This window comes from Schistocerca gregaria, chromosome 4 (genome assembly GCF_023897955.1).
Source record: "Schistocerca gregaria isolate iqSchGreg1 chromosome 4, iqSchGreg1.2, whole genome shotgun sequence".
NCBI classification, from domain to species: Eukaryota; Metazoa; Arthropoda; class Insecta; order Orthoptera; family Acrididae; genus Schistocerca; species Schistocerca gregaria.
The window spans coordinates 514,397,415-514,541,593 of record NC_064923.1 but is presented as its reverse complement, the minus strand read 5'-3'; the positions used below and the strand labels follow the sequence as shown (position 1 = coordinate 514,541,593).

General features: G+C 41.3%; 1 protein-coding gene across 1 annotated transcript; it reads right to left on the bottom strand.

The window, feature by feature from the left end:
• Nucleotides 1-39,480: 39,480 nt before the first annotated feature.
• On the bottom strand, nucleotides 39,481-106,223 carry LOC126266905 (T-complex protein 1 subunit eta). Its single transcript, XM_049971582.1, has 9 exons — nucleotides 106,115-106,223; nucleotides 105,589-105,849; nucleotides 93,583-93,741; nucleotides 75,778-75,969; nucleotides 75,376-75,674; nucleotides 57,779-57,931; nucleotides 46,488-46,639; nucleotides 46,212-46,400; nucleotides 39,481-40,103 (listed from the first exon to the last, which is right to left on the bottom strand). Exons 1-9 carry the CDS (start codon nucleotides 106,115-106,117, stop codon nucleotides 39,892-39,894), a joined length of 1,620 nt encoding a protein of 539 aa, XP_049827539.1. The 5' UTR covers nucleotides 106,118-106,223; the 3' UTR covers nucleotides 39,481-39,891.
• Nucleotides 106,224-144,179: the final 37,956 nt, after the last annotated feature.

The window sequence follows — 144,179 nt, the reverse complement described above, 5'->3', positions numbered from 1 at the left end:
ACTATAAGCTATAGTCCCACCATACCTACCTAACAGCTGAGAGATCATTATCCAAACACTGAACAATCCATACCGTAATATTCTGTCAGTAACCCAGTTCAAACAGTTGAGAGAATAATATTCTACTATTCCACAACAATCCTGTCAAATCTGCTGTAAAGTTATAAATGAAAGGAAGAAATTATAATTGTGAATCATTATTCCATACAGTCTGACAAATGAAACACTTGAGCCAGATGACGCTTGCTCTTGCTAGGTGTGGCTGCACTGCAGCCATATTGGCCCACAGTCAATCAGAGGCCAGACGCTGATGATTATGTACTACTGGGCCCTGCCTTTCAAATGCTTGTATAGTTGCTGCACATAGCATGACTTCCCACATAATGACATTATCCGCTCTACTGTTAGTTGTAGCTGATTGTAAAATATTCAATCTGTGTTCACACAAAATGAGTCACTGCGGTCTGTTGAATGTTACCCCCAACCGAACAGTGATTAAAACCTAGTAGTGCAGAGATAAATAACTTTTCCTCCTGCCTTTTGAGTTATCTGTTAGCCCAATACCACACCATTAACCTACTCTGCCAATGAAACTGTTTCTTTCTGTTACCGAGAGAATTTATCCCCCGGAACATAACAAAAATTAAATTTTGGCAAATTAGCCACATCATCCACCATCACAATTAAAGTTTCCTCCCCAACACCAGTACTCTAAAGCATTCTAATTAGTAAAATAATGTACCATAATGCTTGTTTACAGGAAATCATAACAATTAATTTGCCTCACTGTGTATCTGTTAGCTGTGAATTTAAACTAGTTCTTCACTATGAACAAAAACTTGGTCGTTATAACCTGGCAGGTAAAAGAAAATGATGTGAATAATTCAAAACCTTTAATTGACATTTACCATTGGTTTTCAAGCCATTTACCTACGCTTTGACAGCAACATGGTGGAGACACATATTTAAACATGACTGGTCATTTCAGCATATGGTGTGTCTGCATGTGGAGGAAGATTGGTTCTGGCATCTGAATGGAAGGTACCTAATCATTAATCGATACTCACATTCCAAAAAACCTTTCAAACCTGTCATTCTGAACTCATTGGCCAACCTGTTCATCGTAAATATTTACTTGATCCAATCCCTATTTTGCTACCAAATTACTTACAACCGACTTTGAAAATTTGGATACTACAAGGCTTATTTTGCAGTCCAATACCATTCTGTAACCCAGGATAAAATAATTCCTAATAAGATGTGTTTCAGTTTCACACCCACAACCTATTCTAATACTTCCCTCCCTTAACAATGCTCACACTTCACTGCTAGAGCCAGATTGATCCAGCCCTGCTCTATTAAATTGACAGTTTAAACAAAAACTATTATTAACCATTTCAAAACTCCCATACTGATTCTCAGATGCAGTTACTATCTTTCCAGTGACTTTATCAAATGGGTACTATACTTTTTTCATTGATCAACAGTATTAAAAAAGCAAATCTCAACACAAACTTTTCGTAACACCACAGCACTCACATCAGGCTTGCATTTTTGTACTTGGTCAGAGATCATCCTCACCAGCCACCCCTGCCTAGAGAAGCAGAACTTTTTGTTAGCATGACATTTATGGTGCCATATGTGCCCTTTGAAGACACAAAACAGACACTGGTCCTCCTATTAAGGAAGCCTCTTGCAGGGCAGCCCGATATGTTACCACACTACATCAAGCAGAGGACAGCTGGATAGTGATGCCAACTTGTTGTGTTTAATAACAATCTTGGCATTATATTCACAGTGAATCATAATTTCAAATTTACTCTAGTAACCATGATGTAACAATGACGCTCAACCTACCCATACCCATTGACTGTACTGGATAAAGTACCAAAGTAATACTCAAGAGAAGCAGTGTGTTTATCTGACATGTTCCACACCCAGGAGGACCCCCTCTTTTGTGGGTCTATGGAATGAATAATTAACCTAATCTAATCTAAGCAATAACTATGAACACTACTACCCACAGTGGCAATTACTTCACTGACAACTTTTGTTGTGTTACATTGTCTTGGAGTTTACAAGCAACCATTGACTCTGCCTCATTATGCCATTTCAAATTTGGTAAATGCTTCCTACCCAAATTGGAAATAACTCTCACTGCTCAATCTTATATAACTGGTCTTTTCTAGAGTATATCTATTGCAATTGCTGAGCTCATCCACTGTGTACTTGGAAACTCTTCTGTGAGACTAAAGTAAAAGTTAAACCAACACAAGACTAGTGCCATGGTCTGCCAATATGTAACGGGTGTTAAAAAAGAAACAAGCTGGAGTCTGGAATGTGCAAACCGGTGACAGGAGGGTAATTTCATGGCATGTGTAATGAGGTGTGGTTCCGAACAGAGCATGGAAGTTCACAGCCCATCGCTAGAGGGCACACATGCACATCATGTGACTATACAGAGCTAGCAGCAGCACGCATCAATCATCCAATGCTGCCAATTTCATTGCAAACAGTGACATGGAGGTATCAAAAGAAGAGCAAAGAGATGTTGTTCATGTTCTGACAGCAGAAGGCGTAGGAGGAACGGACATTCATTCATGAGTGTCACAAGTGTACAGCAAACACTGCATGTCCCTTGTAAGGGTCAAGGCATGGCACAAGCACTTCAGGGAAGGACGGGTGTCGTTAGTCAATGTTGTACAGTCTGGAACACTACACTGCATTACCAGTGACATTGTCCAGCTGGTGGATGCACTCATTACCCGGGACCGCCAAGTGACAGTAAAAGCCATAGCCGCCATGGTCGGATTGAGCATCAGAAGTGTACACACCATCATGAAGGAACGACTGCATATGCACAAAGTGTGTGCCCAATGGGTGCCCCACAGTCTTCAACCACACCAGGGAGCGTGTTAAATGGCCAACTGTCTTGCTCATCTGCAGCGCTATGCTTGGGAAGGGAATGTGTTCCTAGCACAAGTGGTGGCTGGAGATGAGTCATGGTGTCATCACTTTGAATCAGAATCAAAACGACAAAGTATCCAGTAGAAGCATCCAGGGTCACAACTACCAAACAAAGCAAGGCCATTCATATGAGTGCAGGAAAGATTTACTGATGTTCTTCTTTAACCAAGATGGCTCTCTTCTGATTTACTTCCTGCAGTGCGAGACAGTGAATGCCCAGCGTTACTCGCAAACCTTGACCACACTTCACCAAGCGATCAAATCAAAATGACCAGGCCATCTCACTGGTGGGGTCATTCTGCTCCATGGTAATGCAAAGTCTCGTATGGCCAACGCAGTCGTGGCACTCCTGCAGAAATTCAAATGGGAGGTTCTTGGCCACCCTCCATACACTCCGGACCTCTCTCCCTGTGATTATGCCATTTTTGGTCCCCTTAAAAAGGCTCTGAGGGGCAAACAATTCACCTTGGACAATGACACCCACCTGTATGTGCGGAACTGGTTAACATGACATTCCCAGGAATTTTATGAGACAGCCATTCACCACCTTGTGTCACAGTGGGACAAGTGTCTTAGCAATACCTAAAGATTGGAACATGGGAATTATCTGCCTGTTACATAAAAAAGTCAACAAGTCAGCATGTAGCAATTATCGTGGAATCACTCTCTTGGATGTAACATACAAAATATTTAATAAAATTTAAGCCTCCAGACTTTTTGAAGGGTTGATAAAGGGATGTTGGGGGACTATCAGGCTGGATTTAGGAGGAACAGATCACGATGGATCAGATGTTTTTAGTAAGACAAGTTCTAGAGAAGTTTTATGAGTATGACGTGCAACTACATCAGCTGTACATTGATTTTAAGACATCATACGACAGCCTACACAGGAAGAAAATCATACAGAACATGAAAGAATTTAGAATCCCACTAAAACTGACAATGAAAGCAACACTGTGTAAAGTAAGAATAGAGCAAGAACTGTCTGGTGAATTCCTAGTACAGAGGGGGCTACGACAGGGAGATGTAATCTCTACAATGCTATTTAACTTAGTTTTAGAAAATATGATGTGGCAAATGCCAATAAACCCAGGAGGAACAATACTCAATCGGCAAGTTCAAGTTGTAGCATATGCGGATGACGTAGCATTACTGGCAAGGACTGTAAGGCACTAAAGAGGAACTACGGTGCGTTAGAGGAAGCAGCAGGCGAAGTAACTTTAGAAGCAAACATAAACAAAACAAAGTATATGGTGATGGGGGAGTACAATATAAATGGACAAAATAATTCAATAGTAATGAATGGGAAAGAATATGAAAGAGTGAAAACATGTAAATATTTAGGTTCTGTAATAACGGAGGACAGTAAAGTAGCAGTAGAAATTCAAGAAAGGATAGCAAGTGGAAATCGTTGCTATTTTGCCTTGCAGAATGTATTTAATTCCAGGAATGTTAGTAGGAATACAAAAATCAAAATATACACGACCATATTAAGACCTGTAGTAATATATGGATCATAAGGCTGGGTATTGACATTAAAGGAGGAGAACTGGTTATTGAGATTGGAAAGAAAGATACTGAGAAGGATTTTTGGAACAGTGAGAGAGGAAGATGACTGGAGAGTAAGGACAAATGTAGAACTACAAACACTTTTTGGACAGAATTGAGCAGGAAAGAATAAGATGGGCAGGACATGTACAGAGAATGCCAGAAACTCGGAGTGTCAAGAAAGTTCTCATGGGAAAAGCTGATGGGAGATGAAGAAGAGGTAGACCCAGAAAAAGGTGGCTGTACGACCTGGAAGAAGATCTAAAGGTGATGGGAATAAGAAATTGGAAAAAGGAAGGCGATAGACAGAGAAGAATGGAGACAGGTGATACAGGAGGCCAAGGTTCTTCAAAGACTGTAGAGCCAACCAAGAAGAAGAATAACATCAACAATAACTCACATATTGTCATCAGTACACAAGAACCTTAAAGAAGTTCCATAAACTCACATGTACAATCTGATTACTTGCTCTTGCTTGCACAGCCAGGAACGTAGGCTGATAAAAGATTAACTGAATAACTGGCACTTTCCAGTGAGGGTTTCTGGATCCAACAATGTCTGAAGCTTAAAGTATGGCACCTGATCACAATAAAGTTTATGGCCATTTGCTGTTCATTGCTGAGAATAATGCTTCAATGTTTCACTAGATTTCCCCTCTTTGGTATTGGTACTGCTCACAATGGAGGTGCTGGGATAACAAAATAGGGAAATACAAACAATGAAACACAACAAGGCAGACAATGAAGCATTGTAGAGAGCCAGTACTTTTGGAAAGCAAATAACACAGATCATAGACAGTCGCTAGGTGGAAGGGAGTGAGGGGAGGACTCTTTGCACACTCCCCATATGACCCCTTGGAGGCATTTGCTGCCTCCTGTACATGGTTGTCTTAAGTCATTTTCCTTCCATACAAGTGACTTGTACGTAATTATGATCTGTTTGTATAGTCACTTTCAGCTGTTTTGTGTCTATCACATTCTTGGCTACAGCTACATAGCTTAAATTAAGAGAGGATTTCATTAGTTTCCACTTGAGTATTACACTTCTTCTTGTACAGTTTTTTCAGAGCTACCCAGTAATTTGAGCAACAGACAGCACACGAAACTTTAAAGCCTTTTGCACACTTGTATCATCATTATTTAAAACAAAAGCAAGTTCATATCTAGAAAAAATGCCAACATTTTGTCAGAATATAAAGTGCAATCATGTAAAGTTTAGCGCACTGACAATGGTACACCACAACCACACACTGATGAGTCCTCCTGCCAGAGGTGGTGATTGTGTCAGAGAACAGAGCCCTATTCTTCACTGTGTTAAGAAATGTGAATAAAGGCATGTTCACGACATCAGAATTTTTGGCTTAACTAGCATGTTATTTTTATATCACCAGCCACACATTCTTCCAGGCATATAACTCTTCTCTTCAACAATGAGGTAATAGTTTCCAACTGGTAACACACTATTTTCATCCCTTGTTGATGTGTCTACTTCTCACTTTCCTGTATTCTCAATTGACCTGGTATCCAGCATTATGATACTTCCTTCCATTGTCACTGTAGTATTTGAAGAGTGTATCAACTGTTTGTAACATCATCTGTTGGCTACATTTCATGAATGGCACATAGAACACTTAGAGAATCAGAGCATACAAAAAAATTATTTTGCAATTGCACTGCATCTGCTACAGTGCCTTTAAGACTGTATAGTAAATAATTGTTGAAGTTTGTTGTTCATCTAAAAATTTGTAAAAGGCCTGTTGAAAATGAAAGTCTGGTGTACAAAATTCCTTCTAGAATGAGATTTTCAATCTGCAGCAGAGTGTGCGCTGATATGAAACTTCCTGGCAGATTAAAACTGTGTGCCGGACCGAGATTCGAACTCGGGACCTTTGCCTTTGCGAGTTCGAGTCTCGGTCTGGCACACAGTTTTACTGCCAGGAAATTTCAAATTTCCTTCTACTTCACTAAATTTAAAAACAGCCCAAGTCTCACAACTAACCGTGGAGGATATTTAAGCCAACTACACTGCAGAGTTAAAATTCGTTGTGAAAACAATCTCCTAGGCTATGTCTAAGTAGTTTTCTTAGCAATATCCTTTCGTCCAGTTGTGCTAATCCCAAAAGATAGGTAGAAGAAGTTTAGCAAGTTTGGAAGGTATGAGACAAGTACTTACAGAAGTACTGCTATGAGAGAGAGTCATGAGTCTTGCTTGGATACTTTAGTTGTAGAAGGCTTTCCCATGAAAAGCAAAGGTCCGAGGTTTGAATCCCAGCTCGGCACGCAATTTTAACCAAGTTTCAAGTCAATTCACACCCCACTGCAGAGTAAAAATTCATTCTGAAGGCATATATTCAGGTTTTTAATTTTCTTATGAATTGCTTGGTATTTGTCATTTCTTGATTTATGTTAAATGAATTATCAATGAATGTCTTTGCACCATAGAACGTAACTCCACTCTGAAGTGTAGACATGGAGGCAAAATCTACATGAAAATTATTGTTTTGCCTTGTATATTGACAGATAACTGAAAATGACTTTTGTCAACAACAACAAACCATGAAGCAGTAAATTTGGTGGGAAGTGTGTGTTTTAAGAATTTCAAGATCCTAAAAACTGCTTTTCTAAGATGCACAATTATCTATTTTACACATTAACTCACAATCTGCTGAATAAACAAGCCATGCCTGGCAAAGCCAAGCCCAAAGCCAAGGTTGTGTCACTAAGAAAGTTTATAATTGCCCAACGACATCTCATGATCATCAGAAAATGATTCATGCAGGCTAAAAACGAGACTGGGCTCATCACTGACTTTTGGAGACACCGACATGCAATGTTCTCCCCACTCCAAGACTAGTATTATGCCCACAAGCACAGTCCATCAATGTGACCCTCTGCCATTAAAGCAAGACTGCTCCATGCAAAGAAGGATGCCAGCAATGCCACACCACTCCAATCCACCAAGCAGAATTGTACAAGCCACACAAAGCCCTTACTTGGCAAAAAAGCACATTAGCACACTATCACCTTACCTGTAAGGCCCTGCACCACCTGAGATGTAACAAGCTGGAATAGCTACACTTGCTACAATTCTACTTTTTTTCTCTTTTATTGCATTGTACATGTAATGCATATATCACGTATACACAAAATTGTTGAATTCTTACTCATTCAGTATTTTACTAAATTTTATTTATCACAATATAATTTACTGCCTGCTGGTGATAATGGTATGCTTACTTATTGTATAAACATTTTGTTTGAAGAAATATTCAGCATTTAAATACTTGCCTCCCATTTGCATCTCAAAATTCAATACTGCTAAAAATTGTTTCAAACAATCCTGTCAGAGGAACATCCACAACTGTACAGCATAATAGACATGGAAATCACCACTTCAGTGGTAAAGCTTATATTTTAAAATTCACAACTGGTTTAAGGTTAACAAATGCCAATCAGCAGGTGCAATTACTTAAAACAAACAAGAGAAGTACATTAAAAAATAATCTTTAAATATGTTTGTATGCATAAAATAAATCAAATGAGGATTCTAATTTATAAAATTCTGACAGTGGTTGGGATAGATGTCGTGAAAAGTGAGAAAGGAATAGGTCACAATACCAAGGTGACAACTGATAATACGTCTACATCTACATGATTACTCTGCTATTCACAACGAAGTGCCTGGCAGAGGGTTCAATGAACCACCTTCAAGCTGTCTCTCTACCGTTCCACTCTCTAACGGCATGCGGGAAAAACGAGCACTTAAATTTTTCTGTGCGAGCCCTGATTTCTCTTATTTTATCATGATGACCATTTCTCCCTATGTAGGTGGGTGACAACAGAATGTTTTCACAATTGGAGGAAAAAACTGGTGATTGAAATTTCATAAGAAGATCACATCGCAATGAAAAACACCTTTGTTTTAATGATTGCCACTCCAATTCACATATCATGTTGGTAACACTATCTCCCCTATTTTGTGATAATACAAAACAAGCTAGTTGTGTTTCACAAGAATGGTATTTTCTGAAACCATGCTGACTTTGAGGTACTTCATAATGTACGAATACAGTACATGTTCCAAAACCCTACTGCACTGTCCGCCACTCCCAACATACCTCCCTACCCCAGCCTCCTCAGCTTTCCTTCTCTGGCATTATTAATATAGTTGTCAGTAAGCCATAATGCAAACTGGTGAGCAGGCCGATGTGGCCAAGCGGTTCTAGGCACTTAAGTCTGAAACCGCGCGGCCACTACGGTCGCAGGTTTGAATCCTGCCTCGGCCATGGATGCATGTGATGTCCTTAGGTTAGTTAGGTTTAAGTAGTTCTAAGTTCTAGGGGACGAATGACCTCAGATGTTAAGTCCCATAGTGCTCAGATGGTACTTTTCGTGTATGGGATGTTTTTCTGTGTTACATGGGTTGGCTCTACTTATCCTCTTGCACAACACTGGAAAATTTTTGGAGTTCATTTGTGCTCTGTGCACTAATCATGTTACATGTGTGGAAGTGAATATTGATGTTTGGTTTGATTTTAATTATAAACAATTTCAAACTCCAGTCCATCATCCCCATCACCAAATAATTTTATGAGATGCCAGTTGCCAAAGATTCTTTTTCACAGTAGTTGAGATAATCATTTTGAGAGACTCTGCAACTGTTTGGAAATTAAGATAATCCTTGTACTTAGTTCTGTCTCAGTTGCACATTTGGAATTAGATTACATGTTTCAGTCACTCTAGACCATCTACAGATTTAAGTAGCAAGCTGTATTGTCTACTCGGGACTCCATATCAGAGAATTGTGTTTTGCAAAAGTACACAGATATAAAGATGATCCAGAGTGATCGACACATGTGAGCGGACATGCCCTTGTATAAACTGTGCCAACCACAAGTAACATTGTCTTGTACCATTCCACTGTTGTTTTACAGTTGCGAGCCTGTACCTATTCCTTCATTATCGCTTCAGCTAATATATAAGCTGTTTTTTCATGTGTCCAAGTAAGTATCAGTAATATGAAATAGAGTGCTACATGAGAAAAATTTACGATGCACATAAGAAAGTGCCAGAGATTTCGAGCTGGCAGCACGATCCCGCATTGAGGCAATTGTGTAAGAGATAATTAGTAACTGAATAAACATTTGGCTGATGTAAGTGTGCTGTTTAATGCTCAGAGTGCATCATTATGGTGGGGTAACACTTTTACATGGCAACAGAGTGATACAATGAAAGTTTATTGTATTATTGTTTAATTAAACAACAATTTAACTCATATAATTTAAGTTTAACTGAACACAACCTTCCGAAATTCCTTAACCAAAGATGATGAAGTAAATATTCCAGAATTCAAATCAAGAACAGCTGTCAACATCAGTGGCATGGAAGTAGATATTCTCGTAATGGTAAAGCAAATTAAATCACTTAACAAAAGCAAGTATTATCATGTCACAGAAGATATGATGTGAGTTACCTAGATATAGTTTCTAAGATGAGCTGCTGGTTAATCTCCAAGGCAAGTTGATGATGGCTTAAGGTCTCAGCTCAGGTGGGCCAATAACAGAAACAACCAATTTCTAAAAGCCTGCCCACATAAATACTGCATCCTTTAGCACTCCCTCCCCCTTTCCTTTACTATTAGAGTACTTTGATTAGGCATTTGCTTATACATTTGGAAACTAGTACATACAATATTAAAGCTAAAGGCTTCAGGAATTAAGATTTCAAACGATTAATCCATCCATCTTCCCAAAAATGTGGAATTGTGCATCGAATTAGTTGCCCATCTTGTCATACAAGACAATGAATTTATCAGAAAACTAGGCTATCTCGGATGCATCTGGTTCAATATAGTGAAATACTAAGAGTTGCAAGATCCATGGTAGTATCCTACTGCCAGAATTCAGACACAATAAGGAGAACTGTTGCTTAAAACTAGGTAAGTCATGTATACTGGATAACATGCTACTAAAATTTACCAAAAAATTATTTGGCACAGCTAAATAAGATATTTGTGAGGGCCCACACCTTGGAAAGTTGTTGCAGATGCATGCAATACCAGAAAAGGTTGCAAACCATTGATAGTACAACACTGTCCCACCTGCTGTTGCAATTGTTATGTGGTAAGCCTGATACAGACACACACTGTTTTCTATTAAAAAGATAGGATGAGAACCATGAGACTGCTACTCCTGTTATCTCACAATATATTAACTTTTGTATAAGGACGTCATGCTTAACGCAATCAAAGAGAGAGAGAGGGGGGGGGGGGGGGCAATGGCTCTGTGGCGGTCATGTTTTTGCCCCATTTTGGGTGGAATGTTCAAACTGGTCATAGTGGAGTGCAAAGTCCGCAGAAATACTTCTTTCAACGAGACAAAAACGAGATGAAATTACAAAAAATACTCTCATAGACATTTTCTGTATGATTGGATGCTTACTGCATCAATAATACACACTCCTAGTAGTACAGTTTCATACATGTAGAAACTATTCAGCTCCTAGATATTTCTGTTTTGAAGCTCATTTGGAAGACAAATCATTGCGGTAACAAGAATGTAAACTATGGATATAGGTCCTGTAGGATCTGGTTTCCATATCAAATGCAAAATGTTTAAAAATATAATGCACATTGCAACTGACAAAATAAAATCGTAAGCAGTCGTTCACTTGTGACATGCAAAAAGCATTCATAAGATGTTCTCACATACTGAATGCTTCTCATGGGTAGCTTCACCATTAAGAAGCATTACGGGTATCAGGCAATGTTAAATGCACTGCAGTAATGAACAAATATAACAAGGAAACTACCTCTATCCCACAACAAATATTACTGACTCAATTCAGACGATAAATCTGCAGACTTGGTATGTCACAGATAGAAAAAGTTTGCAAAGATGATCTGTTCAACAAAAAAATTTCCAGTAAATAGTGCTGAAGTATCCAACTACAAATGCAAAAAGCATTTGCTAATAATTTATCCATGTCAACAGTCAGGCGATAATAATACTGAAACCCAAACAATGCTGTGTTCTGGTTTGCAATAAAGCTGAAATTAACATCATAAATTTGGATGATCACCACGAAGTGTTTGATGAAACTTTCCATTACTGCTAAGAACTGGCACATACAGGCTTCATAAAAACTGGTGGTGATAGGCAAAAAAATTTAAATAAATATAATACATAAAAAATCAATACATTGTAATATTTGTTGGTGCAATGGTGTTTACAAGGAAACAAGAACAAGCACCTAAAACTAAGAGTTACTGAAGTGAAGTAAGAAACAAACAATTCTGGTTACAGGCATAACCTGTATATGCTATTAAGGAATTAGTAGCTGCCATGCTTTATAAGAGACTGTAAGAGGTAAGGTGTTAACAACACAAAAGTGTGTTAAATTCAGGTTCCTTTCCTATTACAATTGGTTGGAATTGCCAGTTTTTATAATTTAGCAATAATTCCTCAGCCTATTTCTAAATTAGGTGTTTCTGTTGGATAATGCAGAATATATTTCTAACAATTTGTCATCACAAAGATGACACTAGTAAAGCATTAGCATTACTCAGGTGTATAGTACTGTAAAGTGCTTCTCAAACTTTGTAGATGTCTTTAAAATTTCAGACTATGTACAAACCTATAATATACAGTGCTTTCATATCCTCCTGGGCTTACCTCAGATTGGCTGTGTCCTGCATTCAAATGTGGGAGTTTCAAGTCACTTCGTATTGACTGGACATTACAGAACGCAGCAAGGAGATATAAATTGGAGACACGAGTTCATATAGACAATTTTCTATTGGGTCTAGTACAAATCATGAGCATACCCTCTCTTTGCCACAGAATATGAATATTCAAGTTGCACCCATCAGTGAAGAATTTCATCACCCAACTGACCTTTGCAGTGCATAGCTTTGAGGTGGCCTGGAATTTTAGTAAGCTGTTCTTCTCATTGCCATCCTGTGTAGTTTCCTATCCACATGGCCTTTATCAACAGTATTGAATTAAATTAGATGCATTGGTCCATAGACCCCACAGTTAGGAAAAAATGAACACGAGTACAGGTCATTGTTCACCAGACAGAGAAAAGCAGCGAAGTGCAGACTGGCATGCAGAAAGAACTGTGTGTACGTGCTTCTGAGCTGCTCAGTGCTTTTTTCTCTGGGTAGTGACATGTCCTCATTTTCATAAGTTGAGGCAGGTTTAGCCTCATTTAGCACTTCTTGTCTTATTTTATTCATATAATGGAATCTAATATTGTTCCCAGACAGAAAACACTGCCTCCCCCCCCCCCCCCCCCCCACCTTAAAGATTTTTTAGTGAAAGGCAGAAAGAGGAGGAAATGCAGAACATAATGAGGCATGAATGTATAAATGTGAAAATACATGACATTATTCAAACAACAGATGAGGCAATTCCTGAAATATTGAATTGAATTGTCATGGGTGACTATTGGCAGCAGGAAATTCTCTGAAAATTTCAAGTATCTCAGGCCTCAGTAAGAATGTAGGCAATAAAAGCAAGGAAGTAAAATAGAATGCAATACATCTATTTGTCAGTAATTAAAAACAGACATCATCACCCTTATTAAGGCTTAAATTAAACCACAAAAACAAAATACATTGCATAAACAGTATACACATATACTGTAGATTTGCTTGGTACAATAACTGAAATTCATTTTCACTATACACAAGTCAATTAACAGTATGGAATTATGCCCAGCATGACACTCATAACAAGAAACTAGAAATAGGTAAACATAAAAAAGAAAAGAAATGCTAGTGTGATACTTAATCCCAAGCACTTAGCATATTTTGAAAACAAATGTTGTAGCAGTAGTGAAATGTGTGTGCGACAGAATTTACTAACACAAGCCACTGTACACCCTATAACTCTATGCTAGCAGTAGTGTTTGTGCTATTGTCTAGGAATAGGCAGTCAATAAGAATGTGTTCAGTATTAAAAATAAATCTTCTAAAGCTTTAAAGAACAGTGTACTTGCCAATAGAATTCTTCAACAGAACCAAAGGCAAAAATTTGGAATGTTGTGAAAAAGGAAACAGGGCAACCGAGAGCACAGGAAGACTGCATTTCTGTCAAACGCAATGAAAAGTTTGTTAACAAGAAATCAGAAGTAGAAAACATTTTTAATAATCATTTTTAAGTGCTGTAGAGAAAATAGGCTCCAGCTATTCATTAGAAAATGCAAGATAGTATATAGAAGAGGCAGTAACTATGCAATTTGATAAAATTGAAATTCAACCCACCTCTCCTACTGAAATTAGGAAAATAATAAATTCACTCAAAAGTAATCGCTCACATGGAATTGATGGCATTTCCAACAGAGTACTAAAAGCTTATTCCCAACAAATAAGTAGAATTCTCAGCCACATATATAGTAGCTCACTGGAGCTCTCCAGATAGACTGAAATACACTATTGTTAAACCATTGTATAAAAAAGAGGATGGATCTGATGCTAACAACTACTACCCACTTTCACTTCTGACAGCTTTATCCATAATTCTTGAAAAAGTAATGTATTCAAGAGTAGCAACACATATTTGTAAAATTGAAGTTCTAACAAAATGTCAGTTTGGTTTTCAGAAAGGATTTTGAACACAAAATGCTATATATGCTTTCACTGACCAGACATTAAATGCATTGAATAACTGAACATCACCCATTGGGATATTTTGTGATCTCTCAAAGGCTTTTGATTGTGTGAATCATGAAATTCTTCTGGATAAGCTTAAGTATTGTGGTATGGGTGGGACAGTGCACAAATGGTTTCATTCATACTTAACTGGAAGAATGCAGAAGGTTTAAATTAACAGTACAGATAGTCTGTAAAAACCAGCAAAGTCCTCTAATTGGAGAGATATCAAGAATGGTGTCCCACTGGGTTCAGTCTTGGGACCCTTATTGTTCTTAATATATATTAACAACTTGCCACTCTGTATTCATGAAGATGCAAAGCTAGTTCTTTTTGCTGATGATACAAGTATAGTAATCACACCCAAGAAGCAAGAATCAGCAGAGGAAATTGCAAACAATGTCTGTCAGGAAATTATTAAGTGGTTCTCTGCAAATGGACTCTCGCTAAATTTTGTTAAAACACAGTTTATACAATTCTGTACGGTAAATGGCATAACATCATTGATAAATATAGACTATGAATGGAAGTCTGTTGCTAAGGCAGAATACTCAAAATCTCTGGGTGTGTGAGTTGATCAGAAATTGAATTGGAAGAAAAACATCAATGATCTGCTGAAACGGTTAGTTTCAGCTACTCATGCTATTAGGGTTATTGCAAATTTTGGTGGCAAACACATCAGTAAATTAGCCTACTATGTCTATTTTCATTGACTGCTTTCATATGACATCATATTTTGGGGCAATTCGTCATAAAGAGAGGAAGTATTCATTGTACAAAAGCATGTAATCAGAATAATAGCTGGAGCCCACCCAAGATCACCATTCTGACATTTATTTAAGGAACTCGGGATATTCACAGCACCTTCACAATACATATATTCACTTATGAAATTTATCATTAATAACCCATCCCAATTTAAAAATAACAGCAAAGTGCATAGCTACAACACTAGAAGAAAGGATAATATTCACTATTCTGGAGTAAATCTCACTTTGGCACAGAAGGGGGTGAATTATGCTAGCACAAAAATAATTGGTCATTTCCCAAATAGTATTAAAAGTCTGACAGATAGCCAACCAACATTTAAAAGCAAATTAAAAGAATTTATGGATGACAATGCCTTCTACTCAATAGATGAATTCTTAGATATGACGTACTAACTGTGGAAAAAAATTAATTATTTAGTGTAAAGACAACTTATGTTAAAGTGACATGTTCCACATCATTATGAAATGTCGTATTCATGATCTATGGAACAAGGATTAATATATGTATGTATGAATGGGCTTAATTTGACAATGATAATATAGTGCTGCTATGCACTTACGACCCACTATATCTCAAACACACTATGTTTCTGCCTCTGCACACAGATTAGGTGGCAGAAAAAGTACAGGAAATTACAGCAATTCCTAACACTTCTATTCCTCACAAAGATAATAAAGCCATTAAAAAAACAGGCAGGCTTCTTGGTAAATGACCCTTTGACTTCAGACTTAGAAAATTGCTAACATCTGCAGTGGTGCCACTTAGAGTAGTAGAAAAAATGTAACCAGGATCTTGCTAGACTCAACTAAAACCTCTGAACCTCTAGACCAAAGAATTTTGTTAAAGAAACTTGACATGCTTAAAATAATGACGATAGTAAGGAAATGATTTCTATCCTACCTAGAAAACAGAATGGAATGGATTGAGATCTTTCATACTACTGAAACATTCAACTGGAATGGGAAAGCATCTCTCAGATAGAGAGAATTAAACACAGAGACTGGTGTCCAGTGGGTACAATACTATTTCTAGTTTACATTAACAATTACACATTATGTATATCACTGGCAGAAACAATACTGTCCATAGATGACAGCAACTTCTTAATTACTCTTGAAGTAATAATTGTACCTACGATAGTGCAAACATAAACAACAAATAAAACAGCTGCACAGATAAACTGAAAACAAAGAAGCCTGATCTTGTAAATCTGAACATAAATTATCTCAGTCCCAAACATGAAATTCTTTGCTGTGTATGTTGATAAGTAACTGATACAGGACAGACACATCAAACACATTGAAAATGTAAAGTATTAAGAAGGTTTTTACTTGACATCTTGGATATTCGGGAATCCAGCCGGATGTTCGCGTCGTTCTCGCACGATATTTCAACAGCGTGCCTCGCTGTCTTCTTCAGGTGCTACCTGAGACTGGTCCTTGGGTCGATCGAGTCCAGTATTTATGCGTGGGAGGAGCGGGGCATTCCCTAATCGGTCCGCGCCGAGTCGAGTGTTCCATCTGAGGTCCGCGCCCACCAGACGCGGCTACATTGTCCCTCTCTGGTGGCCGGTGTTCCCTCCGCCGTCCGCGCCCGGCCTGGCCGTCTTCTGAAGTCGAGTTCATGACCTGGGGTGTGTCAGATCTGGTCTCTAATGTCCAACACCTTGTCTCATGGCTGTTCCCTAGGTCTCCACTTATATTTCTTGCTGAATCCTGGAGTGTCCTGCGTTGAGTTTTCACAAGCTCAAGCGCAGGATTCCAGGCAGTGCTGATTTGGTATCCCGAGTCACGGTTGATTAGATTGTCTGTGACCTTAATCTCAATTGCTTCTTTAATGACACTGTCCCAATATCTTGAGGTTTTTACTTGTCTGGTGGAAATGGTGTTGTCATTCTCTGATCTGATGGGACATGAAACGGCATAAGTGATGAGATGCAACCAAAACACTGTCCTTCACCCCAGAAAAAGAATCAAAACTGAAGCACGAGAAATAATTTGTTATAAGTTTCACATAATGCAACTCAAATGCACTACAACTACCTAACGTTCCGAGGCAGTGCATGCATAGCAGAGGTTTAGCTGGCCATAGCATGGCTAAATTTTAAGCCCATAATCTTTCTTCATTTTCAGATAGAATACCTTCAGGTGAAATCTGACAAATCATTTCACCAATTTCAACTTAATTTTGTGACAATCAGGGACTGAACTCCTTGGCTTTGATCAACACTGAAATTTATCAATGACCAACTGAAATTCCTAAAAATCCCTTCAATTAAAAAAAAAAAAAAAAGAAAAGGGAGAAATATTCCTTTGAGGCATGGAGAAGGCTGTCTTTATCCTATCTGAACTGCTTCAAATCCACAAAAGTGCAATAATCTTTGGTTTTCTTGATATATGAAGCTACTACATTCAGGCTCTTATCACATAGATTATCAAACTTCATTGCCCTCCCTATAATATACCCGGCAATATAACATAATGCACTACTTTCAGCCTTACTTAATTCATTGTCTGAACTGATTTAATGCTTTTTCCAACCTTTTGGGAGCTTAAATACAGGCTTAAATACAGGAGGGGCATTTAATGGAATGTTGGTCAAGAAAACTTGAAGGGTAGACAGAATCACTCTTGTCATAGGATCCTTTCCCTACATGCATGAAAGACTTAGCAACACAAATAGTTTTCAAATTGTTTTTCAACTGTATTGCTATGGAGACCTTCTGAATACTTCTAACACAGGAGAATAAATTTTCTGTGCAATCTTGAGTTAATCTAGCTGTTAGAAAAAATTTGTAATTATTCTTGTGCAAAAAGATTTCCTGCAGATCAGGTAAACTATGTGTGGACAGTCTCACATCACTTTCTACTGGTTGCCAGTGACCAAATATTCCACTTTCAATATGCTTAGATATCTTTGTAACTTCATCCAGCAAAGTGTCGTCTCCTTGTATCTTTCTTGATAGAAGGAATTGATGCCAATAATCAGATGTCTGAAAGTCATTGCGGAAAACCACTTGTCAACTATCTCAACGAACCATGCTATTGTTCTATGCTTGGCAATATCAGTTTCAGAGGACATAAACTTTAGACCACAACTGGTTTCATGACTGAGAAAAGTACATGCCCAGAAACTTTAATTTTGCTAAACTTTTTTGGTTCTGTTACATCTGTTGTTAGCTTGGGAACAAGTTTCAAATCATTATCCTGACTGAAACAATATAGTTCCTTAATATGATTACAGTCAACAACTGTCGAAGGCAACTTATACTTATCCCTTATCCTCTCAGGAATGTTTATAACAGTGTTGGAGTGTAAATGTCGTCAAATTTTTAAAAAAGGTTTGGCGCATCTGCAGTAAAGTATTTTCTTCCAGCTGGGTCTTCAGGATTTAAAATATAATTCTGAATTCCAGAGTGTCTCCACATACTTTGATTTGCAGCACCCATATTTGATGTCACACACTGTATGCATAGTCCTATATGTTCACTGCATTTAAGTACGCTTTGCAAAATAGTATCACACAAAACTTTTCTGCTTCCATTAAAATGATATGGCACTACTTGAATCCATCTGGAAGAGATATCATCCAAATGAAAAACATAAGCGTGTATGGAACACTTTCAAGGCATGGAATGGTAATATAGCCAGTACACTCATCTGTTCCCACATCAGGTTCCTTGCTTGGAGTTATTGACATTTTATCAAGCAGTAGAAGACAGTCATATTCTTTTTCGTTCACACTCTCAACTTTTTCTCCGAAAAATGTGAAAACTTGGTCTAGAATAACAGAACTGAAGTTTACTTCTTAGTGTACACTGAGATGGCAGTGAAACACCTAAACTAATTAAAAAATGAAATCCTTTGCCACCATATGCAAATTTCAACTGAAGAGACTTTTTCACACTCGCGGCCAATTTCACATCCTTCTTATTTAAACTCCCCTGTGGATTGCCATTAAACAGTGTTTTTAGTTCATGTGGAAGAGAGTGACACATACTGTGGAGTTTCTTTTTTAGTTGTGTATTCCTCAAAAGATATCTGACCTTCTCAAGATCTGAAATCTGTCTCTGTGGTACCTGAATGTAGCCTAATTTATGTAAGTTTGCTGCGAGTTCACATTCTACTGGTGCACTGTCTTGCACACTACACATGAAATCTTCATCACACTGCTGCTGGATTTCTGCAACAGTCTCTGTTGTAGAACTACTGCATTCATTTTCTTGAGGAGGATACTGATGGCATAGTTTAATTTTCCTTCTTTTAACCTTTGATATGACATGAGAATAAACTGTTGGTATGGCATTGGACCTGAGTTTCCTCTTGCCATCGACCCTCACTCTCTCCCAGTGGTCATCAGTGAAATTTTTCTACAATAAAGAAGCAAAAGAAAAGAACCTGCAATAAATTAATATCTGAACAATGTTTTTACACAAATGTACTAGAGAGAAAAGAGAAACAAACTCAAAAATCTGTTGAGCTTCCTGCCCAAACAGAAGTAACAATAAATTGATAAACACACAGTCAAATCATCTGGAATGACTAACTGTATAAACCAAAAGGCATTTGTGGAAACATTTAGATAGGCCCTCACTGTTAAAAGCAAGACATAACCCAAAGAGACATAAGTATGGGGCGTTTTCAGCTTAGAAGAATCTATACACATCTGCTATATAAGCACATTTCAATTCTATGCTTATAGTAATTAGTTTTGCACACAATCAATACATAGACCAAATGTCACATCTGTCTTGCAGCTTGTGTTCTATGCAGCTGGAAAGCTAAAACTACTTAAGTCACATAGATAAGAGTAGTCCATCAGCTTCCACAAGGCTTTTGTGTGATATACATCATCCTTGTTAACTGCAACAGCCCACTGCTTTCTTCTTTCCACATTCTGTGCAAATACTAGCATATGAAAACCACCTTTGCCTCTGTTGGTACATCCGAAACCATACAACACGGCATCATTTCTGAATAGCTGCAAAATGAATTAAAGTAGGCTGAGTACATATTGTACCACTGCTATCATGCTTACTTCAAAACAATACAGATTTCATCACAAAATACTTTCTTATTTGAACTCTTATTTAAGCTTGCACTTGTACATTTTGTGCAAAATGGTGTCCAAGTAAAGTGCAAATACATACAGAGTGCATAAAAAATTTGTAAATAACTCAATTGCCTTCTAATGGTTTCCAAAAGTCTTCAAAACAATAATAAAACTCTGAAAAATACTGCGAACATACTAATCGTGAGAGACCTATCACATAAACGTGGTGTCAGCATGGCTCAGTCAATCACGTACAATTTCACCTATGGGTACTCTCTCCCTGTATATAGGCTCTGTAATGGTTTGTGCTTATGTTATGCAAGTTCACAAACTGTACACTTTGAACATAACTTTGCCTTACTGGATGATGGTGAAAATTATGTAGATGTCTCAACATATCAAAATAATGCAGACGTATGACAAAGCCATTCAGTAGTAGAATCAGACAATAAAATATAGAGGAATAAGTAAAGGACTGATACAAGGCTGCAGAGGGCATAGTGGTTAACTTTGAGATGAAGGGGAGTGTGTTACATACAAATGCAAAAACAGTGATGCATTAGTAGCACAATAGCCTGCTAGTTGTGTGAAACCAAGGTTCAGCCACATTAGAACACAGAGTGATGTGCAGATGACTGCAGTTCTTTAACATTCCGCAGCACTGGAAAATCATTCACTGCATCCATTAACTGCGGATCTGATCTTACACCATCTGCTGAAATTATATGGGTAGATAGTGCACTTGTGATACCATGAAACTGTGCTGTCAGATTTACATTAGCATCCCTAATATGAGTTAGCCTGTTTCTCAGTCATATTGCATCTTTCTTCATCATACTTGAACAAGAGTTAAAACATCCAGGTATACTAGACATATGTTTGGCTTTTGCCTCATAAAGGTAAATCAGCAGAACGTTAAAATGTAGCTGGAGCTTTTTGAAGGCCAAAGGGCATCCTTAGGCATTATTAACGCCCTGAGGGCACAACAAAAGCTGTCTTTACAGTATCTTTCATAGCTATATAAATTTTATATAATCCAGAGCACATGTCCTAGTTAGTGAAAAATTTGCATTTTGCAAGGTGAGCCAAAGTGTCATCAATCCTTGGAAAGGGTAAGTATCCAATTTTGTCACATCGACTGCTCTGATGTCCTTTGAAATGTAATAAGCCTTTCCTCCATCCTGGTTTTCTTTGGGACAGCTGTTCGTTTGCCCCATGCTGCATGCCAAAGAGTTGGTGATTACTGTAGGAGAGAGAGAGGCAAGTAGTGTGTGATAAGCTTCATTTACTTGCCTCAATTTCCAAAGAGAAATCCAAATCAGTAAACAGTATGGATTCAGGCCAGGTCAGATCTGTACAAAGAGGCACCATGATTAAACCATGAGCTATAATGGGCAAGTTGCGACCTGTGGCATCCTTAGGTCAGCTCCAGTCATGATGCTGGGTGATGAAGACGTGTGTCAGACACGGCTGCAACTTGGTGTTGCAATCACATGGTCACTGCCAACTTTGGTACATGGACTAAACTTAGCATAGTATCAATGGTAAACAATACTGGATTCCTCCCCCCAACCCCCTGCCAAACCTCTTACTCATTTTCACACTCTGGTGCTGCTGGAAACTACAGTGTATGTGTGTGTGGGGGGGGGGGGGGGGGAGGGGGAGGGGGGGGAAGGATAGGGTTACGTTCTGGGGCATGGTTGCCATTGAGAATACAGGAGCTGGAACTTCAGTCAATGACTAGCTCCTGCCCGTACACCGACATTCGTCTTATGAGTGGCTGGGAACACTGGCTGGAAATCCAGTCATGGGGCAGCCACTTAGGCCTAAGGATAGGGCGCATCTTCCCTCAGTGCTGGAGGTGCCATGGTGACTAGAGGGTCCTCAGTGGCCAACCATAAGGCAGCAGGGTGAAGGTAGCCCCCCTCCTCCACCTGCCCCTTTTCTCCCACAGTTGGGGCTGCGGTGACGCTGATGGCACTGCATCAACATCCCTGGGCTCCATGTCCAGGGCCATTGGTCTGGAAGGCAAAGGAAGCTGAGCCCGCAGGGCCTTTATGAACACCAAGCATGCAAACATAAAACCTGTGGCAATATCACACAGCCCACTAAAATGAAGTTGATTTTGATGCTGCTTTTGCAGCATGGTGGGACCTGGTAGAACATGTAGTGAGCAGCCCAAGACTGGTAGTAACATGCTGTTCCCAGTGCCTATGTCTACCAGAAATTCAGAAAAATACAAAATCATGCACATTATACTTAGAGCGCTGCAGAGGGAGGGTCAACTGCTGCGGAGGGTGCAGGAGCTGAAGCAGTGTCCTGGGTTGGTATCCATGGCAGAGCATGAAGTTACATAACTGCGAGCACTAGGATGAGAGAGAGAGCACTAAAAGTTGTTTCCATGCATAGGAGGTGCATAACTTGTTCATCTGTTGTGTGAAAGCTTCACTGTTGGATTGCAGGTGAAACAGTGTGGTCCTAACATGCTTGAAGCCATTGAGTCAAAAAACTGCTCAAATTTCATCTATGTGAACTGTGTTTCATTGTCCAAAACCAACACTTCTGGTAAACCTTTGAAGCAAAAGATTGACATCAGTCTTGATAGTGCTAGCCGTTGTGATGGAGGGTACAGGCCCCACAAACAGCAACTAGCTAAAGGCAACTACAACAAGAACCCAACAGGAGTCTCAGGAAGGGACTCCACGTTGATAAGCAGTCTTGGCAAAAGGGTGCTGGGCTTGGGCCAAGCAAAAAATTTTTTTTGGGAGAGAAGCCTGATGTTCCATGCATGTTGGACATTGTGAGGCTAATTCTTCTATTTGAGTGTCCATGCCAAAACAAGTGCAAAGGCATCAGGTGAGCTGCTTAGTGCATAAATGCCGCAATGGCTTCAATGGAGGATGTAGAGGACTTCATTGTGAAGCAACTGTGGCAAAAGCACACAGGATTGATCATTGTCTGTTTGTAAGCTGAACCACTAAGCTGTGCCGAAACACAAAAAAATGGTGAACTATCAGATTGCTAACCTGCCTAAATGTACGTGGTCAACCAGTTTGGAGGTAATGTAAAAGACTCTTGAGATTGGGATTCACAGCCATTGTCTGAGCAGCCATCAGTGGATTATGGGAAAAGCATCAAGTGTTTCATTGTCCTGGACAACAATATGAAAGCAAGTATCTTCTCAGACACAGAACACTGAGTCTGTGCAGACTGGTAGGTGAGAAAGAGTGTCCATATTAGAATGCTTAGTCGTTGGCCTGTTCACAATTTCCTACTGATAATTGGAGAGGAGCAGAGACAAATGCTACAGCCTTTGAGCCATGTATGGAGGGACCAACTCTAAAGAGCTTAATAATGAGTTGAGAGGTTTTTAGCCATCACCAAGTAGAATATCCTGCCATGCATGTATTGATGGAATTTTGTCACGCAGAGATTCCTTCTCACTCTATGTACAGCTGTCATGTGCTTTGTTTAAGAGTTTGGGTGGAAAGACAGCTGGCCTTTCCAATGATCCAACTTTGTCCAAGAGGATAGTGCCAATCCCATAGGAGAATACACCAACCACCAGCAAGACTGGCTTAGTGGGATCAAAATGTACTGAACAGCGATCCTCCAGTTTCTGAAATACAACTTGACACTCCCTAGCCCACTCAGATGGAACATTCTTTCATCAAAGATGATGCAACAGATCTGCAATCTGTGCAGCACGTAAAATGAACTGAATGTAGAGACTGAATTTATCTGATGCAGTCTGGAATTCGCTAACATTTTGGGAAGCTGGAAGGTCCTGGATGACAGTTAAGTGTGAGGATGATGAGTTGGTATCCTGACTGTTAATGATGTGTCCCAAATACTCACTTCAGCCTGGAAGAAGAAGCACACTTTAACCAAGTATCTAAGAGCACTTGAAACAGTTTCATGAGACTGTAAAGATACTCTTTTGGAGTATGACCCAAAACTATGATTTGTCCAAACGGTTCATGCAAGAAGGAACTTTATCAGTCATTTGTTCTAAGTAATATCAAAAAATTGCAGGTGTAGATGCACTGCCAAAGGGTAACCTCAAAAACTTAAATAACCACTTGTAGGTGTTATCATAAAAACTTGTTGGGGAACTGCAAATAAGCACCTTGGAAATCAATACTGGAAAAAAAGTGACCTGCACCAAGCCTGTCCATAAGTTCCTCAGATTATAGCAAAGGAAGAGAGTCACTCACAGTCTGTGGATTTAGCTTTGCCTTGAAATCTCCATATAGCTGTAATTTGCCTGTTGGTTTCTTTATAATCACCAAAGGGATGTTCACTGAATGGCTGCAGCAGAGTAAATCACATTGTTGGCCTGCCAAGATACGACTTCCTGTGCCACAAGATTTCTGACAGCTTGAGGGAGAGGCCATGTATGGAAAAGCTGAGGTTGTACATTATTGTTCACGGTTATGTGAGCCTCAAAATTGTTGTCTTTGCCTAGACCATCTTGGAAAATGTCCCAGAATTGAGCTACATTGGATGAGGCACAGAAGAGTTTACAGAGAGAACATTATCTTGGATGTGCAAACCAAATTGATCAAAACAGACAATACAAGAAATGTTTGCACTTTAACATAAGCACAAAACCATGAACAAGAATGTTTATCTAACTTTACAAAATTTGGCAAATAGGCTACAAACACCTCGTACAGGAATATTATGTCCATTGAAAACAAAAAGTGTTGTGTGTGAATTATGTAGCTTGAACTTGCCTAACAGTTCTTGTGTGCTTCTATTTTAAAAGAGTCATTGGTGCACCAATATCCAATTGCATACATAGATTGTGTTTGGCAATCTGCAAAGTGACAATTTATTAGTGTGATGCTAGATGTAAGAAGTTTATGACTTCTTCGCTGTTGCATTTGACTTCCACTAAGCAATGTTAGAATTTCTACTTGGCCTTGAAAATATTGCATTAGCATCCATTGACTGGTACATTGGAGAACAGTGCCTGATGGACTTGCATTTATGCTAACAGAGAGATCGAACATGTCTGTGCTTATCACAATGGTAGCACTTAGTGTCATGACAGAGGCATGTCTGTTAATTATGTGCCATGGAACACTGAGGGTAGGATTTAACCCTGCTATTCTGCTGCCTAGCACCCTGATGTTGTTTATGATGCTACTGCGGCTCAGATTTTTTCCACCACAACATGTGAACGAAGGTCGCAATAATACCTGAATAGCACAGCACAAATAGGGGCAGAATCAAAGTCCACCACTGCAGTATCATGTGTCTTGCTGCTCCACTAATTCCAAAACCTATTTAAAGCTAGGATCACAATACTTAAGAATCTGTTTGTGTATGTGAGGATCTGACACATTTTGAGTAATCACTTCCCTAATCATGTTACCACTTTAGTAATATCCCCATTAACACCTGAATTTGTAATGTTGTGTAAGTCCTTGTAAGTCATCCACCTACTTCTTGTGTGTCTGATTTGGTTGCCTACACAAGCAAATGAATTTATAATTTGCAGCTGTCACAGTAATCTCTTCATCATAATACTTGTCTTGCACGGCAATTGGTTCATCATAAGCAATACTTTCAGGACTGCACTGCAAAAAGTTGGCAGGCCAGCCAGTACACTGAAACACAAGCTGTTGCAAGAAAGTATTCGTGCCTGTTCCAACCTTTAGTGTGAAGCGCCTGCATGTGCAAGACGAGCTCTGCACGGCACTCAAATCATTCCTCTTTTTGAGAATCAAATGCAGAAAATGGCAGTGTGGGAACAGGTGCTGGTGGCTGTGGCAGTGCTGTGGAGTGATGCTGCTGTGATTGTTTGCATGGCTACATGGCTAGAAATCTGTCTACAAATTCCATAAGCTTCTGTATCTGCTGAGCACGCAACTACATAGTCTTGAGTTAATGACAGTTCTTATGGAGTACTGGCTATTATCAAACACACCAAAATAGGACACTAAAAAAATAGAGCACAACCAATAAGCTATGCTGGAAGTCACTGTACATATCATACTCCAGAACAGCACAAGAAACACTATCAGTTGCAGGGTGAATGTTCTGAAACATGCACACAGTAATGTTAGTACACAGAAACAATGTGACAGGTGAGCGCAGCAAATGTTCACCATTCCACAAGAAATACACACACAATAAATACTCTTCTTGAAACATGGAAACCAAAAACAGCAAAACCAGTGTTCTTGTTGCCAATGTTCTACACTGATGAGAAGCATGACCCAGCAGCAAACAAATGTAGTTTTTCCTTATCGTCATACGTGCAGCTGTTCCATGGTGGGTGCAAAGGAGTTGGTGGTTATCATGACAGCGAACAAAATAAAAGACTCACAAGCAGTGTGTGATAAACTATGTTTACTTAACTCTGTTTCTAATGACAAGCCCAAATCAATAAACAGTACAAATCCATGAGCTATGCCAAGTCCTTATGTACCCCAGTAGTAGCTGAGTCTGAGTGTTGGTGCATCACAATCAGACTGTGAGCTAGACTAGTTAGGTGTGATGTGTGGAATCTTTAAGTTGGCTCTGGCCATGGCAATGGCCGCATGGACTAGTCAGGACACCTCGTGGAGGTGGCCGCAGATTGGCACTGGTATCACATGGTTGCTGCCAACTTTGGAATGTGGACTGGTTTGACATGGCATGGTATCAATAGTGAATGATTCCACAATTATGAAATAGCCCAGGTACTGAAAGAAGATTGAATCATTCCTGCTTCCAGCAAATCTGAGATATTTTTCTGTACTACTGGCTGCAAGTGATACGGTAAGTGTATGATTTCTGGGCTACAGGCCCAGCATCACCTGTAGGGATCTCACAGTATATTAGGCAGGTTGCCAGAAGTTGTTTCTTTTCCTTAAACAAAATCATAAATTCAGCTAGAACATGGTACAATACTTTCAAGTCTTCCTTACACAGGTGTTCAACTTTGCTTTCAGTTTCTGCTTTTATAGATGAAATGTGCCCTCTTCTGATGTACGTATCCAAGATAAACTGCACTCCACATGTGTCTGTTTACTATATAAAACTTCATTTCTTGTTACTGGATCCTCTATGGCAAAACCTCATCATAAAAAATCATTCTTCAGCTGTATCCAAACGATTTTCCTTGTACTACCATTATTTTCTAGGTTTTGTTTAACTTCAACGCTATGGTATGTGGTTTAGTGGGCTGCCAGAAAATGGCCACGTGTTCTGGACTCCCTCACATCCTTATAGTGAGAACACAGTCAAAATGGTGAACACTTACCCCAATTTGTACTTATTGTGTTCAAAAGTTAACTATGCCCCAAAAACGGCTCAGAAAACTGTTGCCTAAAATGGCACTGAAATTGCGGTCATGCTTCCAAACTACTTCAAATGTGAACTCACTTTCATCTATTTCCAGTTCCCCAGTTTGTGAACTTACTGGGTAAATTACCTTTGTCCCAATCCACTCAGTCTATTATGCAGCAGTTTCAGTTCTTGACTCTGAGTAGATTTTATGGACAAAACACTTATTCGTGCACTTGTATCAGTGGTAAAAACCTGTCTGCTGTTGATTTTACATTTCAAAGTTACTTCTGCCAACTGAACAAGTCCCACTACTCTTACTGGATTTGTTTTGTGGAAGAGGAGTGAGGGTCAATAGCAGAACTGCTCCCATTCTTGTTTCCTGTACTTGCATTCCTTCAAGCATCTCAGTAATATGTTTGGTTAGCTGAGCAATGCTGGGGAGACCAGCAATTTACTCTTTTGTGTCCAATCTTTCTACAACAGGCACATGCCAGTGCCAAATACTCAGTAGCCTTGTGACCTGGGAATCTGTGACAAGTGCAGCATACTTCAGCTGTGAAAGCATGTCTAACATGGTTTACCCTGGTGGAAGATTGAACAAATTGCTGGGTCTCCTCACGCACAAATGAATTGTGGGGGCTACCTTAGTGTGCTCGGTGAAGCACGCTGACTCTCTGCACCTATCTGCGAGTCAATACCACGAACAAATAAATCTACACAGAGAGCTTCTGCTTCACTGGGTAGTAACTCAATCCTTTCATTACTTTCTCCTAGTAAATATGAACTACGTGACTCAGCTCTTATTCGGTCAGTAAAGTGCCCTAAATTCTCTCTGGAGTTTTAGCACAGCATGGAAAGTTTGTCTCTACAGTAGCTAACACTATGAATATTTCCAAATCCACCCACTAGCCCTTTTGCAAGGATGTCAGATGCTATGGTATGTCTCAGCCCATCCACAGAATTTGCATAAGCATGTGCCTCTCCTTGCAACTTTAGGTTGGTGACTCCTACCAACATTTCATCACTTTATGTGGACAGTTTCCTTGATTAAAGTTTTATGAAAGTTTGGACATTTTTGCCTGGTTTACACATGAAGGTGGGAACCAGCCAACCCACTGCAACAGGCTAGTGAAATACTACTGCCTGTTGTGGCCATCAAGACTAGCAAACTTGATGCTTAATTTGCAGTTTATTGGTCTTTGTAAATTGAGGTGTGTATCTCTTCACTGCAGTTATCTCCATTAGAAAGAAACTATTGGGCTATTTGTGTATCAGTATCAAATGGTCAGGTTAATCAAACCTATGATGTGGCTGAAATGAAAATATATTTGATAACTGTTTAGTCCCCCTTAAACATCACAACAACAACTTGATAACTTGTGACTTCTGAAATTTTCCCGGCGTATTTGTTCTTCTAATAATTTCCGGGTATGCAGCCGGATCCCGTCGACATTCTGCCACGATATTTCGGCCCAGAGACGTCCGGCCATCATCAGGTGAGTACACAACTACCGAAGAGCCCAGGTGCAGTCACGGTATTTATACCGATTCTCGCGCACATGTTGACATGCGCGGCATAGCCGAGTTGTACGTGCTGCCCTCGGTGGTGAAAGTAAAAGATCATCTAGTCATTGAGTATCGAATGACGCTGTCTATTCCACTGTGAATGTATAATTTTAATAACAGGATTCCAATTTTTATCCAGTTGAAAGCCGTTGTCACGATTTATAAGATTATCGGCAAGACGTATTTCCACTGATTCCTTGATTACGGAATCCCCAAATCCGGAAACCGGAGCTAAAATTTTTGTTCTATTGTATTCCATTGAATGTCCCAATGAAATACAGTGCTCTGCTACTGCCGATTTTGACGGTTGCCACAGACGGGTGTATCTTTCATGTTCTGTACATCGTTCATGGACAGTTCTTGTCGTCTGGCCAATATACGCAGAGCCACATTCACAGGGAATTTTGTAGACGCCTGCTTTCTTCAGTTGCAAATCGTCTTTAATGATGCAACCAGGGCCCGGTTCTTTGCTGGTGGACGGAAGATAACCTTGATTTTATTCTTCTTCAGTAATCAAAAATAGGCCGATTACTGAAGAAGAATAAAATCAAAGTTATCTTCCGTCCACCAGCAAAGAACCGGGCCCTGGCTGGATCTTCACACAAAGGTGAACAATAATTACAATCAGGTGTCTAAATTTGTAAATACAAGTTTTAACATTTGTTTACATTTGGTACACATATTTTCACATAGAAACTATATTTCATTATAATGAGGAAAGCCAAGAGCTGAACATGAAACTTGATAACCCCGGACATAAGATAGGACCTTCAGACTGATTGAAGATGTATATATTTTTAATACTAGGCACTGACCCACTGATGCTTTGTGTGTGAATTCTACTTATAGATGTGTATATTGCAGCGATTACAAAACTGTAAAACACAAGACCATCATGTTTTGGATATTAACATAAAATGCATTTCTAAAATTGTGCTAACATAAAGGATCAACAACTCTGTTCATTATTAATTGTTTCCATCACAGTTTTCAATTTCAGTTTCAATTTATTGCTCATAACATGTAATTTTCAACTAAGTATAAAGTTTTTACAATTACAATTTTTTTGTTTACATTATTTCTTATTACATTATAATTCATGATAAATTCAAGTTATAATGGCATTTTGGAGAAGCCACTGCTTTCCCCCCCCCCCCCCCCCCCTTTCAAAAGTATCCTCTGTCAGTACCTTAACTTCATTTGGTAACAAGTTATTAAAATCAGCACCTTTGGCATAGGGGCTTTTTGATGTTAAAGTTAATCTTCTGTTAACCAAATGAAAGTCTTTGCTATGCCTTATTTCATAGTTGTGGATATCCATGTTTCTTTTTGTGATCTAAGTCTCTTCTTTCACTAGCATTAAAGTTTCTAGTATATACATGACATGAACTTTGAGAATATTGTGTCTAATGTACCTGGTTTTACTTTTGCTATGATTCTCAAGGCTCTCTTCTGCAGTATTAAAACCCTTTTCATATTAATTTGGCTTGTCCCACCCCACAGTACTGTTCCATAAGACAAGAAAGGGGTACATTAGTCTATAATATACATTCCTTAGGGTTTCAGAATGAAGATATGGTGATAATCTTCTTAATGCATGAAGACTGGGTGTTATTTTCTTACAGACATAATCAGCTCGCTGCTTCCATGGAAGTCGATCATCTATGCATAAACCCAAGAACTTACAATATGTACAGGTTTTTGGTAGAATTTCATCAATCACAGTATTTTGGATGTTTGGACCTCTTGGTTTAAAATGAATAATTAGGTTTTATCTATGCTTACTTTTAGGTTGTCTCTTTCAAAGTGAGCTCTTGCCTTTTCAATAAAGTTATGTATCTCTTCAACTAGGCTGGGCTCACTGTCTGCATAGCAGACACCAGATGTATCATCTGCATACATAGTGATCAGTTGCTTATTGTCAAGAGAACTTGGGAAATTATTCACAAAACATATGAATATGGCTGCACTTAAAATGAAGCCCTGAGGAACACCAAAATGTATATTTCTTATACTTGGCCTTCTCCTCTCCAGTGTTTCTCCATTAGTGTATATAATTTCCGTGCACTGCCGATAACTTTTAAATATGTTTCTAGCAATTGCATGAGTTTTCCAGCGACTCTACTCTTCGCAATTTTTGATTAGAATATGTTATTATGTACTCTATCAAAAGCCCCTGAGAAGTCCAGGAATACTCCTGCTGCTTGGAATTTTTCATTTATTTTTTCAAGTACGTGGGCGACAAATTGTACTGCTATGACATGGTAATTCGACCTCTTCTGAAACCATGTTGGAAACCACTTAATATGTCATCATTGTTGACAGGCATCTGTAGTTGCTTATAAATTCCAAACTTGACAGGCACTTTCAGTTATTTAATACATATTCATGTGTGCTGTCTCTCCAGAGATTATAAAGTTAAACCAAAATACCTTGATATTCTACTGAGGGAGGTTCCAGACATTGTCGCACTATTTTACAAAATATTGATGCATATGGCCGTCGGATGACTGCTGCACTGAATTATACCTGTATTTCAAAAGAGTGAAGAACTTATTGTACTTGAATTTGGACTGGTCATTCGTCAATTTGTTCAGTTCCTTTATATTCAATTTACATGTTTCCTATGCCTCTGGCAATCAAGTAAATTTGTTAAACTAAAAGTTGTGTAATTAGAAAATGACAAAATATGTACTATTTTGTGGGATGGGAATTTAAATTAGCACATGGGAATTCCCATTTTTTAAAATTTTATAATTGGCATAATTGACAAACTAAGACGCTACTTCGGTAAAAGTACGCATTCTTAGAAACAGAAAAATTAGGGCTACTAAATTGTAACACCAGATTTTAGAAATAATTATATTTTAAAATTGGATCACTCTGGAACATAGAAGTTTTAAGTATGAATAATTTTTGGAGAACTAAGTGTGAAGAAAAAGTAAAACTTTGCTTGAAAGAGGAGAACCAGGGCTTTCAAATAAACTATATTAAACAATTTTTGATAGATGTGGAAATCATTGCTTCAGTTGTAAGGTTTTAAATTCCTAACTGGTTGTGGGCTGACAAGAGCCAATAGTCAGGTGCAATGACTGAAAACAAGTGCACATAAAAAAGAAATAATCTTTACATATGCTTGTGTGCATGAAGTGGCACATATGTGCTCTGTGCTTGCTTGTGGTCATCTCCTCCATCCTATCCAGTCTCGCAGCACTCAGCATTGCACCAAATGACATAGGTGTTCTGGTTCTTTATACTATGACTCTTCTCTTAGGCAGTTTCTCTGTTAGACCATCAGAGAGTACACCGCTAGTTCCTGCTACTAATAAGGCGAGTACATTATTTGATTGTTACATATTTTTACGAGATGCAGACAGAAGCGACTTATTTTCAGTTATCTGGATAGTTACTACACTACTCGCCATTAAAATTGCTACACCAAGAAGAAATGCAGATGATAAACAGGTATTCATTGGACAAATCATACTAGAACTGACATGTTATTACATTTTCACACAATTTGGGTGCATAGATCCTGAGAAATCAGTACTCAGAACAACCACCTCTGGCCGTAATAATGGCCTGATACGCCTGGGCATTGAGTCAAACAAAGGTTGGATGGCGTGTACAGGTACAGCTGCCCATGCAACTTCAACATGATACCACAGTTCGTCAAGAGTAGTGACTGGCGTAATGCGACAAGCCAGTTGCTCGGCCACCATTGACCAGACATTTTCAATTGGTGAGAGATCTAGAGAATGTGCTGGCCAGGGCAGCAGTCGAACGTTTCCAGTATCAAGAAAGGCCCGTACAGGACCTGCAACATGCAGGCGTGCATTATCCTGCTGAAATGTAGGGTTTATCAGGGATCGAATGAAGGGTAAAGCAACGGGTCGTAACACATCTGAAATGTAACATCCACTGTTCAAAGTGCCATCAATGCGAACAAGAGGTGACCGAGACCTGTAACCAGTGGCACCCCATACCATCACGCCAGGTGATACGCCAGTATGGCGATGACAAATGCACGCTTCCAATGTGCGTTGACTGCGTTGTCGCCAGACGCGGAAGCGACCATCATGATGCTCTAAACAGAACCTGGATTCATCCGAAAAAAATGATGTTTTGCCATTCGTGCAGCCAGGTCTGTCGTTGAGTACACCATCGCAGGCACTCCTGTCTGTGAAGCAGCATCAAGGGTAACCACAGCTGTGGTCTCCGAGCTGATAGTTCATGCCGCTGTATACGTCGTCGAACTGTTCATGCAGATGGTTATTGTCTTGCAAATATCCCCATCTGTTGACTCAGGGATCGAGACGTGGCTGCACGATCTGTTACAGCCTTGCTGATAAGATGCCTGTCATGTTTGAGTGCTTACTAGGTGCAACCTTCTATTTGAAAACAGTCTAGTGTACAATACCGCTGTTTCTATTGACTGTTGTATCGACCCTCGTATCATACAAGCTTTTGTTTGGTTGGTTAGAACAGCTCGGTGTTGGTTAGACCGTCAGTGAGAGAGCACTTCGATTTCCTGCTGCTAATGAGGTCGCATATTTTTACGAGCTTCAAACAGGAGTGACTGCAGTAATGGATACAAACTGTGATAGTTATGTACATATGCGAGCTGTGTTGGCGACCCTTTACTCACAGCTCCAGGCTACTTTGGCTTCTGTCACACAGCTTGAGGTTGCTGCCAAGGGGCGTCACTTTGGGGGATCGAAAGCGGGGATGCGAGGCACGTCCCACGTGTCCTTCGTTCAGTCCACTGCTGTGGCCACCCTGGGTACTCCCTGCACTGAGGTTTACCACTCACCTGTGGTCGAGTGGGAGGTCATTCCAAAGTCTGGCAGCCAGCACAAAACTTTTCCATTGTTACCACCTCTCGATATACTACAGCATCATCCGCAAAAAGCCTCAGTGAACTTCCGATGTTATCCACAAGGTCATTTATGTATATTGTGAATAGCAACGGTCCTACGACACTCCCCCGTGGCACACCTGAAATCACTCTAACTTCGGAAGACTTCTCTCCATTGGTCTGATAGTCCATATGCTCTTACTTTGTTCATTAACCGACTGTGGGGAACTGTATCAAATGCCTTGCAGAAGTCAAGAAACCCTACCTGGGAACCCATGGCTATGGCCCTCTGAGTTTTGTGGACAAATAGCACGAGCTGGGTTTCACACGATTGTCTTTTTCGAAACCCATGCTGATTCTTACAGAATAGACTTCTGGTCTCCAGAAAAGTCATTATATTCGAACATAATACGTGTTCCAAAATTCTACAACTGATTGAACGTTAGAGATATAGGTCTATAGTTCAGCACATCTGTTCGACGTCCCTTCTTGAAAACAGGGGTGACCTGCACCCTTTTCCAATCCTTTGGAATGCTATGCTCTTCTAGAGACCTACGGTACACCGCTGAAAGAAGGGGAGCAAGCTCCTTCGCGTACTCTGTGTAAAATCGATCTGGTATCCTATCATGTCCAGCGGCCTAACCTCTTTTGAGCGATTTTAATTGTTTCTCTATCCCACTGTCTATTTCGATATCTACCATTTTGTCATCTGTGCGACAATCTAGGGAAGGAACTACTGTGCAGTCTTCCTCTGTGAAACAGCTTTGGAAAAAGACATTTAGTATTTCAGCCTTTAGTCTGTCATCCTCTGTTTAAGTACCATTTTGGTCAGAGTGTCTGGACATTTTGTTTTGATCCACCTACTATTTTAACTTAAGACCAAAATTTCTTAGGATTTTCTGCCAAGTCAGTACATAGAACTTTACTTTCAAATTCACTGAATGCCTCTCGCATAGCCCTCCTCACACTACATTTCGCTTCACGTAATTTTCATTTGTCTGCAAGGCTTTGCCTATGTTTATGTTTGCTGTGAAGTTCCCTTAGCTTCCGCAGCAGTTTTCTAACTTAGTTGTTGTACCACAGTGGCTCTTTTCCATCTCTTATGATCTTGCTTGGCACATACTCATCTAATGTACATTGTATGATGGTTTTGAACTTTGTCCACTGATCCTCAATACTACCTGTACTTGAGACAAAACTGTTGTGTTGAACCACCAAGTACTCTGAAATCTGCTTTTTGTCACTTTTGTTGAACAGAAAAATCTTCCAACCTTTCTTAATATTTCTATTTAAGGCTGAAATCATCGATGCAGTAACCGCCTTATGATCGCTGATTCCCTGTTCTGCATTAACTGTTTCAAATAGTTCGGGTCTGTCATCAGAGTTGCCACCCTGTTCCAGAGGAAGCTTCTCAGCCTGCAAGGTCTGGGCATGCACAGAGGGTGGGTTTGCTGGTAGTTGGGAGCTCCAATGTTAGGCACGTAATGAGGTCCCTTAGGATTATGGCTGCCAAGGAGAGGAAGGAAGCCAGTGTGCACTCTGTATGCATTCCGGGGGGAGTCATTCCGGGGGGAGTCATTCCGAATGTGGAAAGGGTGCTTCGGGTGCTGTGAAGAGCACCGGGTGCAGCCAACTGCAGGTGGTGGCTCATGTCAGTACCAATGATGTGTGTCGTTTTGGATCAGAGCAGATTCGGTCTGGTTTTGGGCGGCTAGTGGAAATGATAAAGACTGCCAGTCTTGCTTTCGAGAGTAAGGCGGAGCTCGCCATCTGCAGCGTTGTTGATAGATCTGACTGTGGTCCTTTAGTGGAGGGTCTGAATCAGAGGCTCAGGCGGTTCTGTGACCGTGTAGGCTGCAGATTCCTTGACTTGCACCATCGGGTGTTGGGTTCCGCTTAATAGGTCAGGAATCTACTACACACAGGAGGCAGCTACATGGGTAGCAGGGGCTGAGTGGAAGGGACTGGGCGTTTTTTTAAGGTTAGAGGGTCTCAGGGAACCGCAGGAGGGATGTCCGTCTAAAAGTGGGCAGGTAAAACACAGTAATGTAATTGTAGAAATGATTGGTATTGTAGTTGTTAATTGTCGTAGCTGTGATGGGAAAGAACCAGAGCTCCAAGCCCTAATAGAAAGCTCTGAAGCTCAAATAGCTGTAGGCACATAGAGCTGGCTAAAGCCGGAAATAAGTTCAGTCGAAATTTTTTCAAACGATCTAACAGTGTTTAGGAAAGATATATTAAATATAGTTGGGGGGGGGGGGGGGGTATTTATTGCTGGAAGAGGTAGTTTGCCTCATAGCAAAATTGAAGTATATAGTTCCTGTGAAATAATATGGGTAGAGTTTATACCTGACATTCAGACTAAACTATTAATTGGATCATTTTACCAACCCCCCCCCCTCCCCGAATCAGAAGATATAGTTGCTTTGCTGAACAGTTCAAAGAAAACTTGAGTCTTATTTCAAATAAGTACCCCGCTCATATAATTATAGTTGGTGGTGACTTCAATCTACCCTCGATACGGTGGAAAAAATTATACTTTTAAAGCCGGTGGCAGGCGTAAAACATCATCCAAAACTGTTGAATGCTTTCTCAGAAAATTATTTTGAACAATTAGTTCATGAGCCCACTCGAAGGGTAAATGGTTGTGAAAGCGTACTTGACCCTTTACCAACAAATAATCCTGGACAATTACTGAGTATTGTGGTGAATACAGGGATTAGCGACCACAAGGCAGTTGATGCTAGGCTGAATACTGTAACACCTGCTGTAGTCGTCATCGTCTTCAGTCCTGAGACTGGTTTGATGCAGCTCTCCATGCTACTCTATCCTGTGCAAGCTGCTTCATCTCCCAGTTCCTACTGCACCTGTACACCCGTAACACCTACAACCTTCAAAAAGAAACAAAATATATCTAATTAAAAAAGCTCATAAAAATGCTCTGAACGCCTTTTTAAGACAGTCTTCCTTCCTTCCAATCTGATCCCTTCCAATCTGATCATGTAAGTGTAGAAAAGTTGTGGAATGTTTTCAAAGAGATAGTATTGACAGCAATTGAAAGATTTATACCACATAAATTAATGAGTGATCGTACTGGTCCCCCATGGTACACAAAACAGGTCAGAACTTTGTTGCAGAAGCAACGGCATTCGAAATTTAAAAGAACGCAAAATCCTCAAGATTGAAAAAGTTTTATAAAAGTTCGAAATATGGTGCATACTTCAATGCGAGTTGCTTTTAATAATTTCCACAATAAAACTCTGTCTCGAAATCCGGCAGAAAACACAAAGAGATTCTGGTCATGCATAAAGCACACCAGTGGCAAGACGCAATCAATATCTTCACTGCATGATAACGGCGAAGTCACTGATGAAAGTGCCACTAAAGCAGAGTTATGGAACATGGTTTTCCAAAACTCTTTCAGCAAAGAAGATGAAGTAAATATTTCTGAATTCCAATCAAGAACAACTGCCAAGATGGGAAACATAAAAGTAGATATCCTCAATGTAACGAAGCAGCTTAAATCACTTAATAAAGGCAAGGCCTCTGGTCCAGATTGTATACCAGTCAGGTCCCCCTCAGAGTATGCTGATAAAATAGCTCCATATTTGGCAATTATATACAACCACTCGCTCACAGAATGATCCATACATAAAGACTGGAAAATTGATCAAGTCACACCAATACCCAAAAAGGGAAGTAGGAGTAATCTACTGAATTACAGGCCTATATCACTAACGTCGATTTGCAGTAGGGTTTTAGAACATATACTGTATTCGTACATTATGAAGTAGCTCGAAGAAAATGATTTATTGACACAGTCAGCATGGTTTCAGAAAATACCATTCTTGTTAAACACAACTAGCTTGTTTTGCATTATAGCAAAATAGGGGAGATAGCGTCACAGATATGATACATGAATTGGAGTGGCAAGCATTAAAACAAAGGTGTTTTTCATTGCGATGGGATCTTCTCATGAAATTTCAATCACTAGTTTTCTCCTCCTATTGTGAAAGTGAAGTGTTGCAGTTTAGATGGAGGGCAGGAGAGAAGGTGCGGAGGGGGAGAGGGGTAAGTAGTGGAAAGGAGAGATATAAAAGAAATTAAAAGACTGGGCATGGCGGATATCATGTTTGGCAACGTGTTCAGTAGCAGGGTGGTCCACTTGTTTTTTGGCCATAGTTTGTCGGTGGTTGTTCATGCAGACAGACAGCTTGTTGGTTGTCACACCTACATAGAATACAGCAAAGTGGTAGCAGCTTAGATTGTAAATCACATGACTGGTTTCACAAATAGCCCTGCCTTTGAGGGGATAGGTGACGTTAGTAACCGGACTGGGGTAGGTGGTGGTAGGAGGATGTCTGGGACAGGTCTTGCATCTAGGTCTATTACAGAGGCATGATCCATGAGGTAAGGGACTGGGAGCAGGGGTTGTGTAAGGATGTACAAGTGTATTTTGTAGGTTCGGTGGACATTGGAATACCATGGTAGGATATCCCTCATCTCAATGACTGCTTCAGAGCCTGTGCCATATGGATCCTTCCTACCAACACCAGCTTTTCTGAACTGTGCAGGTGGGAACTTTCCATGCAATACGTCCTACATTCCCGTAACCCTTCTGGCCTCAACCTTCGTTAGTCACTGTCCTCACCCATCCAGCCCCCTCCCTGTTCCCATTCCAGCACTACACAGCCATCATTTCACCACCACGCCCAGTCCTTTAATTTCTTCTTTTTATCTCTCCTTTCCACTACTTACCCCCCCCCCCCCCTCCTCCTCCCAAACCTTCTCTCCTGCCCTCCATCTAAACTGCGACACTTCACTGTCCGCCACTCCCACCATACTATCACTGCCCCTCCCCGCACTAGCCTCCTCCTCACCCCCATCCAGTCGCCATTCCCATCATGCACTGGTGCTGCTGCTCACTGTGTGGTTTCAGCTCTCTGAGTCTGCAGACGTGTGTGCAAGTTGTGTTTGCACGAGTATTTGTGTGTATGTGTGTACTTCTGACAAAGGCCTTAATGGCCGATAGCTTTAGTTGTGCCTATCGCGACTCAGCATCTCTGCTTTGTAGTGAAGAGCAACTTTCCTTCTCTGGTATTGTTACATTCCATCCTGAATTTTCCATTGTTTGACAACTATATTAGATACTTTTCCCATAGATAGCACCCTATCTCAATATAACAAATTATCTCTAAAGAAATTTCATGACATAAGTATAAGGTATATTTTTAGGCCTTTGTGACCCATATAACGATTCAATTGAGTAATTTCAAAGCAAGCTAATGAACTCTACCCTGACATCAGCTCCTGCAGAAATCTGGAACTGCTTTAAATTTCTGGCGGCTGTCAATAACTTAAATAAACAGTGCTCAACAAATATGCTGTCCATAATGATTGTTTTCAGTACAGTAATTTGAGTGCAAATCAATAAATCCATAAATCTTTACACAGCTTCCAAGGCAGAAGATCCCATTAGATTGCATCAGCTTTCCATGAGCAAGCTGATCTGTCTTGCTTTGAAGAAATATTTGTGAAAAATTTGTTGAATTGTGTATATACTTGAGGTCAGCACCAGAGAAAGGTTGCCACACAAGACCTGTCATACATAATGTATCACTCAAATTGTCTTCTTCACACTTTCAGATGCTTTTAAATGAAGAAATTTTGGAACTATTTACTAAAACTACCACTGTGCAAATTAAAGTCTGCAAGACTTCGCCATACAAAAACAAAATTCAAAGTATGGGGGAGGGGTAGAATGATAGTACACAATTAAGTGAGTTTAAAAATGTGTGAAGTCTTTATGTTAAATGTCCAAATTACAGTTCATTATGACAACAAAAACATAAAAAAAGTTTTGCTCACTAGCATACATAGAAGGCCTCCAACCAGCACACTTAATAAATAGAAACATTCTACTGCAAAAATGTGAGGTTATACTTAAGCTTTATTTTATTTTTAATGAAATGCATAGATCAAACACTTAGCAGCAGAACGCACTGATAGTTACATGAGGGGGGAAAAAAAAAGAAAAGATCAGTCTGATTAGAATAGTGTGCATAATTATGGCCATCAGATTCACATTAATTCATGTTAATCAAGTACTCTGACTTCCTCTTTGCCGCCCTGATCAGATATGAAATAACACACACTTTATTGTCACAGATCCTGTCAGTTTATGATTGAAATTACATTGGCCGACCCATGCCGCGGCCTGCAGGAGCATCACCACCACCTGATTTAGGATTTTTTATGGTTTCATCTACAGATAAGACAAGGCAAGCTGCTTCACATGCAGCTGTTAATGCGTTAATCTTGACAACAGCTGGCTCCCAGACACATGCTTCAAAGTTATCACTGATGTCTTCATTGTTGATGTCCACACCATACCAGCAATTACCTGTTAACATTTAATTGACAATTATTTTAGCTATGCATGTCAATACTGTAAGGTCAGCCCTAAAGACAGAATCAGTACAGAGAAAACTGGTTTTTCATCTTGCCTATGTCAAACTCCTGGGTATAATTGCCTTTCATTATAGATGGGGACACACTGTAGTGTGGCTTCAGTTGCCGGAGACTGCAGTCGTGTGTGTGTGTGTGTGTGTGTGTGTGTGTGTGTGTGTGTGTGTGTGTGTGTGTGTGTGTGTGTGTGTGTGTGTGTGTTAGACGCTGGCGAAAGGCTTATTTGTGGTCGTGTTTTTGTTGTGCCTAACTGCGACTCAGTATCTCCGTTATATGGTGAGTAGCAATATTTTGTTTATGTTTTACTGAAGTTTAGTCAATGTATGACAGTTTCAAATAAATTAAAAAACTGTTTAAACCATTTCAACATATTTCAGTTCAGCCATTGTTCCAGAGAATGCCTCAATTATATTTATTGCCCTCACATTTGACATTTATCACATTTATTACTGAAGGAAAAAACATTTGACATTTATAACATTTATTACTGAAGGAAACAACATATGTTAAATCCATTAAATTTAATTAATTAAAGAGAAAAACACTGTCACAACTTCATAGTTCTATTCCAAGACATTATGCTGCTGATCCATCGATACTTCATTCTGGAGTGAAAACAAGACACCCTGAGTCTATATTTTAATACAGAAGATGAACTGCTTTCACAGATCACGAGACATTTGACAACAACATATTTTCCTGGTATGAAAAGTTACTTCTCTCTAAATTGGGGAGGGATTTGTATCCCTATAAAGTATCAACATGGTAGATGCCTGTCTTTCCAGGTACATACAAAACACTGCTTTTCATGCTAGCATTAATAGAATTCATCTTTGTCATTAAAACAAGAACCTAGAACTGTGAACACCGACTGGCATAGATCTGAATACTGGAAATGTCTACTTAAATATTTAATCAATATTATTTTTATTATTTTATTTGTTTATTAAGTTTGTGGTGAAAGCTGTTCCACAGCTCGGAGTTTGGGTTAGGTTTAAAGGTGATAATTTGAAAACTGAAAGCCAATGAATGTACTCCCATAAAGAAGACATCAGTCATACTGCTCATGCAGCATGCTTCAAATTTCATGTACCATATTGAAGGCTGTGATGTTTGCCTGACCTAACGTATCTTGTGCTTGAATTGGCCGATTGAAGCTAACCATTGTTTGTGGTGCAGAAGTGCTGGGAAATGTGTCATTGGCAACTAAAAATATTACCAAAATTAAAGCATTTGGAATTAGGGTATTTTCATTTGTCATTACATACATGTGCAGTTCTTTACCCTGGAAACCAACAGCCATTTTATGACAAAAAAGCAAAATTATTACCGATAAATAATTGTTATAACAGCAAATAAGATAAAGTAGATACGAGCCCAATCACACATTTTAAATACAAGGTGCGACAATAAAATAATGATACTTATTTTCTTTGCAAGATATGGCAACCCAGCAGGCTTGCGTAGGCACAATATCTTTGACCTTGGTCTATAAGCTCCTTCAAGTCCAAGCAGCACATCGATGCAACTGCTCAGTCGTGAGTTGTGCTGTAATAAGTTAACACTTGTTTGTGTCTCTCATCACAGAAATGGAACTGCATAATATCGTGCAACGGTATGCCATTTCTTTCCGAGTTAAATTGGGTTAAAACGCGACAACTTACGGTATGCTACAGAAGGCTCCTGGAGAGGATGTTATGTCAAGAGCTCAAGTTTTTCGTTGGCATAAAATGTTTAGTGAAGCAGAATGAATGTTGAGGATGAAAACCGCAGTGGACGACCATCAACCTCACAGCCAGATATCATCTTAGCCAGGGTGCGTGAACCCATATGATCTGACCAAAGATAATCCATGAAAATGATCGTAGAAGAACTGAACATCAATCAAGAAATGGCTCATCTAGTAATAACTGAAGATTTTGGTGTAAAAGTGTACATAAAGGTTCCGCAATGTACAGAAGCTACCTGGAAGCTACAGAAACAGATTGTTCTATTTGATCATTTTATGGGGACACACAAAGCAATACTATGTCAAAACAGGAGGCTGTGAAACAATATGCATGGTTTTCACAAAAGGCAGGTGACACATAGCATTTATAAATTCAGTACGGCATCGTTTCAAGCAATTACAAAACTCTCTCAAGATTTTTTGTCCACTAAAATAAAACACAGGGCGCGGGCGAGGGGCGAAGACGGGCGAGGGGCGAAGACGGGCGAGGGGCGAAGACGGGCGAGGGGCGAAGACGGGCGAGGTTGCACACACCCTCAGGAAATTGAAGAAATGACTTCATCTTGGTCGTCACTACGAAAATGCAAATGAACTTCTCCTCCTCCATGACAAAGCATGACCTCACACCCAAGTGTGGGCAACTGATAAGAGCTCACAAAGGTTCACTGCACTATTCTTACTCATCCAAACCACAGCCCAGTTCTCATATCTTCCAACTTCCATCCACTTGGCCCAATTAAGGATGCATCCTACAAGAAACAGTAAGTCAATGATGTGGAGGTTACTGGAGCAGCAAGACGCCACCTCCAACGTCGACCAGTAGGGTGGTAGCAGATGGGCATACAGCACGCCCCCTTCCCTAGTTAAGGGGCGTAAGGCCATCACACTGAACGGAGATTATGTTGAAAAATAGGTTTTTTTAGTCAAAAGTGTTGCAAATAATTAAGTGTATTGGAATCATGACTGAAACCAACCTGATTTCAGAAAAAAATGTTGCATTACTTATTGTACGTCTCTTGTATACTGTAATACACAATAGTCACAAAAGGTGATAGGTTTCAGCTACTCACAGCATCAATCTTGAGTAAGTGTATATGCAGAGAATTATGTATATATTATGAATTAAGTCCAAAACACTGCTTCTATTTTGAGGTGTTTGTTTAATCACAACAGGCCTGTTTCAGCATTATCGCTATCATCAGTCAATCTGAAAGAAATGGTTTTATTATTTACTATTTCCTAGGGCCTACTTGTCATATATGAGATTGATAACCATACATTTATGGAATTCTTAACTTACCTGTAACATCGCTGGTTAGCAACTTAAGTGTTTTTCTTACGTGTTTTAAAGGTATTTGATGACAAAGCTTTCATAGGCTATATTTGTTGGAAGTTATAGCCTGAATTTTATTTTGTGTAAGAGAGAATTTTTTGTTTGACGTTTAACCAACGATGTTATACGTTTACATCAGAGCAGTTACTTGTCGATTTCCCTTAGTTACCATGTTGTTTATTTTTATCTGTGAATGTGTGGTTGGTTTGGCTTAGTTTATGTCTTTGGTTGTTTGTTTTCATAATCGATGATTTGAATAAAGTTTTCTATATAGATGTTTATGTTTTAGATCTAACTGCTAGTTGAGTATCTGTTGTGGTTATTTGTGAGCATGTGTGTAGATTTTGACCTCTACACTAACGTCCCAGTCAACAAAACAGTAACTATAATTGAAAATAATTTACTACAATATAGGAAAACTTCAGTAATGGGCACTATGGAAATTATAGAATTACTCACATTGATACTACATCAAAATTACTTCTTGTTTAATGAAAAATTCTACACATAAACTGAGGGAGTTGCCATGGGAGCAAGCATTTCAGGAATTATAGCATATATATTCTTGAAGTCATTAGAAGAAAAACTTTTCGCCAACGTAAGTCAATTACTTTTAAAAAAAAAAAAAAAAAATTAAAAAATGTTTATTACTATAGATATGTTGATGACACCCTAATGCTACTTGATGGAAATACCACAGACATCCAGCTAATACACAATGCACTAAATGCACTACAGCCAAATACTAAATTTACTATGGAACTAGAAGACAACAAAGCGATAAACTTTCTAGACCTTACCATAAAAAAATGTTGAAAATACACACACATTCGATATATACCGAAAACCTACCACAACAGATAACATTATACATGCTACTTCGTGCCACCCAAAAGCAGATAAATACGCCTACTTTCATGTCGTGATCAATTGGATAACAAACCTCCCACTAAAACAAGAATCAGTACATAAAGAAATAAACATTTTAAAATATGGGGCACTACAGAATGGTTATCACCAAAAATTGTTTCAACAGATATATGACAAAAATACCACATCATTAAAATCAAAAATATGTAATGAAATAAAACTTCAGCGAGAAACACAAACCAGACAGAAATTCACATATATACCAACAGCTTAAATAGGCAACATATCAAACACACCAAACACAATGTTAAAGAAAACAAACATATGCCTCTTAGACCACACTAAAGAAAAATTAAAAATTAGATTGGGAAAAATTAAGTTACCGTAACACTTGAATCCAGGTATATACAAAACTCATTGTAAAGATTGTGATAAGTTCTATATAGGTCAGACAGGCCGGAAATTTAATTTCAGATACAGAGAACACACTAGAAACATTGAACGCAACCCATCAACCTTCTTTCAAAACCTACAGATAGAACAATATACCACAGACAATGTAGAAAAAGCAATCCAAATTTTGCATATAACACCTAAAGGTTGCTTACTCAATATTCTGGAAGAGGTCAAAATCTACACACATGCTCACAAATATCCACAACAGATACTCAACGAGCAGTTAGATCTAAAACATAAACATCTATATAGAAACTTTATTCAAATCATCGATCATGAAAACAGACAAACAACCAAAGACATAAGCTAAGCCAAACCAACCACACATTCACAGAAAAAAATAAACAACATGGTAACTAAGGGAAATCGATAAGTAACTGCTCTGATGTAAACTTATAACATCTTTGGTTAAATGTCAAACAAAAAGTTATCTCTCAAAAAAAATTATCAGGCTATAACTTCCAACAAATATAGCCCATGAAAGCTATGTCATAAAATAACTATAAAAGACATAAGAAAAGCACTTAACTGACTAACCCACAAAGTTATAGGTAAGTTAAGAATTCCATAAATGTATGGTTGTCAATCTCATATGTGACAAGTAGGCTACCGTCTGTCCTAGGAAGTAGTATATAATAAAACCATTACTTTCAGATTGCCTGATGATGGCAATAGTGCTGAAACAGGCCTGTCATGATTAAATAAACATCTCAAAATAGAAGCAGCTTTTTGAACTTAATTCATTATGTATTTACAAGACTTAAATCGAGCTGCGGACCCATTGGAAAAAAGATTATGTATATTTTGTTCAGTAGATCATCTGCCATATTCCAAAGCAAAAACATACTACTGATGCAAAACTAAAACCTTTAAAGGAATATTAAATATGTTCTTACATGTTAACCTGCCATCAACACACACACACACACACACACACACACACTCTCTCTCTCTCTCTCTCTCTCTCTCTCTCTCTCTATAAATATATGCATCCAGGTACAAATATACAAGCAACAATCTGTTAAAACAGCCAATGAAATTCTGTATGACGGTGTCAGTGTAGAATCTTCTCTATAAGACTGAAGCACATATCTTTAAAAATAATTACAGAATTTGGGACATTCTGATCAGAGATCCATTGTCTTGTGAGAAGCAAACAAATTTATTTAGAAAGTACATTCCTCACTCAAACAACGATCACTTTCAAGTGTCTCCTATCTAATTAAGTGCAGTATCCCGAACAGCACTTTGTTAGTTTCTACCTATCTAGGCGACGCCATATTCCTCTGCTTCACATCAGGGCAACAGACCAATCCGCAAAAGTACTTTTCCTTTGGCAATGAGAAAGCTATGGTAATTGAAGTATGAATTAGAAGATATTCCACTATTCACAGGCTTGGCACTTTATAATCTCCACTTATTGCCCCATTAAAAGAATTTTATGTCTGGAGAAAATCTCAACTCAAATAACTAAGTTTTTATTATGGAAGGGTATTTTGATGGCCTTCCAGAACCTCTCTCCACTTCAGGGATAAAGCCAACTCACTGGAGAAACACTGCACACAGATCTGAAGGAGAACTGTGTTGAAAAAAGTGCATTTTGACCTGTAAACCAATCTTTCCTTGTCTCACATTGTAATCTATAGAACAGATACCTTGTGCATGTTTCTGGCGCAGTTTGTTGAGAATGTTAGTTGCATCAAATCCAGCATTATCACACAACTGTCTAGGTATAACCTCCAGAGCCTTTGCAATAGCGCCAATCAGCAATTGTTCTTTTCCAGCAATAGTACGTGAGTAGTCACGTAACGCTCGACTCAATTCCATCTCGATTGCACCACCACCTAAAAGGATGCAAAAATATTACACTTGTTGCCTGTAGTCAATATATACATACTATAAAATATATTGTCATGAAATGTTCATCTCACCTGCAACTACAGCATCATTCTTTATTGTACGCCGGACTATCATAATGGCATCATGAAGGGATCTTTCAGTCTCTTCCATGAACTGTTCTGCACCACCCCTCAGTACAATTGTACAAGTCTTTGCATTGGGGCAACCAGTAAAAATGTTAAATCTAAACAATAAAAATTATACAAATTAACTATTAAAACATCTATACAACCAGTACTAGTTTAAACTCCATTTAGTAACTACCATCTACAGGATCAGTTACTGACTGCAACATTTGTCATTTTTGTTATGAGTTAACTTATACACACATCAAACTTGGTAAAATACTAGTTATATATGCAATTTTGCTGTTGATTTAGATTATTAACTCCAATTTTGTGGAGACTTCTGTCCTGGACACGCACAAGAGTAACTCCATGGCTACAGCCCTACAAAATTTTATAACATGTTTCAACTTCAAACGTTTGGCAACAGTCTAGTCTCTTGTAAGAATCCCAAAAGCACTGCAAATGCAAAAACTACTGTTTGTATGGTATATCCTAAAAATTATTGATGGATTCAGATATACACTTTTGTGTTTTTGGAAAGCTTTTCATTTAGTATTATTCAACACATTTAAAGAACAAAGCAGTGTTAATGCACAATATAATTTGCCACATTTGTTTTATAGATTCCTTAAAAGGAAAAACACTGAAAAGATAGTTATCAATAATTATGAAGATACTATAATAGTACAGATCAAGAAGTTCAACAGAGAAAACACCCAAAATCGAGGCAATGAAGCCAGTACTAAAGTTAGAGCAGATAAGGGGTCTCTCGGGGCTTATCCACAAAGAAATAATCCCTATCAGCACCCAACCCCTGCCAACACAAAGGTGAATTAACACATCAAAGAATGTCTTCTAGTTGAGAGATCCAGAACAGTAAAAGTGAGAGGACTAAAAACATAATGACACAAGTTGGACTGAATAATAATAAAAACAAGATGAGGAACATATGTAAGGCACCAGGTGCTTGTTCCTGGGGCTCTGCATGTGAAGTCCCAGCCCTGATTCATTATAGTCAATATGTTAAAGAGCACCCACTAGTCAACAGAGTGATAACCTTAAAATGGAAAATAGGGTGCAGCAGAAAAAGAGGCAAACCACATCCAGTAGCAACTCAAACACAGTAAAAAGAGGGATGAAAGTGGCAGCTGCCAAAGGAGGTGCGACTGAGGGTTCCCCCAGACCCACCATGCAGCACGAGATGCTCCACAAAGATTCCAAGACTTACCAAGCGGGAAAGCGCCGGCAGACAGGCACATTAACAAAACACACAAACACACAAACACACACAGAATTACTAGCTTTCGCAACCGATGGTTGCTTCTTCAGGAAGGAGAGGGAAAGACGAAAGGATGTGGGTTTTAAGGGAGAGGGTAAGGAGTCATTCCAATCCCGGGAGCGGAAAGACTTCCCTTAGGGGAAAAAAAGGACAGGTGTACACTCGCACACACATACACACACATATCCATCCGCACATACACAGACACACCATGCTGCAGTAGTTTCCTTGATATTGCATAGTTTATTAGAGGGAGCAGTAGCCCACCACATGATGTTTCATCTCTGAATGAGCCGAGGCCTGAGTTGCAACTACAAATTGAAACCTGGGATCAGCAAAGTGAATGTGGGGCAATAATCCCTTCTGTAGCCAAGCAATCTGTCAGTTCACTGCCTGGGATACTTGTATGACTTGGGACCCAAGAAAGATGACAGAACAGGTAATGCGATTAAAGTCAGAGAGACCACGAACATTAGATAGTACATGGTGATTAGAATAACAGTAATCAGTGACCTGAAGACTACTCATTCAGTAACTACAAAGATTCAAATCTGGTCAAGGTAGGCTTGTTTAATAAAACACACTAGAAGTTTCAAGCAACAAATGTTTCTGACTGGCAGGAGATGTAAAAGTGTATCCTGTCTTATCCATGGTTTTAGAGACACCAGTGTAAATCATGGAATACCCTTATACACTTGGAGAACTGAAAAGAACAGAAGCCAAAACATCACAGTAGTGACTGAACATTTAGGGCCATGGAATAGACTGGTCGTAATTAAGGGTCTGAGTACCAAGAGGAGAGAGGGGAGGGAACAATGGGAGTACATTCTAAGGATGTTAGGCAGAGGTCCCAGGAGACAAATTCAAACTAGTAGAATCACACAAAGGGCAGGTGTCAGGGGGGTCAACACCCCTTGTGTGAAAAAAAAAAAAAGTGACAAGTTGGATGGCGAGGAAATCAACAAATGATGACTGCATAAATGAGCAACTGTTGGTACCATTAGAACTGAAGGGGGTAGATTCCTGCTCCAGGAAGGAGATTGCGTACAGGATTAGTCCAGAAGGAACTAGAAGCAACCTACCATCACCATGATGATGAAGTGGGCAAAGAATTTCAAAGCTGAAGGTGCTGCAGAGCGATTAACCTGGCAACCATAGTACCACCAGGCTGAGACCAAGGGCTGGTAAACACAGAAAACTGTAGCATGACCTACACCCCAAGAGGTGTGGGCAAGAAATCAGACAGTGTTAAGCTTCCACATGCAGCTGATTTTTTTGCTGACGGATATGGGGCAGCCAAATTAACTCTTTATCAAAGACAGAAAACAAAACTGACTGTGCACCAACATCCAAGTGCTGGGTACCCAAATAGAGTTTGGGGTCAAGATTGACTTCAGTATGGTGACAGAAATACTTGAATCACATTTTCTCAGAAGAGAATTGGAAATTATGGGAAAGTGGCCAAACGGCGGCTCTTTAGCTGGAGTCTTGGAGCTGGTGTTCAGCTGAGGCCTTTGAGTGAAAGCTGCACCGAATAGAAAAGTTGTCGACATACAGTGTGAGGGTGACATGCCACACACAGCTGATACCCGCAACACTAATGCCAGTACCAGTGGCATCGACAGTATTAAACCAGGGGAGCCACATCAACCCCCTTCCTGTTTATGAACCTGATTGAGCAATCTTCTTGGCTATCAACAGTAGTAAGAGAAAGGAGTCTCAAGATCCTATTGTAAATTTGCATGTCAAATTTAATTTAAAGTTTGTGTTAAGTATTCTATTTCACACATTCAGTCACAAATTTCAAAATTTCAATGTAAAAGTTTAGAGCAAAATTCAAGATGTTAAAATTAGATGTGATGAACAGAAGACAGCTTTGTTCACTCCAAACAAGCAGATAGAGGATGTTAAGGGGAGAGTACATGAGAATGGAGAAAAGTAACCTCACTATCAAAACAGCTAAATTCAGTAGAAACTGTTCTAATTCCAAAACCACTGAGTTAGACACTAAACTCCATGTGCTGTCTACTGAAATAACAAGTAGTTTGTAAACCAGAAATCTGTGCTAGGTCAGCAATATGCACCTTTTATTTCAAGAATATATAGTGCATTGAGTGATTGTGTTCCAGGGGCAGACTGGCAAGCCTCTGAAATTGGTATGGGGCCACCACTACAAAATGTCGTCATGATACCCCAGGCCAAGCATATGTTGCCAGCTTCTGAGAGTGGTTTGACAGGCAACTGCTTGCTTCACAGGATCGAAAATTCTATTAAATAATCCCTGCGCAGTTGATGTATTCTTAGTAATGATCACACAGGTTTAGCTGGAGGACAGGGAACACAATGGGTGAATGGGATTGTCATCTTACACTGCTTGTTTCGTTAGAGCCTGTTGATGGGGGTACAGCTGGACACTTAAGCACCATGCACGATGAGGTACGATATACTGATTCTACAGCTACACCTGCACCTGCAAGTGCGTTCTTAAAAGAGGGAAACTAAGGAGCAGAAGTCAACGACACATTCTGTGCAATCTGTCTGTAGCTTCAAAGAATGGTTTACAACTGTGCCATTATCTGACAGCAAAACTGCTGCTTCAGCCAGCCCCTTACAGGAGAAACAAAACTATGACGGGGCATTATGGGCAGACACTGAGTCTTATTTGGTGCTGAAGCAGAGATTTTTGGCACAGTACTGTGGGCTAAGCCACCAACAGCACATGTTAAGTCTCTGCTGATGACAAGGCCTCATTACAACTGTAATTATGTGATGTTGCTGGAATTATTCTAGCATGAAGTCTCGTTAGCACATCACCTAGATCAAGGCTTCCCAACCTGTGGTCCTCAGACGCCTTAGGGGTCCGCCGGCTCTTTCTAGGGGGTCCGTGGCCACCTTTCACCAAATCGTGTAAAATAATGAGTAAAATTATTGAATAAAAATGTGAAAATCTAATCTATCACTTTTTTTTGCATGTAAAACAGGTGTACTTTTAATTCAGGTCATATCCCCAAGCAACCTTCGCGTTTCCTAATTGAGAACATATGCACAGTTTAGTGCCGGAGAATACAGCTTCTCTGATCCACTGTTTAGCAACAATACGGGGATTGTTTGTGTGTCGGCTCATGGTGCTAGATGCGCTGAAAGCTTTTACGCATGCACGTATGCGGCCTCAGGCATCATTAAATGTTAAACTTGCTTTGTCAGTGGACTAACCATTTGATAAGTCGATTTGTGACCAGATTATTACTTCTAACATGGATCGGTGGCTGAAGTCAGAATCATTGAAGAAGGGTGCAGTTTCTCCATCGCCTTCACAACAAGGGAAGTTTGCAGTTGAAACGAATGAGAAAGGAGGACGACCAAAAGAAGACTTTACATATATTTGAACATTTTTCTTCGGATTTCACAACCCCCCCCCCCCCCCCCCCCCATTTTTTTTCCGTTTTCCACAAAATTAGCATCTTTTGGATGATCAGACACACTTATTCATACACATTTAACAGTTGCCATGTTAGTTACCTGAAGATAGAGTCTTTTAAATTGATTTTTTTTTTTGGGAGGGGGGAGAGGGCACTGATTACAGATATAATAATAATAATAATAAATTAAGAAATGTAGTAGAACACTACCCAGCTCACAGAAGAACCAAATGGTATGAGGCTAATCAGCTTGTGTCAAAGCTCTTACCTGAGACTAATGTCAACCTTCTTTAGGAAATTCCTAAGAAAAGCTAAAACATGAATAACACCCAGTCCTATGTTAGGAGAATTTCAGTTATATCATGTGGTTATTTCGCAAAAAAGTACAATGGAAATTATGAATGTGAAAGTAGTAAGGAACGGTGAATTTGATTCTGATCATTACCTCTCTAAGATTAAAGTCAAACCCCTACCTAATACAGAACAAAGAAAGTAACAAAGGTTAATAATATATAATACAGTCAGGCTTACTGTAACAAAAGAATCTATTAAAAACTATCAAGACAAAATTAAAGTGGCTAAACATTGCAACTGGCAAGAAATATCCAAAGCAATTAATAATGCTGCACAGGAAATATTTAGAACAACAAAAACTAAAAGGAATGTACAAAGAAGCAGTGAAAGATAGAGAGAGAGAGAGAGAGAGAGAGAGAGAGAGAGAGAGAGAGAGCCAAAAAAATGGGAAAAATGGAAATCTCAAAGAAAATTGAAAATTATGAAAAACTTAAAGAAAAGGAACAGCTTGATTAATCAGAAATACCAAACTCTGGATGTCTGCTTCAAAAATGAAGATGGCAAAATTGGGTTATGCAATGCCGAAAATTGTAAAGTACTAGTAAGATATTTTCATCAGCTTCTGAACTGTTCTGAACTAAGTCACACATTGGAATTCTCATATATTAATGAAAATTTGAAAGAAGTTTTACACCAACTAAAGAAGAAATTCAAGACCTAATTAAGACCCTCAAAACCACCAAAGCTAGTGGAGAAGATTCTATTACAGCTGAACTTTTGAGTTGGTTCTTGCCAAGTATAGCAAAGGAGCTAAATTTACTCCTTAAAGAAATCCGGAATACAGAAAAAATTCCAGAGGAATGGGAAGTAACCTTGATACACCCTCTCCACAAAACAGATAATAAACAACTACAGAGGAGTCTCTTTACTGCCAGTAGTGTATAAAGTATTTTACAAGATTTAGTTAAGCAGAATAGACAACACTAGACAGTAATGTTGGTGAATATCAAGGCGGCTTTGGGAAAGGAAGGTCATAATCAGAATAAATATTTAATCTCAAATCAGTAATTCACCACAGATTACTTAATTCAAAGGATATTGTTATGTTCGTGGATTACAAAAAAGCTTTTGATTCTGTTGACAGAGAAACTATAGATAAAATAACGTATTTACTCAAATCCAAGCCGCACTTTTTTTTCCAATTTTTGTAATAAAAAAAACCACCTGTGGCTTAGAATCGAGTGCAAAGTACGCGGAAGTTCTGAAAAATGTTGGTAGGTGCCGCTACAACTAACTTCTGTCGTCGAATACATGTAATGCTACAAAGGCATGCTTTGCAGGCACAAAGATAAATAATAAAGCCAAAACCTCTGCGTCATTAAAAAAAAATAAAATAAAATAAAAAAATATGGTGGACGATGAGCTGTTTTTCCTTCACCCCGAGTTTTGACCACTGTATTTTCATACATTATCCAACAAAGTAAATACAAATTCCGTATTGTTCATTTTCGAATGTAGTAGCATTTCAATGTACTACGAAAATCCGACTGGCAAGACTGACTGGGATGTTTGTCAATATGGCCAACGTATGTTCTGAATTTTTTTCCTACCTGTGAGAAGAGATGGTTGCTAATAGGAACTTTTATGAATTGTGAACCACATGCAGTATTCTCTCCACCATTAGAATAATATGAATATAAACATTTTGCCATGTATTCTTTCGTGTTTGCTGCTATCTCATTTAAATCCTGTCTGCCTAATAACTAGAGTGAGACAACAGCAAACGCGGAAGAATACACATATCATGTCATGTTTATATTCGTAATTGTATTATTCTTATGCCTAATAGTGATACAGTTAGAAATGAAGCACCGCAATTTACTAGATTTTTAAATCTAAGATTACTCTAATTTCTGTGCAGAATGTGATGTACTAAAGAAGCGTCTGCAAAAGGTTTTGAAACGGAGAAATTTTTTCGCTAAACTCTCGTTCAGATCATCATCTATGGTACACAGTCTATTATTTGGTTCTTGTTGATCATTATCAAAGAACGCAGCAATGTAAGTAACAACAAATAGCAGTCTCTTGCCATTATTTCGCTTATGAGACAATTCCTCTCTTTTTTTTTAATAGTAAGCGGCGGGAGCGCGCACAAAAGCAAGACATGCCGCGAGCGGCGACAGTCCATAAACACTCATTATCAGAATGCGACAAACAATGCATGCCACAGTACAGTAATGCATTTTCAGCTTAGAGTGACGTAAACACCTATAACAAAGGGAACACCACTTATCAGATCAAAGTAAAATAAGCAATCAATTCAAACCAGATGAAGCATGTGAAAAAGGAAGGGTATCTGTATAAATATGGACGGTTCGCCTGACTCATAGCAATGGCTATCTGGTAAAGCCTAACTGCTAGGCTTACGACTGGAACCAAACTACTGTAGCTGTACAGTCATTCATTCGACCTAAATTGTGTCTCGTATTACAATGGACCAACTTTGTTTTGATTTGGAGGTGGCGGCCTAAAACTTTTCTCTCCCCTTGAATTTTGAGTCTCAAATTTCAGGTGCGGCTTGGATTCAAGTAAATACGGTAATTTGAATACTTTGTGCAAAGTCTAAACTAGCAAACCTAATCCATGAAAAAGGAACAGTCTGTAAAGTAAAATTCATGGGAGAAATTTCACAGCCTTTTAAAATAAAAACATGTGTACAACAAGGTGACAGCCTGTTCAATTCTTTTAATAGTGTGTTAGAGAAAACAGGAAGAATTTGGAACAAAAAACTTACTGAACCTAACATCTCACCTATTTGGATAGGAACAGGAAGCAAAAATATCAAAATCAACTGCCTTGCATTTGCAGATGATTTTGCTGTCTTTTCTGAAAATGTGGCATCTGCTATAACACAAATAATCTCCTGGAAGAAGTTACCAGCAGAACTGGCTTAAGGATTTCTCCAGAAAAAACAAAATTTATAACAATCGTTACGGATGCTCCAAAATTTCTGGAAACATATTGGCCAAATAGAGAGGGTAAGAAAATTAAAATATCTAGGGGAAATAATCCAAAAAAATGCTTTAGAAAAATCTGCAAGAGGGGAAAGGTTGCATAAAATGGGGAAGCATATGGTATCACCAAAGCCATCTATAATTAAAAGCGCCTATCAAAAAATGCAAAAAATAAGGCATTACAACACAGTAGTGAAGACAGAATGCTTATATGCAAGCGAATGCTTAATTCAACTATATGCTTAGTTAAACTATAATTTAGATAAATTAGAAGTACTAGAAAGGTGAATTATAAGGAAAATATTAGGACCACAAAAATAAAGCAGTGTTGTAAATTATGAAGCAATGCTGAAATATACCAAAATATACAAAATATTTCAAACACAATGACGAAAAGAGGGCTCCTCGTTTTTGGACATTATTTCAAATGCAAGACAGCAGATTAACTAATAAGATTTTCTAATATTTGTGGGGTAAGAAGCCCACAAGCTGGGTAATCCACACAATATCCACCAGTTCACCAAAGCAATTAAGCTACATCCAAACATATATATACAGCTACAGAAATATGTAATTATTGACACATGTTCAATTACCCGAAAGGTCGTAAATGCAATGTAACATATACCGTACAGTTAAAAGGAAGTCACGCCTGATCAAGGTCCGTGTCGCTTTCCATTTTAACCAGACATAACGTCAGAGAAAGAAAAGAAACAACAACAACAACAACAACAACAACAACAACCAAGTCGTAGCATAAAAACGGGCTGTTTTAATGAGGATTCTGTAAGTGTAATGGTATTACTGGCAACAATGAATGTTTGTAATATGTTTCAGGTAGGTAGGTCATTAGCTGTAATGGGGTGCTGAAGCGGGCCTTGCTGTGCTGTGGCTGTGAAGGCCTTTCACAAAACCATGACTGTGTTGTTGCTGATGCTAGACAAGAATACTGCAGCTTAGAAGGAATGATCCAGCACCACTGGCATAAGCCATCAGCTTGTTAGTAAAAACCTTTGGAACGACAGTAAGTGCACTGGAGCTAAAATCACCAGGAAGAATTAAAAGTTGTTGCTAACATAAACGAATACAGGACACGCAAAAATGTTGCAACCAACAGTCCAAAGTCTTCTGTGAGACGAATTGCTGCAATAGTGGGAACATCCAGTGATAGCATGCACAGAATTTTATGCCTTTATTTAAAGTTGCAACTGTATAAGATTCATATAGTGCAACAGTTAAATGAAAGTTCTCATGGGAAGCGAATGACTACTGAACTGTTGACTAAAATAAGGACTTCTTAACTTTCCTATGGATGAGTGAAAAGGCACGTTTCATCTCAGCAGTTATGTCAACAAACAAAACTTCTCTTACTGGTGTGAGGGTAACTGCCTTTAACTCCATCAATGCCCCTTACACAGCCAAAAAGCTGTCCCTTCAATGGGCATAACCGACTCCACCTGTTCTGTGGATGAACATGGACGAGCAACTAGTCGCATCTCAGTTGTATGTTGTTAAAGTTGACATATTCCTTGCACCTCAACTTTAAAAGTTTCCTGAAAATGAGTACAGGTTTCAGCAAGATGGCACTATGTGTCACTGTGCTCAAATTTCAATGGTGGCAATGTTCAGAGTGTTTGGTAACTGCTTTATTTCAAGGAATGGGTACATTTTGTGGCCTCCAGAATCTCCCGAGTTGGTCACAATGGTGGCCACCCACAAGATATGATTTTCAGGAAAAGTGCATGAAATAGAAATATGAAAGGATTTTGTTGTTGAGTATGGGAATATTTTACCATCTGATAATAGGCCTCTTTTTCTATCTGCACTTGACCATTTTTCTGTCACAACCTGCCATTTTCATCTTCTATAATAAGAGTTTTCTAAGTGAAATGTTAGCTTTTGAAAAACCTAACCAGTAACCAAAAACAGCTTTACTTATAGAAAATAAAGCTTATTTCAAACACTCTCTGATAAAATAGTTCGAGATACAGTCTGTATGAAATAGTATTTATTAGGCAATTTTATACTTTGAGGTAGAATTCAGACCTATATTCACATTTATTGCAAATGCATATTTTTCAGATCACTATTTACACCAAGTGCTATCATCAAAGGGGCCAGAAATTGATCAGCTTAGTTTCATATCATATTGTCATGACTGAACAGGAAAGGTACAAAATACAAGGACTGTAAATAATCGATAAGTATTGGTTGTCACTTCCTTGAAAATGGGACAGTCAGACTTCTCAGAGCATAATTTTATGATAAATTTTGATTTCAAGAAGAAACAAAGCAATTCAAACACGCCTTCAACACGAATACTAGAAAGAAAAATACAAGTTTACTACGTGAACAATTAAATATTACCTTAAGAACACTGAATTACATAAAAATTATTCAAAAACAATATTTCATCTCATCTTACTTAATACCACACTGGAAAGTTCTGGGTTGAGTAACTGGTATACATGAGGTGCTGGTGCTCAACAGCACATTGATGACAAAAGTGAAATCACTATCAAGTTTTCAATCAACATCTTTCTGCACAGCTAATATGCGCATGCATACAATGGAGGTGTTCGTTTCTGGTAGTCTGACAGCTCTGAGGAAGAACACAAATCTTTGGTAAGCTTTCTCACAATCTTGTTTAGGTGCATGTCAACCTCTCAATGCCTCAATTGTATACAGTGAATGGTTGGTTACCTTCACTCCTTCCTTCACCTCATCTTAATTGGGACACATGAGAAGACATTGTTTCAGCTATGGGTCAATGCCTGAAAGCTGTGCGAGCATGCCAAAATAAATGTAAACATGTAATTAAATATTACACAAATTATTTTATTATCGAGAACCCAGCTTCTCACTGTAAGGTTTCACTGTACAAGCAAAAATTATTTTTTCACTGTCACTGTGTTACTGTATTTTGTTGGCAAAAACTTGTGAGATAAAATTCATGAATTCCATTACAAAAAAAAATGAATAGATGAAACTTCTTGGGATATTAAAACTGTATACCAGATTGGACTGAAACCCAGCAGATGAGATACTGGCCGAAGTAAAGCTGTGAGGACGGGTTGTGAATTGGGCTCGGGTAGCTCAGTTGGTAGCGTACTTCCCCACAAAAGGCAAAGGTCCTAGGTTAGAGTCCCAGTCCAGCACATGGTTTTAAACTGCCACGAAGTTTCATATCAGCACACTCCTCCACTGCCATGTGAAAATTCATTCCAGGGATATGAATACATATATTACCTTTCACCGCCTACTTGTCTTTCTTCAAAATACTCGCAGCTGCCAAGAACTGAATCTTTCAAGTCGTGAGCAGTTGTCATTACGGAACCTCCACAAGCCTTCATTGTACGTTTCAGATCCTCTTCTGGGACTCGTCCAGCACAAAACATGTCTCTGAAAAATTGAAAACCAGGTTAAGTTGCTATTGTGAATTGTGCAGTTTAGAGTGTTGATCATACATGTCTTGTCTAATTAACTTTAAAGAAGAACAACAAATCATTGCCTTTCAAGAGTAGTGTCCTATGTGAACAAGACTCACTAATCAGCAACAACATTTTGCCTACTAGAAACACAAGTTTAACATCATCGCAGGAGTGTTTCTGTGGAATTTGGACATAAATCCAGGTTTATGTCTCACAATTGATTAATTGAGAGGGGTTATGGGCTCAAACAGTGAGGCCATCAGTCCCACAATTACAAAGTTACTCACATAAGAAACAGGGTCCGCTAAAAGTGGACGAATTCAGTCAGGGGAGTCATATTATAAAATAATTTAAAACACACATAGTAAAAGGCATAAAAAGCTAAAAACTGAACAAAAAAGAGCAGCCTTTCCATGAGGGAGTGGTCATGGGGTCCCAAACCGAGAAGACATGAGAGGTCCCAATCACAACCACCCTGACCCAGGTTTATGTCTCAGTTCAGCAAATACTTTTCATTTGACATTTAAATGGTTTTTTTTTTTTTTTTTTGCTAACATCTCTTACAATGGAAACTGCCCATTGCATCCCTATTAGATGTATAAAATGACCCAGTGGACAGTCCATCAAACTGAACACAGGTCAAGCATGAAAACAGGAAAAAGGTGTACTGGATTGGGGGGGGGGGGGGGGGGGGTAAGCAAATGATAGAAGGAGAAGTAGTGCAATACAGAACAGCACTCAAAAGTAATGGAGTTGTGGTTATGGTGTTGGACTACCAAGCAGGCAAGGCATGTTGAAATGTTGAAACCTCCCTCATGCCCATTCTTTTTTCTGCTGTTCACTTTAGTCAAAGTTGTGCCTCTGTCAGGGTGTAACGTTCATTTGTTCATTTGCAACAGCGAGATGTAAGGTACAGACCTGTAATGACAGTTGATTCTGCACAACTACTCTATTAGCAGTCGAAAGGAAGTGGCTTCTAAACAGTAACTGCAGATGTTTGATGACAAGGCGACAAGTCAACTGAATCCTCCACTGGAAAACACATCTGGTGTATCATACTGGCATTAGTGACAGTATGTGTATCATATGATAGGAATCTCTTATCGGAGCACCTGATTTGTATGACTGGTGAGTGAGATATCCCTCCTTGCCCAATACTGGTGTTCGTATGAATGTGAATGTGACCATTCCCAAGGAAATGATGAAAATATAATACATCTACATTGATAATCCGCAAGCCACCGTACGGTGTATGGTGGAGGATACTCTGTTACCACTACTTGTAATTTACCCTCCAGTTCCACTCGCAAATACAGTTAAGGGAAAAATGACTATATGTAGGCCTCAATATGAGCCCTAATTTTTCATATGTTACCTTTATGGTGCTTACACGCGATGTATGTCGCAGCAAGAGAATCGTTCGGCAGTCAGCTTCAAATGCCAGTTCTCTATATTTTCTGAATAGTATTTCTCAAAAAGGATGTCACCTTCCCTCCAGGGATTCCCATTTCAGTTCCCAAAGCTCCGTATATTTACATGTTATCCGAACCTACCAGTAACAAATCTAGCAGCCCTCTGAACTGTTTCGATGTCTTCCTTCAATCCGACCTTGTACAGATGCCAAACACTTTAAGAGTACTTAAGAATATGTTGCACTAATGTCCTATATGCAGTCTCCTTCACAGATGAACCACTCTTTCCTAAAATTCTCCCAATAAACCAAAGTCAATCATTTACCTTCCCTACCACAATTTTCACATGCTCACTTCATATTGTTCTGCAACATTACGGCTGGTTAGTTTGTCACATAAGCTGCAACAGTTTCACAATCTCTCAGTTTCTCTGTGCTCTGTCAAAACATATGCTTGTCACATTTTTAAAGATATGTTCCGTTTTTGTGAGACATCTATGTGGTATCTCACTTGCTTTCACTATTCATCATATTTGCTTGCGATGGTAATGTATTCTTACCATACGACTCGTATGGTAAGAGTATGTATGACAACTTCCAAGACTACAGAAAGAGAACAGAAATTTCAATGACCAGACAGACAGTTCGCAATGTTGAAGGAGGGAGGGTCCAAGGGGGGGGGGGGGGGGGGGGGGGGGGGAAGGGCGTGTGGGGTGCATAGCTACAAGGGACTCAATATAATATGAACAAACGGAAGTGCAAATACAGATCTCGTGTTTTGTGGTTCTGTTCTAAAGGAGATTGTATGGCACACAGAGACTTTTTGTTTTTATTTAATCGAATTTTTATGTTGTTCACAAATTGCAACACCTTCTAAGCTTTTCACACTAATTAAGGTGTGTGGTCTCTTCAGAATGTAATTCTGACAAAAATGCGATTCTGGTAGCTGGAGTCCAAAGCTTTTGTTCATTGCACCTTTTGCACTCTTGTGGAGAAATTTCCATAGCAACTTTCATCCCCTAACAAATATTTCTTTATATCTAACAGAGAAGTGAAATACCAATTTTCATAAATTTAGCTTCAAATTTTTTAAATGTAATTAAATAGTTTCTTAAACATTTTCATCCCCTATTCCACTCCCTTTGGGTCTGAACTTCCAGAAACATTGAAAAATCTATTTTTTTGTTTCTAATCGAGAACTCAAATACCAGTTGTCAGAGATGTGGCCTTAAAAAATCCTTTAGTAGTTCTTTAGAAATTATTTCCAAGAAAACACTTATCACTTGTGTGGTATCCCTAGATGTGCAGAACTGAATATGGTGCATCTTTTTAAAATTCAGAGCGAGATCATTTGCAGAGAACTAGTCAATGATACTTTTAAAAACACTGTTTACTACTACTTCTGTTTCTGTGCATATGCTTGGATTGATTACAATACAAGAGTCATCTGCAAAAAAGATCATTTACATATGTACGGAACAATAGAGGATGCAATACTCAAGTGTTTGGGAAGTCCATACATTTCTCCCCAGTCAAAATAATGTCCCTGGACTACATCGATGGAATAACTTTCCGCATTCTTTTGGTTAGATATGACATTATCCAATGGTTGGCTATATATCAGTGCCATGAAACTTCAATTTATTGAGGAGAATATTGGGATTCACACAGTCAAATGCTTTAGATAGGTCGCAGAAAATGCCAACCTTCAGTATTTTATTATATATTGCTTGTAAAATTTGGCGAGTGGACGTGTAAAGCATTCTCAGTAGAACAACTGTGATTACCTGAGGATATTATTGTTGCTCAGGTGAGTTTATATTCCAGAATACACCATCTCCTCAGAAATTTTAGAAAATTATGTCAGCAGTCAAACAGGTCGGTAGTTATTGACATCTCTCCCATCATCTTTTTTATAGAGGAGTTTGACAATGGCATATCTCAGTCTCCCTGGATTTTTAAGGTGTTTTAGTTGTAAAGATGGGTACAATAGGAAGCGGAAACTGTACTCATCACTGACCAACACCCAGTACATACCAAGGAAACACAACTTCTAAGGAATGTAAATGTTGTGCTCCTTCTTCCAACAAACATCACACATCATCGACATCCTCTGGACCCTGGCATAATACACCCAGTTGAAGCCAAATAAGAGTAGCAGTTGTGCAGAAGTCAACTGATCATCCCTTGGGAGAAAGGAAGTGAACAGAGACAGCATTCTACAGGCTATCATTATGTTTGTTGCTGTCTGGAATACTGAAACAACGGACCACCTTATCATTGTTTCAAAAAACTGGCTGTGGCACATCAGTTGCTGTTGAGGACAACATTGTTCCAGGAAGAGGTTGGAGTAGGATTACTCATATTTCTGAAAATGTGATAATTCAATTGCGTGGTTTGTTGCAATGTAAACGTACTGACTTCCAGAACCAAGATTGATGCAAGTGAAATTTGTGAAGTGCTTGTGAAGGAAACAACAACGATAAAAAGGAGGCCACTGCACCAAGTTTCACTACTGCTGTGCAAGGTATAGGTATCACCAGAGACTCATAAGGCTTTTGTTATAATTTAGGAGTAAGGGGCCACAACTAACCAAATATTGTAGGCATAAGAATATGTTAAAGAATGCTAATTTTGTAAGTAAAACTTAAAAGGGACCTAAGAATGTAAGGCATGCAGAACTGGGGCATCCGATTGTGCAAGAGAAATTGCAAGAAGTAATCAGAAGGAAGGCATTGGAGGTAAAGAGGAACTTTATTAGACGAACTGCTTCACAGCAGACAGTAAATGTCTTGTTTCATAAAAATGTATATTTTATGTGGACGACTATCAACACTGAATTCCAAATACATGAACTTTACTTTCTTTCATTACTATGTGAAAATCCATTTATGGAATTCATTTAATTCCAGACCGATAACAGACCAGAGTGGTAACACATTGATAAGATGATCAAAATAACCTCAGATGTACCCTCTGTATTTTGTCTCTCTTGCCTTTTTGACAAGCAGTAGAAATACGTAGAACTAGAGAAAATGGTACGTAAATATGTCTAATTGTGTGCGTTGAGTAGGCCGCTCTAGTCACAATTAGGGAAGTTAATATATGCTCTTGCAATAAACAACTTCTATATGAGAGTGATATAAGAGGGTGGTTTGAAAGGGCCGGTAAATTTCAATGAATGAATGAAAAGTTTTGATTGTGCTTTCATGAGTGGTAAGTTAGATTATCCCGAGGATGGTATAAAGAATTTCTAGACCATTTACTTTAGGATTAATGAATTTAAATGTGGTTGAACAAGCACCAAAAACTAAGTACACTTTGGCCATCCAACTGAAGTCACCACAAAAGAAACCACTGACAAAAATCCATGATATGGTAATGCAGCAAGATTGCAGAATATAAATTTGTGGAATTGCTGAGATCGTAGGCATCTCAACTGAGTGAGTGCACAATGTCATGCACGCAAAATTAATTATAAAGAAGCTGTGTGCAAGACGGGTGCTATGGTTGCTCACAGCCAACAAAAAGCACATCTGGCACAACATTTCAACACAATGCCTGGTAACGTTTACTCATAATCCACAAGACTTTCTGCACTGATTTGCGACTGCTGATGAAACATGGATCCACCATCACACGCCACAGTCTAAACATCACTCAAAACAATGGGCAAATGATGGTGAAAGCACACCAAAGGAGGCAAAGACTTTTTTTTAATATAGAGTTCCCAAGTAATAATCCTCACACATTACTTGATAAAAGCAGAATGGTAACTAGATTCTGTTATGCTTCATTGTTGGCTTATTGAAACTTAAGTTAGCTGGAAGGAGAAAACCAAGGTTGGCATGCAGGAAAGAGCTCTCACCAGGATAATGCACCATCCCATACATGAGCAATAGCAATGGCTGAAGTGCATGAAGTGGGCTTAGAATTAGTTCCTCGTCCATCCTATTCACCAAACACAGCCCCAACTGACTTCTTCCTGTTCCCCAACTTCAGACTGTGGCTTGCTGGGAAGAAATTTTCATCAAATGAGGAAGTAATAGTTACAGGCAATGAGAATTTTAAAGAGTTTTATGGAACCTATTTTTCTGATGGGATGAAAATGCTGGAGGTTCATTGCACCAACTGTTTATCCCTCAAAGGAGTCTATGTCGAGAAGAAAAGTATAGGAACTTTTTCTCCCCGACTTATCAAACCCCCGCATACTATTCCATCTTGTGGAAGTGCAAATTCCAGGATGCAAACAATGAACAAAGATGACAAAACCAAGCCTCTCATCTGCATGTGATTCATGGGTTGCAAATGCACACAATAAAACAGATCAAAACACACACACACACACACACACACACACACACAAATGTGTATGCCACCTCTGCCAGCACGTACACAAACTTTTAAGTTTTTTCTTCTTTTCAATAACATGTTGTGCATTCTCTGCAGTAAATGAAATAATGTCAATGATACTGACCATCCCATATGCCCAACGTCAAGATGTAACATTTATTGATGTCTGTGCACGCATCGAACATGAATATGTTCCACATGTTTAACTTCAAAACTGGTTTCCAAATATGTAGCTATTAACAATCATTCGTTAAAATACAGAATAAAACTGTGACTTTTCATGCTTTCCCGACGGATCTGTTGCAAATACGTTTCTTGGGTTTACTGCAGGATCACATTGTATAACTCGCACAATATTTCATTGATGCAACTGCCTGACATCATGAGGTGGTGGTAGCTGGTGCTGTCACTGCTGGAAAGTAGGATTGATAACAATCCCACAGCGGCATCGATATTTATCATACTGGGAGGAAGCAATATGCATGTGCGGGAAGATGCTCGTAGTTGGAGGAAAGCAGCTCTCTTAGTACCCCTTGCTGGGAGCCGCAGAATGGCTATCAGCGCATGCGCAATGGGCAATGACTGTGCTGCCGGAGGCTCCTGCAGTTAAAGGCTGAACTAAATCTCAGCAGCGCATTGCGTCATGTGATGAATTGAAAGTTCTTGTTTTCCCTTTTTTGGATTTAATGGCAGTCAATGTTGGATCCCTGGCAACACTTAGTTGAAAACTTGCATCCTTGTTGATAAGATTATCATATGTATAACAGGTGTAGGATTCGTTATGAATAGGAAGGTAGGGCAGAGGGTCTGTTACTGTGAACAGTTCAGTGACCGAGATGTTCTAATCAGAATCGACAGCAGACCAACACCGACAACGATAGTTCAGGTATACATGCCGACGTCGCAAGCTGAAGATGAACAGATAGAGAAAGTGTATGAGGATATTGAAAGGGTAATGCAGTATGTAAAGGGGGATGAAAATCTAATAGTCATGGGCGACACGAAAATATGGGCTTGGGACAAGGAATGAAAGAGGAGAAAGACTAATCGAGTGCTGTAACAAGTTTCAGCTAGTAATAGCGAATACCCTGTTCAAGAATCACAAGAGGAGGAGGTATACTTGGAAAAGGCCAGGAGATACGGGATGATTTCAATTAGATTACATCATGGTCAGACCGAGATTCCGAAATCAGATACTGGATTGTAAGGCGTACCCAGGAGCAGATACAGACTCGGATCACAATATAATAGTGATGATGAGTAGGCTGAAGTTCAAGACATCATTGAAGTTCTCTAATGCTATAGATGCAGCAATAAGGAATAGCGCAGTAGGCAACACAGTTGAAGAGGAATGGACGTCTCTAAAAAGGGCCATCACAGAAGTTGGGAAGGAAAACATAGGTACAGAAAGGTAGCTGCGAAGAAACCATGGGTAACAGAAGAAATACTTCAGTTGATTGATGAAAGGAGGAAGTACAAACATGTTCCGGGAAAATCAGGAATACAGAAATACAAGTCGCTGAGGAATGAAATAAATATGAAGTGCAGGGAAGCTAAGACGAAATGGCTGCAGGAAAAATGTGAAGACATCGAAAAAGATATGATTGTCGGCAGGACAGACTCAGCATACAGGAAAGTCAAAACAACCTTTGGTGACATTAAAAGCAACGGTGGTAACATTAAGAGTGCAACAGGAATTCCACTGTTAAATGCAGAGGAGAGAGCAGATAGGTGGAAATAATACATTGAACGCCTCTATGAGGGTGAAGATTTGTCTGATGTGATAGAAGAAGAAACAGGAGTCGATTTAGAAGAGATAGGGGATCCAGTATTAGAATCAGAATTTAAAAGAGCTTTGGAGGACTTGCGGTCAAATAAGGCAGAAGGGATAGATAACATTCCATCAGAATTTCTAAATTCATTAGGGGAAGTGGCAACAAAACGACTACTCACGTTGGTGTGTAGAATATATGAGTCTGGCGACATACAATCTGACTTTCGAAAAAGCATCATCCACACAATTCCGAAGGCGGCAAGAGCTGACAAGTGCGAGAATTATCGCTCATGCATCGAAGCTGCTTACAAGAATAATATACAGAAGAATGGAAAAGAAAATTGAGAATGCGCTAGGTGACAATCAGTTTGGCTTTAGGAAAAGTAAAGGCACGAGAGAGGCAATTCTGACGTTACGGCTAATAATGGAAGCAAGGCTAAAGAAAAATCAAGACATGTTCATAGGATTTGTCAACCTGGAAAAGCGTTCGACAATATAAAATGGTGCAAGCTGTTTGAGATTCTGAAAAAAGTAGGGGTAAGCTATAGAGAGAGACCGGTCATATACAATATGTACAACAACCAAGAGGGAATAATAAGAGTGGACGATCAAGAACGAAGTGCTCGTATTAAGAAGGGAGTAAGACAAGGCTGTAGCCTTTCGCCCCTACTCTTCAATCTGTACATCGAGGAAGCAATGATGGAATTAAAAGAAAGGTTCAGGAGTGGATTTAAAATACAAAGTGAAAGGATATCAATGATACGATTCGCTGATGACATTGCTATCCTGAGTGAAAGTGAAGAAGAATTAAATGATCTGCTGAACGGAATGAACAGTGTAATGAGTACACAGTATGGTTTGAGAGTAAATCGGAGAAAGATGAAGGTAGTGAGAAGTAGTAGAAATGAGAACAGCGAGAAACTTAACATCAGGATTGATGGTCACGAAGTCGATGAAGTTAAGGAATTCTGCTACCTAGGCAGTAATATAACCAATGACGGACGGAGCAAGGAGGACATCAAAAGCAGACTCGCTATGGCAAAAAAGGCATTTCTGGCCAAGAGAAGTCTACTAATATCAAATACCGGCCTTAATTTGAGGAAGAAATTTCTGAGGATGTACGTCTCGAGTACAGCATTGTATGGTAGTGAAACATGGACTGTGGGACAAACGGAACAGAAGAGAAGAGAATCGAAGCACTCGAGATGTGGTGCTATAGACGAATGTTGAAAATTAGGTGCACTGATAAGGTAAGGAATGAGGAGGTTCTACGCAGAATCGGAGAGGAAAGGAATATGTGGAAAACACTGATAAGGAGAAGGGACAGGATGATAGGACATCTGCTAAGACATGAGGGAATGACTTCCATGGTACTACAGGGAGCTGTAGAGGGCAAAACTGTAGAGGAAGACAGAGATTGGAATACGTCAAGCAAATAATTGGAGACGTAGGTTGCAAGTGCTACTCTGAGATGAAGAGGTTAGCACAGGAAAGGAATTCATGGCGGGCCGCATCAAACCTGTCAGTAGACTGATGGGGGGTAAAAAAATTGTATATGTATGGCCTCCTTAACAACACAGTCCCAGCAAGATGTCGCTGGGGATAAAATTTCTGTCTGTTCGTAAAGCATGTTGTTGTCGTTGTTGTGGTCTTCAGTACTGAGACTGGTTTGATGCAGCTCTCCATGCTACCCTATGCTGAGCAAGCTGCATCATCTCCCAGTACTTACTGCAACCTACATCTTTCTGAATCTGCTTAGTGTATTCATCTCTTCGTCTCCCGCTATGATTTTTATCCTCCACGCTGCCCTCCAATGCTAAATTTGTGATCCCTTGATGCCTCAGATCATTTCCCACTAACTGGTCCCTTCTTTTTGTCAAGCTGTGCCACAAACTCCTCTTCTCCCCAATTCTATTCAATATCTCCTCATTAGTTATGTGATCTACCCATGTAATCTTCAACATTCTTCTGTAGCACCACATTTCGAAAGCTTCTATTCTCTTCTTGTCCAAACTAGTTATCGTCCAAGTTTCACTTCCATACATGGCTACACCCCATACAAATACTTTCAGAAATGACTTCCTGACACTTAAATCTATACTCGATGTTAACAAACTTCTCTTCTCCAGAAACGCTTTCCTTGCCATTGCCAGTCTGCATTTTATATCCTCTCTACTTCGACCATCATCAATTATTTTGCTCCCCAAATAGCAAAACTCATTTACTACTTTAAGTGTCATTTCCTAATCTAATTCCCTCAGCATCAACTTATTTAATTCGACTACATTCCATTATCCTCGTTTTGCTTTTGTTGATGTTCATTTTATATCCTCTTTTCAAGACACTGTCCATTCCATTCAACTGCTCTTCCAAGTCCTTTGCTGTCTCTGACAGAATTACAATGTCATCGGCGAACCTGGAAGTTTTTATTTCTTCTCCATGGATTTTAATACCAACTCCAAATTTTTCTTTTGTTTCTTTTACTGCTTGCTCAATATACAGATTGAATAACATCAGGGAGAGGCTACAACCCTGTCTCACTCCCTTCCCAACCACTGCTTCCCTTTCATGCCCTCAACTCTTATGCTTTACGACCCCCCATGAACCATGGACCTTGCCATTGGTGGGGAGGCTTGCATGCCTCAGCGATACAGATGGGCTTACCGTGGTTCAACCACAATGGAGGGGTATCTGTTGGGAGGCCAGACAAACATGTGGTTCCTGAAGAGGGGCAGCAGCCTTTTCAGTCGCTGCAGGGGCAACAGCCTGGATGATTGACCGATCTGGCCTTGTAATAATAACCAAAACGGCATTGCTGTGTTGGTAGTGCGAATGGCTGAAAGCAAGGGAAAACTACAGCCGTAATTTTTCCCCGAGGGCATGCAGCTTTACTGTATGGTTAAATGATGATGGCGTTCTCTTGGGTAAAATTTTCTGGAGGTAAAACAGTCCCCCATTTGGATCTCTGGGCGGGGACTACTCAAGATGACGCCATTATCAGGAAAAAGAAAACTGGTGTTCTATGGATTGGAGCGTGGAATGTCAGATCCCTTAATCGGGCAGGTAGGTTAGAAAATTTAAAAAGAGAAATGGATAGGTTAAAGTTAGATATAGTGGGAATTAGTGAAGTTCGGTGGCACGAGGAACAAGACTTCTGGTGAGGCGAATACAGGGTTATAAATACAAAATCAAATAGGGGTAATGCAGGAGTAGGTTTCATAATGAATAAAAAATAGGAGTGCGGGTCAGCTACTACAAATAGCATACAATGTCCCTTGTCCAGGCAATGCTCTACTACCGCTTATTTATCAGGTTGCCCCAGGTGTGTATGATAATGGTGTTCAATGCAATGTTCTTGCACAGTCTGACGTGTCTGCCCAGTATAAGATTTTCCACACTGGCATGGGATGTTGTACACACCATGTTTCCTAAGGCCAAGGCAGTCTTTGACCGAGCACAATAAATTCCTCAATTTTGCTGGTGGCCGAAATCCAGAGAATAACATTAAATCTTCTCAAGAAGAGTTCTATTCCTTCCAAAGTGACCAAAAGCCTATGCTAATAGGCTGCAGTTCCCCAAGCTATACAGCATACCCAAGATACATAAGGATGGGACTCCTCTTCGCCCAATAGTGAGCAATATTGGAGCTCCTACCTATTTTCTGACGAAACACCTTACTACACTGTTGGGACCTCTCATAGGCGAGTGTGATCACCATATCCGTAAACCACAGGACTTCATAGGATGCCTGAAGATTCTTAAGCTATAAGTGTCAGATATACTGGTTAGTTTTGACATATCTTTGTTTCCAAAAGTACCTCTGCAGGACTCATTCTAAGCTTATCAGCAGCCAATTCGTAAAAGACATTGTGACTTGCACTTACCTCGAACTTTTTTCTTATTCAATGACCAGTATTTTGAACAAGTGGACTGTGTCGCCATGGGAATCCTTCTGTTTCCAATGGAGGCCAACTATTTTATGGAAGACACTGCAGTCAGCAAGTCCCAAATCTCTCTGCTCCTGGTGGTATGTGGACGACAGTTTTGTGGTGTGGACCCATGGAACACAGCCATTACCCGCATTTCTAAGGCATCTGAACCTGCTCCATCCCAATATACAGTTCACAATGGAAGTGGAAAAGAATCGCATTTTACCATTCCTGGACGTCATAGTTGGAAGGGTACCCCGCGCGGCTCAACAGATGGAAATTTTATCCCCAGCGTCATCTTTCTGGGGCTGTGATGTTAAGGAGGCCATACATATCCAAACAGCAAACGATCTTATCACCAGGGGTGCAGGCTTTCAACTAAGTGCCACCTGGAATCCGGCACTGGCTGTCATTAAATAAAAAAATAAATAAAAAAATGGAAAACAAGAACTTCTGATTCATCAGATGATGCAATGTACTACTGATATTTAGATCAGCCTTTAACGACAGGAGCGTCCAGAGGCACAGTCATTGCCCATAGTGCACACGCGAATGGCCATTCTGCGGCTCCCAGCAGGAGGCACCAGGAGTGCCTTGCCACTTTCAATTTCACTTAAATTACCCCCCAATATCTAGATTTATCAGCCTTTGTGTTTCTTTTCGGATTTTCTAGCTTCCCTGCCATTTCAAGCTTGAAATTCCACACCCCGACTCTTAGAATGTTACCCTTTTGATGGTTATTAGATCTTTTTCTCAAAGTCACCTCCCCCTTGGAGGTCCCCTCCAGGAGATCCAAATGGCAGACTACTCCAAAATATTTTGTCAATAGATTGATTAACATGACACTTTTTCGTTTACAGGCCACATGTCCTATGGATACACATTAAATGTCTGTAATGCAGTGGTTTCCATTACTTCCTGCATTCTCATGCCGTTTATCATCGCTACTTTTAGGGCCAGTTTCTTATCCCATGTGCAAGAGAGTGTCCTGAGTCTCTGTCCACTCCTGCACCCTCTTTGGCAAGGTCGTTGGCAGAATGAAGGTGACTTCTTATGCCGAAAGTCTTCAGCCACCAATGCTGATTTGTGTTCAAAATTGGAAGTGGTGGCAGGGTCTGAACCCATAACTGAGGACATTATGATTAATAATCAAAGAAGCTCCCACTAGACCATGGATGCTCAGTTCAGAGTACAAAAACCATTGGTCAACCTGTTACGGCTGACATGAAGACAACAGAAGTCAGCTGATACCTGCCAGGAGAGGTGAAAGGAAGAATGCCACGAAACAGAGTCCCATGAATCGCACAAAGTTTATTACAAAGTAGATGCTCCTCCAGGAGTCTGTCCATGACTGAGCAAAAAGGATTTTGATATGAAGCCACAAATACTCCCCCAAAGCACTAAGGAGAACAGGGAGCATGTGGCTACACCCTCAGCCAGACAATCAGCAAGCTCAGAATCCAAGATACTCACATGGCCAGAAATCAAAAGAAAATTAATTGAATAAGCAGCATGATCAAGATCAGTAAAGGTCGTGGATGGCAGGGACCACGAAGTGGCAGGAAAAACACCAGGCCATAGCCTGAAGGCCACACATCGAGTTCATACATAATAAAATTTGGGTGACGGAGGACCATTTAACAAAGCAAAGGATTGAATAAATGGCCATCAGTTCCACATGTGGCAGGCAAGAGATGGTGCTCTGTGGCAACAGAAGACGAAGGCACAGCCTACAGATTTACGCCATTCAGTGTAAAAAAAAAAAGCACCTTGAAACTACCATAAAGGAGGGTGGAACAAGCAAAGGAATACCATTGGAGTTATGGTGGCTTGCAGACCCTGGGAGAGATCCATCCGAATCCGGAGCTGAAGAACAGAGGGGGGGGGGGGGGGAGATGAATTGGGACACAGAAATGAGGGGGTGAGGGTAGGGAGATCACAGTGTCAACCATGAGACGATCAACAAGGCTAGTGTGAAAGGCACTGGTAGCCAAACTGATACCACGATTGTGGACCAGGTCTAAGAGCAGCAGAGTGGAAGGGGCAGCTGAGCCATGAACTTCGCAACCACAATCCAGGACAGAATTGAGTCCTGTTAACGACACAGAAGATTTGAACAATCTGCGCTCTAAGAGGTGTGGGCCAGAAAGCAAAGGACATGGAAACAGTCAATCTCCAGAAAGCAACCAAGTAAGCTTGTTGTCAAAAAGAAGACAGAATAAATGGAAATGGGGGACCATGGTAAGGCATTGGGTATCAAAGTAAAGCTCCACCTTGGGATGGAACGTAGTACAATGGCAGAAATGTACCACCCACAGTTTGAAGTGGAGGGAATTGAAAACCATGTTAAAGAGTCCACACGAAAGTGCACCATGTGGTTTCCTGGAGCTGCCTCTCCACAGAGGTCACTGAGTGGCTACTAGCCTAGATACATAAATCATCCATATCCAGAGCAGGGGTGACCTAAGGCCTGACGGAGGCCTCGAGTCCATTAATAGTAATGAGGAAAAGTAGTATGCTTAAATGGAACCCTGTGAAACAACATTCTCCTGGGTCTGTGGAGAGCTGAGAGTGGTGCCAACCTGAATTCTGAATAACTGGTTGCACAGGAACTAGCAAATAAAAATTGGCAGGGGGACCTGAAGACACTACTCATGGAGTGCAAGATGTGATGGCGTCAAACCGTGTCGTAGGCCTTACAAAGATTGAAGAAACCTGCTATAAGATGGTGGCACTGGAAAAAGATCTGGCAAACTGCAGTTTCCAACCAAAGCAGATGATTAACAGGAGACTGTTTCTCCTGAAGGCCACTCTGTCAGGGAGACAAAAGGCCCTGAGATTTGAGGACCCAACAGAGCTGACAAACCACCATCCATTCAAGTAACATGCACGTGGCATTGGTCAAACTAATCTCCAGTTGTTGACTATCGAGGGATGATGGATCCTTACTGGGTTTAAGGCCAGGAACCACAATACTGTCCCTCCACTGAGAGAAAAAACACCTTGGAGCGAGATAAGATTACACACCTGGATGAGATAATATCATTGTGGATGACTGAGGTGTTGAAGCAGTTGGATATGGGTGGAATCAGGACCAGGGGCTGAATTTTGGGAAGAGGAGGCAGATGAATTTCCCATTCAGTAAATGGTTCATTGTAAGATTCCACCTCACTAGGGGTGGAATATAGGAGGGAAGCTTCAACCCGCTGTTTCTGAAGGAGGCAGCCAGACATATAGGAGGCTGATGCCATCACAAAATGGGTCATGAAGTGTGACATGAGAACCAACATGTCAATATGAAAGCCACCCAGAAGGGCAAGGCCCAATACGGAAGACAGCTGTTGCCGATCTTTTAGAGTGTAGAGCATAGCCCACATCCATGACGAACGGACAGAAGAACCTAGGGAAGAGACAAAGTGTTCCAAACACATCTGCTTGCGCCGATTGTGCAATGGGTTTTGGTGCAAAGGCATTTAAAGATAATAAGACCGACAGAGGATGTGTGCTGCTTAAGGTATTGCAAGGCTTGACAGTGTCGTGGATGGCTAAGGCAATTGCCATAGTCCACTACATGACCGGCCAGCAGTGAAAGAAGCCTGTCAGTTACGGGACAACAATCCTGGTGGCTTGAATAATTGTATTAGACATATCATGAGCAACTTCAATAAAACCTGACAAAGAGGGGTAAATACCACCTGGGAAGTACATAGAGGGAAATCAGTGCACTGGAAAGACCAGCGAGGTAACCTGGCCATCGGAAGGTAGGAAGGGAATAAGAAAATCAATGGAAAAGTGGCTGCTATTGCAGAGTTCATTGTCTGGTAACAAATATAATGAAGAGAGAAGGGGAGGGCAAGAGATAGAGAGCTAAATGGCAGAGGAAGACCCACAAGTGGCACTAAAATGGGTAAAGGAATCATTGTTAAGAAGGCACAGGTCGTCATCTGCAAGAAACTGATCTATGAAGAGGCCCTGACTAGACAAAAAAGTGCTGCACCACAAGGAGTGGTGGGCATTAAAATCCTCAAGGAGGGGGGTAGAGTTGCCAAAGGACGGCTGTCAGGGCACTGGGCATAGATGGCCTGTAGTAGGGAGATAGAAATTGCATACCAAGACCTCAGAATCCCAGTTATCTGGACGACAACTGCTTCCAATGTGGTATGACAGGGATCCATGTACTAGCAACATCTGTATGGGCCAACATGCAAACACCACCTGCAGCTCTCCATCAACCTGGTTCCGACAAAGCATGAAACTCTTGAATGATTGGTATGTGAGCATCAATAAAATGAAATAAGAGATTGCACCTCTGGAAAGTTATGATAGTTTGCTAGAATTCTATCGAATAAACATTGAATAGGGATCCAAATGGGAGGTAAACAAATCAAACCCTGTCATGTCACCAGATCACCTTGTATCACCAACAAGGATGGGGCAACATTCATAAGCAAGATTCTGAGGGGTTGGGAAGGAAAGTTGGCACCTCTAAGGGCAGCAGAGAGGCCTTGTCCTGGGACTAATTCTCCTCCTCCTCCTTCCTCTCAATTTTAGTCTGAGGATGGCAGGGCCTGGAGAAAGAGCAGGCTTAATTGAGATCTGGATCAGACAGAGAGAGAGAGAGAGAGAGAGAGAGAGAGAGAGAGAGAGAGAGAGAGAGAGAGAGAGAGAGAGACCCTCAACCATATATGCAAAGACCACTGAGAAGTAGCAGACACCAGAATGTTGCCACAATGGTCAACGGCATAACAACAGGCCACAGGCAGGGCAGTAGTAGAAGTTTTCACAAACAGCGAACCTGACTACATCGTACTCAGAAAGCACTTTGCCAAACTTGTCTTTGATAGTTTCCACAAAAAATAATGGCTGGTGGCGGATGGAAGTGTCCCCGCCAGCCCTGGTGCAGACGAGGTAGAAGGGAAAGGGTTTCACCACCATCTTACAAGCCTGCCCTCCCCTTCCCTGGAGGTAGCCAGAGAAGGGGAGGCTGTACAGTCATAAGAACCAGCATTAAAGTATCCATTCCTAACCAAATATATGGACATAGAATAATGCAAGTTTTTTTAGGAGCTTAATATGTTTCTACCATTGTACCACCTGCTCTGATCAGGGGCTTTCCCCATGGGCACCACCAAGCCACAGCAATGGTCAACAGGCATGGTGGCTGCTGCCAGGAGTTCAGATGCTCCAGAATGACAAGCAATAACTCCTAGGCTTACATGAGGAGGTAGCAGTTCAGGTATCAGAAGTGTGAACCCTGCATTATTTGCTCAACTGAAAGTGTACATAATGATCCCACCCACATGGACTGGCTAGGGTTGCGGCTATTTAGTATTAAGGGACAATGGCAGCAAGGAAAAGATGAGAAGCAAAAAGAACACATGCCGAAATGCTCAGTAAGGCAGTGTTATCCAGTTGACTCACCTATGGAGACAAAATTTAGAAAGGGAGGTCAAATTTCAAAGGGAGACCAAAAATGCTGAGCAGGTGGGGGAGGGGGGGGGGAGGGGGGGTCAAAATGGCAAGGGATAGCAGAAACTAGGAGGATGGTCATGACAACATAAGCAAGGACACCAGGAGAGGGGAAAGAGCCGACACAGAGGGAGCAGCATGAGGAAGAGAATGCAGCCCGAGAAAGAAGAAAGGGCTGCAATACCTCAAGACTGTGTGAGCCATGCAAGAACTCACGAAAGGGCTGTGCACCCCATGGGTGGAGGAGAGGGGAGATAATAATTTGATGAACAAGTAAATCAAATCAAATATGTAGAGCACTCTACCAAAGATATTAATGTTTGTGATCTACAGACCAAACAGATCCTTTATAAATCTTCTTTAATGAAGATTATTTATACAGCTGCTTCCTATTTTATACTTATTGTCAAGAATTATACCACTAACTCCTGAAGAGGAAAAAAAAGAAAGAAAGATATTGCATATGAAATTAGCCATACCTGTCAGCAAAGTACTGCGTTGCAACATCACCAATGGGTAGCTTAGACAGTACTACCTTTGCTCCACTTTTGTGTATTAAATCCAACTTTTCATACAATATTTTCCATTCAGCATCCACCACCTTCTGATATTCCTGTACATTATCCACTCTGATTTCAGCATTGTCCCTTTCAGCTTTGAGCTCCAGTTCAATATTAAGCAGAGCAATTTTGGGGTTTGAATACTTCTTTGGCTGCATTTCAAAACCAGCGTATGAAAATGTTTTCTTGAAAGCAACGCCTTCTACCAACAGCGAATCCTTAAAGGGACAAGTGCATTATAAGTTACAGAGATACTATGTGGTTTATACAAATATATTTTCTTCTGTGTTTTAATCAGTTAATTTAATGTAATTAACATACCTCCAATGCACCTCCTGTCACCTTCTTGATCCCAATCATATTGAGCGGTAAAAGCTCATCCAAAAGTAAAACAGCATCAACGACCATTTTTGAAAAGAATCCTTTTTGGTGGCTTATTAGCTTTGAACTTAGGGCTGTTGCTGCACATTTCTCTAGCAATGAACGATGTTCAGCTACATTTTTTTTATCAATCTGAAAAAAATATCAATAATGATTATATCATTAGTTTACAGATGAAATCAATAAATATAGTTCTTCTGTGTACACACAGAGTGTGAATTAACAAGCATTTCACTCATTTAAATATATGGCCAAAAGAGTCAGCCTACAGGAATTTTGAAATGAACCCTGTTGCCCATGAACGTGTACCACAAAGGGCGCAGATTCACCACGAGATGGGGAAACACACAGGCGTCTATTGTCTACTGAGGCCTACGCACTGTAGTGTGCGATTGAGACAGATGAGAACCAACATCATCGGGAAACATTTATGAAAACTATTTAATTCTGTAGTAATTCAGGGAATCAAGCCACAGTAATTTTAATCTGCCATCCTCCATAAATTTTCATGGTGATCCAATTAAAGCTTGAATATTGATAATATCTATAATAGTTTAGGATTTACTGTTAAAGTGAAATTAACGAGTTTTGTAACAAAGACCTGCGTGCTAAAATCTGAAAGCTTTGGTCGATCTTAACAATCGACATTTCATTTCATATACAATCGCACCATTAAAATGACAAATGTTATGTAAATATCATCTCTAAATTTATTTGTTTAAAAGATATAGTAAATTTAAACTATCAGTATTTTCAGTTAAGCATCAGATCATTTCTTCCACACAAAACACATTGAACGATGACAGCATGACACCTTATTAATCATTAGGTAACATAGTATTTGTTGTCAAGTTTGGTGCACAATAGTTACTTTTGTTTGTTATTTATTTATCAGAATGCACATTGGTGCATGGCTACTGGCCATGACATTCAAAGTTAAGAACGAAATTGTATTGGATTTTTGTAAAAGAATTTAACCTTTATTATGTAATAAATATCATTGCTGCTTTATTTAGAACATGAAAGTGGTCAAGCTTTGTTTATTTAAATATGTTAATGTACAGTAATGTAGAATAAGCTGCAGCCAATCTGATGGACGGCTTCAGGAAAGGGAACTGCACTAGTTAGTTGAGTGAAGATGTTCAGCGGGCGGGAAACGCGGTCGTAGACAGGCCGAGGGCAGACACCAAAGGGTACAGTTCGGATTGAGATGCGAAAGCGGACAGTCAATTTTTAGGTAGCTAGGAAGCTAAACGACTTAGGAAATTTCGTGTTGTGCGGTATCGCGGGACTTAGTTTATGACCAGTGAGTAGCCGCGCGACTGGTGGGAACTCTACTTTTTCCCATAGTTAACAAGGTGGAGTATTGGACTTGTGTTTCACGATGAGATTGTGAATGATCGAGCTGTGTCAAATGGATATGCACTCTAGTGTAACAGTAACTCTAAATAAAACCACCTTCACTATTAGTTTGCTTTCTGAATAAACATTGTTCTAACCAAATCGCAACTGCATGGCCGATATTTATGGGTCGTTAATTTAGTTCCAGATATTATTATTACTGTTGTTATATGTTAAATTAACTTTTTATTTTGCAATCTTGCCATCAGCCAGACAATTCAACCAAAGGATCACAAGTGTGACACTTAGGGAGTGTAATGCGACACGTGCGGTTCAACCCCTAGACGAGTTTGAGCCACGACATTTCGACGTAGGGGAACCACATATGAGCCTGAAGATCTTTGGGGTGTTAGCTCACAAGAGGAAAATGTAAAATGAACAAGAAGACAGAGTTCCAAATGAATGAAGTTTTGTTGACCTTTTATGACAGTTGGACAACATATGGATCACAGACCCATAACTTATTGTCTCCAATAACACGATTTTGGAGCCCCTCTTTACTAGAATACAATCTTACAATTAAACCTAGAGAAAAATCATAAAATGTTGGTTGTCAACTTGGGGGATAGCATTCTGGCGGAGTGTACAGGGACTAGACTGCTGACAGGCCCAGTGTCAGGAGGTTGTGGAGCAGGGAGGTGGTGGAAAAAATGGAAAGGAATGGGGAAAGACAGGTGGATGCATTGGCAAAGGGCTGCAAATAAACAGGGTGGAAGACAAGAATGGGGAGGAGATGACAGGGCACTGTGGAAATCGTTTGGTGGAGGGTGTGAGGACAGTAGTATGTTACCGAAGGTTGAGGCCAGGATAATTACGGGAGAAAGAATGTGTTGGAAGGATAACTCCCATATGCACAGTTCTGAAAAGCTGGTTGGGGAGGGAGAGGGGGGAGGATCCAGGTGCATTGGGTAGTGAAGCAGCCACTGAAATACATGCGAGTCTTAATTATGCCTGTCCGCCACTTGATGTGTCTTCTTTCCAGTAAGTATCAATTAGCAATTAGGCTTCACCATCTGCTCCGATTATGCTTCAAATACATCACATTTGTTGAGTGAGCAAGAAACTGTAGAAGCTCAAGAGGAAAAAATTGCTCTTTAACTCACATCAAACATTTTTCCTCAGAAATAATTACATTTTCTGTCATTATTTTAAAATTTATATCTATCAAAGAACTAAAAGGATAGATTGTGACAAAAAATTTCCACTACAAGTTGAGTAGTAAACAGTCACAAGCAAAAGACTGCTAAACAAGTAAACTTCCAGCCAAAAGGCCGTCTTCTGAAATAAACACTAGTTTAAAAGTGTTTCTGAGTAAGGCCTTCTGGCTGAATACTTACTGTTAGCAGTCTTTTTGTTGTGACAGTCTTAGCATCTTCATTACACAGTGAGCAGCAATCTATACTTTACATAATATTGTAAAGTAAATATGACAAAAGATAGTTTGGTCTTTAACACCTTAGATAATGGCATGAGCGGCCAGTTTTCTAGGCTTTGTCTTCAAAGTGTTAATATAATGTCATTGCCAGTGCCTCATCACATTTTCAGGTAGAACTGTATCATGGACTAGTACTAACTGTTTTAATAAGGTACAATGCCTTCCGAACAATTTAAGTAGTAGTTTACTATCTCGGTCAGCGTGACAGCAAGAAAGACTAATCCTATCATATTTTACAAGATCAAATGTTAATTTCATTTTTAATTATACTGGGAATTTGACCTCATCACCCAAGTAAAGCAGCATAATACTATCTACATATCTTCTATAACATGCTGTTCCATCTTGAGTGCTCACATCCATGCACCCCGTCACTCGCAGGCAAAAGTGGGAATGGGTGACATTATAGCTGATTCATGGGCAGTCAAGCACACGGCCGTACTGTCTTGGATGAGCACCCAGATGAAAGGGTGCCAAGGTAGCACCTGGTGGGCAGTGTACACTACCTGTGCCTGACCACAGGCAAGCTGATCGGCACTCTTAAGTGCCCATGCGCCATGGGATAGTGTTGGAACAGTCTTTTAGCGTAAATAACTTTATCAAGTACGCAAGCATGAATATAAAGACTATGCTCTAGTTTGTTAATAAAAGTAGCAGCCAAGATTCATGCCAAACAATTTGCCATGACCTTAACATTGATAAACATTCCGTCACTCAATTCTAGAGTTTCAATGAGCTCAATGCACACATCATAACTGGTATTTTTATATGGCATGTAATTTTTCTTCATAATGTCCATGGTCTACTGACATGTTCGCAAAAAAAGCTTTCAATGTCAAATGAAGCAAAACTTTAAATTTACAGTTAAGCTTGAAAATCAGGACAGCATCCGTTTTCTCAGACTCGTAGTGACCAACATGTTAAACTTTGAATTTGGATTATTCAGCAAACCAACGAACACAGCTAGAATCCTAAATGTATTAATCTAAAAAGATATAAACTGGTCTACTTCAGATCAGTGCTGCATAGCATCTTAAAGCTTCCACTCAAAAACCATTGAAAATGAGAAACAGTTTAGTATAGTTATACAAGTGATTAGGGCCAACAGATATAAAGACAGCAGCATTGAGAAAATGTTTAAGAAGACAAGGAAACGAAACGAAGTAGGACTATAAAAATATTTCTCATTCCAAAAAACACAGGATGTTCCATTTATCTGTTGACAGCTTGTGCGGCGTGTCAGATGCTGGACAGCAAGCACTCCATTGTCCAGTGATCAGATGCTGTGTCACCTGTCTACTACTGTGATGCAACATTACATCATTTAAAATTTAGGCAAATAAATTTTGTATTCGCCCACGTTACACAAGGAGATGCTTGAACTGCCTGCCATTATTCTCCACACATTTCTGACATATACTCAAGAAATTATCAATCACACCATGCAATTCTCTCCGAGATACTGAATTAATTGATTCATGGATATTATCCTTAAATTCCTCTATCTGTGAGGATTTGTTGTGTACACTTTGTCCTTCAGTGCGACCCACAAATAAAAAGGGCACAAAGTCAGGACTTCTAGCGAGCCAGGCATTGTTACTAATCACTTTTTCATTGAACAGATCATGAATTGCATGCAAAGAAACATTAACCGTATGAGCCCTTGCCGAGTCCTGTTGAAAAAATGCGAAGCTTCATTCTATTTTATTCTGTCCATTAAAAAATTGTCAAAAATTGTTTTACACAAGTCTTTCACTTGTAACTGTGTCATTAAAAAGAACTGGGCCCATTATTCTGTCACCACTAACTGCACACCACACCCCTATTATCTGATCACGAAGGGGTTACTCATGAAGAACAACAGGCCTGTCCGCACTCCACTGTCAACAGTTTTGTGAATTAACATACTCAAGCAAATGGAACCAAACCTCATCTGAAAACAGAGTGAGGTACATATCTATTTCACGGTCATGCACTTGTTTTGAAACACATTCGCAAAATTTAACCCTCTGCACAAGACGACCAGGTTGAAGTTCTTGTACTACTGACGCTTTATAGGGTCTTAGCCCAAGCAGCTTAGCATCTCTTTGTACAGAGGTGCACGATATTTGTGTTTGCTGCAAAAGACTTCTAAGTGACTTTTTAGGGGAATTTTCCAGGCGGTATGCAATGTCATCACGATGAGCTTCTGTGGGCACAGTCCCTCGTTGTTTATGCTTCTTATCTTTAACACTTCCCATTTCACGAAATTTATTCACCAGTATGCGAACTGCGTCAACTCTGAACACCGGGAAACTTCTCTTCAAACAATCTCTGAACAGTACGAGCAAACACTACATTGTGATGCCTGTTTCACTGCTTGAATGCCACTGGCCGACAATGTGTGTATGTCTGTATGGCCTTCAGGCAAAAAAAGGTGTGTGTGTGTGTGTGTGTGTGTGTGTGTGTGTGTGTGTGTGTGTGTGTGTGTGTGCGCTTGCACAAGGGGGGGGGGGGGGGGGGGCGGTAAACCAGCAGGTGCGGCTTCTGTGGTCAGCCTGCAATACCCAGGCAGGAGGTCATCAGATAAATGGAACACCCTGTATATTGCCATAACTCTCAATGACACACACTTGGCACAAATAACTCCGTTTTGTAATAACTGTGAACTGAACGTATGTTTTTGTAGTACACAAACCTTGTGAACACGACTACTTTATAAAATCGGTAAGAAACTAACAACTTTATTGTTTCAAGCATTTATAAAATTAGCTATCAAGGTTGTGATAAAATTTATGTTAGACAACTACCAGAACAAAGTGCTCTTGAGAATCATCTGAACACTGATATATACAAAATAGGTTACATACATGACAATGTAAATTTTTTGCTTAGGATGCTGAAAAGTTTGCCTTAAATACAACTGGAAAAAACAGAAATTTTTGTTCATGATAAGTGGAGCCGGCAGAGATTCAGGGCACTCTCCTGTCCTTTGGGTGGGAAAATTCCCCAAAAAGACGGAAGAATCAGCAATAATCAAAGGCATGATTGCGCAGATAGCAATGGAAACCACTGCATTAAAGACACACAATGCGATTCCACAGGACAAATGGCCTGTAATTGAGAACGTGTCATCATGATCTCTCTATTGGAAAAAGATTCTGGATTAGACTCCCGTTCCCTTCTCCGGGAGAGGGATGTCAAGGGAGGGGACCACGAGAAAGAGACAAGTATCAATAGACGGATAACATACTATGAGGTGGAGCATGTAATGTCAAAAGTTTGACCATAGTACAAAAGCTAGAAACTCTGGAAAGGGAAACACAGAAGTTCTATTTGGATGTCAGTGAAGTGAAACGGGAAGAAGACAAGGATTTTTGGTCGAACGAATACACAGTAACATCAATGTCGGCAGAAAATGGTATTAAGGGAATAGGATTAATTATGAATTGGAAAATAGGACACAGAGTGGTCTATGTGAACAGTCCACAGATAGTGGAAAATCTAAGGTGGAATGTAACAATACTAGGAAAAGGATAGTTGTTACTCACCATATAGCGGAGATGCTGAGTTGCAAACATGCACAAGAAACAGACAGCCACAAAATAAGCTCTCTCTCTCTCTCTCTCTCTCTCTCTCTCTCTCTCACACACACACACACACACACACACACACACACACACACACAGAGGGCAGACATTGAACAACAGCAGCAGCAGCAGCAGCAGCAGCAGCAGCAGCACCAGCACCACCACATGATGGAAGAGGCAACTGGGTGTGGGAAAGGGGGAGGTTGGGGTGGGGACAGGGAGCGACATCAGGTTAGGCGTGGGAAATGACAAACTGCTGCTGGGGAGCATGCAGAGATGAGGTGAAGAGAGGGCAAGGCAGCTAGGTGCAGACAGGAAGTTAGAAGGACAGCAGGGGAGAGCGGAAGAGGGGGGGGGGGGGGGAGGGGGATGCAGAAAAGGATTGAAGTAAAAAGACTGGGTTCATTGCTGGAATAGAGGGCTGTGTAGTGCTGGAATGTGAACAGGGAAGGGGCTAGATGGGTGAGAACAATGACTAACAAAAGTTGAGGCCAGGAGGCTGACAGGAATGTAGGATATATTGCAGCGAGAGTTCTCACCTATGCATTTCAGAAACTCTGCTGTTGTTGGTGGGAAGGTTCCATATGGCACAGGCTGTGAAGCAGTCTTTGGAATGAAGAACGTTGTGTTGGGCGGTTTGCTCAGTAACAGAGTGATCCGGTTGCTTCTTGGCCACAGTTTGTCAGTGACCATTCATGTAGACAGACAGCTTGTTGGTTGTCATTCCCACATACAACGCAGCACAATGGTTGCAGCTTGGCTGATAGATCACGACTGGTTTCACAGGATGGGATAGGTAATGTTAGTAACCAAACTGGAGTAGGTGGTGGTGGTGGGAGGATGTATGGGACAGATCTTGCATCTAGGTCTATAACAGGGGCATGAGCCTTGAGATAAGGGGTTGGGAGCAGGGGTTGTGTAGGGATGGCCAAATATATTGTGTATGTTCAGTGTACGACGGAATACACTGTGGGAGGGGTGGGAGGATAGTGGGCACGACATTTCTCATTTCAGGGCACAATAAGAGGCACTCTAAACCCTGACGAAGAATGTAATTCTCTAGCTCCTCTGTGGCTGGATGGTGGGATTTTGAGAGGTGGTAGAAGACTAGAAAGATAAGGCACAGAACATTTGCTTTTGTAGAAGGTTGAGAGGATAATTATGACTGAAGGCTTCAGTGAGACCCTTGGTATTTTTTCAGAAGGACCACTCATCACTGCATATGCAACTACGATGGGTGGCTAAACTGTATGAAAGGGACTTCTTGGTATGGAATGGATGGCTGACGAAGTGGAAGTATTGCTGGTGGCTAGTGGATTGACAGAGGTACTGATATAGGGGGGAGAAGCTGTTGAGGTTCTGGAGCAATGTGGATAGAGTGTCCTCACTCTCAATCCAGATAGCAAAGACATCAATGAAGCAGGTAAGGGGTTTAGGATTCTGTGTGTTTAGGAAGGATTCCTCTAGATGACCCATGAACATGTTGGCATAGGATGGTGCCATGCGAGTGCCCATACCTGGACCCCGGATCTGTTTGTAGGTAATGCCTTAAAAGGAGAAGTAACTGTGGGTGAGGATATATTTGGTCATGGTGACTAGGAAGGAGGTTATTGGTTTTGGAATCTGTCGGGCATCGGGAAACCTAGTGTTGAATAACAGTAAGGAACAAAAACTGTGGAGAGTCAGTGGACGAAATGGATGGTATCTTTCATGTAGGAGTGTAGGTTCTGGATAATAGGCTGAAGGTGTTGGTCTACGAAGGCAGAGATTCTCTGAGTGGGGTAGAGGAACTGGTTGCAATGGGGTGTCCTGGGTGGTTGGGTTTATGGACTTTACGAAACATGCAGAAGGTAGGAGTGTGTTGAGTGGTAGGGGTGAAAAGAGATATGGACTGCAGGGAGAGGTTCTGGGAAGTGTGTAAGGATTTTAGGAGAGACAAGAGATCCTGTTGCATTTCTGGAATGGGGTCAGTGTGCAAGGTTTGTAGGTGGATATACCTGACAGCTGGCTGAATCCTTACACCAGGAAATCCTTGTGGTTCAAAACAATAGTGATGGAGCATTTGTCTGCAAGTCGGGATCAGGATTTAGGTGGCGGGCTGTGTTTCTTCCTGTGGATGTAAGGTTAGCTTGCATGTTGAGGGATTTGGGGAATGATGGTGAGGTAAGATTTGAGGTTAAGAAATTCTGAGAAATTAATAGAGGGTTATTTGAAGGCACTCAGTGTGGATCACAGTTGTATGGAAGAACAAAATGAGTCTGGCAGGATTCAAAATTGGTCTTTGGTTAAATCTTCATGGTAGGGTTGGCGGCAAAAAAGTATGAATAGGGAAATGGAGAGGTCTTCACCAAGTTCCGCATGTTCAAATTTATGAGTGGGGCAAAAGGTGAGGTCCTTGGAAACAACTGATATTTCTGGAGGGCTGAGGCTTTTGGAGGAAAGGTGTGTGTGTTTTGGGTCTGTTTAGGTTCTGGTTTCCGTGTGGTGGTGGGAGAGAGTTTTGGACTGTGGGGAAAATGTAGTAGGTCTGCAAGACAGAGTTTGTCAGCTATGAGAGGACATGTGGGAGGTTTGGAGGTTGTTCTACAAGAGGTGGACAATGGCTCTCCAAACTGGGAGTAGGAAGTGAGGAGGGGGGAGAGTTTTGTGCTTGTTGGTGGGCAAAAGTTTCCGTGTGTGATATTGGTTCAAGAAATTTGGGATTGCATAGCAGCAGAATTTTACAGATAGAGAGAAGGTACTGCATGGAGGTTTGGGCTTGATATGGTTTTGCAGGACTATGTTGATGTGGGGGTTCCAGAAGGGTGGAATCTGAACAGATGGAAGTCATTATGGAAAGAAGGGTGGCAACTGGATAAAGGTAATTTGATGGTAAGGCGATTTGTGGTGATTCCATGACCCAAGCAACAACACAGGAACAGTATGCGAGGTTATTTTCAGGGTAGGGATAAGGAAACTATTCTGTATTGACAAAGACAGTAGGAGCAAGGATCCTTGGTGGCAGAATAAACACAAAAAGATACGTAAATAACAAAGATACATCTGCAAAAATTCCATCTGCACCAGCCTGTAGCTGAGCAAGCCGCCCAACATGACATTCTTCATTTCAATGACTGCTTCACAGCCTGTGCCATATGGATCCTACCTACCAACAGCATTGTTTCTGAATTGTGCAGGTAGGAACTCTTTCCAATATATCCTACGTTTCCGTAAGCTTCCTTGCCTCAACTATGTCAGTCATTGTCCTCACTCATCAACTTCCATGTTCCCACTCCAGCACTACACAGCCCTCTGTTCCACTAATTAACCCAGTATTTTTACTTCTCTTCTTTACCACTACATCCCTCCTCCCCCCTCCAACTTCCGTCTAAACTCCCGACTGCACCTAGCTGTCCTACCCACTCTACACCTCATGCCTGACGCTCCCCAGCAGCACTTCACCGTCCCCGACCCCTACCTTGCTATCTCTCCTGTTCCCCACCCCAGGCTGCTCCTTAACCCCACCCAGTTGCCTCTCCCATCATGCACTGCTGCTGCTGGTCATAGTCTGTCTTCAGCTACCAGAGACAGTGGTTATATGTGCAAGAGTTGCCTTTGTGTGAGTGCATGTGTGTGAAGTCTCTTTTTGACTAAGGCCTTGTTGGCTGAAAGCTTATTTTGTGACAGTCTTTTTGTTGTGCCTATCTGCAATTCAGTATCTCCGCTATATGGTGAGTAGCAACTTACCTTTTCATAATATTGTTACAGTTCAGTGACATGGTTGTTAGCATCACATTTGACAGCAAACCAACACTGGCAAGTATCCTGATTATCAATGCTGCAAGCAGATGATGAAGAGACAGAAAATATATGAGGACCAGAAGAAAATGCTCCTGGTTAAAAGACTGACTGAAAAGTGGGATACCAGTGGCCTCATTCTCCCTTCCTCTGCACCTTCAAAAATTTTCCGAAAACTTTTTGCATGTGAATATATTTGCACTCTAACATGCAAGACTTAATATCCCATATGCACTCAACTCACTCACTCATATCCATCAGTCCATCACTAAGTTGCTCACACCTATCCACTCCTGCTTGCCCTTTCTCACTCATTCAACCCAACTCATTGTAGTTACCTCTTTGTATGTCTCTCTAACCGACAGTGTCTCCTGTGTCTCAGCCACAGTCTCATTCTGTTCTACTACTAATGTCTTCTTTCACTGTCACTTTCTCCCTCTTCCTCTCCTACTTCTGTCTAATTTATTCCTTCCCAGTGCTGCTGTCTCTTCTCACTGTCACTATCTCCTTTTTCCCTTTTTCCTCACTGTCACTTAACTCTGTCTCATGATCACTGGCTCCCACCCACTTCCACTTTCCCCTTCTCCTTCTCTTTATTCTTCTCCCACTGGCACTGTCTTCATTACTCTTTCCATAACACTGTTCTGGCACTGTCAATTATGTTCCACTGCCTCTGTGTCCCTCACTTCCTCTCACAATGTCACTGTTTGCTTCGCTGTTTCTATACCAAAACCACTGTCTGCTGTCATCAGTCTTTTCCAATGTCACTGTCTCATTCCCTTTCAGCATAAAAAAATGGGAATGCATTCGCATGCCAAAATTTTGGGGAACACTTAAATGTGGTGAGCAAGATAGAATGAGGCAGCTGGTGCCTCACTTCTCAGTTCTGTCTTTTTAAACAGCAGCATATTCACCTTTTTTGTGCTCCAACAGCAGCATTTTTCCACTAGTTCCTTCATATGCAAAGAAATTTATTGTCAGTAAAATTTTGATGCTACACTTACGTGAAACTGAAACAACACTAAACTAATTCTACAACTCAGACTGGCTTTAACATGCACAAAAATTTTGCTTGTGTTTCAGTACTACAACATAAGGTTTCCCGGATGCTTCTGACAATAATGGAGACACTTGGCAGCTTATTTCCCCATGCTACATCCCTTATAAATTATGTTTTCACCCAAACCAAATTTTACATGTACAAGCACGGTAGCTCCGAACTTCACTATCTTGGAAATGGATAAAGATACCAAGAAAATTTTCATGGTTGTTTGAGATCGAGATCATAGGAATTTATCGTAAAAATTACAGCCATTTGCTGTATATAGCTGTCTTAGAATCCACAACTCCATTTTTTGTACCCCAAAAACCACTTTTAGGGTGTTTCACAATAACAAATAAGGGTTTTTGAAGAAGGGAATACAGCACTTCTAGATGAGTTCCTAGAAAATGTACTGATAAAATGTCAGTAATGTGCTGCAGTCAGTTATTTAAATATTCACTGCTGACAGCAGAAAAATGGTGAAAATGCTTTTTCCAGGTTTTCTTAAGAACTGCCCATAAACTAGATGGCACCTCCATAAGTCCCTGAAGGCTCACTGTAGGCAACATCCAATGGCAACAGAACCAACCAATTTTCTCCATTTGTCTAACCTAGAGGAAGCGTAATATTCAAAAACTAACTCCTTACTTTATTGTAGTTACATCTCAAAAAAAAAAAAAAAAAAAAAAAAAAAAAAAAAAAAAAAAAAAACAGAGAGAGAGAGAGAGAGAGAGAGAGAGAGAGAGAGAGAGAGAGAGAGAGAGAGAGAGAGAAGAGAAAAGAAAAGAAACTTGACCCTGCCTTTCTATCACCAACAGGAACCTGAGATTTGAGCCCCAGAAAAAGGGTGTTTTTAAACACTGTGTTTTAGAATACATTCATACCAATAATGAACGGTAATTCAGTAGGTAAAGGGAGATGAAAATGATGGGTGACTGAAATGTAGTTGTAAGGGAAGGAACAGAGGGAAATGTGTTATGGAAGAATATGGTCTAGTAAGCAGGATCGAGAGAGGAAGAAAACTGAGTTCTGTAATAAATTTCAGATGTTAACAATGAATACACTGTTCAAGAATCGCAAGATGAGCTATGCTTGGAAAAGACCAGGAAACATGGGAAGATTCCAGCTGGATTACATCACTGTCAGACAGAAACTCTGAAACCAGATATTGGTTTGTAAGGCATACTCAGGAGCACATACAGGAAGTGTGATGCTTAAGTACTGAGGAATGATGAGATGCATGTAAAGTTCACTGAGGATGTGGGTACCGCGACAAGGAATACCACAATAGGCAATTCTGTTGAAGAGGAGTGGTCATTTCAAGAAAGGGCAATCACAGATGTTCAACAGTAAAGACATAAATACAGAATGTTAACTCTGGAAAAAAAAACCTTGGGTCACAGAAGAAATTGGAATGTAATTTTTCACTCTGCAGCAGAGTGTGCACTAAAAAACTTCCTGGCAGATGAAAACTATGTGCTCTACTGAGACTTGAAGTCAGGACCTTTGCCTTTGTGAACAAGTGCTCCACCGATGAGCTACACAAGAACAACTCATGAGCTGACCACATACCTTTATTTGTGCCAATACCTCGTCTCCTACACTCCACAATTCACACAAATTTTCCCATCGTGGTTGGGTGGCTCAGTCAGTAGAACACTTGCTCTTGAAACACAAAGTTCCAAGTTCAATTCTTGGTCCAGCACATAGAAATACTTCAATTTTTCGACAAGAGAACTAAGTACAAAAATGTTCAAGGAAAGTCAGGAATACAAAAACAAATGTATGCCTCTTGAAAATGAAACAAATAGGAAGTAGCCGAGTGAAATAGCTGCACAAAAAAACGTGAAGAAATCAGAAATAATCTTCAGTGAAATTAAGATCAAGGGCCAGCAACATTACGAACAGAATGGAAATTCCATTCTTAAAAGCGAAGGGATGAGCAGATAGGTAGGAAGAGTACTGTGAAGGACTCTTTTAAAGAAGGTGGTGTGGGCTGCCTCGTCTGTTTACTTGATAGAAGGAACTGGAGTCAGTAAGGAAGGTATCATGAGACATCCAATACTAGTCAGAATTTAAGACAAGAATAATATACAAAAGAATGGAAAAGACAACTGAGGCTCTGTTAGATGGCTATCAGTTTGGCTTTAGGAAAAGTAAAAGCACTGAAGAGGCAGTTCAGATGTTGCAGTTGATAATGAAAGCAAGAATAAAAGAAAATCGAGGTATGCTCATAGGATTTGTCGATCTAGAAAAAGTGTTGGACTATGGTGCAAGACATTGTAATTCTGGTACAAATAGTAGTAATCTACAGGGAAAGACTGGTGACACACAATATGAGCAAGAACCAAGAGGAAACAATTAGAGTGGGAGACAAAGAATTAAGTACTATGATTAAAAAGGAGTAAACCAGGGATGCGGTCTTTTGCCCCTCCTGTTCAATCTATACATTGAAGAAGCAATGATATAGAGGTCTGTTGAATGGAATGAACAGTCTAATGGATACAGAATATGGAGAGAGTGTATAATAATGACGAAAGTAATGAGAAATAGCAAAATTGAGAAATTTAACATCAGAATTGGGGATCACAGAGTAGAGATGAAGTTAAGGAATTCTGCTACCTTGGTAGAAAATAACCCATGACAAACGAAGCAAGGACGATAGAAGAAGCAGTTTAGTACAGGCAAACAGAGACCTGGCCATGAGAAGTCTACTGGTGTCAAACAAAGGCCTTAATTTGATGATGAAATTTATGAGAATGTGTTTGGAACACGGCATTGTACAACAGTGAATCAATGACAGTAGGAAAACAGGAATGTCAAAAATCGGATGAACTAAGAAGGTAATGAGTGAGGAAGTTCTTTGTAAAACCAGGAAGAAAGGAACATACAGAAAACACTGACATGAAGACAGGGCAGGATGATAGGATGCAACAATGCATCAGGAAATAGCCTCCACGGTACTAGAGAGAACTGCACAGGGTAAAAACCATAGAGGAAGATGAGAGATTGGTGTACATCCAGAAAATAACTGTGGTTGTACATCACAAGTGCTACTCTCAGATGAGGAGCTTGGCACAGGAGAAGAATTAGTAGCGGCCCGCATCAAAACTGGCAGTAAGATTGATGACGTAAATAAAAAATAACCCCACACCCACTATGCTTGCTAAATAAACAAAATTATTTCGGACTAAACAAGTGTTTTATGGCTTTCAAAACATACTGGTGTATCAGTATGTCTTGCCCTGCAGGTCAAACTAAAGTTGACACTGACCTGTTCTCCAGCATGTGTACATCAGCTGTTAGCTGTGGCTTTATTGTCAAGAATGCCAAAGTTAATGGTCCCAAGTAAAACATTACAGCCACAAGATAGTGACAATACCAACATTTTAATATCCTTGCTACTTCTTGAAATAATAAAGTTATTATTCATTTATAATCCCTATTTTACTCAAAGAAAAATAAATGTTGCAATGTGGCCTTAACGTTCTTTTACAATGAACAGGGGAAAAATTCTTTAACCTCTCTCTTATATAACATGTCATATTTTAAACTAGTTTCATTGTCACTAGTCCATATTATACTACTTTCACAGATTAATGTATGTCCGTTGACTACGCCCAACACTCTTTCAGATTTACGGCAGGCTGCCTCCCTAAACAGTTAGCACTGAGCCACGATCCAGGGATTTGACAAGATACCGATATTCCTTTTACTTTCGTATGTTTCATTTTATTTTATTATGGACTGAAGTGAAATGCACACAGGTGCACAATTAAAAAAAAAAAAAGAAGAAATTAATATTAAATAGTAACCATGTTACCAGGCTTGTATAATGATTTTCTATCATTTATTAATAAAATACCAAAGTTAGCTTTCTTGGGTTGCTACCATGTATCTTCCCATGAATCATTAACTTCTAATGTAAGGACATAGATTCTCCCCCCCCCCCCCCCCCCAATCATTATCAATTCACACTGTAGAAGTGGTCGTAATTTTTACATCTTTTATAAAGCTGAATCAGTGATATTAATAAGATATGCCATAACCAAAAACCTAAAAATTTGCAGGACATACATGGAACTTACCACAATCCTGATGGGCGACAGTAATTCATCTTTTTTAAGCTTGATTATTTGAAAACCTATTCTCTTTTGTGTATTATTAAATCCAACAAGCTCCAATGAAAAAACAAGAAGCTAGATAAATATTTGTCCAAATTTCCACTATTTCCAAAATATAATCGAAGTCCAAGTTCAATGCATTCAAGATAAACTGAAGTTAATCATCAATAACTAAAATCAATTTTGTTACTCTCAATGGAGAACTGGTGTTTTTGGGGGCAGGTTTACAATGAAGTTTGTGTACATTTATGATCCCTCTGCACTGAACTGTTCGTGACTGTAGAACTAGTGAGTCACATGATATGTGTGCTGCTTCAACAAGGCAGCGTATTCAACTTGTAGGCAAACAAATTTGCTTCTTCATTAAGGTCACATAAATGGTAATGGAAATAAGATAGTATCAAAACATGTTTCCAGACAGATGACAGCCAAGTAATATAGACTTGGCTGATATAGAAGCTGTAGCACCACAAATGGCAGATCAAGTGAGACTAATATTTCCTTGTAAGCCCAACTGCAAAGTAAACATTCTGCAAACAATTTAGGTATCAACAACGTTTGTCATGCCTTTCACCTGCAAGTAACAAACCCCCAGAGAACTTTTGTCAGTGCTTTATTCAACAAACTAATTCAAAGCATCTTCCAGGCCAAATACAAGATGAGCCCTTAAAACAAGAGGGACTCAAGTAATTTACATGCGATGGGGCTCCAGCATAGTTCAGCCACATTGTTGGAGATTCATAGATGCAGGTGGTCCAGTTCCATTAATTTCATGACCCTCTGACCACAATAATTTGGATTTTTGTACTCAGGGCCACAAAAAAAAATAATTGGGTTTTGTTGTAGACCAGTCCTAACAAAGAGACAGTTCCTTGAAGTGCCCTGGAAACCTGCACGTGCATTTCACACAAATGAGATTAATTTGAAAAGTTTGTGATAGACCACAGTCTGACAAATGTATAGAAAAAGAGGACAATGTATTTGACGTTTACTATTAGTTACTGGACTGAGCACCTTGAACTGTTGGTTTTCAGTAACAAACAGTTGACTTACGTTCTTTGGTTTTTACAGCCTTTTTCTTCTTCTGGTACAGAATTCACAACCAACAAATTGTAAAATTGTTACTATAATTCACTTATAGAAAAACAGATTATGTCATAAAAAGGGATGCACTAAAGGTTTATGTCTAATTTAAGTTAAACATGTGTTGACAGCTACATTTTCCAGGCAGTTTGAAATCCTACAATCAGAACCAGTAAAACCATCTCCTACCACACTAAGGCTGAACCAAGACAGTTCTCCTGTCTAAGTTTGATGCACAGTTGAGTAACCCAGTCAAGGTGTTGCAGAATTTTTAAGTACCTTCGCGTATTTATTGTTGTTGCCACCCTGACCAGTTCAAGAAGGAACCAGCGAACGGAGCTGACATTTTTTTTCAAACTTGAAAAAAGTTTGATAGTTTTGTTTCTCAATTCTCACATAGCAAATGGCATATTACATTTCCCACTAATACAGTTGGCAGAAATATACACGCAAGTACCCTACTGTACAAAATGTCCTCTTCTTTCAGTATGTAATACAACCATTCTCCCATGTAGTACTATACAATTTCAGTGTACATCCAAGAGGTCTAGGCTGTGCACAAACAAAACGTGTACCATTGTGCTGAGTGCTGAGGTGTCAAATGGATCACACAGGTGGGGCCGGGTATACAACAATCACATTTATGTTGTCCTGGTGAGGGGGGGGGGGGGGGGGGGGCGAAGAAGAGTGTCTGGAAATTTGCAAGCGATTCGCACATACTAGGACTGAACCATCCTCTCCTGGGGCTTGATAATGCTATGAATATGTAAGTGATGTGAAAAGTTTAGAGAACCTATATTGTCACTATTTTGTGAAGATCTGATCTGCCTTCGTTGTATGACTGGGCCAATACCACTTCCAAGGGACAGGATTCACATGCTTTCCTACAAACAGCATGGCAACTATGTAGTTATTTCCATGATCACAGTATTTCCAACCTGACTTTGCATTGTAATGCCACAATATATTAAACCTGCAATTAAGTGGAAATAAGAGTGAGTTCCAGAACTACTTGTTCCTCCTCCGTGAGTGAAGATCTTATGATCCAGATTCCAGGAAAGAACAAGTGCCCATCTTGACACATCATCTGCCCCCCCCCCCCCTCCCTCCCTCCCTCCCACGGAGACACTATTCATATACAAACTGCCTACAAAAATTGATATGGGACTGTGCAATGTTGCCAAACAACTTATTATCAAACAAACAAGCCATGTCTGAATTAGAAAATGTATTAGTGATGTTACTTCACGCTAAATGACTACTTTTTGACAATGATAAGATTCTAGGAGCAACTACATTAGGAACTTCACATACCTTTACAGCTAGAGAATTGATTTTATCAACTGCCAGTTGTATAGCTTTACGAAAAGCTTTTATTATAATTCGTGGATGTACACCTTCTTCTACGAATGGTTTAATCTGTTTCAAAAACTCACCAGCCAGCAAAACCACACTTGTTGTTCCATCACCAACCTGCAAAATATGAATCACTATAAAGACAAAATTAAAACCAATAACTATTCGCTGTAACAGGCAAATAACCAAAAAGTGAAAAGCGATACACTCTGTTTCGAATTCTTCAGAATGCACAGATATGTGTAGTTACAATTGTTTATGTGCTGCAACCCAGCTGGTTCAACCACAATACTGTGACAATTTAGCATTTGCTATTCTCTCTCTCTCTCTCTCTCTCTCTCTCTCTCTCTCTCTCTCTCTCTCTCTCGTTTTAACACTCTGCTGTCCGCACATTTGGTACAAATTTATTCGCTTGGCGCCGGATTACTTGGCTTGTCGCTGGCCGCTTGTCACCTATCTGTTGATGACAAGCTTCAAACACACAGACTTTTGCGCGCTTTAATTTTCCAGACATCCTCTATTTTGCTGTACCATTCAAAAAACTCGAATTTTCTTTTCAAGTGACTTCTCTACAACTTCTACACTGTTATAATAATCCACGCAGAGGTGATGCCACTTGCCATCAGAAGGTGTCACTAGTTCCATCACTGTTTTTGCTAAAGGCTGTCCAGCGCCAGAATATATTTGAATGAGGAAATATATCCCGTAATCAAATCACACAGCATCCGAATGAGTATGCTGTATTTCGTAATTTTCGATGGATTATAAACTTTAAATTTTAATTGTCCACGCCATGGCATCATTTCTTCATCAATTGAGATTTTTGACTTCGTTTTTGGAAAAATAATCTATTACGAATTGCACTTTGACAAGCCAGTTGGCATCCGGTTTATTGAGGCTGTCAGAAATATGTAAAAATGAAAATATTTTTCTGAATTGGTTGCACGACAACATTTTGTGGAATATCTGTGTGTCTATCAATGGATTTATTGACCAATAATCATCGCCCCTTGCCTATCCATAAGGATAGCAAGCCCAAACCATTTTCTAAGTTCAAGCCCCATAATGTCGACAAATTGGGCATTTTTTAAATCCAGTTTTCATCCATTGCGGGGGGCGGGGGGGCGCGGGGGGCATGTGCAGGGAGAGGGAGGATGGGGGGAGAGCGGGAAGAGCGGGGCGCGGGAGAGGGGGGAGAGCGGGGCGCGGGAGAGGGGGGAGAGCAGGACGAGCGGGGCGCGGGAGAGGGGGGAGAGCAGGACGAGCGGGGCGCGGGAGAGGGGGGAGAGCAGGACGAGCGGGGCGCGGGAGAGGGGGGAGAGCAGGACGAGCGGGGCGCGGGAGAGGGGGGAGAGCAGGACGAGCGGGGCGCGGGAGAGGGGGGAGAGCAGGACGAGCGGGGCGCGGGAGAGGGGGGGAGAGCAGGACGAGCGGGGCGCGGGAGAGGGGGGAGAGCAGGACGAGCGGGGCGCGGGAGAGGGGGGAGAGCAGGACGAGCGGGGCGCGGGAGAGGGGGTGAGAGCAGGACGAGCGGGGCGCGGGAGAGGGGGGAGAGCAGGACGAGCGGGGCGCGGGAGAGGGGGGAGAGCAGGACGAGCGGGGCGCGGGAGAGGGGGGAGAGCAGGACGAGCGGGGCGCGGGAGAGGGGGGAGAGCAGGACGAGCGGGGCGCGGGAGAGGGGGGAGAGCAGGACGAGCGGGGCGCGGGAGAGGGGGGGAGAGCAGGACGAGCGGGGCGCGGGAGAGGGGGGGAGAGCAGGACGAGCGGGGCGCGGGAGAGGGGGGAGAGCAGGACGAGCGGGGCGCGGGAGAGGGGGGGAGAGCAGGACGAGCGGGGCGCGGGAGAGGGGGGAGAGCAGGACGAGCGGGGCGCGGGAGAGGGGGGAGAGCAGGACGAGCGGGGGCGCGGGAGAGGGGGGAGAGCAGGACGAGCGGGGCGCGGGAGAGGGGGGAGAGCAGGACGAGCGGGGCGCGGGAGAGGGGGGAGAGCAGGACGAGCGGGGCGCGGGAGAGGGGGGAGAGCAGGACGAGCGGGGGCGCGGGAGAGGGGGGAGAGCAGGACGAGCGGGGCGCGGGAGAGGGGGGAGAGCAGGACGAGCGGGGCGCGGGAGAGGGGGGAGAGGCAGGACGAGCGGGGCGCGGGAGAGGGGGGAGAGCAGGACGAGCGGGGCGCGGGAGAGGGGGGAGAGGGGGGAGAGCAGGACGAGCGGGGCGCGGGAGAGGGGGGAGAGCAGGACGAGCGGGGCGCGGGAGAGGGGGGAGAGCAGGACGAGCGGGGCGCGGGAGAGGGGGGAGAGCAGGACGAGCGGGGCGCGGGAGAGGGGGGAGAGCAGGACGAGCGGGGCGCGGGAGAGGGGGGAGAGCAGGACGAGCGGGGCGCGGGAGAGGGGGGAGAGCAGGACGAGCGGGGCGCGGGAGAGGGGGGGAGAGCAGGACGAGCGGGGCGCGGGAGAGGGGGGAGAGGGGGGAGAGCAGGACGAGCGGGGCGCGGGAGAGGGGGGAGGGGGGAGAGCAGGACGAGCGGGGCGCGGGAGAGGGGGGAGAGCAGGACGAGCGGGGCGCGGGAGAGGGGGGGAGAGCAGGACGAGCGGGGCGCGGGAGAGGGGGGAGAGCAGGACGAGCGGGGCGCGGGAGAGGGGGGAGAGCAGGACGAGCGGGGCGCGGGAGAGGGGGGAGAGCAGGACGAGCGGGGCGCGGGAGAGGGGGGAGAGCAGGAAGAGCGGGGCGCGGGAGAGGGGGGAGAGCAGGAAGAGCGGGGCGCGGGAGAGGGGGGAGAGCAGGAAGAGCGGGGCGCGGGAGAGGGGGGAGAGCAGGAAGAGCGGGGCGCGGGAGAGGGGGGAGAGCAGGAAGAGCGGGGCGCGGGAGAGGGGGGGAGAGCAGGAAGAGCGGGGCGCGGGAGAGGGGGGAGAGCAGGAAGAGCGGGGCGCGGGAGAGGGGGGAGAGCAGGAAGAGCGGGGCGCGGGAGAGGGGGGAGAGCAGGAAGAGCGGGGCGCGGGAGAGGGGGGGAGAGCAGGAAGAGCGGGGCGCGGGAGAGGGGGGAGAGCAGGAAGAGCGGGGCGCGGGAGAGGGGGGAGAGCAGGAAGAGCGGGGCGCGGGAGAGGGGGGAGAGCAGGAAGAGCGGGGCGCGGGAGAGGGGGGAGAGCAGGAAGAGCGGGGCGCGGGAGAGGGGGGAGAGCAGGAAGAGCGGGGCGCGGGAGAGGGGGGGAGAGCAGGAAGAGCGGGGCGCGGGAGAGGGGGGAGAGCAGGAAGAGCGGGGCGCGGGAGAGGGGGGAGAGCAGGAAGAGCGGGGCGCGGGAGAGGGGGGGAGAGCAGGAAGAGCGGGGCGCGGGAGAGGGGGGGAGAGCAGGAAGAGCGGGGCGCGGGAGAGGGGGGAGAGCAGGAAGAGCGGGGGCGCGGGAGAGGGGGGGAGAGCAGGAAGAGCGGGGGCGCGGGAGAGGGGGGAGAGCAGGAAGAGCGGGGGCGCGAGAGAGGGGGGAGAGCAGGAAGAGCGGGGCGCGGGAGAGGGGGGGAGAGCAGGAAGAGCGGGGCGCGGGAGAGGGGGGGAGCAGGAAGAACGGGGCGCGGGAGAGGGGGGAGAGCAGGAAGAGCGGGGCGCGGGAGAGGGGGGAGAGCAGGAAGAGCGGGGCGCGGGAGAGGGGGGAGAGCAGGAAGAGCGGGGCGCGGGAGAGGGGGGAGAGCAGGAAGAGCGGGGCGCGGGAGAGGGGGGAGAGCAGGAAGAGCGGGGCGCGGGAGAGGGGGGAGAGCAGGAAGAGCGGGGCGCGGCGGGGGAGAGCAGGAAGAGCGGGGCGCGGCGGGGGGAGAGCAGGAAGAGCGGGGCGCGGCGGGGGGAGAGCAGGAAGAGTGGGGTGCGGTGGGGGGGAGAGCAGGAAGAGTGGGGGTGCGGTGGGGGGAGAGCAGGAAAAGTGGGGCGCGGTGGGGGGGGAGCAGGAATAGTGGAACGTGGGGGAGGAGGAGCAGGGGAGTGGGTCACGGGGGGGGGAGGAGCAGGCGGAGTGAGTCTCGGGGGGGGGGGGGGGGGGAAGAGCAGGAGGAGAGGGGACTCAGATGGGGGAGGATGTATGGAACGCTGGGGGGGGGGGGGGGGGAAGAGTGGGGCGTGGGAGGTTGTGGCGAGATCCTTAGAGTAAGGTGGGAAGAGGTAAACGCCAACAAAGGAAGTGGAAGAAGGGAAAGAGCTGATAAACCCCCGCCACTCCCCACGTTTGCTTGCTTACTCTCTCCACTCCCATGTATGCTTGTACCCCTCCCCCCTTTCATGCTTGCCTGGCTGCACTCCCTACTTCCCCATTAACCACCTGTCCCCCCCACACCTGCCATCTCATATTGCTATACCTTGAATAAAATAACTGACAGATTGCTGTGCTGAAGGGAGTAGTGTTGCTGCCACGCAACCAGTCGAACTTTAAAAATATCTGCATGCAACTACAATATGGGTAACACAGCAATTATGTGGCATTTAAGACAGAATTACAATTTATCCACAGCTCATCCATTCCAATCAACTCACTGAAATGTAAAACAAAAAGTTATTTTAATTTTAGTTTTAACCTGAGACAACTTAATATCTCAAAACGGTGCACTGAAGGAAAAACGTCACCTTGGGGGGAGGGGTCCACTTTGTATCCTGTGCAAGCTTCTTCATCTCCCAGTACCTACTGCAACCTACATCCTTCTGAATCTGCTTAGTGTAGCCATCTCTTGGTCTTCCTCTACGATTTTTACCCTCCACCCTGCCCTGCAATACTAAATTTGTGATCCCTTGATGCCCAGAACATGTCCTACCAACCGATCCCTTCTTCTGGTCTAGTTGTGCCACAAACTTCTCTTCTCCCCAATCCTGTTCAATACTTCCTCAATCTACCCATCTAATCTTCAGCATTCTCCTGTAGCACCACATTTTGAAAGCTTCTATTCTCTTCTTGTCCAAACTATTTATCGTCCATGTTTCACTTCCATACATGGCTACACTCCATACAAATATTTTCAGAAATGACTTCCTGACACTTAAATCTATACTCGATGTTAACAAACTTCTCTTCTCCAGAAACGCTTTCCTTGCCATTGCCAGTCTACATTTTATATACTCTCTACTTCGACCATCATCAGTTATTTTACTTCCTAAATAGCAAAACTCCTTTACTACTTTAAGTGCGTCATTTCCTAATCTAATTCCCTCAGCATCACCCGATTTACTTTGACTACATCACATTATCCTCGTTTTGCTTTTGTTGATGTTAATGTTATATCCTCCTTTCAAAATACTATCCATTCCATTCAACTGCTCTTCCAAGTCCTTTGCTGTCTCTGACAATTACAATGTCATCGGTGAACCTCAAAGTTTTTATTTCTTCTCCATGGATTTTAATACCTACTCCGAATTTTTCGTTTGTTTCCTTCACTGCTTGCTCAATATACAGACTGAATAACATCGGGGACAGGGTACAACCCTGTCTCACTCCCTTCCCAACCACTGCTTCCCTTTCATGTCCCTCGACTCTTACAACTGCCACCTGATTTCTGTACAAATTGTAAATAGCCTTTCACTCCCTGTATTTTACCCCTGTCACCTTCAGAATTTGAAAGGGAGTATTCCAGTCAACATTGTCAACAGCTTTCTCTAAGTCAACAAATGCTAGAAACGTAAGAATTCGTGTTAGGATTTTGCAGCTATGACTTATTAAACTGATTGTTCGGTAATTTTCAGATCTGTCAACATCTGCTTTCTTTGGGATTGGGATTATTATACTCTTCTTGAAGTCTGAGGGTATTCCACCTGTCTCATACATCTTCCTCACCAGATGGTAGAGTTTTCTCAAGACGGGCTCTCCCTAGGGCGTCAGTAGTTCCAATGGAATGTTGTCTACTCCCAGGGCCTTGTTTTGACTCAGGTCTTTCACAGTGCTCTGTCAAACTCTTCACACAGTATCGTATTTCCCATTTCATCTTCATCTACATCCTGTTCCATTTCCATAATATTGTCCTCAAGTACATTGCCCTTGTATAGACCCTCTATATACTCCTTCCACCTTTCTGCTTTCCCTTCTTTGCTTAGAACTGGGTTTCCATCTGAGCTCTTGATGTTCGTACAAGTGGTTCTCTTATCTCCAAAGGTCTCTTTAATTTTCCTGTAGGCAGTATCTATCTTACCCCTAGTGAGATAAGCCTCTACATCCTTACATTTGTCCTCTAGCCATCCCTGCTTAGCCATTTTGCACTTTCTATCGATCTCATTTTTGAGACGTTTGTATTCCTTTTTGCCTGCTTCATTTACTGCATTTTTATATTTTCTCCTTTCATCAATTAAATTCAATATTTCTTCTGTTACCCAAGGATTTATACTAGCCCTCATCTTTTTACCTACTTGATCCTCTGCTGCCTTCACTACTTCATCCCTCAGAGCTACTCATTCTTCTTCTACTGTGTTTCTTTCCACCATTCCTGTCAATTGCACCCTTATGCTCTCCCTGAAACAATGTACAACCTCTAGTTCTTTCAGTTTATCCAGGTCCCATCTCCTTAAATTTCCACCTTTTTGCAGTTTCTTCAGTTTTAATCTACAGGTCATAACCAATAGATTGTGGTCAGAGTCCACATCTGCCCCTGGAAATGTCTTACAATTTAAAACCTAGTTCCTAAATCTCTGTCTTAACCATTACATAATCTATCTGAAACCTGTCAGCATCTCCAGTCTTCTTCCATGTATACAGCCTTCTTTTATGATTCGTGAACAAATTTCTAGCTATGATTAAGTTGTGCTCTGTGCAAAATTCTACCAGGCGGCTTCCTCTTTCATTTCTTTGCCCCAGTCCATATTCACCTACTACGTTTCCTTCTCTCCCTTTTCCTACTACCGAATTCCAGTCACCCTTCACTACCTGAATTATTTCTTTTATTTGATCATACATTTCTTCAATTTCTTCATCATCTGCAGAGCTAGTTGGCATATAAACTTGTACTACTGTAGTAGGCATGTGCTTCGTATCTATCTTGGCCACAATAATGCCTTCACTATGCTGTGTTGTAGTAGCTTACCCGCATTCCTATTTTCCTATTCATTATTAAACCTACTCCTGCATTACCCCTATTTGATTTTGTGTTTATGATCCTGTAGTCACCTGACCAGAAGTCTTGTTCCTCCTGCCACCGAACTTCATTAATTCCCACTATATATAACTTTAACCTATCCATTTCCCTTTTTACATTTTCTAACCTACCTGCCCGATTAAGGGATCTGACACTCCGATCCGTAGAACGCCAGTTTTCTTTCTCCTCTTGAGTAGTCCCCGCCCGGAGTTCCGAATGGTATCTATTATCTATGCCAGATAATATGTACAGTTTACTCAAACCATTGTTTTCCATTAATGGTAGATGGCACTGTAATTGATAAGTATTAAGTGACCATGTTTCGGCCATTAAGAACTGACGTTCCCATGAAGACAGAATCAAACAACACAATAGTGAGAGAGGGGACTCACTAAAACCAGGCATCCCAATGGTGAAAGGAGGGGACTCACCAAAACCTAGCAACCCAATGGAAACAGAAAACTATTACATCCAGTCATCATTTCTAGATCACACTGAACAGTTTCTAACCAGAGATTGAAACAATTAACCATATTTTACTGTACAATCAAAGTAAATTGCAAACATAAATATCGACCGTTAGAACACAAAGGTTTACATGTACATTGTAAATGATACGTACAATCAAATGCATTGGTTCTTAATCGCAAAAACCGACACTTGATATTTGTCTATTACAGCACCATCTACCACAAATGGAAAACAATAATCTGAATAAAACATATGCATTTTTTTAACAGAGTTTAAATATGCAATTAACATTTGTTTCCTATTTGAAAATCCAAAGTTGACCTCCTCCAAGAAGAAGAAGTGGTGGAAAGCTAGCAGTTGCAGCAGAGACAAGAGTCCTCTTTACTAATATTAACTTCTCACCTATTACATATTTTTCAGGTGATATATTGCTGTCGAGATATAAAGTTGATGCAAGCTAAAATGTAAAAGCCCTGTATATATGGGTGCTACCCTGGAACATACATTAAGTGGGTGTATATCTAATTGCCTCATAATTTAGTATTATACATTATATTTTAAAAACTACATTAGGTTTGAGTATTTTTGAGATTTAAAAATAAGCAAAATGGCTAGAAATTGGTAATAATTTGTCAAAAACAGTGTAGTAAGTGAATGTGAAATAAAGTGAGCTCTTTCATCATACCAACCAGACAAAATGCTTTAAGAAAGGGGGCAGCAGTGGAGCTTCAAGTTAGATCATGTACTAACTTTACAAATATGGATACGTGAATATAGAAGATTTGTCCTGGTCTATTAGAATGTAATGCTCACCAACAACATAGGCAGGAACATAACACTAATATTTGAAGCAAACAACTGTGTGGTCATAGCATCTGCAGCTGTGGTGATACATTTTATAGCAAAAAATCTACCTAAGATACAGCTGTTTGTTGGGTTCTTGCTGCAAAATAAACTATTTAATTCTTTGGATTACCAGAGAAGAACATTAAGAATATTCTGGCACAGGCACCAATACCATCAAGCTGTACACACTACCAAAAGTGTGTAAGGATGACAACACTACATGTGCCTTCACTTACCAGATCACTAGGTTCCTCATGGCTGCTGTTGAGCCCTGACGCAGGGAAATGCTACAACCACACATGCAATTGTGAAGATTTTAAGGTCTACACACTTTGGATATTGAAATAATGGTCATCTTTAATGTGCTTTCTTCATTCACCACACTGCCACTTAAGGATTTGGTAGAACCGATAAATAAAAAAAGTTGACATCCACATACTTGTACTAACAGCAATATTATGAGAACAAACCAAGGGTGTAGCCAAAGGCAGTGCACCATTCCAGTCAGGTGAATCTGCTTGTAGAACACTTTGAGCAGATAGCTTTGGGATTGATCAGCTAAAAACCAACCTGTTTCTTTTTTACGTGGGCAACATGTCTGTTATATGACTCCACAGAATGGAGAAGCTGAATGAGTTCCTTCTTCATCTGAACTCAAACCACTATCAAATTCACCATGGAACTACAAGAAAGACGGACAGATACTGTTCTTGGGTGTGTCTGTGATACAGAAGGCTGATAGGTTACTTGGGTAGTCTCTATAGCAAGCTGATCCGCAATGATCAACACCTGCCAGCCCACAGCTGCCATCATCCTGCTTAGAAGCGTGCTGTTTCGAAGACCTTTACGCACAAGGCACATGCCCTATCAGACAAAGAGAGCTTTGCTTCTTAACTTAACCGTCTATGACAAGTTCTACACAAAAATGGCAATGCTCAGCCAAAATTGAATGTGCACTACATCAATCAGCTTCCAAGAAACAGAAGAGGACTAACCGAAAGTGCTAGCAAACTTATGGTATGTAATGTCCATCTGTGTAAAAATCAGCAGTGTTCTTAAAAAAGAGTCCACCAAATAATGACTCCCCAGACATCAAGACATGCAGCCTACTTGGTAGTGTACAGGACAGCTTATGCTTATGGAAGCCAGCCAACAGCATCACCACTTGAGTGTAGCATATCAGACATTGGCCAACACGAGCAGAGGAACTTCGATTTATTTAACATAGATGCTAAATTTGGCTAGGACAACACAATAAATCTGCAGTAACTGAGTACTGTTTGGAATATATGCACTTCATTATGTACAATAAGTTTTTTGCACAGATTCCCAGGCTGTTGGACAACATTATGAAGAAAATGATTCAAGTCAAGCTGAAGAAAGCCCACTAGGATTGCTGGCTCAAATCCATGAAGGAGCAATGGCATCTGCATACAGTGAACTGAGTCTGTAACTGTGAAACTGAAGTTAGCGGAAAATTGCGGGCTGGAGAGGTGGAGGAGGGGGGCGGAGAGGTACGGGCTGGAGAGGTGGGGGGGGGGGGGGGGGAGGAAGTAGGTGGGTGGGAGGCAAGGGGCAGCTATAAGAGCAGCAGTTCCTGTGGCAGCTGAGTACATCAGCAGCATCTCACACAAAGTCACTAAGGAACATCGACAAAATAAGACACAATCATCTGGCTGAAAACCAATTAATTAATATTTTGGTAATGTTTTTGTTTTATGAATGGTGAGACTTTGTGCTGTGATTATGACAAATGATGAGTGTTTTGTCTTTGAGATGAGGTACTCGAGTATATAGATATTAAAAGGGTGATAAAGCAGACACAGAATATGGTAATCACATAGCTTGCCTGGTCACAAGCTTTCATTTTTAGTTCTAACACTCTACTGCTTTCAGTAATCCTGATGTGCTTTATACATAACAATGGTCAAGTATGACAAAACAAGTGATCATACAAGTTTGCGTCCAGTGGAAATATGGCCTGAATCTTTAGCAATACGTACAGGTGACCACTTCCTCCATCTGACAACAGTATTTTTGCCTTCTTGATGTTCTTAGATAATATTCCAAGCCAGATTCTTCACTTTTCTTATACAGTATTGGGATACTGTCAAAAAGAAAAAGAATTTAATTGTTCCCATAATTCACGACAAATTCATCCGATGGAATACTAAAGTTAATTGGGACTTCTCTGCATTTAGTTTAAGTCTTAGGTTTCGCTCACCTCTAACAACGGACACAACTATAGTCAGATTATAAACTTCTCAGATAAGTTTTAAGATTATAAACCATTTGTATCTTGCTTTAAGTGTTGTACCTACACTGAAATAAAAAAGTGACTGGTAGTTAAGCATGAGGGGACAATATTAAGAGTTAACATTAATTTATGCAAACACAATAACTGCAGCAACGGGAGGGCATTTGTTGCTGGATCCATTTATCACATATCTGCTAATGTATAGTATAGGATTTGTTTAGCAGCATAGTAATAATGTTATCACTTTTCTACCAAATTTGTAGCTAGCTCAAGACAGTTTGTCAGCTAAAACAAACATGCCACACAGAAAAGTAATATGAACAATGAAAATCAATCAAAATTGTTATGTTACCAGCAGTGTCACCTGTAATTGCTTATGGCAAGTGGCACATGAGGTAGCATAGCAGTAGGACTATGGTGAACAGATCAGAAGGCATAAGCAAGTTCATTCTCTGACTGTTGCTATGGTGCAAGTGATGTCCTGTAAACAACTAGCAGTCAATCACTTTTACTATGATCTAGGTAGATAGCAGATTTCTCAAGGACCAATTGCTTCGGACTGGGAAAAAAAAGAAAGAAAAAAATAATCCTGAAGTCTGGCAAGCCACTGGTCCTGATCTAATATGTCTACAATCATGCAATTTGCCATCCTGTTAATTTTATGTGCAGAGGACAGAAATAAAAATCAAACTATGGCCAAGTCATAATCTCTCTTCAAAACTGCTGAAAAATTTGGTCCCAATGGATTTTCCCCATATTTTAACAAGAGATAGGAAGTAGGTGAAAGGCACTTTAAACGATAATTTGTCACTGCATTTTTTTCTTTACATGTCAGAAAATTAGTGAATTATGAAATTTCCTCTAAATGTAGGCCTCTTCCCTCTTATCAGCACATTTTTTTTCAATCTCTGACAACTTATCTTAAAATCGAAGATCCTTCCAATTATGTAACTGAATTTCAACACACACACACACACACACACACACACACACACACACACACACACACACACACACACACAGAGAGAGAGAGTATTTAAGCACATATACTTTTGAAGCATGCCACCAGAAAAAAATTCTGAATACAAATGGGAAGTGTTAGCACTGTGTATAATACCTAAAATCTAAATTCAACTACCAAACCAGAAATTAGATTAAATCAAAGATAGCTGAATGAAATTACACGACATCAAAACACCAGGGAAATTCGCGAAACCAACATTAACAGTCTATGGCATTAAATGAAAAGGGGCAATGGCATCTCTTGCTATGAAACCAGTTACAGTGAACACACAGCGCGCTGCTTACCTCGGCGTCTTGTGACTTCGCTATGTCAACAAGCGTCTTTGCTGCGGGATGAACAACATCCAGTAATTTCATAATGGTAGCACCGTCATTTGAGATGGTGGACTTTCCGTTTTTGTCTACTATTAACTTATCCATTCCCCTTGGGCCAAGTGTTGTTCTGACTGCATCCACAACGGCCTGGCAAGCATTTATATTCGAGATCAGTTGGGGCTTGCCCTGGCTGTTCTCAGTTCCCTCCTTAAGGAGAATTATTTGCGGTTGCTACATTTGAAAAGAGAAACATATAACGTTATTGCTCGACAACAGTGCAATTTACACTGAATGCAAACCTTATGTAATAATGTTATAATCAAAGATGTGTTACACTAAGAAAATTAAGATACATTTTAATTTAACGGCATAAACAATCAAGCATGATTGCAATACAGGCAAGACATCATTTAAAATTTTCACGTAAGCCATCTTTCACGTATTTATCGCTTCCGATAGCTTCAGTTAATGACCACTAATACAGTAAACAACCAACCATTTTTTTAAAAAGTGGTATGACAATTTAAATAACTTTCAATCTTTTTCCCAACACGCCTTGCTCACCACTACTGCTATCGCTTTGCTTATGTCTTTTGTTAATTTCTGGAACTGAGTCTCAAAACACATGACATCGGTGAAGATGACACATTCGTTCATTTCCCAGTCTCAAACAACCACTGCACAAATATCAGCGTACGACATTTTCTCTGCAAGCAACTGACAGCATACGCAGCGAAAATTTGCGCAGATATTATATGTGGGCTAGCAGCCGATTCATTTTTAGTTAGGTTGTTAGTTTCTTGTTCCATAGATCAAATAAAAGATAAAAGTTATGATGTGGAACGAGTCAACAGAAGAACATAGAGCAACTATATACCGTAAACCGGTTATACTTTTTACCGCCGTGGTTACTTTGACTATTCGTGCACGAAGTTACACAGTCCTCTGACGCTTCTCAGCTGGGGGTTGAGCGTGTACTGTTTGGTGGTACAGTTCCATCAGTCACCCCGTTTACATGGCGCTCCCAAAACCGGATTTCGTTAAGCGATTTCCCTGTACCTCTTATGGTTATTCATGTAAACACTTCAAAATCGACTCTGGAAATACGATTCTAGTTGCCGGTTTTCCAATTCCGCAACCGATTTTCACTCCCATGTAAACGCCAGCTGGTATGGAAACGTGATTTGGCTGTCAGGTTTCGTTTTTAAATATTTGCGGCTATTATGGACGTAGTGGCTTCTTGTATAGTTAAGAATAATAGAAATATTAGACTGAAGCTGTTTACACTTCGCCATATTTACTGGGCAAGCAAATCCGCTTCAGACCTTAACATGTAAATGAGTATTTCAGAAGATGTGTAGCATGTAAACATAGTGTGTGTGTGTGTGTGTGTGTGCTAGATGGAGCCATGGAGTGCCGATTGTCATGTGCCGCAGTTGGCGAACCTGTTACGACTCGTAATTGTGGGATCTTTTTCATTAATGTAATTTCATTCCCCTGCCCCATAAGGGCAGGAGAAGGCTGACAGTGACACAATCCACCACTCTTCAGCTGAGTGGCATTACAAAAAATAAAAAGTGGAGACTTATGCATAAAGAAGGGTGGAAGAAGGGGATACACTAAATGGAGACAATGTAAGTTAAAATATACACTGACACGGGGATATTCATAGGGGGACAGTTAAAAATTGGTGATTTGTGGGGCACTTAAAATACAACGGAGTCACACATACAAGTTATAAGTTGGCCACAGTATAAAGGCACACAGAGCGAGAGACACTAAAAAAACCGCTGTAAGCGACAGGGCATACACGAAGAATAAAACCGCTGGTAGGGATACTCCGAGGGATGGGAGGCCAGAGAGGAGGGAAAAAGAGGGGAGAGGAAGGTGCAGCGGTGGGAGGAGCAGTAGGGGGTGGGAGAAAAATAGAAAAGTGGGGTGAGGGGCGCATCAAGGGGCAGGAGACGCTCGGGAAGGCAAGTCAGGAAGCAGTGCAGAGACAGAGAAGGGAGGCAGGGGAAAGGGAGGTGGTGTAGAAGGGAGGAAAACAGCTGATGGAAGTGAAGAGCAGGTGAGAGGGAGCCCTGAGGAGTAGGTGGGGAAGGTGAGGTTAGAGTTGGTAGGAGGGGTAGAGACCAGGGGGAAGCTCATCATGCGGGAGGGGTAGGTGCTGGGAGTTGCATTGGGAGAAGTGGTGGAGGGTGTGGAGATGGAGAAAGGGCGGGACACAGCGGTAAAGGCGTGGCAACGGACTGGAGGTAGAGAAGATAGAAGACACTACAGGGTGGGAGGGGGGGGGGGGGGGATCGAGGCAGTGGGCGGTGTACAGAGTGTGGATGTGTTCAAGGAAAAGAAGATATGGGAAGGGGATGAGGTCATAGAGGATCTGCATGGGGGAAGGAAGCCAGATATGGAAGGCAAGGTGGAGGGCATGGAGTTCAAGGTTTTAGGGGCTGTATAAAACCTGGGAGCGGAAATCCAAGTGGCAACGGCATAGCAAAGAACAGGGCGACCAAGGATATGTAGGTTTGAATGATGATGGAAGGATGCAGCCCACATGTCTCGCAGGACAGGAGTTTCAGGAGGCAGAGTCTACTGTGGGCTTTGTGTTGGACTGTAAGGAGATGGGGAGTTCAGATGAGGTGACAGTCGAGGGTGAGGCCAAGGTATTTCAAGGTAGGAGTGACGTGGATAGGACGACCATAAATGGTGAGGTAAAAAGTGTGGAGCCAGAAGGAGTGGGTGGTATGACCTACGATGATTGCCTTGGACTTGAGGGGGTTGATGTGAAGGAACCACAGGTTACACCAGGCAGTGAACTGGTCGAGGTGCGTTTGAAAGGTACGTTGAGACCGTTGAAGGGTAGGACAAAGGGCCAGGAAGGCGGTGTCATCAGTAAACTGGAGGAGGTGAACAGGTAGGGAAGGTTTGGGCTTATCAGCAGTATACAGGAGGTGGACGAGAGGGGAAAGGACTGTACCTTGGCGCACACCAGTAGAGGGATGGAAAGTGCAGGAGTTGGTATTGTGGATAGTGTCATAGGGGGGACGATGGGAGAGGAAGGAAGCAATGAGATGGACGAAATTTATGGGGAGAGCATAGGTCTAGAGTTTAAGAGAGTAGGCGTTCTGGAGGTCGAGGGAAACAAAGCTAGCAGAGTGACAGGAGTTACGTTGGAGGGAAAGAAGACTGGTAAGGTTAAGGAGCTGGATGTCAGCTGAGAAGGAGGGCCAGAAACCACACTGTGTAAGGGGAAGGGGGTGGAGCTGGTTAAGGTGGTGATGAATATGGCTGTAGAGGATAGAGTTGAAGACTTTACTGAACATGGAGTTGAGGCAGACGGGATAATATTAGTAGGTGTCAGCAAGGGGTTTGTTTGGTTAAGGAACATCAGGACATGGGAAGTCTTCCACAGGTCAGGCTAAAAGCTGGTAGAGAGGAGGACATTGTACAGGGTAGCAAGGGCAGCCATGAAGGGTAGGGGAAGGCCTGGGATTCCTTGAGGTGGCAGTAGGTGACACCATCATGACCAGGGGCAGCGATAAATTTGGAGTGGCGGACGAGTATAATGTCGTGAGCAGTGATGGGAGTGTTTATGTATGAGGGGGGGGGGGGGGGGTAACTGACACAAGTACTGGAAACTAGCGGCGAGTGGCAGGACAGAAGTATCAGTGAGTTCAAGGACGATAAGGAAGAGGGAGTAATCAAAATAGGGATCACAAGGAATGGAGAAGACCTCAGAGAGATAGGAAGCAAAGTGGTTAGCCATATTGTGGTTGTCAGGGAAGGGGCGGTTTTCATGGTGAAGAGGGAAGTGCGCAGTGGGATGGCTACCAGTAAAGTGGTGGATGGCAGTCCAGTACTTGGAGGAGTTGACAGGGAGGGCAGAGGCATATACATGTCTTTCGCCAGTCTTGGCGTTTCTTTACTGTGAGGAGGTTTCGAAATTGTCACTGTAATTGCCAGTGGTGGAGGAGTGTATCCCAGTCATGGTGCAGGGGAAGGTGTGGTAGAGCCTGCGGGATACATGGAGAAGAAGGACAGCCTGTGGAGTAATCATAGAGCGGTAAGGATGGATGAGTTTGGTAGGAACGTGGGCCTCCACAGCGTCAGAGATAGTCTTCTGGAGGAAGGAGGAGGAATGACTGATGTCAGCGGGATGGTGAAAGGTCAAGAGGTGGCTTTCGACCTGTGAATTGTGGGAGACCATGGAGGTAATTTATATCTCCATGTGGAAGACGCTAGATTCGTACACTGTGGCTAATTGTTTATGATCTATGGCTAGATCAGTGAGTTCAGTACTGAACTGGAGAGACTACAAAAGGGCGTCTTTGTCTAGAAAACCGTAAAGCTCGTTGGTGGAGTCGCAATATTGTATCAGAGTAGTAGTACTTCTTCTGCTCGTGATTTTAAAGATTTTTTTTTTTTTTTTTTTTTTTTTTTTTTTTTTGTAATCGGTGGACAATGGGAAGTGATATTCAATTCCATGTGTAAGTTACATGTACTTTAATATATGGTAAAGGAAATAGTGTTTGAGAAATTCAAATACTGAAAAAGATAACTAAAACCTTTTCAGTTTTCCTCACTGGCATTCATAAGAAGTGATTGCACACAATTCAAAAGGAATACTGGTACCGAAACATAGCGTCATTCGTAGCTCTCATTTTACAAAAGACAGCTAGATGTTATGACCAGGAGCTGATAGACAGCTGATGAAGTATGAATTATACCAAGTTCATTCAGTTTTTGCAAATGAAAATCAATTGGAGAAGGCGACTTGTTAGGAATAAAAGCAGAGGTAAAAGTATGTGTTTAACTAGAAATGTGGATGTACATTGCTGTTAATGTAGTTTTCTGAATTTGTAGTAGCTCGTAATTGTTGCTGATGGATTCTTTTAATTTTGTTTCAGGAAATGAATGAGATCCAAGCAATAAATACGTTGTGCGAATCCGGTGGCAATTATGAGAAGTGTGATGCAAGAATTGAGACTGATGTCTCCCATAGAATTGTGGCAGTTAGGGAGAAAGTGAGGCGACTGCAGATGAAACTTACGTGGCGTGAATAAAGGCGGAAAGCATGGCAGAAGTGATTACAGTGCTAAAAAAAGAAACTGTTTAAATGACAACCTGGATAGTGTTGTTGAGGACTTTATAGTTACTCAGTTGAAAAACAGTGGCACAAATAAGCAATCCAAGCGATACAGTGAACTAACCAAACAATTTGCACCCATTCTGCATTTCCATTCCCCTACAACATAGCGCCTACATTCTATGTTTCTTTTGCCCCATCTCACTATGTTGTTGGGTGCCATTAGTAAATTGTGAATCTGGCTATTTACAAGAGTTTTTCAACTATCTAAAACATAATGCCAGTGAGTAACGACCTCTTAAAGAGTATGCACTTATTTTTGATAGTACATCAGTTAGGAAACAGCTTATGTGGAATAACGACGAAAAAGGGTATGTAGACTATGTTGATTTGGGCAACAGTGTGAATATAGATGCAAAAGAACTGGCTACTGAAGCTAAAGTTTTTCAGATAATGCCATACCCTGAAAAGTTTAAGTGCCCAGTTGCACATTTCTTTGTGAATAAACTGTCATCAGAGGCAATGACTGAAATTGTACGCGTTTGTGAACTGTTAACTGTTCTCTGTACGTATTTTTGCGAGGTCAGTGACACATGATGGTGCTGCTGTCAGCATTTGGATACTGAAGAATCTTGGGTGCTCACTGAATCTGGAAAATTTTGCCACTTACTTCAAGCATCCTGCCAATGACAGTTGATATCGATACTGGGTCGAACTGTGAAACAGTTTGGCTAAAGCTGTCAGTTAGATATGAATTGACCATAGTGTTAGGATGTTTTTATAGACCACCAGCATCCACAACAAACGTCACAGAACGTTACAGGGAAAGTTTTGAGTCCTTAGGAAATAAATATCCAAATTATCCATTAGTTGTAGGTGGAGACTTTAATCTGGCATCAATTGACTGGAAAAATTACACGTTTATCACAGGTGGCAGAAGCAAGGACTAGTGTGAAGTTATTCTAGGAGCACTCTCAACATACAACCTTGATCAATTGGTTAGAGAACCAACTCGAGATGGGAACATATTAGATATCTTGGCGGCAAACAGACCTGATCTTTTTAAGGAAGTTAATCTAGAAGAAGGTATTAGCAACCACAATGCCGTTGTGGCTTTTGTGTCATTCGAAGTTGCAGAAAAAAAATGAAACAGCGTACAGATTTCTTGTTTGGGAAAGCAAATAAAAGCGTCACTAATGAATATCTTCATAGTCAGCTCCAAGCATTCACCGCGGAACACAAAGATATTGAGCATCTTTTGTCAGAATTTAAAGGTATTGTACACCACGTGCTAGAGAAGTATGTGTCTAGCAAAAATAGGCGAGGAAAAGGATGCACATTGATTCAACAAACATATTAGGAAATTTCTGAGAAAAAGCAAATAATTTTGCACAGTCGTTTTAAACGTAGACACTGCCCCACTTACAAACAGAAACTATGCGAAATGAAAGCAGCAGTAAAAATGTCAATAAGAGATGCTTTTAACGTATTTGAAATCAATATTTTATCTGTAGATTCTAAAAATAACCCCAAAAATATTGGTCGTACGTAAACTACATGAATGCGACAAATAATTCAATACCTTCTCTTGCTGACAGTATGGGTAATGTAACAGATGATGATAAACAGAAAGCCAAAATTCTAAACATAGTTTTTAAAAACTCATTTACAGTAGAGGACTGCAGCACAATTCCCCCTTTCATTTATCGAACAAACGCAAGGATGGCTGACATAATGTTTAGTGTATCTGGAATTGTAAAACAGTTAAGGTCCTTAGACGCCAAGAAGACATCTGGCCCAGACGGTATCCCCATAAGATTATATGTTGACTATGCTACAAACATAGCACCATTCTTATCCGTCATCTATAAGGGACATTGGAACAGCATAAGAGTTCCACGGGACTGGAACAAGGCCTGGTCATAGCAATCTATAAAAAGGGGAGAAAATCGGATGCACATAATTAGTGGCCAATTTCACTGACATCGATTTGTTATAGAATCATGGAACATATTTTGTGTTCAGACATAATGACCTTTCTAGACTCTGAGAAGCTCATCTGCAGAAACCAGCACGGTTTTAGGAACAGTCGTCATGCAAGACACAGCTGGCCTTCTTTGTGCATGACATACAACAGGCTCTAGATACCAGCTCCCAGGTTGATGTCATATTTCTAGACTTTCGAAAGGCGTTCGACTGAGTTCCGGACTGTCGCTTGCTCCAAAAAGTGCGCGCTTATGGTCTATCCGATGACATATGCGGTTGGATAGAAAGTTTTCTAACAGAGAGAGAGCAGTATGTCGTCCTGAATGGGGTGACTTTAAGAGAAACAAGCGTAACTTCAGGTGTACCCCAGGGCAGCGTAATAGGTCTGCTCCTTGTTACGATTTACATAAACGATCTGGTTGATGGTATTGACAGCGGAATTAGACTTTTTGCCGACGATGCTGTAGTCTACAGGAAAGTAGTATCACACGACAGTTGTGTACAAATCAATTAGGATTTGCAGAAAATAAATGCGTTGTGTAATGGACTGGCAGTTATCTCTCAATGCGTATATCTCTCTACTGCGTATAACAAGGCGAAAATCCCATTAATGTACGAGTACAAAATAAGTGCCCAGTCTTTGGAAGCGGTAACATCCGTCAAGTATCTGGGCGTGACTATTCGAAATGATCTCAAATGGGCTGATCAGATTACACAAGTAACGGGCAAGGCGAAATCTAGATTGGGGTTTATTGGTAGAATCCTGAAGCGATGCAGTCCTCCAATAAAGAAAATTGCTTACAATACATTAGTTCGTCCTGTCTTAGAGTATTGTTCGTCTGTATGGGATCCTTACCAGTTGGGTCTGATTCAAGAAATTGAGGAGTTCCAAAGAAGGCTGGTACATTTAGCCACCTCGAGAGCGTTGCAAATCTCAGAGAAAGTATGAAGTGGGACACACCTGCAGATAGACAACACGCTAAACAGAAGGGGCTGCTCACTAAATTCCGAAATCCGATCTTTTCCGAGGATATAGAGCATATATTATTACCACCAACTTTCAAATCGAGCAATGATCACCATTCAAAGATAAGGGAAATTAGAGCTCGTACTGAGACATTCAGACAGTCGTTTTTTCCTCGCGCGATCCGCGAGTGGAACAGAGGGGGGAGGGGGTGGGGGAATTATGACTTTGGCACGAATTTTGCCGTCCGCCACACACCGTTTGGTGGCTAGCGGAGTATATATGTAGATGTAGAATGTTCATGCAATTCTTGGTCCCTGTTGTGTACTGAAATTAGTCTGTAATTCTTCAGCTGAAAAGAAAATTATTAACTTTGAAACTGAATATGTGAATTGGAACTTCGTTTTGAAGTTAGATTATCTGTAAGAGTGTGAATCTTTGAACTTTGCCAGTTCACTCTCTCGTTTACATGTGAATTTCTATAATAACCAGCCTACACAATGAGGTCCATAATTGCTGATGCCGCTGAATTTCTAGAGTGTTTTCAGCACCCACACCTCTGCCACTGTAGAGTTCATCAGAATTATTGATAAACTATTTGATGTATACAACTCTAGTAATGTTCATGGTAGGGGCTTTAAACAACCATTGAGAGCTGAAAATGTCAATTATTGGACTGAATTTCTTTGCCATGTAGAAAACTTCCTTCAAAAATCAAGTACTGATGGTGTGTGTGTGTGCATTAGTACATCCATGAAAAGCGTTTATACTGGGATTTTTTTGTGTGTATATGGCTTAGGAGCCTCTCCAGGGAGTTTCTGTTTCAGGACACTGAACCTATTAAGTATATTTTAACGTACAAACTCCCACAAGATCATCTAGAACTCTTTTTTTATTTTCATGCATCAGATATAGGTTTGGTTGGAACAATAATTCCACCATATTACAGTTCCAGTCTGTTCTGAGAAAAATGTTGCTCAAGAAGTATGTTACTGCAAGTGACAATAGTAATGTAGATGCCACTGAGAAAGTGAGCTCTTTCAGTGTCCATGAATTCGTGTGCCTTAAGAAGCAAAGTGATAAGTTCACTGTTGATAGGGAAGCTACTTGTTACTCTGAGGCTCTTGAATCAACACTACTCAGTGAATACCAGGAGTATATTACTTATTATGTACCAGGATACGTTGTGAGAAAGTTTGTGCAAATGCTATGATGTACTGAATGCTAAGAACTTATTACTGTTCCCTACATTTACCTATACGATCACACTTACTGCAAGACTCATATGGCAAATCCAACTGCCTTCGCAATAAAGGCTGACAGAAGTGGTTTGCTTCGCCCATCTCTAGGGGTGTTTAACGTAGTGCATCATACAGAGAAATGCTCTTATTCTGCTCTAGTGATATTCGCATTATACTCATACCATTTCCTGACAGGCTTATTAATTGTGTTAGTAGTTTTGTTAGTGAACAAGCCAATGTATTTTGCAAAGCACATATGCTAGTATCTGACATTGGCTGTGAAGACTCGCATGAGTCAAAATTAATATGACATTTGTTACTCAGTACCTTCTGACTAATCTGAAGACAGACAGACACACACACACACACACACACACACACACACACACACACACACACACACACACACACACACAAAAGCAACAGCTGCTGCGCAGGGTAACTATTCTGGCATGAGACAGAGGTTGGAGGAGCAAATTACATTTGATAATGTATGATATGAATATATGTTGAATGAAGTGAAACAATAAATAAAAATTTGATGTTTACATGTTACTAATTTGATCACCTCCTTCCTGTCCCAAAATTCATGCTTGTAAATTGGTAAGATAACAACTCATTCCGTGATTCATATTAACATTAAAGATTTTTTCCCATGTTAGCAGCTGAAATTAACAACAAAGCAATGGCTTAGCATTTTTCTTGCCTAATGATGTGAACAGAACGTTTCTCATTACAACTATAATAAGAAATTTTCCACATCAATGTTTTGGTCGTTTTTTATCACTATATAGTTTCGTCATTCAGGAAAGAAAATGCGTAAAGTGAAAACAAAAAATCTGTAGCACAGAAGCAAGATTTTTGAGAAGCGTAATTTGTCAGAAGCTTTAGCAGCAGTGTGGAAATTACGTAGCTAATCACAGTACATTAACTGCGAAATTTACCTTTCAGGAAAGGGTTAGAAGGTAGAAGGCTACAGCTAACAGTGAACTAAAAAAAACCAAACACGCACAGCATCATAAAGTGTACATAAATGTTAATTGTATTTTTTCTATGTAGCAGAGAAATTTGATACCTTGCCCTGCACAGTCACACATCAAGTAGTCTCTACACTTTAGTATTGAACCAACTGAGTAGCCTCTCCAGTTTAGCATTGAGCTCACTGGGCTGACTCGCCAGTAGAGTGTAAATATCTGTGGAGTGAGCACATGGATACGCAGAATAAGAATTCTGTCTGCAACATCTGCACCTCGAGACAAGTGATTTTGGGGCGACACATTTTAGCCCGTACAGTGCTTAGTATATTTTGTTATTACTTCGCTGCTGTAGACTCATCACTTTCAAATAACAATTCGATAGCAGGAACTGAAGTTGGGTTAAAGGTGTGAAGAGCAATGGCACTGTGTGTATTCACCGCAGGATCATAGAATGTATTCAACTTTATTTACGCTTTGTAGGCAACGGGATAAGAAGAGACAACCAACAATACTTTTTATGTTTTCTGTTGCACTAGTTCATATTGTTGAATCTGTTCTAAATAATTGTATTACAGTGACACTGTATAGGAAATTGTCTCATGAAGAAATGCTTAGCTACACAAGATAGTTTAAGAACATTATAAACTAGGGGAAATTAATCAGACTGTCCTATATAAAATTTTACCTGTACATGAACATGGTACTGATATGTATACACTGACTAACAGTTTATTCAAACATACTTGCAAATTTATCCAGCACTTGTCTCGTACATACAGAGTCACAAAATTGCAAAAAAAATCTACACTACAAGACTTTATACCACTATGTCTCAATATTTTTCGATATAATAAGTGCTTCACATCAATACGACATTTACAATTACAATTCACAGTGGCCATCACGCCCTATACTTCAAAACATTCTGCAGTGCATTTTAAATGGTAGCATCCACAATGGCCATCAAGTCACGCCATCACCAGGGTTTCCCTGGAGGGAAGTTTTGACGTCTGATGGCATCCCTCTGTTGCTGTTCGATGCATGCTCATGGGTAGATCTCCATATTTCGTTTCAATGTGGTTTTTGTGGTTGGTATCAGTTGTTTTTTGTTCATTATTTTCTATAAATTGTTTCATTTCATTATTTCTTTGGCTATGATTTATAATAAATTACGACAGACTAATTGAAGCAGCGAGACAGCAGTCTGAATTGTACTGTATGAGCATACTGAATGATTTGCCCTCTACTACTTTTATAAAGTGGATTTCTGTAGATAGTGGTATTTAATATTTTACAATGAAATGGATTGCAACATGACTGCAACTGAAAGTGAAAGAAGTACTGTGGGTAGATCAGATTGATTAATAGGTGGAATTTATTTGTATTTTGTCAGGTTTTAGTGTTACAAAAAGAAATGCGCTGAAACCTTCAGACACTGCAAGATTTTTGTTTCAATATGTGTTTGTGGCAGGCCTGTTTATTGTTAAGCAGCACTCTGCATTCTGTGTGAAAGCATTGGTGGTCAATATTTTTGTGGTTTCACTAGCTAACCACAGTACAAAAAAAAGGCACTTGAACTAATAAAAGCCAAATACAACATGTGAAGAAAACCTGTATTTCTTGAAGGGAAACATACTGAGGGAGATATGACTAATGTACAAAAATTTGCACTGGGCTGGCAACCAAAGTCAACCTTAAACCAAATCGTCACAGAGTCTGATGGCAACTCGTAACACTGTGTCCCTTTTAGTAGTTCTGGGTGAAACTTGACGTAAAAAATGAAAAAAATTATGCTTTCACTTTCCAAAATATGAAATGCAAGTTCCTCTTCCTCGAGCTCCTTGTAAAACGTGTGAAATTCCCTTTCTATAAAATGTAATGACATTCTTTCGGTCCCAAGCACTTTCTTTGTGTTGTTTTGAACTTCTGTCTCCCTTCTTTATGATACATCTATCCCTGTAGACGCTGCTAACCACTTTAGTCCAATAAATGTCATTTTTGAATAAATGTGAACTCGAGCATCCAAGCATATAAGCTACTACGTTGTATATGTGCACTTTGCGTGTAAAAACAGTTGAAAATCATCTTGCGAAGAACTCAATTCCCGCGAAAAGAACAGTTCAGGACAGCTGTGCGAGTTGAGATGACATTACTTGAACTGACTTGATGTGCCATGATGTGACGGACAGTGTGAATACACCTTGATGTGACAGTGCCACTATGCAATGGAGCCGTTATGTGACAGTCTACATCTACATGACTACTCTGCAATTCACATTTAAGTGCTTGGCAGAGGGTTCATCGAACCACAATCATACTATCTCTCTACTATTCCACTCCCGAACAGCGAGCGGGAAAAACGAACACCTAAACCTTTCTGTTCGAGCTCTGATTTCTCTTATTTTATTTTGATGATCATTCCTACCTATGTAGGTTGGGCTCAACAAAATATTTTCGCATTCGGAAGAGAAAGTTGGTGACTGAAATTTCGTAAAAAGGTCTCGCCGCGACGAAAAACGTCTATGCTGTAATGACTTCCATCCCAACTCGTGTATCATATCTGCCACACTCTCTCCCCTATAACGCGATAATACAAAACGAGCTGCCCTTCTTTGCACCCTCTCGATGTCCTCCATCAATCCCACCTGATAAGGATCCCACACCGCGCAGCAATATTCTAACAGAGGACGAACGAGTGTAGTGTAAGCTGTCTCTTTAGTGGACTTGTTGCATCTTCTAAGTGTCCTGCCAATGAAACGCAACCTTTGGCTCGCCTTCCCGACAATATTATCTATGTGGTCCTTCCAACTGAAGTTGTTTGTAATTTTAACACCCAGGTACTTAGTTGAATTGACAGCCTTGAGAATTGTACTATTTATCGAGTAATCGAATTCCAACGGATTTCTTTTGGAACTCATGTGGATCATCTCACACTTTTCGTTATTTAGCGCCAACTGCCACCTGACACACCATACAGCAATCTTTTCTAAATCGCTTTGCAGCTGATACTGGTCTTCGGATGACCTTACTAGACGGTAAATTACAGCATCATCTGCGAACGGTCTAATAGAACTGCTCAGATTGTCACCCAGGTCATTTATATAGATCAGGAACAGTAGAGGTCCCAGGACGCTTCCCTGGGGAACACCTGATATCACTTCAGTTTTACTCAATGATTTGCCGTCTATTACTACGAACTGCGACCTTCCTGACAGGAAATCACGAATCCAGTCGCACAACTGAGACGATACCCCATAGCTCCGCAGCTTGATTAGAAGTCGCTTGTGAGGAACGGTGTCAAAATCTTTCCGGAAATCTAGAAATACGGAATCAACTTGAGATCCCCTGTCGATAGCGGCCATTACTTCGTGCGAATAAAGAGCATTGCACAAGAGCGATGTTTTCTGTAGCCATGCTGATTACGTGTCAATAGATCGTTCCCTTCGAGGGGATTCATAATGTTTGAATACAGTATATGCTCCAAAACCCTACTGCAAACCGACGTCAATGATATAGGTCTGTAGTTAAATGGATTACTCCTACTACCCTTCTTGAACACTGGTGCGACCTGCGCAATTTTCCAATCTGTAGGTACAGATCTATCGGTGAGCGAGCGGTTGTATATGAGTGCTAAGTAGGGAGCTATAGTATCAGCGTAATCTGAAAGGAACCTAATCGGTATACAATCTGGACCTGAAGACTTGCCCGTATCAAGCGATTTGAGTTGCTTCGCAACCCCTAAGGTATCTACTTCTAAGAAACTCATGCTAGCAGATGTTCGTGTTTCAAATTCTGGAATATTCCATTCGTCTTCCCTGGTGAAGGAATTTCGGAAAACTGCGTTCAATAACTCCGCTTTAGCGGCGCAGTCGTCGATAACAGTACCATCGGCACTGCGCAGCGAAGGTATTGACTGCGTCTTGCCGCTTGTGTACTTTACATACGACCAGAATTTCTTCGGATTTTCTACCAAATTTCGAGACAATGTTTCGTTGTGGAACCTATTAAAGGCATCTCGCATCGAAGTACGTGCCAAATTTCGCGCGTCTGTAAATTTTAGCCCATCTTCAGGATTTCGCGTTCTTCTGAACTTCGCATGCTTTTTCCGTTGCCTCTGCAACAGCGTTCGGACCTTTTTTGTGTACCACGGGGGATCCGTTCCATCTCTTACCAATTTATGAGGTATGAATATCTCAATTGCTGTTGCTACTATATCTTTGAATTTGAGCCACATCTCGTCTACATTCGCATAGTCAGTTCGGAAGGAATGGAAATTGTCTTTTAGGAAGGCTTCTAGTGGTACTTTATCCGCTTTTTTAAATAAAATTATTTTGCGTTTGTTTCTGATGGATTTGGAAGAAATGGTATTGATCACTAATCCCTGTATCAGTCATGATGCTCTCTATCAGCTCTGGATTGTTTGTGGCCAAGAGGTCAAGTGTGTTTTCGCAACCATTTACAATTTGTTTGGGTTCGTGGACTAACTCCTCTAAATAATTTTCGGAGAATGCATTTAGGACAATCTCGGAAGACGTTTTGTGCCTACCACCGGTTTTGAACAAGTATTTTTGCCAACATACCGAGGGTAGGTTGAAGTCCCCACCAACTATAACCGTATGAGTGGGGGATTTATTTGTTACGAGACTCAAACTTTCTCTGAACTGTTCCGCAACTGTATCATCGGAGTCTGGGGGTCGGTAGAAGGAGCCAATTATTAACTTAATTCGGCTGTTAAGTATAACCTCCACCCACACCAATTCGCACAGAGTATCTACTTCGACTTCACTACAAGATAAACCACTACTGACAGACACCAACACTCCACCACCAATTCTGCCTAATCTATCTTTCCTGAACACCGTCTGAGACTTCGTAAAAATTTCTGCAGAACTTATTTCAGGCTTTAGCCAGCTTTCTGTACCTATAACGATATCAGCTTCTGTGCTTTCTATTAGCGCTTGAAGCTCAGGGACTTTTCCAGCGCAACTACAACAGTTTACAACTATAATTCCGACTGTTCCTTGATCCAAGCACGTCCTGTAATTGCCAAGCACCCTTTGACATTGCAGCCCATCCCGCACTTTCCCGAGGCCCCCACACAGCCTCCGCTACCCTTGTAGCCGCCAGCTGAGTGTAGTGAACTCCTGACCTATTCAGCGGAACCCGAAACCCCACCACCCTATGGCGCAAGTCAAGGAATCTGCAGCCAATACGGTCGCAAAACCGTCTGAGCCTCTGATTCAGACCCTCCACCCGGCTCTGCACCAAAGGTCCGCAGTCGGTTCTGTCAACGATGCTGCAGATGGTGAGCTCTGCCTTCATCTCGTAAGCAAGACCGGCAGCCTTCACCAAATCAGATAGCCGCTGGAATCCAGAGAGAATTTCCTCAGATCCAAAGCGACACACGTCATTAGTGCCGACATGTGCCACCACCTGCAGCTGGCTGCACCCTGTGCTCTTCATGGCATCCGGAAGGACCCTTTCCACATCAGGAATGACTCCTCCCGGAATGCACACGGAGTGCACACTGGATTTCTTCCCCTCCTTAGCCGCCATATCCCTAAGGGGCCCCATTACGCGCCTAACATTGGAGCTCCCAACTACCAGTAAGCCCAACCTCTGCGATTGCCCGGACCTTGAAGGCTGAGAATGATCCTCTGAAACAGGGCAGGCAGCTGCATCTGGCTCAGCCAGAGACAGTGCCTGAAACCGGTTTGTCAGACGCACCGGGGAGGCTTTCTGGTCAGCTTCCGGGGACGCCTTGATGGACAGTGTAGCAGCATCATAGTTTAAGATAGGGAAGTTAGATTTGGTCCAATATTTCGGAGCGCACAAGTTGCAGCTAGGTGTGGGCTGGATTGCAGTAAGTTACACTGACTAGCGGTTGCAAAATGGAATGGAGGCCACAGGGCCGTCGAACCGCTGAAAAGAGTAAATGCGGCGGTTCGCATGGTGCAAGCTATAGGCAGAAGAGGATTACTGGCACAACCAGGGTGTGGTATGTACGTGACTTAGAGCGATGCGTTAGCGGAACAGAGGCTCGCAGCCGAGTATACATAGGTGTTGTTTTCTAACGAGATTCGTTGAAGTGTGACAGCTTTCCTGGACAGCAGGGCGCGTCGCACCAGCAGCTATACACGGCAACAGATGGGGCGACAGCATCCCAGTCCATGGCGTGTCATTGGTTCGACCCTCTGAGACCGACGCATGGTCCTCAGCCAGACAGGGCGTGCCACTCTTCGTCTCGCTACCGCGGACAATCGTCTCGGCTCCCGACACACGTCGGAGACTTTCGTGGCGAGGTGCCGCAGATTCCGATTAGCGATCGCGGGCGGTCGTTGCCGCCGTGTTCCCAGCTAGGCCAGCTGAGGAAGAAGCAGCAGCGGGCCCGGTCTACGGCTTCCCGCGGAGCAGTGTGGACTCAACGGGTATGGTGACCACTGAGTCGGCTGCTGACGCATCCATCCTGACGTAATCGGAACTCTACAGCTGGCGAACAAGGCCGGCACGACACAGCATTGTGTTGCACAGGTCGCTGGGGCACTGGCCTCAGCATTGCAGGACCTGTGACGCAGACTGAGGTCAACGAAGCACTGTAGTGGAAACGAATAAATCGCTTGAAAAGCTCGGCCGAATTTTAATATGGCACCTCCTGGCACCCATCCACTATATTTGGTGTCAATACGCCGCATTTGGCGTATGATACCACTACAGACAGTGTGAATTGGCTTTTACACATTTGGTCACAAAACTGTGAAAAGTAATAGGCCCTCCTTTGACATACATCTCTTTACATCTGTAGCAATGAGAGTACTACACCATAGCTGTTACTAAAACTGTATGTAAGACAAGACAGACAAGTGTAACACTAAGTTTCGCTGTTACCAAAAGCAGCGTCGATCGCAACTTCACATGACGAGCCCAGTTTGATTTTGAGAACATGCACAGTAGGCTATGGTCATTCACTTGCCTAATATCATGTAGGGCAACTGTGAGTATGTAGAAGTGTCGCAACATGACGAGACGTGGACTCGACTTATGTCTGAAGTAGTGCTGGAGGGAACACCATGAATCCTGCAAGGCTGTTCATAAATCTGTATCAGTACAAGGGGATGGAGACCTCTTCTGAGCAACATGCTGCAAGGCATCCCAGATATTCTCAATAAGGTTCATGTCTGGGGAGTTTGTTGGCCAGCGGAAGTGTTTAAACTCAGAAGAATGATCCTGGAGCCACTCTGTAGCAATTCTGGACATGTGCGGTTTCACTTTGTTCTGCTGGAATTGCCCAAGTCAGTCGGAATGGACATGAATGGATGCAGGTAGTCAGGCAGGATGCTTACATCTCTGTCATCGGTCAGAGTCGTATCTAGACGTATCAGGAGTCCCATATCACTCCAACTGCACATGTCCCACACCATTACAGAGCCTCCACCAGCTTAAACAGTCTCCTGCTGACATGTAGGGTCCATGGATTCATGAGGTTGTCTCCATACTCATGCTCGTCCATCCCTCGATACAATTTGAAACAAGACTCGTCCGACCAGGCCACATGTTTCCACACATCAACAGTCCAATGTCGATGTTGAGCGCAGCAGGCGAGGTGTAAAGCTATGTGTCGTTCAGTCATCAAGGATACACAAGTGGTCCTTCGGCTCCGAAAGCCCATATCAATTATGTTTCGTTGAATGGTTCACACACTGACACTTGTTGATGGCCCAGCAATGAAATATGTAGCAATTGCGGGTGGGTTGCGCATGTGTCACGTTGAATGATTCCCTTCAGTCGCCGTTGGTCCCATTCCTCAGGACCTTTTTCCGACATCAGAGATGTCGAAGATTTGATGTTTTACCAGATTCCTGGTGTTCACGGTACATTCGTGAAATACTCGTATGGGAAAATCCCCATTTCATCGCTACCTCGGTGATGCCTTGTCCTATCACTCGTGCGCAGACTATAACACCATTTCAGACTCACTTAAATCTTGATAACCTGTCGTTGTAGCAGCAGTAACCTATCTAACAACTCCGCCAGACACATATTGTCTTATCTACATCTACATCCATACTCCGCAAGCCACCTGATGGTTCATATTTGTATGGCGTAATGACAATGTCCTTTTTTTTTTAACTCCATGGTGTTACCCCTCCTCTTTCCACATACCCCTCTGGGCAAAGATTACTAAAACATTTAGAGACTGTAAATAGAATGTTATGTCTGCTATGTTTAATCGGTAGCCTGGTAATTTTTAAATTTTAAATGTTACTATAGATTAATAAAAACTATCATAATTGTAAACACACAAGCAAAGATTTCAAATGAAAGAAGAATAAAAGCAAAAGCACAAAACTCCAAACAATGATTAGAACGATGTGGGTAAGGATTATAAATAAAATAAGGAATTATTATTATTAAAACCAAATTATATGGATAAATATAAATATCACACTCATTTCGATTAAGATCATTAAAAAAGTTAGTACTCCACACTAACTGACCCCGTGATCCTAGAGCTTTGGTTACTTTTTGCAGTGAAACGTCTTTGTGGATGTGTAAAATTTCAAGGTTGCGACATTTTGTGATACACACATTACACAAGAGGTAGGTTATAGAGCTACCAAGCAAAAAAATGGTGATTATGCATGAACTGTGCAAGATAAATATATGCTGCCATTGACTGTTATGTAGACTTTCCTGAGAATTACAATTTAGTTCTTTCGAGAACACAACGAATAAGCAGTGTCGATGTAAATGAATGAAATCGCTGAAAATTTTCCATCTTTGCACTATTATACACTATGCTGTCTCAACCCTAAAAGTTACATCAAAATGATGTAATACTAAATCTTAGATTGTGAGTAAACTGTAAAATATAAACAAATGGTATAATAATGTTTTATGTACAGTATATATTTTGTGGTAAAAGTCAATACAGATATTACTCTACTACAACATTCCAAAGCATGTGTTACTTCTATTTTCAAATATAAAATAAGATAAACTAATTAAACAAATTAGTTTTTGAAAGGTTTTCGTTTTGATTGTTTAAAAATTCTTGGCACTTGTTCTCATAACTTCAAGAGCTTCCTTCTCTTGTCATCAACTTCGTTGATATTTGTACCTCTTACTGGCTGGACATATCTGTTTACTTTGTAAACACGTTTTTCAGGTACTTTCACAGCAGAACGTTGGTGGTTCTGAATGTATGACTGCAGGTATCCGTGCACATGGCACTGCATCCACGTTTGACTGGGTGTGGCCTTTGCTCTCTCTTGTTGGTCATGAGCTCTACATCTACATTTACATCCATACTGGATTTTTTTCCCATTCCATTCATATATGGAGTGTGGAAAGAATCATTGTTTAAGTGTCTCTGCATGTTTTGTAATTAAACTAAAGCTTTACTCAAAATATCCAGGTGTGTGTGTGTTTTAGGTTTACGGGCGCTAAACAGCGTGGTCATCAGCGCCCAAGCACATAAAAACAGGAACACATGCAGTGAAGGGACTAAGACGAACAGCGATCAAGGAGAATGGCTAAAAGACGCAGACCTGACGCAGTTCCAAATCCCCACATACAGGGGCAAAACAAGAGGAGAAGGAATACACTAGAAAAGGAAAGGAAACACAAGGAAAAGAGAACAGAAACCGAAGAGAAACAAGGAGGTAATCGTGACTGGCGGACCTCTTACCTAAAACCTGGGTGAGCCAGTCACCCAGCAGCACATTAAAACCCTCTCCCTAAAATCCGCGGCAACAGATTGGACAGGACACAAAACCGTAAGAACTTAACCACAGTCGCTGCATCGTCTTGCAAAATAGAGGGCAAATCCGGTGGCAAAGAAACCACCGCCCTCTGGTCAGAGAATAAAAGACAGCCAAGTAAAATGTGGCGGACAGTAATCTGGACGCCACAAGCACTGCAGATTGGGGGGTCCTCCCGCCGGAGTAAAAAACCATGCATTAAGGGACTGTGCCCGATGCGGAGGCGAGGGAGGAGAACCTCATCCCGCCTGTATGACTGGTAGGAGGTACGCCATGGTCGCGTAGTGGCCTTTACCAGACGCAGCTTATTGTCAGAAACTGCCAGCCACTCCTCTTCCCATTGATGCATAACACGAAAATGCAAAAGGGAGGTTACAGCATGGAGGAGGACGGCACATTCAACAACGTGAGGGAGGGAACATGCATCTTTGGCAGCCACATCCTTCAGTTCGTTTCCCCTAATACCCACGTGCCCCGGCACCCAGCAGAAAGAAACCTCCTTCCCCTGCCGTTGCAGGTGGAGTAGGGCATCATGGATGTTCTGGACGACCGTATCCGCTGGGTACAAGTGTTGCATGGTCTGAAGGGCACTCAGGGAATCAGAACAGATGAGGAACTTAAGACTGGGAACACATCTCATCTGCTCGAATGCCCGCAAGATTGCAAACAATTCGGTATCAAGGATGGTAAACGCCGCAGGAAGCCGTAATTTGACGACTCGATCAGGGAAAACAACAGCACAACCAACAGAGTCCCCCTGTTTAGAACCATCTGTGAATACAGGTACATGGTCCGGATGCTGGTTTAAAATATCGTAAAATAAGGAGGTAAAAACAAACGCTGGAGTGCAGTTCCTCCGGTTCTCCGACAAGTCTAGAAGGATTCTGGGCCTCTGAAACAACCAGGGAGGCAGGCGAGTTGTCGTTGGGGGGCCACACGCTCCACACCAAGGGACTCAAGCAAATGCTTGGCACGAATCCCAAATGGTCTCGTTGCCCTGGGACGACTGGAAAAAGAGACGTTCCATAGGCGGTCGGGCAACGGTAGGGTACGCAGGGGAGGTAGGACAGGCAAGGAAATGACACACCCGTCGCACCATGAGGAGTTTTCGCCAGATGGCGAGCGGCGGTTCCCCTGCCTCAGCACACAGGCTGGGATTGTTATGTAGGGGGCTGTAGTACATTCCTAGAGTCTTCATTTAAAGCCAGTTCTTGAAACATTGCCAGCAGACTTTCCTGGGGTAGTTTCCATTTATCTTCAAGAATTTGCCAGTTCGATTCTTTTAACATCTCTGTGAAACTCTCCCATGGATCAGGCAAACCTCTGGCTACTTGTGCTCGCCTTCTCTATACACACACACCAAAAAAAGTTTTCCATCATCCCAATTCCCAGAAATCCTGAAGATGGACGTTGACTGTGGATATTTTATCACAGACACAGTCCCTTTGACTGTTCAGATATGACTCTAAACGTTCCCAATGATGTAAACAACCATGCATGAGCAGCACCTATTAGACAGAGGGGATCCAACAGTCGATAATTTCCAGTCTTTCCACCAGGAAGAAGGTACACGGCTCATGTGGTCTGTAGTTCAACCATGCCTAGACGGTCAACATCGCGATTCCATCGCGTCTGCATTGTTACTTTGTGCCAGGAAGGGCTCCCATCAAGGGAAGTGTCCAGTTGTCTCAGACTGAAGCAAAGCGATGTTGTTCTACATCTACATCTACATTTATACTCCGCAAGCCACGCAACGGTGTGTGGCGGAGGGCACTTTACATGCCACTGTCGTTACCTCCCTTTCCTGTTAAAGTCGCGTATGGTTCGCGGCAAGAACGACTGTCTGAAAGCCTCCGTGCGCGCTCTAATCTCTCTAATTTTACACTCGTGATCTCCTCGGGACGTATAGGTAGGGGGAAGCAATATATTCGATACCTCATCCAGAAACGCACCCTCTCGAAACCAGGCGAGCAAGCTACACCGCGATGCAGAGTGCCTCTCTTGCAGAGTCTGCCACTTGAGTTTGTTAAAGATCTCCGTAACTCTATCACGGTTTACAAATAACCCTGTGACGAAACGGGCCGCTCTTCTTTGGATCTTCTCTATTTCCTCCGTCAACCCGATCTGGTACGGATCCCACACTGATGAGCAATACTCAAGTGTAGGTCGAACGAGTGTTTTGTAAGCCACCTCATTTGTTGATGGACTACATTTTCTAAGGACTCCCCCAATGAATCTCAACCTGGTACCCGCCTTACCAACAATTAATTTTATATGATCATTCCACTTGAAATCGTTCCGCACGCATACTCGCAGATATTTTACAGAAGTAACTGCTACCAATGTTTGTTCCACTATCATATAATCATACAATAGAGGATCCTTCTTTCTATGTATTCGCAATGCATTACATTTGTCTATGTTAAGGGTCAGTTGCCACTCCCTGCACCAAGTGCCTATCCGCTGCAGATCTTCCTGCATTTCCACGAAAAACCGCATGGAACTTCCGATACTATCTACTAGGTCATTTATATATATTGTGAAAAGCAATGGTCCCATAACACTCCCCTGTGGCACGCCAGAGGTTACTTTAAAGTCTGTAGACGTCTCTCCATTGATAACAACATGTTGCGTTCTGTTTGCTAAAAACTCTTTAATCCAGCCACATAGCTGGTCTGATATTCCGTAGGCTCTTACTTTGTTTATCAGGCGACAGTGCGGAACTGTATCGAACGCCTTCCGGAAGCCAAGAAAAATAGCATCTACCTGGGAGCCTGTATCTAATATTTTCTGGGTCTCATGAACAAATAAAGCGAGTTGGGTCTCACACGATCGCTGTTTCCGAAATCCATGTTGATTCCTACAGAGTAGATTCTGGGTTTCCAAAAACGACATGATACTCGAGCAAAAAACATGTTCTAAAATTCTACAACAGATCGACGTCGGAGATATAGGTCTACAGTTTTGCGCATCTGCTCGATGACCCTTCTTGAAGACTGGGGCTACTTGTGCTCTTTTCCAATCATTTGGAACCTTCCGTTCCTCTAGAGACTTGCTGTACACAGCTGTTAGAAGGGGGGCAAGTTCTTTCGCGTCCTCTGTGTAGAATCGAATTGGTATCGAGTCGGTTCTCTGTTTAATTGCTCGAGGTAATTTTCGGACACTGCACTCATTATAATGTCACTCGATGGTCTGTCAATACCACCCATCCTAAAATCTGAGTGTTCCAGTCTATATCTAGTAAATTGAAATCTCCACCTAAGACTATAACATGCTGAGAAAATTTATGTGAAATGTATTCCAAATTTTCTCAGTGTTCTACCGCTAATGCTACTGAGTCGGCAGGTCGGTAAAAGGAGCCAATTATTAACCTAGCTCGGTTGTTGAGTGTAACCTCCACCCATAATAATTCACAGGAACTATCCACTTCTACTTCACTACAGGATAAACTACTACTAACAGCGACGAACACTCATGTTCGGACATGAAGGAGAGACAGAGAGACAGGAACAGTCGATGACATGCGTTGCTCTGGCCTCCCAAGGGCTACTACTGCAGTGGATGACTGCTACGGATTACAGCTTGGAGGAATCCTGACAGAAACGCCACCATGTTGAATAATGCTTCTCGTGCAGCCATTTGATCTCGTGTTACGACTCAAACTTTGTGCAATATGCTGAAAGACGGGCAACTTCACACCTGACGCCCATGGCGAGGTCGATCTTTGCAACCACGACACCATGCGGCGAGGTACAGAGGGGCCCAACAACATGCCGAATGGACCACTCAGGATTGGCATCACGTTCTTTTCACCGATGAGTGTCGAATATGCCTCTAACAGATGTGCTTGGAGGCAACCAAGTGAGGTTGAACGCCTTAGACACGCTGTCCAGCGACTGCAGCAAGGTAGCTGGGTGGAAGTTCCCTGCGGTATTGGGGTGGCATTATGTGGAGCCGACGTACACCGCTGGTTGTCATGGAAGGCTCCGTAATGGCTGTATGATACGTGAATGCCACCTTCCGACCGATAGTGCAATCATATCGGCAGTATATTGGTGAGGCATTTGCCTTCATGGAGGATAATTCGCACCCCTACTGTGCACATCTTGTGAATGACTTCCTTTAGGATAACGACATCTCTCGACTAGAGTGGCCAGCATGTTCTCCAGACATGAACCCCTTCGAAGATACCTGGGATAGATTGAAAAGGGCTGTTTATGGACGATGTGGCCCACCAACCACACTGAGGTACCTATGCCGAATAGCCGTCGAGGAGTGGGACAATCTGGATCAAAGCTGTCTTGATGAACTTGTGGATAGTATGCTATGACGAATACAGGCATGCTTGCATCAATGCAAGAGGACTTGCTACTGGGTACTAGAGGTATCGGTATGGACAACAATCTGGACCACCACATCTGAAGATCTCGCTGTATGGTGGTACAACATGCAATGTGTGGTTTCCATGAGCAATAAAAAGGGCGGTAATGATGATTATGTTGATCTCTCTTCCAATTGTCTGTACAGGTTCCGGAACTCTCTAAACCAAGGTGGCGCGAACCTTTCTTATATGTGTGTATTATTACTTGTATGCATACGAGTACTACAGGAACATAGGAATGCGAAACTTTATTCCGACAGATAGCATAGCTGCTGGACTGTTTCAAAATGGCTCCTGTTGGTGATTTATGCTACAAGCAATGTGCGTAATTGAATTTCTTACTGCCGAGAAAGAAACTGTGGAGAATGTTCACAAACGCTTGTGCAAAGTCTATGGAGCATCTGCAGTCGACAGAAGAACATTTAATTGCTGGGTACAGAGGGTGAGGTCATCAGAAGGCGGTTTTACGGAGCTTCATGATTTGCAGCGGTCGGCAGACGATCCACGGCTGTCATAACTGACGTTGCAACGAGCTGATGTCATTCATGAGGACAGACACATTACAATTCGGCAGTTGGTGCTGGGTCTGTCAATCAGCAAACGAAGTGTGGATGCAATTATCTGCACTCTTGCATCTTCAAAAGTGTGTACAAGATTGGTCCCACAGTGTCCTTTTGACGTCACATTAAATATCGACAAGAGCAGGAAGTGCTATCGACTTAGGTTAGTGTTTGATGTGGGTCTCTCTCAGTTGGGTAAGTGTCACTGGTTTGAAGAAAAGCTGGCTCCTTGTTTCACTCGCAGCAATTCAAGCTGGCCTCTTAGTTTCCAGCCTAACTACACTCTCGGATATTAACACATATTCAGAGATGAAGTGTTAAATATTTATGACAAGGAAGAATATATATTCTACTGATCGTCTACTCGCAGCAAGTTAAGCTGTTGTCTTTGTTCCTGCTTAAACAGTCATTCGAAAATCATCACAAATTCGGAAAAAATGGCGAAATGTTTGTGACAAGGAAGAATATGAATGTTATTACTCAACATTTCACTTGCAGCAATTTAAGTTGTCCTCTTAGGTTCCTGCTTAACCACACACTCGGAAATCGACACATTTTCGAAAACACAAAGTCACATTTTTATTTTATCGCATATCGCAGAACATACTTGTATTACATTTATAAGAAAGCCTCAGAATGTCTTAACAACGCTACCAAAAAATTATTTGCATGTAGCAGGATGCGAATCTACATCCTTCAGCTCATTAAACAACGTCAACTAACTCGTCCTGTGAGCTGCCTGCTTCGCCCAGAGAGCAGAAGAAGTGTAGAGGTATAATGAGGGGAAATGGCGCTACACACGAACACTGTACCTTGTTCTGAAGTATCCGTCTCCACTTAGGAGCCCCAAAATATTAACGACTGCTTCTTGTTCGTAATTTATGAAATGTGCATGCAAGAGTTGTATTAGGTAGTAAATGTTATAATGCTTTCGCGAATAAAAGTGTGAAGAAGCCATTTTCACACTTTTCATGTTCTTAAATGCACATTTGATCCAGTAATCTGACCCATTTAGTCTCGTTAATGTAACTATCCTTTTGTTATAATTTCGGATTATAACAAGTTTCCTTTTGTAATCCAATTTTTTGCTTAATATGAACTGATGAGACTGATGTTTGGTCCTTATCCTCTTCTCCTTCTCACAACGTTCACACTCAGAGCTTGGCTTGATAGGAAAGCTAAAGTCCAATGACAATAATAAAACTATAGTAAGAGTAATCAAAACAATCAAAAGTTATGTATACAACATGTAATGTCTCTTGCAGTGGTCTCTCCGAGATATTGTCAGAAATTTTATAAATTATATAACTCAGAACATATCTCGAAATATCTCTTCTTATCTTATCGATTCCTAAACTTTAATATACGATGATTATCAACGCAAAGTAGTTTCAAGCCCTATTATTCCTTGGAGCGTCCATTTACTCCATGGAATAGCTTCTCTGCTATCTATGTTTTTTCTTATGAAAAGAATGAGGAATGCTTGCCGATTAGCCGTGAAAGAAGGAGGATGTACATGTATGTATTGTTGAGCTAGTCGCCATCTTGATGAGATTCTGTATGAGAAGGAATTTAATACATTAACTATACTAAAGTAAGTGTGTTTGCGTATTATTTAACTGATTATTATTGACAGTGTCTGCTTTCTACTCTGTGTTGCACGGGATCAGTGGGGAATGTCTGATTTACACTGGACGAACCTGCCATTTTGTATGTTCAAGATATCCAGTTACTTCAGATAAATAGGCTAACACGGTCTTACCAGCAGACCTCCGGTCTTCCCCATGTGATCATCGAAAGTTAATAATTATTACAAATGTTTTCAGGAGATCGACTGACAATTTTCGTCGCACCGAGATTTCGAAATTGCTTCACTGCCTTATGGAATTTAAGTTAAGCTCAATTTAATCAGGATAGAACAGTATTGAACTGTGTGAATGTGATAAGCCTGTGTTGTGAATGAAAATTCCGTTAACATACGAATGTTTTTACTATCCTGGTCAGTAAAGTTAAATCAGGCCGGTGTGAGAGAGGTTTTTAAATTTTTTTTGAATACCACAAAAAATATTAAATTTGGCGACCGTGACAGGACAACATTTTTGAGCCTTACTTAAACATTGTGTGAATTTTATGTTACATGTGCACGAGAGAAAAGATGACAAGGCCTGTTCCAGAAGTCACAATTTCGCCACAACCTATGAGAACGTCATTCAGGCCAGACAATATAAATTAAATTTTTGTAGATAGAAATTTAGACTAACTATTTAAATGTCTATCGGCTTGAATCAGATTGATTGAGTGACTGCTGGGTTGAACTTTAGATAGGAAGTGTTTATTATAAATGAGTATTATGCAAAGTTTAGGTCAGTGACATTATTAACTCAGATGCAAGTGACTTTATATATTTGTTGTTCTGTGTATTAATGGTTCTTACTAGGGCGGCTTATAAAATGGCAATACAACAGCAGAGTGAATCACAACAGCCCTCAACTGTTTCTGAGGTTAGTGAAACATTAGACACTAGCTTAACTGAAGTAGTGCCTAGCGGCAGCATCAATCAGGCCTCACAACAAAGCTTAAGTGTTTCGACGTCATCTGAGCAGGACGAAATAAACCCATTGACTGTAATCATGCAGCAGTTAACACTGTTAGCCAAAAATGTAACAGACTTAACTAAAGCGCAAATAGAGACTAAAAGCCAATCAAGTGAAAGTGGAACAATTAGCAGCCAATCAAGTGAAAGTCCAGGAGCTATTAGCTAATAAAACAAAGTTAAATGAGCAATTTGAAGCTAATCAAGTGGAATTAAATAATAAATTAGTAGGAGTTTTCAGAAACTTGATAATAAATTAAATAAAACTGCGGAAGAATTGAAAATTCAGAATGAAAAGACAGAATTAAAATTAGCTGCTCAAATTGAGCAAGTCACTCAGCAGAGTAGTGAAAATGTGAAGAAGTTACACCTAGAGCTAACTGAGTATGTTGCTACTAAGCTTGATACCATTAAAGAGCAGGTCGATTCAATCCCACAGATAGTTCAAGCACAAGAACAGATGCAATGTTCTATGGCAGTAATTCCGGTATTAGTTTAAGTTCAAGATGAATTAAAGCAACAAGTAAATGAGATGTCAGTAGATATGCAAAATTTGAGACAATCACAAGACAAGATTCCTTTGGACATCCAAAATTAGGATAAATCAGTAAATAACATAAATGAGAGACAAGACAAGGTTGATCATAAGGTAAACATTCTCGCAGGAAAATTCTCGCAGTTAAGTTTGGAAAGGCAAAGTATTTCTTCAGACAATTTTGAACACACGGTCAGAGCGGAACTTAAACAATGGAACAATGGAAAGAAAACATTGAGGGGTCTTTAAATGTATCTCGAGAAGATGTGTATTCCACACAAGGAAATGAGCCCATAGCAAGATCTATCAATGAAGCTACATTATTTAACCGATCAAGTACAGAAAGGGACATTAATGCATATGTTCGTTTTTGCAATCAACATCAGTCACAACCCTATGGGGGTAGTCATAATGACTGTAATTGTAAAAGCAATTCTGAGGAGAAAATGCTGAAACAACGTCAATTCCAGATCTACAACCCAGACATGACAAATGTTCATCCCATAGTGTTTATAAGAAGTTTTAGGGGAGTATTGCCAAAAAATTGGAGTGTGTGGCAAAAGGTTAGTTTCGTAACTGGTTATATTCAGGGGTCAGGAGCTATATGGGCATCTGATATGATATCAACTTGGGACACATATGAAGATTTTGAACAAGCATTTTTATCCAAATACTGGTCCGAAGGAGTACAAGAACGTTTAAGGCAGGAGGTATTATACCAGGAACCTTTTTCCTTTTCACATGGATCCATAAAGAAATACTTTGAGAAATATATAAACAAATCGCGGTATTGGGATAAGCCTATGCCTGTGCAAGACGTGATTGGCATATTAAAATCTCTACTTCCGGCCAGCATCAGAAATAGAATGCTGTATATTAAGGGGCATGACCTTGACTCTTTCATGACTATGCTTGACACTATAGATATGATTGAGGAAGATGAACATCGGCCAAGACAACCGGTTATGCAGAGGAGAGCGATTGAGGCGCCATGGCTAAGCCATGTCTCCGCAATATCCTTTCTTTCAGGAGTGTTAGTTCTGCAAGGTTCGCAGGAGAGCTTCTGTAAAGTTTGGAAGGTAGGAGACGGATACTGGCAGAAGTATTGATCGTTCACTGGGAGACCTGTAGTAGTTTGAGAAAAACATCTGGAGGCTTCCTGTAATCTGTTGACGTTCAGAGTGTTGATGAAACACAGAAATTGCATCAGGAATGAATACAACAGGCCAAATGGGGACTTTTCTCCATGGGAGTAATGTCTCAAACTGTCTGCGATTTTATCGAGTCCTGGGAGACCAGTAGTAGTTTCCGAATCACATCTAGAGGCATTCATTAATCTGTGGACCTTCAGAGTGTTGACGAAACACAGAAATTGCATCGGGGTGGAATACAACAGGCACCATGCGGACTTTTCTCCATGGAGTAATGTCTCAAACTGTCTACGATTTGATCGAGTCCTGGGAGACCAGTAGTAGTTTCCGAAGCACATCTAGAGGCGTACTGTAATCTGTGGACGTTCAGAGTGTTGATGAAACACAGAAATTGCATCGGGATTGAAAACAACAGGCACCATGCGAACTTCTCTAGATGGGAGTAATGTCTCAAACTTGCTACGCTTTGATATATTCCTGGGAGACCAGTACTAGTTTCTGAAGCACATCTGGAATCATTCTGTAATCTGTGGACCTTCAGAGTGTTGATGAAACACATAAATTGCATCGGGATTGAATACGACAGGCCAAATGGGGATTTTTCTCCATGGGAGTAATGTCTCAAACTGTCTACGTTTTGATCGTTTCCTGGGAGACCAGTAGTAGTTTCCGAAGCACATCTGGAGGCTTCGTGTAATCTGTGGACGTTCAGAGTGTTGATGAAACACAGTAATTGCACCGGAATTGAATTCAACAGGCAGCATGCGGACTTTTCTCCATGGAGAAATGTCTCGAACTGTCTACGCTTTGATCGTTCCTTGGGAGACTTGTAGTAGTTTTAGAAGCACATCTGGAGGCTTCCTGTTATCTGTGGACGTTCAGAGTGTTGATGAAACACAGAAAATGCATCGGGATTGAATACAACAGACCAAATCGGGACTTTTCTCCATGGGAGTAATGTCTCCAGCTGTCTACGCTTTGATCGATTCCTGGGAGACCAGACGAAGTGTCCGAAGCACATCCGTAGGCATTCTGTAATCTGTGGACCTTCAGAGTGTTGACGAAAGACAGAAATTGCATCGGGATTGAATACAACAGGCACCATGCGGACTTTTCTCCATGGGAGTAATGTCTCAAACTGTCTACGATTTGATCGAGTCCTGGGAGACCAGTAGTAGTTTCTGAAGCACATCTAGCGACGTACTGTAATCTGTGGACGTTCAGAGTGTTGATGAAACACAGAAATTGCATTGGGATTGAAACAAAAGGCACCAGCGGACATTTCTCTATAGGCGTAATGTCTCAAACTGTCTGCGATTTTATCGAGTCCTGGGAGACCAGTAGTAGTTTCCGAAGCACATCTGGTGGCATTCTGTAATCTGTGGACCTTCAGAGTGTTGATGAAACACAGAAATTATATCGGGATTGAATATAACATGCACCATGCGGACTTTTCTCCATGGGAATAATGTTTCAAACTGTCTACGCTTTGATCTATTCCTGGGAGACCAGTAGTAGTTTCGGAAGCACATCTGGAATCATTCTGTAATCTGCAGATCTTCAGAGTGTTGATGAAACACAGAAATTGCATCGGGAGTCGTGCTTCGGTAGCTCAGATGGCCCCGGCCGCGGTGGTCTCGCGGTTCTAGGCGCGCAGTCCGGAACCGTGCGACTGCTACGGTCGCAGGTTCGAATCCTGCCTCGGGCATGGATGTATGTGACGTCCTTAGGTTAGTTAGGTTTAAGTAGTTCTAGGTTCTAGGGGACTAATGACCACAACAGTTGAGTCCCATATGGCTTTGTCTCTGGTTAGCCAAACTTCACAATTATTTTGGGCGTCATATTATTCATCCTTAATTTTTTCCTCAATTGCAAATAAACAATTACCTGCTCCTTCTTATTTCTAGTTTTTGTAAAACTCAGATCTCATTATGAGCTTTAATAATGGGACTTGCATCATCAGTTAAAAGTACAGCATCAGCTTGTGATAAATAGCTTGATAAATCATTTATGAATACCAAATGAAACAGGGTTCCTGGCACTGAAACTTGGGTCACTCCACAATTAACTTCATTATATTCAGAAAACTGAGAGTTCAATTCATGAACTATTCGTATTTTCTGGTATCCATGAGGTAAGTATGATTTAAGCCATGTGTGAGCAATACTGTGGACTCTGTAGTGGTATAGGTTTTTGGACAAGAGATTATAATCAGTAATATTAAATGCCTTAGATAAATCAAAAAACACTCCACAGTTGGCTTCATTATGATCAATAAAGCTTAAAACAAGTTTTAGGAAATTATATATAGCAGTTTCAGTTGATTTATTTTTTTCTAATACAATTTCATTCATTGACAAATATTCCACTTTTGGTCAGGAAAGCAAAGAGTCTTTCACACATTATTCATTCTATAATTTTTGAGAAACAATACTGTGTAGAGGTTTTGTAATACATCATAAGTAATACTGTTTTTATGTAATGGTTCTGTAAAAGATAGTTTATGTTCTTTAGGGGAAGTACCAGTGCTGAAAGAAGCGTTATTACATCTTCAAATACGGAAACAATATATTTATTGTGTTTAATATAACTAGATGTCATCAGTGCGAGAGGATAATTTATTTTTTTTACAGGACCGAAGCTGGCCCAGGAGCTTTTTCCAATTTTACCACTTTCAGGTATTTCTCAATGCCACTAGCACTAATTTCTGTTTCAATAATCTGTTCTATGCTACGAAATTTAAATTGGGTCACTATTCCTGAGTTTCCCTTTGTAAAGAACCTTTTGAAAACAGAGATAAGAATGTCTGCTTTTGCTTTGCCAATGTCAGTTTCAGTTCCTGTCTCATCTACAAGTGACTGGATGCTTAATTTAGTACCACTGACAGACTTTACATATGACCAGATTTTCTTTGTGTCTTGTGAAAGATCTTTTGACAGTATTCTACTACAGTTGTCAACAAAGGCTTTGCACATTGATCTCTTCGCAGCTAAAAGCATTTCATTCACCATCTCTCCATCTATAGCCCCATGCTTTGTTTTGCACCTATTATGCAGCAGTCTCTGTTTATTTATATGCTTCTCTACAGGGACTGTATATCATGGAGGGTCCCTGCCATTAAGAACCATTAAGCTAGGTGCATATTTATCCAGTGCATAGTCATCTGTTCTTTTAAATCGAAATAAATTTGCTGAAAGAGAATAACTTGGCGTCAGTTGTATCGGGTGCAGTTATTCTACCTGTTGATGACACGAAAATTTTTACTGGACTGGGATTCGAAGCTGGATTTCCCACTTATCGTGAATCGTCGCCTTACCTTTAGCTTTTCTGTGCATGTGACCTGGACCAATCAATACTTATATATGTCACACTGACTACTTCCCTTTACAATAACCTTGTACTTTCATCTCTGAATGCTCACAACTTAATTCTGTATTCCTGCATTAGTGAGAATAAGACTCTGCGGAATCAAGACCTATGAATTATTATCTAATGCCCAACTCAGTATGTAATATTTACATTAATGATGATTGACAGCAGCTCAAAAGTAGATCAAAATAAATTGGCTGAGTGCGAATAGCTTGTGTCACCTGTGTTATGTGCAATTGAAAATATATGCCAGACTGGGACTCGAACCCAGATTTCCTTCTTATTGCGAGAAGTCACCTTAGCATTAGGATATCTGTGCACACCTCTCGGACTGACCCAAACTTCCATATGTCGCACTGTCTACATTCCTATACAACTGAGTTATTTCGATCTAATTTCAAACAACTGTCAGTCGCCACCAATGTAAATATTACATGCTAAGGTGGGAACTAGATGATAATTCATAGGTCTTGATTCCCCATAGTCTTATTCTTACTAATGCAGAAATACAGAATTAAGCTGCAAGCATTCAGTGCTGAACGCATGAGACTATTGTCTAGGGATATAGACGATGTGAAATACAGAAATGTATTTTGTGTTCCTTTCTCTCCTTTGCTGCCATTCTCCTGAGGGGTACTATTATTCGCTGTATGTTTGGACTGCCGAAAGTTAATAGACCCATACCGCATTTTGTTTGCCTGCACTTGACACAGGACACAGCAGGTTCCCCAACAAATGAAGTAACTCTCACTGGCTCACTTTCATTTTCAGTGAAAGGAAGCACCCCGAACTTGTTGGTTAAGGGGACTAATATAACACCATGAGCTCTCCCTGCCCCCTTCATTCCTTGCAGGGCGCCCAGCACTACCTGTGACACAATGCTCACAATCAAGTGGTCGACTAATGATAGATTCCATACTTCCTGCAGAGGAGACAGGATCCACAGGAGAACATATATAAGAGATACCACTGATGTCTCTGATATAAAACTCTGGAGAGCTTTCTCAATGCGCAGATTCACAGCTGCTGCTAACCATTTGATAGTAGTCAGAGTGTTTTCCAGCTGCTTAAGAAACGTCAACTAACTTATCCTGTGTGAGAGAACAGCATTCACGATGGGGCTGTAGTGTAGCTGCTGAAATGTTTCACAGGACTGTAAGCAAAAAAATTTAAAGCAAGTGTGCTTATTTTCTATTTATCTGTTGAGCTAAATGTATTACTAATTCCCTTTAAGAACTAAAGCAGTTAGTACAAAAAACGAGATTTCCGTTAAAGTAACAGTTAAAAAATTACTAGTCTCCTAAAAACTCGAAAAAAAGGCGTTAATTTATGATAAGCGTAGATGATATACACTTCTCTGGAAAGGAAAAACTATACACACTAAATTATTTTACAATATGTGCTACAGTAACTAAATTGTTATATTGTAGCCTGTCAATATCACACAGAGGGCAACTGTTAAGGCGGGTCCACACTGAGTGCGCCGCGCGCACAGCTGTAACAGAGAGGAGTGCGCCCTCCGCGCCCCGCCGCGCTGCTCCGAGGAGCGCACTGTGTTCCAGCTGGAGTGCGCGCACGGTCTGAAGATGGAGCGAGCCGAAGCCCCGTCTAAACTGAGCGCGCGCAAACGCACCACTTCCTTTGATGTACCGACAACAGCCGGAAAACTGCGCGGCGCGGCGCGCTCAGTGTGGACCCGCCTTTACAGGTACAGAGGTTGTAACTATGAGGTCCAGCTGTTGTCCAACAGTGGCAGCAACAGCGACCGGTGCCGTCCAAATGTTGACTGTGTGAGTGCCTTGTGTCTAGAGCTGAGGCGCCACTAGCGCCATGGATAATGTGCTTAAGAGGACGCCTGACTGCAGCTCTCCTGATTTGAGTAGTTCCAGTCTACCAGCACTCGAATATCGTTGTAGCTGCAGTCGCATCTTTCCCTAAAAATGTAGTGCAACAGAACTGTCTCAAGACTTGACTTATGTTTAATACTGTGTATTGCAAGACAGACGTGAAATACGTACTGTTAATATGTTTAATGAGTCCCAACATTGCCCAAGGACTTGTATAAGGATTTCGATGAAGATTCATTGTAGTAAGTTGATTATATTACAATATTTCTTACAGTGTTTGTGTTCTCTCATTCTTTTGATTTTACCCCAGAAACCCATGTACCATCCCAACAGGACACATCATAATTTTGGTGATGAGGATTTACATGGTCACATCATTGGCGTCGTGGATTGTGGGAGGTCCCTTCCCATGACGACGTGAAATTGTGGCAGATCATTTTTAGCAAAGACTATGTGGTTGTTTATGTGAGAGAACTTTAGTCTGTCTTTATTACTTCTTGCTTTGTGACCCTACCCATACAAGACATGTCTCTGAGACAGGCTATTCGGTTTCAGGTATGCCAGATACAGTAATAGATGGAAGGAATGACCAACTTCCTGGACAATCGGACTCAGGTGTCAGCACCGTTTTTTCGCCACTTCAGCACCTCCATAGTGAACAACACCGGCATGTGCCCTGCTGTTCAGGCAGTTTAAAGCATAGGGAGAATGGGCGAACTATACAGCGCAATTACATACACACACTTTGTGCTGCATCATATCCACATACACATTTCTTGACCACAGTAGGATTGGAAATGTAACACCTTTGTTGCAAAGTGTTTCCATCGACCAACTCTGAAAGTGTTTCGTATATAGAACTAGTTGCTGCCCTTTATAGATGCATTGATGAACAGATTCATGTTGCAGGTGCTAGATTCAAATTTTACAAACTTTGTAGACATCCCAATCACACTAACAGGGAATGGATAGCAGACTTCAGAGGTCTGAATAGTCAGAATAAATTCAGAGGTGAGTGTCGAAAGTTCTGTAGTGATGAGATGTTACTCAACGCCATAACGCAGAATGTCTCTGGCAGTCATATAAGGATCAGATTCTAAAGTATCCAGATCCTATTTTAAAGCGAGTGCTTGATTTGATGGGTACCCCAGACACTTTACACAGTACAGTGGTAGGGTTTGTGTCTCCACTCGTATCTGTTGTGCAAAGTAGTGACAGTAAACAGGGCACTGCAGGCAGGTCACGCACAGCTGTCCAACATGGCATGGCCACTGCAGTGCGGCAGAAATAAAAAAAAAACCGCCCGATGCCAAGCATTCAATTCCTTACGTAGAGTTCGTTGAAAAAAATTGTAGTGCGTCATATGCAGTAGATGAGAAAGTTATGTGTGTTACATATGGTGAAATACTATCCGTTTTGCATGCTATCATCTGACAAAATTGGTTTCACTTTCTTGAACTGTTTTTGAGATCTGAAGGATGGTATAAATATTTCACATCCACTCTCGTTTTCGCAGACAACTGGAAGTGAGTACGCTACATACAATCCAATTTCTCAAGAAAGTCGATAGGTACAGAGCTCGTCTCAAGTTTAAAGAAAAATTCAGTATGTTAGCTCCATGTTGTACACAGCAACATGTGGGCTAACATGGACCAAACAAAAACTCATAGCAACCCCAGTTTTTCATTTTAAGGTATTAGAATTTAGCACTTTACATTACTGAATACAGAAACGTCACAATAACTATGGCGAATAACAAAATGATAGGAAGTTCATCATGAAGATGACAATGAGGCTATGAGATGTATGAGAATAACGTTTTTGCCCAATAGTTTCTTTAAAATAGTCTGAGAAAGAATGCAGTCCAATTGGCGTGCACACGTCTCTGTTCTCACAGTATACCCGAGGCAGAAAGAGAATGTTTCGTTTTAACGGACGGAGCTCACAGCTGTGCAGGGGACAGGCAACTGGGACAGCCGCCCCTTTGGAACAAAGGGAAAGACTCGCCCAGCACTGAGAATGAAAATGCGTTTCTGCACACTGAGCAAGTAATCCTGTCGAAGGTCTAAAATCCTGTCCACAGTGTTTTAAGTCTCACAAGCAGCAGGCATGTACTTGCTGAAATTCACAATGTTACAGTTCTGGCAAGTGTGGTCATTCATACAGTTTGTATAAAAAAGATTTCAGACAAAGTGAGGAGTTAATTTCTCTTAACATCAAGCTGTATGTGTTAATGTAATCAGGTTCAAATTGGCTAGTCAGGAAGAAGAGTGTTACATCAAAATCAAAGTCAGTGTCTGGTTTCTAGAACTTGTGTCCTATTCAAAGACATGCAAACAAGTTGTTTGTGTCATTGGTCAATTACAAGTAGGACGTTTCCATGCATCTTGATACTGGAGTATCTATCATACTTTTGAATAGCCATACCTCTGAACAGCTAGGTCGGCCACAATTTTGTCAGGCACAATGTTGTCTACATTTAGTGGTGATGTTATCCTTATCTTAGGTGTTTGTACTTCCCTGTCACATTCAAGAAAGTTTCAGAAACAGTTTCATTGGTAGTTCTCTGCACAAAGGACAGTCCAAACATTTTAGGTAGAGACACCTTCAGTGCCGGCCGCTTTGGCCGAGCGGATCAAGGCGCTTCAGTCCGGAACCACTCTGCTGCTACGGTCGCAGGTTCGAATCCTGCCTCAGGCGTGGATGTGTGTGATGTCGTTAGGTTAGTTAGGTTCAAGTAGTTCTAAGGGGACTGACGACCTCAGATGTACTTAGAGCCATTTGAACCGTTCTGAACACCTTCAGCCTTTTTGAGACACAAATAAAAGGCAATGTGTTCTCAGTGAATACTTTTGTGCCTAAAGACAGTGTCTCGAGGTTATGTTGTGTGTTTCACGAACTCTTTCAGGCCATGTTAGGCTAAGCTAATAATTTTGAGGTGCACATAACATTAAAAGGCAATGCACAATCGAAATTATTCCAGGCACAGCTGGTCCTGCAAGCTGTTTTGGACAGTTATTGCAAGCCCATGTTTTTTCTCCTCTTGTAATCCTCACCAAACTGAACAACAAGTTACGCTTGTGTGTTGACTCCAAGTCCACTGTAAACCTCAGACAGTTGTAGATTCATATCCTTTGACACAGTCAGAAGAACTAATTACCAGATAGGTGTTGGCCAATACTTTTCAAAAATTGACTTGCAAGATGGATATTTTCAGATATCCTTGGATGAACAATAGCAGCACTTTTTTGTGATCAAAACGCACATGGACTTGTTCGAGTTTCTACAGTTACCTTTTGGGAGTGTGTCAGTGTCTGCCATGTTCCAGCGATACTTTGAACAGCTGACAGTTTTGTGGTTTCTCGTCACATGTCAGAAGAACATTTTTCAACTCAGTGAAGTCTTTTGGGCATGCTTTCCTTCTGTGGGTCTCTTATGCAACAAGAATAAATGTTCATTTTTTCAGACAGAGTTCGCCCATCTTCGACGTGTTTTAATGCACAAGGCATTCATACATGATAGGGGCATCTCTCAGCCATTCGTGACTTACCAGAGCCCTGCAATGTCAGTGAATTGCAAGTAGTGTTCCGTAAACTTACGTATTATATTCGACTAATCCTGAATGATGTTCGAAACGCAGTTCTGTTACATCAACTTCATACGAAGAATGTCCAGTTAGTGTGGTCTCACGACTGTGCTTCAAATTTCAGGAAATTAAAATACACTTTGTTGAGTAACAGTTGCCGACGCATTTGGATCCAGTCAAACCAGTAATATTGGCTGTTGACACTTCGTTGTATGGAATTGGGGCAGTTCTTTCTTACAGAATCAAGGGAGCAGACAGAGCAATTGCATTGGCATCAGAGTTGCAGAAAAAGCAATGTAATTACTTCCAATCAGAGATAGAAGCTCTGCAATGATTTATGATATCACTAAGTTTCATCAGTACCTGTGCAGGTGTAAGTTATATCTTATCACAGACCACAAACCATTGGCGTCACTGTTCATCCTACCATACATACCTCAGAAACTGCAGCGCTGGGCTCTCATTTTGTCTAATTACCAGTGTGAGGTTGTCTGCTGTTGTATGACTAAGGACTCCAATGT

Bases quoted from the DNA above. Each gene is read 5' to 3' on its own strand.
- LOC126266905 (XM_049971582.1), bottom strand. The intron at 93,742-105,588 runs GTAAGCAGCGCG...CATATTTTGCAG, and splicing joins CGAAGTCACAAGACGCCGAG to GTTGGTGATGGAACAACAAG. The intron at 75,675-75,777 runs GTATGTTAATTA...TGTCCCTTTAAG, and splicing joins TGACAGGAGGTGCATTGGAG to GATTCGCTGTTGGTAGAAGG.